The 144,179-nt window shown below is 40.0% G+C and overlaps 1 protein-coding gene, 1 non-coding gene and 2 pseudogenes across 12 annotated transcripts; 2 read left to right on the top strand and 2 right to left on the bottom strand.

Moving 5' to 3' along the window:
* Window positions 1-31,274: 31,274 nt before the first annotated feature.
* Window positions 31,275-143,665, bottom strand: CDK19 (cyclin dependent kinase 19). Of its 11 annotated transcripts, XM_036316484.1 has the most exons (16): window positions 133,520-133,625; window positions 132,035-132,125; window positions 125,531-125,592; window positions 109,306-109,354; window positions 105,147-105,222; window positions 79,134-79,244; window positions 77,119-77,259; window positions 51,338-51,395; window positions 46,172-46,303; window positions 42,287-42,430; window positions 42,049-42,118; window positions 38,518-38,590; window positions 38,027-38,124; window positions 37,275-37,353; window positions 36,198-36,464; window positions 31,275-32,609 (listed from the first exon to the last, which is right to left on the bottom strand). In XM_036316484.1, exons 4-16 carry the CDS (start codon window positions 109,311-109,313, stop codon window positions 32,478-32,480), a joined length of 1,389 nt encoding a protein of 462 aa, XP_036172377.1. In that variant the 5' UTR covers window positions 109,314-109,354; window positions 125,531-125,592; window positions 132,035-132,125; window positions 133,520-133,625; the 3' UTR covers window positions 31,275-32,477. The 11 variants fall into 11 exon arrangements, with proteins under 11 accessions (XP_036172377.1, XP_036172368.1, XP_036172374.1 ...); XM_036316475.1 differs by lacking the exons at window positions 132,035-132,125; window positions 133,520-133,625 and adding an exon at window positions 143,321-143,661; XM_036316481.1 differs by lacking the exons at window positions 109,306-109,354; window positions 133,520-133,625 and adding an exon at window positions 133,750-133,800.
* LOC118660906 lies at window positions 41,113-41,229 on the top strand (annotated as a pseudogene).
* LOC118659886 lies at window positions 94,007-96,153 on the bottom strand (annotated as a pseudogene).
* On the top strand, window positions 134,559-134,665 carry LOC118660934. The gene has a single exon (XR_004969098.1). It is a non-coding gene; the product is annotated as a U6 spliceosomal RNA (small nuclear RNA).
* Window positions 143,666-144,179: the final 514 nt, after the last annotated feature.

Raw genomic sequence — 144,179 nt, 5'->3', positions numbered from 1 at the left:
TTACCACAACATATTGCTGCTGCCACGTTTCTTTTAGTGTCTGCAAATAGTAGTCTTTGAAATACATATGCATTACTTTCCGAGACGTGTGTGTCTATAGCCTGAGGGTTGAAAAACAAACAACTCTATTGCCATGAGCTCATGCTGGAGTCTGTGTAAATTGTTTCCCCTCCTTATGTATAATGTTTCTAATTAGGATTATTATGGAGGATGAGCTTTGTGGGCTGGTGAATTGGCTCTTTGTGCTAATTGCAAACAGAGGGCTCTGGGCCGGCCTGTGCTGGCTGACCTGCTTCTTAGACACATCAGTAGATGGGGAGGGTGCCCCCCAAGCCCGCTCCTTGATGTCCTGTGTCAGAGGAATCGCCTAGGCCCGAGGGGCTGTGCTCTCACCCCCTCACGGCACCTGTCCTTAAAAACAAGCTGTCGTTCTAAGATTCGTGAACAGACAATGATTCTGGTTCCTAGTTTGCCCTTTTATTCCGATAATAACTTTAATTAACAGACGTCCGTGTTGAGGCCATTTCTCAAAGAGAGAAATGTTTACCTAAAAGGTGTCGGGTGGACAGAGAATGCTGGCTTCTCCCTCTGCATCAAGCATTTTATTCTTAAAATATATTTATTGATTTCAGACAGGAAGGGAGAGAGAGATGGAAACATCAGTGATGAGAGAGAATCATTGATCAGCTGCCTCCTGCACAGCCCCTTGCTGGGGATCCAGCCCGCAACCAAGGGATGGGCTGGAATTGAACCATGACCTCCTGGTTCATAGGTCAACGCTCAACCACTGAGCCACGCTGGTCCGGCTGCATCAGCATTTTAGAAATGGCTCCCTTGGTTGTTTGTGAAGTGAAAATGGAGTAGGACTCAACTTCCCTGAAACACTGAGGCACCGGAAAAAGGAGATAATGGAGGGTGTGAGTCTCCCTGCCATGGGCTCCTCCTGCTTCCACCTCAACATGCCTTTCTGTGTAAGTCAGCGACAATTAAGAAATCAATCCTCAACCACAGGAGTAGCTGATGGTGAGCAGGTAATTCTCTTCCACAGGTAACCTCAGTTATCCTTTTAAGAATGCCTCATTGACTCATAGAGAGAGAGCAGACAGACAGCTCTTCTGAGGGTGGGGAGACAGGTGGAGGGATTGAGCAAAAAAGGGGGAAAAAGAGAGAGAACGACTCAGGGACATGGACAACAGTGTGGTGATGGTGGAGGTGGAGGGGGATGGGTGGAGGTGGACGAGGGCATAGAGGGGATAAATGGTGATGGAAAAAAGAACTTCTCGTTGATGCCAGTCCTTGTGCCCTTCCTGGGCCTGGCTCAGGTGGGCAAGGTATTGGAAACACTGCACTGGCTTGACACAGAAGTCTCTTCATCCTGGTCTCAGAAAACCACACAAAGGTCTGTTATTGATCTAGCAAAGCATTTCCATTCTGGGATCTGGAAGCTCCCTAGTATCTAAGAGGTGTCAGAATTTCAAGGAGCATGGGGCCTGGCTCTGAAAAACCTCCCCCCAACCCCCCCAGCCCCAGGGATTCTGATAAGCTAAGATAAGGTGATGGCTGATAAGCTAAGATAGGGTGAAGGTGGAGGTCTCTGGCAGGCTTCCCATGACCTCACTGCCTCGTCCAGACCTGCAGAGTCAGAATAGCCCAGCCCACAAAACAAAAGCCATGTTGAAAGAAGTCCAAGCTGGGGCCCCGAGAGCCTGACACTGCCAGAAAAGAGTCCTATCGTGGCTGCCCCAAGGCAAAGCCCGGACAGCATCAGACAGAGCCTATCTATGAGACCTTCAGCAGTTCCCTGGGGACAGGGAGTTGAGTCGGGTAGTAAGTCTTCAGAGCCAGCCGGACATAGGGTTCTAGGGCTCATGGATAGTCTGGCTGCAAACCAGGGTGAGGGGGTGGCATGACTGCTGTCAGAACCACAGCAGCACTCATGCCTTATGGCTGGTGGTTTCCCGAAGCCCTTCTGGATGACCTATCCATGACCTAGTTCTCTACCTGGGCTGAAATGAAAAAAACAAGTATAGCACAGTGAGTTTTTCATTAGGCTAAATTTGTTCAATTTTAAAAACTGTCATCTGTTCTGGGACTATGTCCTTTCTACTTTTTTTTTGGTAGAAAAAAGTAGTTTTAAGAAACAGATTGGAGCCCTAACCAGTTTGGCTTAGTGGATAGAGCATCAGCCTGTGGACTGAAGGGTCTTGGGTTGGATTCCAGTCAAGGGCATGTACCTTGGTTGCGGGCACATCCCCAGTAGGGGGTATGCAGGAGGCAGCTGATCGATGTTTCTAACTCTTTATCCCTCTTGGTAAAAAAAAATCAATAAAATATATATTTTTTAAAAAGAAACAGATTGGATAATATAATAGACAATATTTTGGAAGTTGCTTTTTAATATTCCTATTTATCAAAACAAAATATGGCAATTTTAGTTGGTACTCCATTTCGTTTGCTTGTGAGTTTGTTTGTTTATATGTGCAGTACATTAAAGATGTTCACAGATCCTTCGGCAGGTCTCTCTTTGGGGGTGCAACTAATTTGCCTCCTCTGGGATGTGGGCTGGCCTTCCTGACTTACTTGGCCAATAAAATGTGGTGCACATGACAGTCTAGATAGAATGTCTGAAAGTAGGTCATTGGAAGTCTTGTCCCTTCCTCCCAGGCCTCTTGGGACTTTACTCTTGGAACCCATTGCCATGCTGGGAGGAAGCCCAAGCAGCCCCAAGGAGAAGCCCACATACAGAGGAAGCAAGCTCCCTGGCCAACAGCACTAGATGAACTCCTAACCAATAGCCAGCACCAACTCGCCAGTCCTGGAGTGAGCCCTTTCGGAGGTAGAGCCTAGAGCCCCAGTTGAGCTGCCACAACGGGCATTGTTAGAGTAGGCAGCTAGGTAGATATGAGCTGGGAGGGGCAGCTGGGGCTTGGAGGAAGTATGTGTGGACGTGACAAACTGGATATAGACAATGGAGTTGGCAGGCCCCTATGTGAGCAGGAAGGATTCAGGGCCCCTCCAGGATATGGTCTAACTGGTGGCCAAACACCTAGATGAAGGAGCCTTATAGCTTAAAGATACATTTTTTTTTGAGACATGCAGAACGGGGTGACTCGCTCCTTGCCTCGGGGCGTTCCAGCATAGGGGTATAAATCCTATAAACTCCCAAATATCGGGCACTCAGTTTGGTCTCAGCCAGCTGAGCTGCCTGCTCAGGTCCTATCTGAGTGTATTTCTTTCCTACAAATAAATCCTTGCCTGCTTTTGCTGCCACTTGTTGTCCCTTGTTTGAATTCATTCCTAGAATGACAAGGACTAGCAGCACAGAGTACTGTCTCTGGCCAGAGACCCCCTTGACCACCGCTGACAACACTGCGTGGAGCAAAGATGAGTCCCACCAAGCCCTGCCCAGACTGCAGATTTGTGAGGAAAATAAATTATTTTTGTTGCTTTAAACCACTAAGTTTGGGGGTAATTTGTTACACAGAAACAGATAACTAGAACAGCTGTCTGTTTAAACCGTTTGTGAAATTCAAAAGTCAGAGATCTTATAATGAACAACATAAACTGATGAACAAAAGTAGATCCAGAGACATAGAAGCATCAAACAGACCATCAAACCTCAGAAGGAAGGCAGGGGAGGGTGGGAGAGGCGGGGTAAGAGGTCAACCAAAGGACAGTATGCATGCAGATAAGCATAACCAATGGACACTGACACTAGGGGGGGCAAGGGCATGTGCTGGGGGGCAGGAGTGGCCGGGAGGGTGTCAATGAGGGGAAAAGGAGACATATGTAATACTTTCAACAATACAGAATTTAAATTTTTTTTTAAAAAGTCAGAGATCTGCTGTATTAGGCATTTGTATTAGACAGAGCAATGCCCTCCCAACGATGTTCATGTCATAACCTGCAGAACCTATGAATGAGTTCTGTTACCTGGCAAAAGAAGTCCCCGTGATTAGGTGGCTCCTCTGCCTGGTTTCACCTAGGACTCCGCTTGACCCCAGTTTCTAATAAGTTGACCATTAATCATATTTTCCCTTGTACATGATAAGCTTTTTTTCTCTCAGTCATTTCAAGATTTTTCTCTTGTCTTTGGCTTCCAGTAGTTTGACTCTGATCTGTGTAGGTGTAGATCTACTTTTACTTATTTTACTCGGGGTTTATTGAGCTTCTGGGGTCTATGGATGAATGTCTCCATCAATTTTTCAGTTATTATATCATTACATATTTTCTGCCACTTTCTCTTCTAGCTTTCTGGGACGCTGATTACCTGTATGTTGGTATGCTTGATATCCCACCGATCTCTGAGGCTCTGTTTATTTCTCTTTAATCGTTTTCCTCTCTGTTCTTCAGATTGAATAATTCCTAATGATCTGGATTCTTTCTTCTGTGACCCCCCTCTAGTAAGTTTTAAAATGTCTGTTATTATATATTACAACTCAGATTTTTCATTAGGTTTTTTACATGTTCATTTCTTTGTTGAGATTCTGTATTTGTTGAGTCATTGTCATTATACTGTCCTTTCAATCTTAAGCACGGTTTCCTTTAGTTCTTTGAACATATTTATAATACCTTCTTTAAAATCTTTGTCTAACCTAATGAAGCAATATGAATAACAGCTTAATTTATTATAAAAAAATCTTTTGTCTGATCAATCTAATTTCTGGGCCTCCTCAGAATCCATTTCTATTGTTTGCTTTTATCCCCCTGAGTATGGGTCACACTTTTTTTTAGAGTGTGACTTAGATTTTTTGTTTCTTTACATGTCTCATAATTTCTGTTGAAAGCTTGACATCTTAGATAATATACTGTAGCAACTCTGGACTCTGATTTCTTTACTCGGGTGGTTATTATTGGTTTTATCAGCTTCCCTGGACTTAATCTGTAGAACTGTGTCTCCTGCAGTTTGTGGCCACTGATGTGTCTGCTCAGTTTCTTGTTTTTAATTCTTATGCTTAATTTTTAGCCTGTCTCCCTAAGTCTTGTCCCTGCGTCTGCACAATTTAGCCAAGGTTATGCTCAAACATCCTAAGTTTATAAGTTCCATCCTCTATTGATGAGTCTGCGTGTAGGTCAGTTTTCAAGTCGGCCTGACTTTTACTGTCTTCCAGCCTCTCTCGGCCGGCCCCTGTGTATATGCATAGTTTCCTGGTCAATCCAGAATGTGTGGAGAGGTTGTATAGTTTTTCCATGGCTCTCGCATTTCTAGGATTTCCCCCATTAAATTTCTGGCTGGCAAGCTGCTCACCCCAACCAGGACTGCAATCTCAGGCTAGCAGAGCTGTGAGGGTATGTTTTTTTCAATTTCTATTGAGTTTGCCACTTTTACTGACAACACAGCTGGGTATGGGTTTTCATCCTCAAATCCAAATAATCCCATCCCCCTCTGACAGTGAGGCTGCTGGTTTTCACAGCTAGTATTGCCCTGCAAAATTACTAGCTAAGTGTGCTGGGCACAGGGGAGGAAGCAGCTCCAGGCATGAAGGCCGCGGACTATCATCATTTTCATATACAATTTTAGCAGTTTTTCATGAGTAAGTGCTTCTCAACTTATTGTTTACCTTTGATTAATTTCCAATTGTTGTTTTCTACAGTTTTTCCCAGTTTTATATATTAGTTTTTGGAGTAAGAATTTGGCACCCACTCTGCAATAGTGAGAAGTCTCAGCCAACATATGCTTTTACAATGCAATCACACTGAGCATCCTGTTTTGGACACTGAAAAGTCTATCTATTCTAGATTTTCAGTCTGATTCATGCATTTGAAAACTTGACTACCTTTGGTTAATTTTCTAAATTCCCAAAATGAACTTTTGGGATCATTACCTCCTTTGACCTAGAATCCCTTTAAAAACTTAAAAAGATCTTAAGTGATTATGTCATCAGGAGACTCCTAACTTGAGCTCCTTAAGCCCTAAGGGTGCTAGAAAGTAGTAACAGTGGCAGGGAGGAGCAATTAATACGTTATTTTCAGTATTTCAAAAACACCACATGGAAGTTGTACAATTTCCAGAGATAAGGCCAATCTAACCACAATATCCCATTTCTAAGTTTGGGGCTGGAATTATTTCAACTCAGAATAAGAATTCTGGTAATCTTATGCTGATCAGAGGTTTTTGTTGGTAACTATAAATAGCACTGGTTAACAAAAGTGGAAGAGTAAGCCAATTATTACCTAATTAAGCAGTTTATTTTAAACATGGGTGTGGGTCCAAGGGAACAAAGTCACAATCAAAGGGACCTTTGGAGATAAAATAGATGGAAAACTCTTATGTGGCCCAGACCTCCCTGGTTCAGAGGAGGGAACCTAAAGTTAGTCCAGTAGGCAATATGGCAAGTTATAGCAGGATCCAAACCTGCATCTATCAGCAACTCAATTTAACCTTTAAGCCTAGAAACATTACAGCACAAAGTACACAGCCACTGTCAATTAAGTTCTATGATTTAAATAATATAAACTATCAGAGGCCCAGTGCACGAAATTAGTGCACTGGTAGGGTCCCTAGCGGCTGCCGGCTGCTGGCCCAGGTACTCCCTCTCTTCCCCCAGCCGGCCCTACCCCCTGGTTGAACTCCCGGACGAACTCCTGGTCCAGGGGACAATTTGCATACTACACTTTTATTATATAGGATAGACCAGTGCTACCTAACAGAATTCTCTGCAATGATGAAAATGTTCGTGTCAGTACTGTCCAAGATGGTAGCCACAGGTCACATGTAGCTGTGGAGGACTTGAAATGTGGCCAGTGAAACCGAGGAATTCAATTGAATTTTAATTTAATTTCATTATAGTGGCTAATGTTTGGGAGAATGAAGATAAAGACATTTGTGCCATTCATAAAATTAAATTCCTCCCCTAAGCTATCCAGAGTATAAGGCAGTTATTTTCAAACTGTAAATCATAGGATCCCTCTTTAAAAAAAAAGAAAATATTATTTCCAAACTAATTTAAAATGTAAACTAGCTAACAAGGTGGTGGGGCTGGAGCCCAGCTACTCTCTCCTCTACTTTCCATCCTTATTAACTCTTACCTGTCCTGACCCACCTGGGCTCTTGGGCACCTCCTCAGAACCCCTAAGACCGCACTGAGCATGGTGTGAAGATCACCAACAAAAAAAAAATGCAGAACAGAGAAGCAGGATGTAATTCCCCTAACAAATATTTACTGGGCAGCAGCTGGGAACCAAGCACTGGCCTAGACATTATAGGAGTTACACAGGAAATATATTCTTTGAAGAGATAGGAAAAGATAATAATGTTTATCATTAACATCTTTTTTGTTGTTGTTTAATCCTTACCTGAGGATATTTTCCCATTGGTTTTTAAATATATTTTATTGATTTTTTACAGAGAGGAAGGGAGAGGGATACAGAGTTAGAAACATCGATGCGAGAGAAACATCGATCAGCCGCCTCCTGCACACCCCCTACTGGGGATACGTCTGCAACCAAGGTACGTGCCCTTGACTGGAATCTAACCTGGGACCCTTCAGTCCGCAGGTCGACGCTCTATCCACTGAGCCAAACCGATTAGGGCTCCCATTGCTTTTTAGAGAGAGTGGGAGAGAGAAGTAAAGACAGAGAGAAATATCAATGTGAGAGAAACATATCAATTGGTTGCCTCCTGCATGAGCCCCGACCAGGGCCTGCAGCCGAGGTACATGCCCTTGACCGGATCGAACCCAGGACCCTTCCATCTGTAGGCTGACGCTAAGACAAACCGACTAGGGCTATCATTAACATCTTAACCAAATGCTGCCCATACCTTATCTCATTTCGTCTTCATATTAGCCCTATGAAGTATTATTATCCTCATTGCACAGTTGGTATTCTAGGCTCTGAGAGAGAAATAGCTCACCCCAAAGCACACACACAGTTGGTGAGAAGGAGCTGGGCCCAGATCTGCCTTCCCCAGAGCTGCTTTGTGTCCCTCCCGGGCTCACCATCCAGATGAGGAAGTTGTCATGCCTTTGAAGGCTCAAGTGAGCTCCTTTGGGAAGTGGAAATGCGAGAAATAACATTACTCTATGAGGGTTAAACTGTCTATGGATCAAAGAGGAGCTGTGTACAAGTAGCTCCCAGGCTCAGAAGCTTCTACTGTCTCCAGTCGGAATATATTCAATGTCTAAATAGAGTTGTCAGATGAGCTGGGGGTGGGTCAGCCAAGGAAGATCAGGCAAGGAGAGGCCACGGCAGATAGAGGCAAGGCAGATAGGAGCACAGTCAGGGGACTGGAACTTGGCTGAGGAAGTGAGTATTTCTAACCCAGAGGCAGGCTCCCAGGGCATCTGGCTGCAAGATGAATGCATCAATGTGACATTGTGATATAATATGAGATATCTATTTGGTCTTCCTTCCCAGTTCCTGGCATGAGCTAAAATGCTTGTAATTTCCTGAGTGATAGGGGTTATAGGAGCATCTTCTGTTGTAGACTTGGTCTCAGTCGCCAGTTCCTGACACAGGAGTTTCTAAGGCCCTTGAAATCTCTGAAGTGTAAGAGTGTCCCCTAAATGGCTTCATAATGGGGACAGAGTTCCAAAAGACCAAAGCATCCACGATGGGGAACACATCAAGGCACTGGAAGGGTGATGTGCCAGGAAAGGCATGGACGCTCTGTGGCCCCAATTCCCCATCATACCTGCCCTCAGCATCTTTTCCATTTGACTGCTCCTGAGTTGTGTCCTTTATAACAAACCAGGAAGAGTAAGTAAACTGTTTTCTTAAGTTCTATGAGCTTTTCTAGCAAATTATCAAACTTGAGGAGGGGATCATAGGAATCCCTGATGAATAGCCAGTCACTCAGAAATATAAGAGGCCTAGACATATGATTGGCTCTGAGGTGGAGGCCATCTCGTGGGACTGAGCCCTCAGACTGGGTCTAACTCCAGGTAGTTAGTGCGAGAATTGAATTAAATTGTAGGACTCCCAGTTGGTGTCTACAGAGAATTGGATAATTGTTTGGTGTGGAAAACTCACACATTTGCTATCGAAGTGTTTTGAGTAGCAATGGATCATAGTAACCAGCCTCTCGAGCTGGAAGCCAGAGAATCTTCTGATCTTCCATCTCCCCAATTTCTGTGTCCAGGGTCCCCATGCCCTCTCTCATGAGCAGCCTGCAAGACGACAACATGCCAGCTGATGGGACTTTTCTTTCCTTGGTGATGCCTGTCACTGCAATTCTTCCAGAAGGCCCTGACTGCTGATCCAGGCCATCCAGCTATGGTTCTTACTTTTTTACCCTAGAGCCTTCTATTCTTAGCTGTTCCAACCTCGGAGAAGAATAGGAGCTAATGAGCAAGTCTACCACCTGAGAGGTTTCTATCCTTGGACAGGACTTTCTCATGGTGAGTTTTAAAAGAAGCTACTTACAATGGCTTCCCATGAACTTTTTTTTTTTAAATTTATTGGAGAGGAGAGAGAGGGAGAGAGAGAGAGAGAGAGAGAGAGAGAGAGATTGGTTGTTCCACGTATTTATGCATTCATTGGTTGCTTCTTGTAAGTGCCCTGACCAGAGGTCGAACCTGCAACTTTGGCATATCAGGATGATCCACTGAGCAACCTGGCCAGGGCCTCCCATGAACTTTTGACCACAGGAAGCAAATGTGTTAATTGAACATTGAATTGTGAGATTCGGTTTGAGAGACCAGCAGAGCTCAGTGACTCTACATGGGCCCAGAAGTTAGATTTAGCAAAGACTTCACAGCAGCTATTATAACTATGTTGAAAGAATCACTGGAAACTATGATAACAATGACTCAATAGAGAGGTAGAAACTATAAAAAAAGAACCAACTGGGACATTCATTTCTGGCATAATGGGGTAAGGAAGTCAACACATCCTCTCCCAGAAACTATAAACCTGGAGAAAACAGTCAAAACATATAACATTTACTTCTTAAAACTGAGGAACCCTTTATTCAGAAGTATAGGTGAGAAGTCACCTAGTTAATGGAAAAAGTTGAAACACCCAAAGATGAAGCAGATCCCCATCCCCCCCACCCCCTCCCGCACTTGACTTGCTGACTCCTTTGATTGGTCTGCAGAACCCCCTTGAGAACCACAGCAATGAACCAACACCTGGTGTTTGGGGGTTTACCTCAGGCTTTCGGGGCCTTTAAAGCCCTAGGATCAGGTTCTAGGTTATCTAGTAATAATCCCATTCCCAGCTGGCCTAGCTTTAGCTCAGTGGATCTTACTAGAGCCAACACTCCCCACCCCCCAGACCTTTTTAATGATAATTAAAAAGCATTATAAGAGAGAGAGAGAGAGAGAGAGAGAGAGAGAGAGAGAGGGCGCATTACAAAAACATTTATGAAAAGGGGATGTTGGGTCTCACAGAGTTGACAACCACCAACTTAGACAATATTCTTATCACTTCCATCTTCTCTTTATTACTTTCATTCAATGGCGGGGTGGGGAGCTTGATAAAACATTCACCAATAAGAGGAAATATGGGTAAGCACAATTAAATGCCAAAGTCAATGGTTTAATAGGCACCTAGGAAGAATGCTTTTAAAAGGTTGCTTAGTGGAGGCTGGAATAATTAGGGAGGTTTCCTGGAAATGGGACTTTACGCAGGACTTTCATGGGGGAGTAGGACTTGCAGGACAGAGGCGGGAACCTCTCCCAGAGCTTCGCACAGAGGGAGGACTCCGCGAATTTTCTGAGTGCAGAGAGGAGCGCAGCCTTAGCCCAGACATCATGCAGCCACACCAGGCAACCACGGAGAGACATGGTGCCGTTGTGCATGTTTTGCTTTCTAAGGGGCTTCGGGGGATTTTATGGATTTCATTGCTACAGCACTTTGATGATTTATGTTTATTATCATAGCCTATCACTGCTGCTGAGAAATAAATGTTTAATTTTCTAACTTAGAGACACTAACATGATAATATGAGAGTCGTTTAAATATAAAGATTGCAGATCTTGGTAATAATAGTAGGAGACACTCAGTTTGTCATAAGCCACTGCTTCTTAACAATTAACATTTCCAAACACAATGATTTGAATGTTCTGTACTCGAGCCAATCACATTAAGGTTCTGACTAGTTAGTCCCCCACATCTGGATGATTTTGACTGCAAATATTAAAAAAAAAAAAGAAAGAAAGAAAGAAAGAAAGAAAGAAAGAAAGAAAGAAAGAAACCCAAATGGAATTGATTTTTAAAAAAGGACATTTCTAATGTCCCAGAAGAGAGTTGCAGAGATAGGGCAGCTCCAAGGCTCATAGAATCAGTGATTCGCTGCAGTTCCCAAGGATGCCGGCTCTTTCCACCTTTCTTAGTGACTCTAGAGTTTCAGTGTGGCCTCAGAGGCTGGCTACATTCGTGGTCCTGAGCTGTCTGCCACTGTTGCCAGCTTATATACAGAAGTCCAGAGATAGAAACGGCAGTGTTAGTGTCTTGGTTATCTTTTCAAGCTTGAAACAAAGCCTCCTAGAAACACTCCCAGAAGGTTTTCCCTCAAATTTCATTGGCCAGAATTGCATGACATGCTCATACTTGAACCAATAGCTTGGCAAAGGGAATGAGACCAGTCTGTTGGGTTTGATACCATCCATATTCATTCCGTGGAGCTGAGGAGGGGCCCGTCCTACGTCCTACGTGGAAGGAGATGGCTACTCTGGACAGAAGGAACAAATCAGGCTTCTGACGACAACGAGGGAGCAGGGGAAGCCTGTGGAGGAGATGACAGCAGCGTCTGCCACAACCAGGGACCTCCACATCGTTTCTGCAGAGCATTGTTCAGAAGAACTGCAGGAAAAGGAAATTCTTTGACCAAATAAACTTGAAAAATGGGCCATAATCACCTTCCTGGAAATTCACAATGTCATCAGCATATTAAACGCTCTGAGAAAGCCTGTACTTTGCCTTTAATCCAGATTTTTCCAGAGGTATTTTACCATGTAAACTTTTGTCTATGAGCAACCCCACAGAAGTAGCGTTCCATGAGACATCTGTTTGTGGGACCTGGGCTGGACACTGGCTATTCGTACAGCTTCTGTAGCAGTAGTTCAAGTTAGACTTATGTGCCGGTACATTTATAAAAAGAACTTTAGACAGTTTTATTTTGGCATGTTTTGCTACTTTTTAAAAAAGAGCATAAAGATGTTGCAGAATATTTTTGTTCCCTTCTCTGAATCAGAAAGGGTGTGGTGGCTGCAGTGGGCTGGAGACTGACTTGTTTGCTGAAACTCGATCTGGTGAAAAGATCTAGATCCTAGATCCATTGTTTTCATTACTTAGCCTCTGGAGCAAACAAAAGTTAATTCTGTTGGCCAGGGTGAGTTCCAGATAAGATGTCCAGCCTTTCGATTATTTTGTTTTCTCACAGAACAGGGAGACAAGAACAATCCAAGTCATATGGTACTTCAGCCACCCCAAGGGCAACATAGTGGTTAATAGTTTCCCACAGTGAGGGTGTAGGGCAGCGGTTCTCAACCTGTGGGTCGCGACCCCTACGGGGGTCGAATGACCCTTTCACAGGGGTCGCCTAAGACCATCGGAAAACATATATAATTACATATTGTTTTTGTGATTAATCACTATGCTTTCATTATGTTCACTTTGTAACAAAATACATCCTGCATATCAGATATTTACATTATGATTCATAACAGTAGCAAAATTACAGTTATGAAGTAGCAACAAAAATAATTCTATGGTTGGGGGTCACCACAACACGAGGAACTGTATTAAAGGGTCGCGGCATTAGGAAGGTTGAGAACCACCGGTGTAGGGGCTCAGAGCTAGTCCCTCCAAGATGTGCCTCTGTGCCGTGCAGATTGTTTTGAGCTAAAGGCAATTTTAGCTTCAGGATCAAGAGAAACTGCTGCCCCTCCCTTTAATTACCTGAAGAATTTGAATTGGGGTTCTTGACGGTAATAAGAGATTATCCGGTAATAAGAGATTATCCGTGATAACCTCTTCAACTCACCCTATGGCAGGGCAAACCATTCACTAAACACCTGCTGTTCTTATCATCCTGCATGGACCCTGTGAAGCCTCCAGGGTGCATTACCTCCTCCCTGGCTCAGAATGTCGTATACCTCGACCCCCCTGTCTGTCTCTCGACCTCTCCTCATGCGGGGTCTCTGACCCTTTGGGATTCCATGTATTAAATTTGGTTATTTTCTCTTGCTGTTGTGTCTCATGTCTATTGGATTGTTAGGCCAGCCAGAAGAACCTTGGGGGTTGAGGACAATCTGTTCCTCCCTCAGGTTTTGTGGCCTCACTTATGTCACTAACCACTTAGGAGAATTTCAACTTAGGAAGTCGCTTCATGTGCCCAACCTGAATCTTCTATAGCTCACTTAGCACATGTATTGAAGGTTCATTCCATGAATAAGATGCTGGGCCTCTCGAGGATGAACAAAAACAGAACATGTTCCTCGCTTTAACAAGTGCTCTATCTCGTTGGTGTCCATACGAGTCCAAATATTAAAGGGACAATAGAGTAGCTCAAGGATGTAGGGCAGCTTCACGTGAAGAGTCGCCAGCCGGTGTTGAGACTACGTGAGACACACCCTGAATTTCTGCTTAACAACTGTGTCCAGGCCTCGCTAGAAATAAATAACACGCTTTCAAAAACTGTACAAGAACTTTTCACATCATTTAGTTGGCAGGAGCCCCACTTTAAGGATCATTTTCTTTTGGATCATCTTCATATGAAAATTCCCATGAATTGCAAATAAGTAATTATATATGAAAACTATATATGCACATGTATTACAATCAATGCTAAGCTCCTTGTTCGTGCCAAAAGAGCTTTCCATATACATAGTGTGGGTGGAGAAGCAAATATAAATCAATTCCTTGCTTAAGCAGAAAAAATGCGTAGAATTTTTAAGCCATTGGAAAATCAAGTGGCTTTTTTTGGGGGGGGGGATTTTTAGATATATGGGTAGAGTGATAATGTTCATGATTTAAAAAGCTTAAATATAATATGTTTCTGCAGATACGTGAGGGGTAATATGCCCTTTGGGTGTTGTGGACCCACCTCTTCTGCTCGCTCCCGTTTTCACTGGGACCTTCTCGTTCCTTTGGCCTTATAGCCCATGCCTTGCTCAGTTCAACTGATGCTTCCAGCACTTTCTCCCAAGTGCAGGACTTTCTGGAAGGGAACTTTGTTTTATTAGTTTGAAGTTTGGGCCCAGACTGCTCCAGTGCCATCAGGCCTCTCCACCGTGGCACACTCCCCAGCAGACTGGAGTCCTGGAACCACCAGACTCACCCACAGAGGGCTGCTCTGTTCAGTAGGACCCCTCATGCTGTCCACTCACACAGAGAGGATCTCCTTTCTCTCTTCCCGTGTCTCCTGTTAATGGGCCAGACCTTCCAAACCTGGCAGATAAGGGCTAAGAGGCAAAGTTCAGGAGTTGTTTTTGTTCCTGGCAATCTTTCGCATATGAATGGTACAAAAGTATTTCGTAGCTGAGGAGTTTTGCAAATCTCTGGACCATGACTTTATGAGATCCGATCACTCTGAGTTGGAAGCACAGATGGTAATTTATGAGAGCCACAGTGGGGAAATGGAGGAATTATGTTTTTTTGGATCCAAACTAGGTAGGTGGCTTCTACTTCATGTTGCAATTGCATGCCCAAAAGTGGTAGTTGCTCTTGTTGGTATAACTACAGCCATAAATGGTGTGGAAACACAACTTAATGAACTTCTTATTGGGGTAGAACAAAAAAGAGGTGATGGGTGGTGCCACCAAAAAGAGTCCCTCATTTTTTTTTATAGCATTTCATTAAAGAAGTTGAACCCTGGTGCCTGTTACATAGTCCTCTGCGCCTGTACGCGTGCTCCCTGGCTTGAAGGGTGGTGGCCTTCAAATGGCTCACCTAGTAGTTTGCACAGATGTAGATGTCATCTTCTGTGGACAGAGAGATCAGCCCTAGCCAGCTTACTCAGTGGATAGAGCTTCAGTCTGTTTGATTCCGGTCAAGGGCATGGACTTCGGTTGCGGGCTCAATCCCCAGCCCTAGTCGGGGCATGTGCAGGAGGCAACCATTTGATGTGTCTCTCTCACGTCCATGTTTTTCTCACTGTCTCTCCCCCCTTCCCTTCCACTCTTTCTAAAAATCAATGGAAAAATATCCTCGGGTGAGGATTAACAACGAAGAGAGAGAGAGAGAGAGAGAGAGAGAGAGAGAGAGAGAGAGAGAGAGATCATCAAATGAAGGAGGTAAACCTCTTGTTAATACTAGAAGCACACATTCAACCACATTGAAATTGCAGAGGAAATAGAAAACCCAGTGGAATCCACATTTATTGAGAGTATTTTATGGGCCAGGCACTCTGCTAAGACATACCACATATTATCTCATTTAATCCTTAAACTCTAAAAGGCAGATGCTATTTTTGACATTTTATAGATAGTAAAAGATCACATGCCCAGCCGGCATGGGTCAGTAGTTGAGCTTCGACCTATGAATCAGGAGGTCACAGTTCGACTCCCGGGGTCAGTGCACATGCCCGGGTTGCGGCCTCAGTCCCCAGCAGGGGATGTGCAGGAAGCAGCAATCAATTATTTTTCTCTCATCATTGATGTTTCTATATCTTTCTCCCTCTTCCTTCCTCTCTGAAATCAATTAAAAAAAAAAAAAGATCAGAGAGGTTAAATAACTTACCCTAGGCCACACAGCTCAGAGGTAGAAGAGCTGCATTTCAGGGCTAAGTTTGTCTCCAAAACCCATGTTCTTTCTGTCATGCCACGTTGACATGGCTGATGTGAATTTTACAGCTCAATAATTATTGGGACTGTAAGTGGGAATTAGTCCTGTGAGATTTAACCCGCTCAAATTTTATGGTCTTTTCTGCAATGTGGTGAAAATGCAATGGGAAACATCACAAAATCAACTCATGGGGACATTTGGTCAATCAAGGTTTTTCAGCTCTTGGATATGAGAAAGGTATACCCTCTCAAAAAAAATATTGAGATTTTTTTTTGAGGTTCCCCTAAGCACTTTTGTTTTTTATTAAAATATGAGTTTATTGATTCTAGAGAGAGAGAAAGGGAGAGGGAAAGAATCGTCAATGAGAGAGAGTCATTGATCTGCTGCCTCCTGCACTCCCCTACTGGGGATCGAGCCCACAACCCAGACACATGCCCTGACTGCGAATCAAACTGCAACCTCTCTGTACAAGGGATGATGCTCAACCAACTGAGCCACATCAGCCAGCGCCCCTTAAGCACGTTGAGGCTATCAGTAGGGCTAACTATGAATCTGTTCCTATACCTCAGTGGTGTTCAGTACACTGGCACCTAGTGCAAAGAGGTGCACAGAGGTCCATGAAAGCATACAACTTACAAAAGGATTATCATTAACAAAAGCTGAAAAAGTCTTTGTATTGCATGCTCAAAAACAAATTTTGTATTATTTATATAAGATATAGGCAGAAAAACCAAGATGGCGGCATAGGTTAACGCCGGAGATTGCTGCCTCGAACAACCTCTTCAAAAAACAACTAAAAGACAGAACGGACATCATCCAGAACCACAGGAAGGCTGGCTGAGTGGAAATTCTACAACTAGGAGGAAAGAGAATATCATACCCAGACTCAGAGGAGGCGCAGTGCTGAAGTGAAATACTCAGGTGTGGAGTGCTAGCGGAGCGGGCTGGAGGCGGAGGGCGCGGTTGTTGTTTTCAATCGGGAGGGAGTTTCAGACTCTGAGCTCCAGTTCCGGGCGTGTCTCTAGGGACCCAGACTCAAACGGGAGAAGCGGAACTGTCTGGCTTCGGTCGGAACTCGAAGGCAGCTTTCTCTCCGAGGTTTGCAGCGGTTGCTGGGACTCTGTGAGGCAGAGCCCCTAGGGACGGAACTGAGAGCAGCCATAACTGCTTGCTCCAGCCGGCCCTGTAGATCCCTGGGGACCCGCCCCACCCAAGCCCTGTGCAGAGCCATTTGCCGAATAGCCTCAGGCAAGGGCTAGATTAGCACCGCCCTAGAGATCCAGCACAGAAGCTCTCCCACTACAGACACAGCGGACTCTCATAGCCAGTTAGCCTGGAGGTCAAATCACCCCCGGTATTGCCGACAACAATCAAGGCTTAACTACAACAAGACTGCGCACAAAGACCACTAGGGGGTGCACCAAGAAAGCATAAAAAATGCGGAGACAAAGAAACAGGACAAAACTGTCAATGGAGGATATTGATTTCAGAACCACACTTTTAAGGTCTCTTAAGAACTGCCTAGAAGCCGCCGATAAATGTAGTGAGATCCTCAAGAAATCTAATGAGGCCGAAACCGGTTTGGCTCAGTGGATAGAGCGTCGGCCTGCGGACTGAAAGGTCCCAGGTTCGATTCCGGTCAAGGGTATGTACCTGGGTTGCGGGCATATCCCCAGTGGGAGATGTGCAGGAGGCAGCTGATCGATGTTTCTCTCTCATCGATGTTTCTAACTCTCTATCTCTCTCCCTTCCTCTCTGTAAAAAATCAATAAAATATATATATATTTAAAAAAAAGAAATCTAATGAGACCCTCAATGTTATGATAAAGAACCAACTAGAAATTAAGCATACACGGACTGAAATAACGAATACTATACAGACTCCCAACAGCAGACCAGAGGAGCACAAGAATCAAGGCAAAGATTTGAAATGCGAAGAAGCAAAAAACACCCAACCAGAAAAGCAAAATGAAAAAAGAATCCGAAAATACGAAGATAGTGTAAGGAGCCTCTGGGACAGCTTCAAGCGTACCAACATCAGAATTATAGGGGTGCCAGAAGATGAGAGAGAGAAAGATATTGAAAACCTATTTGAAGAAATAATGACAGAAAACTTCCCCCACCTGGTGAAAGAAATAGACTTACAGGTCCAGGAAGCGCAGAGAACCCCAAACAAAAGGAATCCAAAGAGGACCACTCCATGACACATCATAATTAAAATGCCAAGAGCAAAAGACAAAGAGAGAATCTTAAAAGCAGCAAGAGAAAGAAACTCAGTTACCTACAAGGGAATACCCATACGACTGTCAGCTGATTTCTCAACAGAAACTTTGCAGGCCAGAAGGGAATGGCAAGAAATATTCAAAGTGATGAATACCAAGAAACTACAACCAAGATTACTTTATCCAGCAAAGCTATCATTCAGAACTGAAGGTCAGCTAAAGAGCTTCACAGATAAGGAAAAGCTAAAGGAGTTCATCACCACCAAACCAGTATTATATGAAATGCTGAAAGGTATCCTTTAAGAAGAGGAAGAAGAAGAAAAAGGAAAAGATACAAATTATGAACAACAAACATGCATCTATCAACAAGTCAATCTAAGAATCAAGTGAATAAATAATCTGGTGATCATAATAGAATCAGGGACATAGAAAGGGAATGGACTGACTATTCCTGGGGGGGAAAGGGGTGTGGGAGATGCGGGAAGAGACTGGACAAATATCGTGCACCTATGGATGAGGACAGTGGGTGGGGAGTGAGGGCGGAGGGTGGGGCGGTAACTGGGAGGAGGAGAGTTATGGGGGGGAAAAAAGAGGAACAAATGTAATAATCTGAACAATAAAGATTTAATAAAAAAAGAAAGAAAGAAAAAAAAAAGATATAAATAATTTGCTTCTCCCGACTCTCAAAGAATGAGGTTAATTTAGCACTCAAGTACGTGGTGGCCTCGCAAAGTCAGAAGCACTGGGATTGACAACCCTCCGAAAAGGAAGGTGAATGGAGCCAGAGGCCATGCAGAACAGAGGGGTCCCACAAAGGGCAGCAGTAGGGACAGGGCTTGACTCTCACAGCAAGGAGGACTGCAATGCTTTTGTTAGAAAGTATTACTTTTATTTTCCTTTTAATATTTTAGCATTTCTTTTTCTTTGAAATGAGACACAAAATTTTCTTCATAGTTTTAACCGCAGGGTGTGTTTGTTGTTGTTTTTATTCCCATAGGAGAACATGTTTATTGATCTTAGAAAGAGAGGAAGAGAGAGAAACATCCATGTGAGAGAGAAACATGGATCAGTTGCCTCCTGCACATGCCTTGACAGGAGACCGGACGCACAACTGAGGTAAGTGCCCATACCTTTTGGTGTATGGGACTGTATGCTCCAACTAACTGAGCCTTAACAGGGCTTAATTAGGATGTTTTTTAAAGAGACAAGACACTACCCTTTGCCTATCAGACTGGTACATAATGTAAAGATCACTCAATGTGAGTTTCGGTAAGGCCAAGAGATATGGGCACTTACACATTCTATTAGTAAAAGTAACTTAAGATAGCCTTTGGAAGGTAACTTGGGAGTATTGTGAGAAGAGTGTGGGGAAAGTCAGTGGTTCTCAAACTTTAGCATCAGAATCACCTGGAGGCTCATTAAAACACATTTCTGGGCCCCACCGGCAGAGTTTCTGATTCAGTGGTTTGGGGTGGAGTCTGAGAATTTGCATTTCTGACAAGTTCCCAGACGATTCTGATGCTGCTGGTCCAGAGAGAACACTTTGAGAACCACTAGAATAACTGCTTACCAGGTGTGAGCTTGGTTCTGATGGTTATCAGCTGTGTGACGTATACAAGCTGCTTATCCACTCTGTCTGGGGTTTTATTCATTTATTAAAAATGGGGACAATAATAGTGTCCACTTCTTACAGCTGTTGTGAGAATTAAACGAGTTAATATATGTAAAGTGCATATAGGAAGTGCTTGGTGAAAGTTAACACAATAAACATTATCATAACTTAAAATGCTCATTCTTTTTGACAGTTCCATGTCTAAATATATTTTTTAAGAAAGATATTTACATTATAACTTAAATGAAACAAATTTGTTAAAAAATACAACTTAACCAAACTGACTCCAGAAGAAATAGAAAATCTCCATAGCTCTATATCCTTTAATCAAATTTATAATTCAGATGTTTCTCATAAAGAAAACTCCAAGCCCAGAAGGCCTCATTGGTGTCTTCTACCACATATTTAAGGAAGAAATAATACAGTAGGTCCTCACTTAACATCGTCCATAGATTCTTGGATATTGCAACTTTAAGCAAAACGACCTATAACCAAAGCCAATTTATCATACTGATATAAACAAGAGTTAAGTTCCTGCTGCATATTTCTGGTGATAAAAATATCTCTAAACTTCTAAAGACCCACAACACTTGTACTAGTAAACACTGAAATTAATGTGAACTTTATATACATTTAAGAACAATTAAAAAAACAAATAAGCCAAAACCGGTTTGGCTCAGTGAATGGAGCGTCGGCCTGCGGACTGAAGGGTCCCGGGTTCGATTCCGGTCGGGGGCGTGTACCTGGGTTTCGAGCACATCCCCAGTGGGAGATGTGAGGGAGGCGGCTGATCGATGTTTCTCTCTCATCGATGTTTCTGACTGTCTCTCTCCCTTCCTTTCTGTAAAAAGTCAATAAAATATATCTTAAAAAACAAAACAAAAAACAAATAAGATAATAATTTTCCAGCCCTCTTATTCCATTCAGGGTTGTGGGTGGCTGGAGCCTATCCTGGCAGCTCAGGGCACTAGGTGGGAACCCACCCTGGAGAAGACACCCTTCCATCACAGGGTACACGCACACACCCCATGCCCACTCAGACTGTAACAATGTAGACACACCAGTTCACCTGAAATGTACAGTTTGGCATGGGGGAGGAAATGGGAGGACCAGGAGAATACTCGTGCAGACCTGGGGACAACTCCACACAGACACTGCTTCTGACTGGGAACAGATTTTTTCTCCTCGTCAACATTATAACGAAATGACATTGAATGCAACAATATTATTCAAGCTCATGCTGTGAAAATATTGTGCAAACTCTTTCAGATAACAGAGGAAGAAAGAACATTTCCCAAGTCATTTTATGAGTCCTGCATAACCCTGATACCAAACCTGACAAGGACATCACAAGAAACTTAAAGAACAATAAATATACTTTGCAAATATAGATACAAAAGTCCTTAACAAAATATCAGCAAATGAAGCAAAGCAAATCAGAAAAATGATAATCTGTCATGATCAAAATCTATATTAGTTTTCTATAGTTACTATAACAAATTATACCACAAACTTGGTGGCTTACAATAACGTAATTTATTCTCAGTTCATGTATTACTTGCAGAATATAAAGTGGTACATCCTATATAATAAAACCCTAATATGCAAATTGACTGAAAGGCAGAACAACTGGTCACTATGATGTGCATTGACCACCAGGGGGCAGACGCTCAACGCAGAAGCTGCCCCTTGGTGGTCAGTGCTCTCCCACAGGGGGAGTGCCGCTCAGCCAGAAGCCGGGCTCATGGCTGGCAAGCGCAGCGGCAGTGGCGGGAGTCTCTCCCACCTCTGCAGCAGGCAGACATCTCCCAAGGAGTCCTGGACTGTGAGAGGGTGCAGGTCTGGCTGAGGGACTACTCCTCCCCAAGTGCACAAATGTCATGCACCGGGCCTCTAGTATATTATAAAACTCTTTGGAAATTTATTTTAAAAATTCATACCCCTCCTTTGACCTACCAATTCCACTTCTAAATAAACCCAAGAAAATTAAAACATGACCACAGCAAAACTTATACAAAAATATTTATAGTAGCTTTCTTTATAATAATCTCAAACAGGAAACCCAAGTGCCCATCAACAGACAAATGACTAATCAAATTGTGTTATATTTATACAATGGAATATTATTCAGCAATAAAAAGAAACAAATTACTGATATACCCAACATGGATGACTCTTAAAAACATTATGTTGCACTAAAGAATCCAGACACAAAAGAGTACAAACTGTATGATTCCATTTACATAAAATTCTAAAAAGACAAAGTTAATATATGGTGATAGAAATCAGAACAATAGTTCCCTGTGGTGTGGCACAGTGGTTAAGCATTGACCTATGACCCAGGAGGTTATGGTTTGATTCCTAGTCTGGCCATATGCCCAGATTGTGGGCTCAATCCCCAGTGTGGGGTGTGCAGGAGGCAGCTGATCAATGATTCTCTCTCACCATTGATGATTCTCTCTCTCTCTCACTCCCCATCTCTAAAATAAATAAAAATGTCTTTTTAAGAAGAAATCAAAACAGTGGCTGCCTCTGTGAGTGCAGAGTTATTGACCAGAAAGGAGAATGAGAACATTCTGGAGTGATGGAAATGTTCTATTTCTTTTTTTTTTTTTAATTAAATCTTTATTGTTCAGGTTATTACATTTGTTCCTCTTTTTCCCCCCCATAACTCCCCTCCTCCCAGTTACCGCCCCACCCTCCGCCCTCACTCCCCACCCACTGTCCTCATCCATAGGTGCACGATATTTGTCCAGTCTCTTCCCGCATCTCCCACACCCCTTTCCCCGCCCCAGGAATAGTCAGTCCATTCCCTTTCTATGTCCCTGATTCTATTATGATCACCAGATTATTTATTCACTTGATTCTTAGATTCACTTGTTGATAGATGCATGTTTGTTGTTCATAATTTGTATCTTTTCCTTTTTCTTCTTCTTCCTCTTCTTAAAGGATACCTTTCAGCATTTCATATAATACTGGTTTGGTGGTGATGAACTCCTGTAGCTTTTCCTTATCTGTGAAGCTCTTTATCTGACCTTCAGTTCTGAATGATAGCTTTGCTGGATAAAGTAATCTTGGTTGTAGTTTCTTGGTATTCATCACTTTGAATATTTCTTGCCATTCCCTTCTGGCCTGCAAAGTTTCTGTTGAGAAATCAGCTGACAGTCATATGGGTATTCCCTTGTAGGTAACTGAGTTTCTTTCTCTTGCTGCTTTTAAGATTCTCTCTTTGTCTTTTGCTCTTGACATTTTAATTATGATGTGTCTTGGTGTGGTCCTCTTTGGATTCCTTTTGTTTGGGGTTCTCTGCGCTTCCTGGACTTGTAAGTCTATTTCTCTCACCAGGTGGGGGAAGTTTTCTGTCATTATTTCTTCAAATAGGTTTTCAATATCTTTCTCTCTCTCATCTTCTGGCACCCCTATAATTCTGATGTTGGTACGCTTGAAGCTGTCCCAGAGGTTCCTTACACTATCTTCGTATTTTCGGATTCTTTTTTCATTTTGCTTTCTGGTTGGGTGTTTTTTGCTTCTTTGCATTTCGAATCTTTGCCTTGATTCTTGCGCTCCTCTGGTCTGCTGTTGGGTGTCTGCATAATATTCTTTATTTCAGTCAGTGTATGCTTAATTTCTAGTTGGTTCTTTATCACAACATCGAGGGTCTCATTAGATTTCTTGAGGATCTCAATAACTTTATCCGCGGCTTCTAGACAGTTCTTAAGAGACCTTAAAAGTGTGGTTCTGAACTCTATATCCTCCATGGACAATTTTGTCCTGTTTCTTTGTCTCCACATTTTTTATGCTTTCTTGGTGCACCCCCTAGTGGTCTTTGTGCGCAGTCTTGTTGTAGTTAAGCCTTGATTGTTGTCGGCAATACCGGGGGTGATTTGACCTCCAGGCTAACTGGCTATGAGAGTTCGCTGTGTCTGTAGTGGGAGAGCTTCTGTGCTGGATCTCTAGGGCAGTGCTAATCTAGCATTTGCCTGAGGCTATTCGGCAAATGGCTCTGCACAGGGCTTGGGCGGGGCGGGTCCCTGGGGATCTACACGGCGGGCCGGAGCGAGCAGTTATGGCTGCTCTCAGTTCCGTTCCTAGGGGCTCTGCCTCACAGAGTCCCAGCAACCACCGCAAACAGAGAGAAAGCTGCCTTCGATTTCCGACCGAAGCCAGACAGTCCCGCTTCTCCCGTTTGAGTCTGGGTCCCTAGAGACACGCCCGGAACTGGAGCTCAGAGTCTGAAACTCCCTCCCGATTGAAAACAACAACCGCGCCCTCCGCCTCCAGCCCGCTCCGCTAGCACTCCACACCTGAGTATTTCACTTCAGCACTGCGCCTCCTCTGAGTCTGGGTATGATATTCTCTTTCCTCCTAGTTGTAGAATTTCCACTCAGCCAGCCTTCCTGTGGTTCTGGATGATGTCCGTTCCGTCTTTAGTTGTTTTTTGAAGTGGTTGTTCAAGGCAGCAATCTCCGGCGTTAACCTATGCCGCCATCTTGGTGGGGTTTTTTTGTCCGGAAATGTTCTATTTCTTGATTTGGGTTTTATTTGCATGGATGTATACAGTTCTCAAAACTGTTTGAACTGTACACCTAACACATTGTTTGCGGGTAGTTTTTATCGCGTGCTAACAGGTGGCATGGGCCATTTTTGCTATTTTTTTGTGCAAATGGCAACGTTCAGTAAAATTACGATAACTTTAGTTTACGTATTTATACGTTACCCGCATTCTACTGCTAGTCTATAAAAAACGTATTAATACGTGTCCCGCGCTCTACTACCAGTCAACGTAAAACGTATAAGTAAAACGTATAAATACGTTTCCCACATACAATGTGTTAAAATATCTGCATTTTACTGCTTGTGAATGATGTCAATAGAGAAAAGAGAACTTAACCCTACAGTTACAACTCAAATATGGCACCTGCTCCTGAATTCAATCAAATCTTGCCCATTTATAATTTAAGGTCTGCAGGCTTCAATGAATTTAGGTTAACCTTACAACCAAAAGGGAAAACTTGTTATAGGATAGCATTTGCTTGGAGAACCCAGATCTTTCAAAGGGGAGTTCCCAGGACCAGCCAATGCATGTAAGGGGATGGGAGCCGGGGAGGGAGAGATAGAGACACAGGAGGAAGAGAAAGGGGATGGGGAGGAGAAAGCAGGGAGAGGGGAGAGCTCTCTGGTGTCTCTTCTAACAAGGACACTAATCTTACTGGATCAAGGCCCTAGTCTTATGAACTCATTTAACCTTATAAAGGCCCCATCTCCCAATACAGCTGCACTGGGGATAAGGGCTTCAGCATAAGAATTTGGGGCTTCAACATAATAATTTGGGGAATGAAACCAAGATGGCGGCATAACTAAACACCGGAGTTTGCTGCCTTGCACAATCACTTCAAAAATACAACTAAAAGACGGAACAGACATCATCCAGAACCACAGGAAGGCTGGCTGAGTGGAAATTCTACAACTAGAAGGAAAGAGAAAAGCATACCGAGACTCAGAGGAGGCACAGTGTGGAAGTAAAATACTAAGGTACAGAGGTGCACACGGAGCGGGCTGGTGGCTGAGGGCGCGGTTGTCGTTTTCAATCGGGAGGGAGTCTCATTCTCTGAGCTCCAGTTCCCGGTGAGTCTCTGGGGACCCAGACTCATACGGGAGAAGTGGGACTGTCTGGCATTGGTCAGAACTCGAGGGCAGCTTTCTCTCGGAGGGGCTTGCAGCGATTGCGGAGACACTGACAAGCTGGGCCTCTGAGAGCAGCCATAACTGCTAGCCCCACCCTGTTGATCCCGTGGGACCTGCCCCGCCCAAGCCCTGCAGGGAGGCTTTTGCTGGATAGCCTAAGGCAGAGGCTAGATTAGCACCTCCTGAGAGATCCAGGAGCCAGTGTACCCAGAGGTCAGAGTGGGACCATCCAGTTTGCAGCTCCGTGGAACCATAAGGGACACACTCAGGGGGCAGACTCAGTGAGCACCAAAGCCCCATTGAAGCAAGTCTTGCCCCGGAGGGGTGTCTCTAGCACAGAAGTTCTCCCACTGCAGACACAGCTGATTCTCACAGCCAATTGGCCTGGAGGTCAATTCCTCACAGTGATACCTACAACAACCAAGGCTTAACTACAACAAGACTGTGCACAAAGACCACAAGGGGGTGCACCAAGAGTGTCCTCCTCAGGTAATTGGGGTGGCTGAACCACTGGGCCTAGAGGACACTTAGCACAGAAAACCACTTTATCAACACAGGGAAGCATAAAAAATGCAGAGACAAAGTAAAAGGACACAAATGACAGAAATGGAGGAAAGCAAACTACTGGATATAGAGTTCAAAACCACACTTTTAAGGTTTTTCAAGAATTTCCTAGCAACTGCCGATAAACTTAATGAGACCTACAAGAAATCTAATGAGACCCTTGAGGTTGTGATGAAGGACCAACTAGAAATTAAGCATACACTGACTGAAATAAAGAATATTATGCAGACTCCCAACAGCAGACTAGAGGATCGCAAGAATCAAGTCAACGATTTGAAATACGAAGAAGCAAATAACACCCAACCGGAAAAGCAAAATGAAAAAAGAATCCAGAAATATGAAGATAGTGTAAGGAGCCTCTGGGACAACTTCAAGCGTACCAACATCCGAATTATAGGGGTGCCAGAAGAAGAGAGAAGGCAAGATATTGAAAACCTATTTGAAGAAATAATGACAGAAAACTTTCCCTACCTGATGAAAGAAATAGACTTACAAGTCCAGGAAGTGCAGAGAACCCCAAACAAAAGGAATCCAAAGAGGACCACACCAAGACACATCATAAAATGTCAAGAGCAAAAGACAAACAGAGAATCTTAAAAGCAGCAAGAGAAAAACAGTCAGTTACCTACAAGGGAGTACCCATACGACTGTCAGCTGATTGCTCAACAGAAACTTTGCAGGCCAGAAGGGAATGGCAAGAAATATTCAAAGTGATGAATACCAAGAACCTACAACCAAGATTACTTTATCCAGCAAAGCTATCATTCAGAATTGAAGGTCAGATAAAGAGCTTCACAGGTAAGAAAAAGCTAAAGGAGTTCATCACCACCAAACCAGTATTATATGAAATGCTGAAAGGTATCCTTTAAGAAGAGGAAGAAGAAGAAAAAAGTAAAGATACAAATTATGAACAAATACACATCTATCAACAAGTGAATCTGAAAGTCAAGTGAATAATCTGATGAACAGAATGAACGGGTGATTATAATAGAATCAGGGGCATAGAAAGGGAGTGGACTGACTATTCTTGTGGGGGAAAGGAGTGAGGGAGATGCGGGAAGAGACTGGACAAAAATCGTGCACCTATGGATGAGGACAGTGGGTGGGGAGTGAGGGAGGAGGGTTGGGTGGGAACTGGGTGGAGGGGAGTTATGGGGGGTAAAAAGAGGAACAAATGTAATAATCTGAACAATAAATAATTAATCAAAAAAAAAAAAGAATTTGGAGGAGGGAAGGACACACAAATATTTAGTCCATTATAGCATCTTTGTGTGAAAAAAATCAGCAGCAATTTCTGAAAAAGTATAAAAAAGCCAAAGGAATGTGCTAAATACATTGTAATGCTTTAAGTCAATATTTCCATTTCTTTCCCCTGTATTTTCATTTAGATCAAATGAACACATGTTCCTACTAGGTGTGTGTGCTGCTTGGCCACGCTGGCTCTCCACTGCCTGTAGATAAAACGCTCTGTAAGGCGTGAAAATGCCCACCTCTACGCAGCCAGGAGAAAGATGGCTTCCTAAGATTGGTGAGTACAGCTAACTTGGCTTAATTTTTTATTTAAATGCAATTTAGATGGTTCCTTTGGGGTGATATTTTATATTGACTTTGCAGCCAAAAATATAAGAAATGAACCTATTTTAAGAAGCGATGCCTATTTCTAGCATTTTCATTATTCATGGAAATTATATATCATGCATCCATGTCCAAATATAAATACGACATATTAAGTGATGTGGGAATTCTATGCCAGTGTACAGAAGGGATGCTAGTGACTCGCCATATTATCTGCTGTGTTGAGCATCCTGCCAGCTGCTGGGAGTGCAGGAGGAATAAATCCTAGGCGCTGTCCACAAAACTTACACTTCGCTGGGGAGACAGACCCACCTTTCAGGTCCCTTTCCCTGGAGGTGAGGGGTTTGTGCAGTCATCCATTTTCTCTTACCCAGGTGGCTGCTTAGAAAGGCAGCCGTGGCCAAAAAAGTTTTCCAAGAGAAGCTCTACCCTGTGAATAGCAGTTTTGAAAAACCGATCTGTGCCAAGCAGTGAAGCAGTTAGATATGTGTAATATCTATTTTAAATAGAAATGGAAATTGTGTGTCACTTAACCATTCTTCAACTCACTCCACGATGCTTTTGACCCTTGGATTAACCTCAGAGGACTCATCGCGTAAACCATAAGGGGAAGCCAGGTACAACAGAGCGTTCTTATAAAAGGACAGACTCCCAGCGCCACTCTCCCCACAAAATGCTGCTTATTTGTTTTCTTCTAAAACACCATTTTAATTTTAATTTTCAAAAATAGGACGTTTCCCGGGGAGATGTTTTAAAGACTGTAATTTTGCTTCTGAGGTATTGCAAGCCTTGCCTCTGTGGTTTTGTGACATCATAAACACCCTGAATACAACCCCAAGTGGCTACTCACAGGGAGGCTGTATCGCTGCTGGACAAGTGTGATTGGAAAAGCTTCTAGGCGCACCATTCAAATCTCAACACCAACACTTACAACAAGAGTTTTTTATACTTAAAGAAGCCACACAGAAACAAAGTCAATTAAATTTTTATTACAACCAAGAATATAAAATAAATGCAATGTAATTTATTTTAGTTTTAACAGTCATTTCAAGGAGGAGGCCAGGACAACTCAAAAGCGGGGGGACACTCCGCTCCAAAGCGGCGGCTTGTCCTGCACCCCCAGGGCGGGCCTCGCTGGGTGCAGCGCCCTGAGCGACACCTCGTAGCAGAGTGTGGAGAGCATACAGGCATCTCTATAGCCATAAAGAGGGATGCATGCAGGAAATGACTGAAGTGAGACAAGGACGAGCACACTTCACAAATAGGAATTATGGGAAATACAAACTATGCAGTTTAAGAAAGCATGTACTACATAACATATATAAAAAGTATTTTAAATTGTTGTTAAAAAGGACATCTTCAGTCCAGATTTTGTGTAATACCTTTAGTGTCTACACAGACAAATCTTTAAAAAAATTAAATAGTTTTAATTTACTAAATATTTAGGAGATAACAGTGCATTAAGGATTTTTTTTTCATATAATACATACTTATCACGCCTTTGCAGTGACAGCATAGAAGAGTAAGTATGGCCTTAGGTACAACACATTTTTTAAAAATCCTAAACCAATGAACTTTGCTTTATGATATTTATGATTCTCTTTAAGATTATGGGGACCTAAACTACTATGCTTTATATAAAACGTTACTTATACTTGAATCCTTCAAGCCTCCTTTACTCTCACTGCCATTTCACTGCCTTCCTCTATTTCCTGCAAAGATCTCACCATAGATAGGTTGGGGTTTGCAATTTTCATAGATTTCTTCCTTCATTATATAGTTTCTGCTACATAAATTTATTCAAAGCAGACTAAGTGGCAAGTCTTATTGTCCAACTATTTTTTCTCTCTTTAGCAGAGAAAACAGCATAGTTTTAGAGGCATATAACTAACAGCTGCTTCACCAGGAATGAGGCAGTGAACACATATGTAAATGCCGTCCCTTTCCATTTTAAAAGGTAAATTGTTTATAAGAGCAAAAGAGTAGTGCAGAAGGCCAAAATTCTAAGTACTAAAGTTTTAGAACCACACAGATATAAAAATATACATGTCCTTGGTTTTTGTATGTTACTGCATGATCTGTTTCCTCACAAGGATTGCTTCAGCCTCTTAGTGTCAGTCCTGCCACCAGGCAACCTTACCCTTGAGCTCAGCTGCCCTGAAATCCCGTTTTCCAAACACACACCTCACCAGAAAGCTACCTCAAATTGATTTGTAATTATGGGGAGCAGAGCACCTTCATGTTGATTCCTTCTTTCCTGTGACCTTCCCTGGTTTAGGTGTTCCCATATGCTGAGGAATCTCCCCCTGCATTCTCGGGGACATGAGAGTAATAAATTTTCGAAGAGGAATGTGGCCATTTGGGGACTACAAAGGTAAATTTGAACCTTAAAAAGCTTCATAGTTCTCCTTTGAGGTCCCACAATTTTAGGGACCATAAATGTGTTCAAGGCTTTGTGCCCCCTTACAGGGAAACAGAAATTACAAATCAAAATTATCTTAAAAGATAACGGGCATCACCAACTCTGAGGCAGGACCACGGGAGGAAAGGGCCAGAGCCAGTGCAATGACCAGAAACCCGGTCCTGTGTGGAATGGGGATATCTGGCTCGATTCTGGAGAACATCGTACTGGGAACAACTGATGAAATCCCCTTACAGCCTCCATCGGTTCTGCCAGTAAAATGCACCACACACCAGGAATGCTAGGTAGTCCTATGATCCTATAAGCACATATCACAAGAACTGTATTTCAAAGTTGCGTATAAAGTATGAAGGGACATGGCATTTGGGTTCATGCACATACTTGGGTATGTCTTTCATTAAATGTAAGGTCCCCTTGAGGGCAGGACAGGGCTTCTATTTTCATTCTAATTTCCTACAGCTACTTACTAGTGTTCTGCCTACCAAGAGCCACCCAATATTGAAAGGCTGCTGTGAACATTTCAAATGTACATGAATGCCTGCTGTGATACTGAATTGCTGGCATTCTCAAAGGTAACTACACATAGAAACCTCTCCATAACAGTTTCTTGTGGAGAATTTGGAATAGTGACTCCATCCAAGTGGGTTTAGAAGTGAACAAAAGGACCTTCACATTCTCAGATGTTTTCCCTTATAAGCCAACCATCCCAGCAGAGCTCCCTTTCATGGAGTGGAACGTAAGCTCCTTAAGAGCCAGCAAGTACGTCTTGTCCTTTGTATCTTCCATCCAGCACAGCACTGGGTACACGGTGAGGGTGCAGTGAGCATCTGAGGACCAATAACTCTGGACAGTGAGGCTTCAGGCACAGGACAGAACCTTATATATGTAGCTACATTAGGCAGAGGGCTATTAATTTTTCATTTTGAAAACGGAAGGGGTAGATTACCATAGAGACAATCAGAAATTCCTTCCAATGGAGCATGCATGCAACTGTGTCAGTGTTGGTGAGCATCACTATATAGTCTTTATTATTAATAAGCATTATTATGCTGAAATCAGTAAGGTCCTTGCTGGCTACAGGATCACATCAATAGTGCAAAATATATACTGGCTTCTGTCTAAAATCTTATGTTACTTGTGTATGGACCCAGAGTATATAACCAGGTAGATAAGTTCATAAAGAATAGTAAAAAAATGCTTATAACTTGCATATACAACAATCAGCTATTTCTTCTAGCTAAGAAAACGTTTAAAACAAGGCTGGTGCTGCTAGTAGCATTCAGAGAACACAAATGTCCTGTCCCTTACATTACGAGAGCTCTAAGTCTACATTTCTTTGTGACTCTGGGGAGTGAGGGGTTCTTTACACTGACTGAGAAAGAACTCGGCCTCCAATTCATAGATCATGGAAATGCAAATATGCACTTTATCTAGTTTAGTTGTATACTATCTGCCCATAGTTTTTTAGGCACAATTATTAGTTTTCCCCTAGGGGCAAAAGAAAGTATTCAGTGCAATGAAAAGATTCTTGATAGAATTATGTTTCAGTAACAACAGCAAAATTATGCATACATAATACATACTTTAAACATGAATAAAACCTAAATTTTTAACATGCCTTAAAAATAGTCACTCTATATCTAATGCAAATACAAATGGAGAACACTGCTCTTTATTTTAAAAGCAGATTCATTGGCAGGCTTCTGTCGAGTACCCTTGATTATGTAAGAAAGTTACTCAAGATGGCCCACATGTGAAGAAACCAACAGCTCTTTAGAGAAGCCAACGTTATGTACAATACACACTAGAAGCTTTTCCTTCAAAGGAAAGTAATATATCCTCTGATCAGCATTGCTCCTTAAAGAATCCTAGTGCAGTTAATGTTCTCTTCAGCTCTCTGGTGCGGGTCACCAGAGGACTGCATTTCATCAAAGCTCTCAAAACCCTTTTAACGCAGACTTAGCTACAGGAAGTTAAATTTATAATTCTTCATTACTGACTACTGTTCAGGATAAGATGATTCTGGGAACTAAGTTCCATGTAAATGATTACATAAAAACCATCACACACTTCGGTGCTTCATTGCATGAAGCATACCAACTGCGAAGATGTAGGCTGTTTTTGGTTGTAGGCTCCCTCTGTCCCACCACTTGTCTTTTTATTAGACCTTCCCTGAAACTAGATAAATAAAAACATAATAATAAAGTACTTTGGGACAGTAACAATTTCTGTTTAAGACTTCCATGAGCAAAACAGTTATATTTTGTGAAAATAACGTAGTGCTTTAAAAGGTACGTTTTTACCTGTGTTGCTAGGTTAGTTGATGAAGTATAAAACTTTACACCACTGGAGTCCTGATTCTAGAACATTAAAATCCTATTAAAAGAGCTTTGAAAAGATAAATCATAGTGATTGCTACAGCACGAGAAAGGTGCACCAGGAAATCCTTCAAAAGAATGCTGAAGGTCACAGAAGGTAAGTGCTGGGATTGGATCAGACGCCCGATCAGAGAAGTCACGATGAACACATGCAGGGAAAGGGTGCTGGGGAAACTTCACGAAAATCTTCTGTAAGTCAATAGAGAAGAGACATCAGTCCTGCAAGATGCTCAGAATACAGTCTTCCTCCCACGTGGGTAAGTTTTACACGGCATCACAGTTTTTGCATTTTTGATTCTCTTCAATGCGGACATCATATTGCTGGAGTCTGCTCTGGGCTGCGGGAGTCAGTACCGATGGGCCTGGTGAGATGGGTGGTACTGGGTGCTCTGCTGAGATGAGGAGGAGTAGCCTAGTGTGCTCTGGGACTGCGAGGATCCCTGAACACTGCTTTGGTAATTCAGGCGAGAACTGGAGTGCTAGGAGAAGGAAACAGGAGAAGGGAGTTACTGATGAAAGAAGAGGTGATCACCACAACAGAATGGAGAAGTGAGCTGCTCATCAGAGGCTCCTGGATCAGATCCAGCTTAGTTTGTTAATACATTTTGTTGATTGAAAATCATAGCCTGCCACCACTATAACCACACGTTTGGCTGGAGTTCTTTGGGAGATGAGCTGCACTGGCACACACACACAAGGCAGTAGGGAAACTTATGTTGCCCACTGCTCTCGGTACTGACTAATTCTGGTTAGTCATTCTTTGCATAAGTGAGATTTACAAACAAGAATCATTAATTTGGCACATTCGGCCAAAATTATCCATAATATCTACAGATGCCTGTTAATTTTCTCATTATAAATAAAAAAGCTGTGATTAAGAAATCATTTGTAGAGAAAAAGTTTTCAGAGGTAGAGGCCAGAGTGGGGGCAGCAGCAGCACCTCCATGACAAAGCAAGGCAGAATTGGGCAGGGCATGGCAGCAATGAGTGGGCTTTATGAACCTCAGGTCTTACTTAGAATAAAAAAATGTTCATATATGAAAATGCCCTCAGGAGGAGGCAGACACAAATGTATTTCAATTCAATGTTTTTATTACTTTATTTTATTTTTTAAATATACTTTATTGATTTTTTACAGAGAGGAAGGGAGAGGGATAGAGAGTTAGAAACATCAATCAGCTGCCTCCTGCACACCCCTTACTGGGGATGTGCCCGCAACCAAGGTCCATGTCCTTGACCGGAACCGAACCCGAGACCCTTCAGTCCACAGGACAATGCTCTATCCACTGAGCCAAACCGGTTAGGGCTTTATTACTTTAAATGAAACATTCATCTTCTTAGGGCACATATGAAAAAATATGTGAAAGGAAAATTCGTCAATAGAATAAAAACATGGTGCCTGGTCAAACAGAATAGCTGGGACCAATGTCTTTGGCTATGCTCAGGCCAGTTCTTCCTCTGAGCAAAGTGGGAAAGAATATACATAATAAAGCTATTATTTGTAGTTAAAATGTCAATGACTTGGAGGTGGCATTAGGGTTAAGAAAGGACAAATCAACAAGGTCCCCACCTCAGGTGCATAGGCTGCCAAACTGGACTTGGAACATCTGGCCCAAGACAACAGGGCAGTAAGATGGGCTTGGTTAACACAAATGACTGGATCCTTCCTAAGTTACATAACTCTGATTAGCTGTGTCAGTGTAAGAAGCCTTCCAAAATTCCACATTCTAACTATGTTTTATTTTGAAAGTTTATTATGAAAAAACGTTCTTTCCATTCACAAGCCCTGTAATTGTTAGGTTGGCCAAGACCACTTTCACTTGAGCAGACTGGACACACACACTGGATTTTCCGTACCGGATAAAGCACAAACACATTGATGATGTTAGAGTTGCAAATAGATGCAAAGGGACTACCCCTCCTCGTGCTAGTCTATCCAACTAAGTAGCTGAGCTATCTACCCATTTTATAGAGATGTTGTCTTGTTTTTAAGTAAATAGCACAAGATGGACAAAGAAAAAGATTTTGAAGAGCTCTTCAGTTTGAAAGGAATAAAAACAGTAATTAAGATCCTGACCAGGTAGCTCAGATGGTTGGAGCATCATTTCAATACACCAAGGTTGCGGGTTTGATCCCCAGTCAGGGCATGCACAAGAATCAACCAATGAATATATAAATAAGTGGCATAACAAGTCGATGTTTCTCTCTCTCACTCTTTTTTTCTCTAAAATTAATAAATAAATTAAAAACAATTTTTAAAGTAATCTGTCCACAATTGTCTATAATCAGGTTATTATAATATGTAGGCAAAAAGGGGCCACATGCTAACCTAACTCAGAGAAGGCCTGTGTGGCGGCCTTGCAAACTCACAGACCTAAAGTAACCACAAAGGATGGTCTGAAATTAAAACTTTTTAAATTAAAAAGCAGTCTATTGTGGATAATCTTGTCTTAGGCAAATATTTTCCCTGACAAAGATCAACTTTTATCTTAACTGAGCCTACTGTCTTTTTGCATCTATGATTACATACCTTTGGAATATCAAGGTACCTTGCAACTTCCCACCCACCCCCACCCCTCAGGGCAAAACCAAAGTGCCAGGATAAAGACCACAAATTCCCTCATTGTTACTGTTATCGTGTTTAATTGTTGATTGATAACTATCCTGTACCCACCTATGTAAAAGAAGCGTGTGTCTATCATTTTACTTTTTACCCAATCCCAGAAGTTTCCCCGCTTTGCTATCTCCCACCTCTAATCGATCACCAGCAGATTTTATATCCTCCTTTGATGGTAATTTATAAAACTAGGTGAAAAACCGCCATTCTCCCGGAAATTCTGTTTCCCAGCAATTGTTGACAGTTTGGCTCAAATAAACTCACAATTTTTTTTTTACAGATTTAAATGTTTCTTACCTTAACAAATACTATCAGAGACACAAAGATAAGCCAGTATATAGTAAAGGTTTATTGCTCATATGATAAGAATAAACCAATGTTGGGGGGGGGGAATCTGAATTTATGAGAAAATTCAAAGAGGTTCATGACCTGCTGTTTTTAGAGGATCAAACGGTAACCTTGACTAGTTTAACTGGAACCAAATGGCAGTGCTGTTCTATCCCCTCTGCTTGTAGGGCATCTTCCAAGAGAGGTTTTCAGAGACGCAGTTGTGCGAGAAAATACATTTCATTCTGTAAGATGTTCAAAATGGAAAGCCTGTTTGGGCAGCTACTTACTATATCTTTCCTGTTAATGTTTTTCTCAATTCCAGCTCCGTACCAGTGAGTTTATGGCTCCCTTGCTGTGGTTTTGTTTTCTATTATCTCTAACCTAACTGCTCCTCCTCCACCAGTTTCCCAAGGGACATGGTTCTATACCATTTTTCTTTCTACATTTCATTTAAGTTTTTCTTCTCATTTTCTTAGACCTTTTCTTAGCTTGTTGCTACCTTGAAAACAAGATTCCTGCAGTTTTCACAAGTATTTTTACCTCTCTCCCCAAATACCAAACCTTTAATTTTTCTTTAATTTCCAGAATTTGTATTACAATTATAATTCTCTTTTTATCAAAGTACTTTAAAAGTATTTTCTAGTCTCAAAATTATTTCTAGTGAGATTTAATGGTTATTTCTGAGAAATTTCAATTTTAATCCTTTTCTCTTCTATGTTTATGTGGCTATTTACTATTTTCTTCCAGTGACAGCAAATCTTTCTGGTATATAGCTATTTTGTCCAAAATATGCTACCACTCTTCTCCCTTTTCAATTGCTTATCTAGGTATCTTTTTCTGGTCCAAAGCTGAAAGGCAGCTGTTTGTGCAAAAGAAGAAATTTTCTTTGAGGAGGAAAGGGCCTGCCTCAGCTTCCCTCCTTGGGGTGTCAGGATAAACAAGTCAAGAGAGAAATATCTTGCAATTACATAAAATACAACAAAGATATTCATTTTCATAATGCCGTAGAAACAGGATTGTACAGTTTGTACAAACTTTAGCATTAAGTGCTACTTAATTCTAAAAGCATTGATTTAATAAAAATGTATAAACATTAAAAGTACAAAATTCAGGGGAATACCTGATAATCTGATGGCATGACAGGCCCGCCTGAGTTTGCGCCTGAAGGCCCCAGCCGTGGCTTCTTGCTGGGAGGCACCTGGTTGAGGCCGGAGTCCTGGCTGTGCTGCAGCCCTGCTGCGGTGCCCCCGGCCCCGGCCCCGGCCCCTCCTGCAGTCCCGTTGGTCTGGGTGCTGCTCTGCTGCTGAGGGGGCGCCTGCGGAGGGGCTGCTGTCTGTGCTGGAGGGACCGTGGGCTGCTGATGTTGGTTCTGTTGCTGTTGCTGATTCTTGGAAGGGAAAAAAAGCAAGCTTGGTTTGGAACTACATTAACAGGAAATGTCTTTCAATACTTGATGTGCTGAGCCAACATGCAGGGCGACCTATGTGGGACACCAAAGTGGCTGGAATGGCTGGAAAATGGAGCAGCCAAGGACTACAGCATCCCCAAAGGTCAACGTGCTGGGCCCTGAATGGGACTCATTCTCTGAAGTCCATTCAATGGCATAGTAATCCTCCAACCAGACACAGACATCCCACTGAAGACCAAAGGCACATAGGAAATAGTTCTGCCCTCATTAAAACAGCTCCAATAGTCTTTCGAGAGTAATTTTCAGGTACAGGGGTGTGGGAAGGGGCCTTATATCTCCAAGTATATCAAGAACAGAATGATGCTTTGAAAAGCAGCCTGCATAAGGTGATGGTAATAATGCTGAACAAACAAAAAGCAAGAATGACGAGTCAGGGAATAAAATCCTATATAATAAAAGCCTAATATGCAAACTGTCCCCTCAACAGGGAGTTTGACCAGGGGGTGGGGCCCTCCTACCCCACCAGCCCCCCCCGCCCCCCGTCCCACCCTCGATCAGCCTCCCCACCCCGAATTTGTGTACCGGGCCTCTAGTAGGCTATAAAACAAATCAGGAAGGTCATCCATCTGTAAGCTTATTACATTTCAAATTTCAAAGCAGCCTACATAAATACAGGTTTAATTAAATAAAAGATGGTTAAATACATAGGGATTATTAAATTATACTTCCCTATGTTCTCCTTTTGCCTCCTTACCCTCTGGAAGTGAAAATGTACTGTGCAGTTCATACCTTATCGCCTTTCTCTTCAGGTTCATCTTCATTTAGGAATTCTCGTTTGGGGTATGGAATCTGGCAGCCAGCAAACACACTAAAAATCATTATAAAGAAAGAAATGTCATGACCGAAAAGCTATGATATCACTGACCTTGTTAATTTAAAATTCCACTTTTTTCTCAACGTATTTCCTATTCTTCATCTGTGATTGGTGCTTGTTGGATGTCTCCCATCACAACTTAATTTAAGCATTAAAGAACAATTTGTTGTCTTAATTTTACACGTTGCCATGTTCAATACCAAATCTTAGCTGCTGTTAGGGAGTTGACATATGACAGAATTTCTCCACACAAACTTCATTGGCACTAATAATAACTGAATTTGTATTTGCTTCAACAAAGAAAATAACTTTTCTTTTAAGAAAAGCTGCACCTCTAACAAACCTAATCACAACCATATACGTGGGTATAACCAAGGATGGAGACACACTGAATTTTAACTTCTCAGTTCCCCACTGGTTCCGTTTAAACTGTTCTGACAGACCTTCTATAAAAGTCCCATCTGTCTTAATCGTCATTCCTAAAATACGTCTTTTCATTCACACCTCTCTACAGCTTTGCTTCCTTCAAAATACAAGTGAGTATTTTTCTCCAAAGTAGCATTAATGAAGACAGTAAAATACTTCCGAACAAGTGCTCTCTTGCTTTCAGCCACTACCCGACACCCTCGACCGGGAGCAAAAGACACAGAAAAGGTCGGACACATACTCCAAGGTGGGCAGGGGGTCCTCCTGGAAATAGGGGTCCTGCAGAGCTTGTTCGGAGGTGATTCTCTTCGTTGGATCCATAGTGAGGAGTTTCTGAAGCTAGGGAGTGATAACACATGAAAAAGTTGTTTACAAGTCAGTTTTGACTTTTAAATTACTGTCTAACGGGATTAATATCAAATGCCATTTTGTACAGCTCACTTACTGCATGATTAGCACACTACACACATTTATGTGGAATTGGCAAAAATCATTAGCATTAAAGCAGTTACAGAATTTAATTCTTTTTCTGCTGATAAAATTATTGGGGGGAAAATAAGGCTAAAAGTCATGGATAACATCTCCCAAGAAAAATATTTAATTTGCTCCAGCATCCACTGATTTCTTTTCCTTCTAAAGAGAAGGAACAGCTGGGACAATTCCATGGGAAATGGGATGAGGTGAGAGCTGCACTAAGGTTCTGACTTCCCAATCTGGGGGAGATGCACCTACCAAGAGGAACACTTTGCTGTCAGGCTTGACCTTGTGTTTTTCCATGTACTTTATGAGGCTACTGTTGGCATATCTGTAAGAACATAACAATCAAACATCATTGGGAACACTTACACCATTCATATAATGGAAAGCTCTAAGACTGATTTTTCCTATAAGGTATAAGTTTACGCCATTGTTTTTTCTGATTAAAAAGGAATACACAACTAAACATTGGTAAATGTGTGAAGAAATAGGAAGTGTTACACACCGCATGCAAGAGTTTACATTTTTACAATCACTTTGGAAAATAATTATGCATTAACCATTAGAGTTGAAAATGTGAATATCCTATGACCCAGCAATTCTTTTCCTAGGTACATACTCTAGTCTAAGAGAGATTTTTGCACATGCATAACAGGATACATACACAATAAATGTTCTTGGCAGCATTTTGGTAATAGAATAAACTGTAAACAATCCAAATGTATATCTACTAAAGAATAGGTAATTAAATTGTTATGTGTTGACATAATAGAATGCTAACAATAGTAAAAATGAATACAGAGGTTGAATGAGGGAAAACAAAGTGCAGAAGTATAATACTATTTATATAAAAAGTTCAAAGATACATTAAACTGAACAATAATTTATTTGTAGTAAAACTATAATGAAAAATGAAGAATGATAAATACAAATTCAGAACAGGGGCTACCCTTTGGGAGGGACATGAACAGGAAAGGAGGGTACATAGAGTACTTCTGTAATCTTAGTAATGTTCTATTTCTTTTGGTTGAGAGGTGAGGTAGAAGGGTATTCATTTATTATTCTAAGTAAACTATATATGTATCATATACATTCTTTCCTAAATATGAAATATTTCAAATTTAAATGGGTAAAAAATAGAAAATATATGTTCATGGCAGAAAATTTAGAGAATATAGTAGAGTATAAAGAAGAAAATTGAAATCACTCATAATCAAGCCATTCAGTGATAAAGAACCACTGTCAAGATTTTGATAATTTCCTGACATTATACACACACACACACACACACACACACACACACATTATACAAACACTGAGGGATTTTTGTTTTGTTTTTATAAAACTGGGATCATACTGTATAAATTGCCCTTTTTTCACTTAATATTGTTTTATAAGCATTTTTCCTTGTCAAATGTCCTTTAAACTTATTATGTAGTGGTTGCCTATCTCCTACTGTTACTAATGTGTTTCACAATAGTTATTATTCACCTTGTAGGTAAATCTGGTACACACTGTAGGGAGACAATAACTGCAGAGCAGGTGAGAATTAGAGACGCCTTCTGGACCCTGTCATTTACTATTGCGTGATCTTGGGTAGTTAGCACTATGAAAGGCTTAGATTCCTCATTTGAAAGTGAGGATTATAATTATACCTACATTACGGAGTTGGTATAACGATCATATGAGAAAATGTAGGTAAAGGGTATAGGACATGCCAGGCACATAGTAAGTACTGAATTAGCTGCTCAAATTGCTTCCACAGAACAAATTCTTGGAATTATTTGGTCAAAGCATATGTACATTTCAAAACCCTTTTTATGTGCTCTAGGACCCTGCTACACAAACCTGGCCTCCAGATCTGCAGCATGGGCACCTGAGAGCCTACATTAGAAATATAGATTCTGCCTGGCTGGCATGGCTCAGGGGTTGGGTGTTGACCTACAAACCAGGAGGTCATAGTTAAATTCCTGTTTAGGTCATGTGCCTGGTTTGCGGGCTCGATCCCCGGTGGGGGGCGTGCAGGAGGCAGCCAATCAATGATTCTCTCTCATCACTGATGTTTCGATCTCTCTCTTCCTCTCCCTTCCTCTCTGAAATCAATAAAAATACATTTTTTTAAAAAAAATTCACGATGTCTAGGGTATAGAACACAAAGTGAAGAATGGTTTATGAGCTGAATTTGGTGATGCAGAAGCCAAGCTTTTGTTAGCTGTATTAAGGAATTTCAGAGCAATGGTGACTGAAGAGCAACTAGAAGACTGACATGATCAAATCTGCTTTTGGAATGATTGCAGTATAGACAGTGAGTTGGAATGAAGACTGGAGGTAGAAATACCACTTAGGAGGCCATTTCAAGATTCTGGGTGAGACAGTGGTGGTCTGCATTTTAATAGTGGCAGGGTGAATGGAGAGAAATACAATGATTCAGAGGATATTTAGAACAAAGAACTGACTAGATTTACTGTTTGGACACTGGGGAGCAAAATAGAAGAGAGTGAGATGCTTTTGGCTCCAATAATTAGGTGAATCATGTACACTGAGTAGTATCATAAGATACATAAGTAGGGAGGAAATAAAGCAGAGGAGAGGTTTAGGAGGATAAATGATGAATTCAGTTTGGGACATTTAACTGAAGTATTTGTGGACACTGAAATTGAGTTCCATGAGACAACTAGATAAATGGGTCTGAAACTTGGAAAAGAAATCTGAGTAGGATATATTAATTGGGAATTATCAGCATAACTGACAGTAAATTGTGGCCATTAGGATCATGGAGACTTCCTGGGAAAATGTCTAGGGCGAGAAGAGAAAACCTTGAACAATATCAAGGCTATCTTTAAGAGGTGCCATTTGTATGAAAGGAGAGGAGGTCAATACTCCCCTTGACAAGAATGAAAGAGGTCCTTGAGTCTGACAATGGCATCTAACCATAGAGTTTGTATGTGTATGTGTGTGTGTGTTTTTAGAGATAGGAAGAGGCAAAAGACCTACCAAGGACTGTGTAACAGAGGGGCCAAAAATGGTGAGTGCCACTCTCTACTTCTATTTATGATGTCTGCTTTTGTTCCTATAAGCCAGTGGTTCTCAACCTTCCTAATGCCGCAACCCTTTAATACAGTTCCTCATGTTGTGGTGACCCCCAACCATAAAATTATTTTCGTTGCTAGTTCATAACTGTAATTTTGCTACTGTTATGAATCGTAATGTAAATATCTGATATGCGGGATGTATTTTCATTGTTCGCGACCCATAGGTTGAAAACCGCTGCAAGCTCTCCTGTCCTGAAAATTTTCCATTAAGTTGCCTAAAAGGGAGCCTCCTTCACCTTTTCCTCTGAGCATATATACTTATAATAAAGTCCTCTCATGCCACCTTTCCCCTCCTCTTGTTTCTGCTCAACATAAATGTCCCGCCAGTTACTCAGATCCCTGCCATGTGTTCTTCCTCTGTCATCTTGGCAGCTAGCCCAGCATTTCGGTCACCAGTCATTACTCAGAGAAAGATAAAAATCATAGTTGTGGCCCTGAACTGAGCCCTTTATCCTGCTAAAACAGAGGAGACATTTAAACTATCTATTGCCCCTTAAATTCTTAGAAGTTTTAAAATAATACAGCGTAAGCCTACCATATATGTGAACATCTGTAATATCTTCTTTAAATCATAGGCATAAAGAATATTTTAAAAAAATCTAGGTTTCTAGTTTAAATAATCTGTATCTGTTTTTTTAAAAATATTAAATATTCCCAATGAAATGGCTGCTTCTATTTAAATGGAGTTACTTACGTTGTTCTTCTAAAGTCCTTTTGAAGTGTGGGGTATTCTGGCATCTTTCTAATATCTTCCCAGTCTTTATCTTACAAAAAAAATATTGAATGTTGTTATAGGAAATAATGTGTTATTTTTAAAAAATAATCTCCTAGTTACTTTAGCTTAATATATATATATAATACTTAAAAATATGCTTTTGAAAAGAAATGATTTTGAAATAGGACTAAATATTTTGAAAAAGAAAATAAATTACCTGCAGGAAATCCCATGACACTAAATATCCGATCGAGTTGATCATGATGAAAGGGATTGCTTGTTTTTATATCTTCCTGACGACAGTGAAAAATGGGCTCTGAAGTCAACAATTCAGCAAATATGCAACCTATTGCCCATATATCTACAAAGAAAGGAAAACAAGTTTTTGTACACATTTATTATACGTCTTTGGTTATAATTCCTGGTATAATCACAACCTACACATAAAAATACTTTTCAGTAAAGCAATATACAAAATACAGTGTCTTAAGAAGACATGAACAGATGATTATCACACAACGCATTGAAAACCAAATAAAAAAACATTTACCTGTGTATTTCCTGATGAAGATAAGCTTAGGAAACTCAATTTAATAAGCAATGAATTTACTTTATATATAGGCAAAAGTCTTCCTAACCACTATTAGTAATTCAATTACTAAAGCATTCAACTGATAATCTATTACTCAAGATCTGATAGACTAAAACAATATCACCATCAGGTATAGCAATACATTCTTTAAAGCAATACATAACTATAGAGCAGAATGTCTGATTCCAACAGTAATACCACATAAAATTATTTGGAAAAAACTCAACTTTTGGCTGAAAGGCTACCAACTTCAGTTTTTCAACAAATTGTAAGGTTCAGAAGTTGACAAATATAGAGGTAGACAGACACCAGTAGAGAGAGATGTTATCTAAATACACTCACTTAGGGGTGGGGAATGTCCAGTCCAAGGCTCTATAAGGCCTGCAAATTTGGTCTGGCACTTACAAGGCATTAAGTGTGAGTTAATTAAATGTTTGACCAAAATAGCAGGCTAATTTATCAGCTGATACCCAAATGGCCCTTGACAGAACACAGGTTCCCTACCCCTGACTTAGATGTTTCCTCAATCCTCCAATACCTCAGGATAAAGTTAGGCATCTTTCAAAGTTTTATTAACTATTTCAAACCACCACTTATTTTGATTTTATAGATTGAAAAACTGTAATTCAGATTCAGAGATTATATTCACAATGCTTTGTCAAATATATTAATAAATATTTTTTTTTTTAAATATATTTTATTGAGTTTTTACAGAGAGGAAAGGAGAGAGATAGAGAGTTAGAAACATCGATGAGAGAGAAACATCGACCAGCTGCCTCCTGCACACTCCCCACTGGGGATGTGCCCGCAACCCAGGTACATGCCCTTGACCGGAATCGAACCTGGGACCTTTCAGTCCGCAGGCCGACGCTCTATCCACTGAGCCAAACCGGTTTCGGCATTAATAAATATTTTTAAAAAATAATGTAGACAGTTTCTCTCTATGCCTCTCCCTTCCTCTCACTCGCAAATCAATAAAGACATATTTTTTAAAAATTATCTTTATTTCTCAAAAAACACATCTACTTTGATTTTAAAAGCAAAACATTTAATTATAAAATATTCATAAAACTGTTTCTCAAAGTGTGTGGACCACATACAATAGAATCACCTAATGGTACATGTTAAAAATGGGCCTTGCCGGGCCGGCGTGTCTCAGTGGTTGAACATCAATCTATAAACCAGGAGATCACAGTTTGATTCCCAGTCAGGGTACATGCCCAGGTTGTAGGCACAATCACTCCCCAGTAGGGGGTGTGCAGGAGGCAGCTGATCAATGATTCTCTCTCCCTTCCTCTCTGAAATACATATATCCAATATAAAGAAGACTAATGTGCAAATTGACCAAATGGTGGAACAAGCGGTCACTGTGACGCGCACTGACCACCAGGGGGCAGATGCTCAATGCAGGAACTGCCCCCTGGTCATCAGTGCACTCCTACAGGGGGAGTGCTACTCAGCCAAAAGCCCTGAGCCAGGCTTATGGCTGGCGAGTGCAGCAGCAGTGGCAGGAGCCTCTCCCACCTCTACGGCAGCGCTAAGGATGTCCGACTGCTGGCTTAGGCCCGCTCCCCCTGGGGTGAGCGGGCCTAAGCTGTCAGTCGGGCATCCCCCAAGGGCTCCTGGACAGCTAGAGGGCGCAGGCTGGGCTGAGGGCCCCCCTCCCGAGTACACAAATTTCATGCACCGGGCCGAGAGAGAGAGAGAGAGAGAGAGAGAGAGAGAGAGAGAGAGAGAGAGAGAGAGAATTTTTTAAATGGGCCTGGCCTTACCATGGATTTTGTATAAGAATCTCTGAGAATATGGTAGAGTTTGGTGGGGGCTCATTTAGTTTAACAGAGGATTTTGGCTGAATTTGCCTTTTCTTACTGGGAATCTCCCTTTTAGATATAGATTGTATCAGTGCTTGCTAAGAGTCCAACACATACATATTTCTACTGTTATCACATCCTTTATCCCTACCCGAGCCCTGGGTTATCTCACATTCAATTATGTTCTAAAGCATACCTGTTACTTCCAACTAACACTCCCTCCTTCTCTGGCTCACTTTCAGTCTCTTCTTATCCTCTGGTGCCTTCTGTGGTTGCCTAAGAGATTTACTGTTCTCCATAGTAAGAGATCCAATAACAGAAAAAGCAAACATAAGCCTAAAAGTCTAAAAACACAGACCTATGGTCAAAGTCACTCACTGAGTAGAGTCAGGCACTGATTTTAACTCCTCATTCTTAGAACCACTCTATTCCTTCCATTTGCTTTTGGTAGTTCTTTCTTCACCCTTCACAGAACTGCCACTGTCAGCTGCTAGCAGTGTGGCCTTGACACCTCTGAAACAGAGCTTTGCTATGGGCTCAGCTGCCACGGGAAGGGTCTACACTCTTCTAACTATCAAATACATACTGGTTTACCTCACAGGGCTAAGGTTACTCATGGGCTCTTTTACTCATTTAATAAAACCCTTCAGCAGTATTTAGGAAGTATTACAATATGTTAGCACTGTGCTAGTGTAACAACCCCGGACAAAGTATAAATGTGTTGTGGGTGTCTGAATTTGCAAAAGTCAGATCTCCCGATGAATGAGGACATTACTATATTAAAATTTTTGTTTCCCTTTTTACGATGAATAGGTTAATTATCAGTCTAATCTTCCAAATGTAAAAACTTGCTTTGTATTTCTTTGGGTATCACCAAGTTTTTCATACGCTTAACAGAAAGGATTGTGCTTACTTGTCTGTAAAAGGAAAATCTAAAGAAATATACTCCCTCCCTATCCTCTCTTTTTACCTCTTTTAAAGAAATCTCTAGATTTGAGGAAGACTCCTCTTCTTAACTCCCTTGGTTTGCAGCTGGATCCTCTGAGAACAATATAGTGACCAGGTAGCAAAATCTCTGATGCTTCTGTTCTAAAGCCAACTTTAAATCCTACAGAGAGTATGTTTATAACAGATTTTCCTACTCAGTTGTTTCTTTTTTTACCTGGAGAGATGGCAAAATGCTGAGCAGAGCTAATCTACCCAGAGTCTGTCTATTTTCTACCTTAATGGAGAAACTACCATTCTGATAACTGTAATGGCAAGAGAGAAAGGTTAGTCATAGTTTCTTGCTTAGGAAAGACTGATTAACTTTTCCCCAGATAGAAGGGGGCTCCTCCAGCACCCCACTACTCCTGTGTTTCTGTTTGTGAAGAAACAATTCTAAACCTCTCTCCAGTTCTTCTGACCAATAGTAGGCGAGTGCAAAATAAAATTTACATGTTATTATTTCCATAGCAACTCAATGGACCAGATACCTCTATTCGCTGAAAGAAAATGCTTTCTTCTTTTAAAAGAACCATTTTCTCCTATACAGTTAAAAATCCAAATCCAACAGATTGTAAAATCTAGGAGTACAGAAGACAACAGGACTTTCACAAAGAGACAGAAAATGGTTTTTACAAAGCAGTTTCATTATTATACCATTTGATATTTAGGATAATTCAATGCCAAGTAATTAAATCATTTTAGACTAACTTACCAATGGCTTTTGTATAATGCCTTGCACCAAGCAAAAGTTCCGGAGCCCGATACCAAAAAGTCACAACTACTGGATCCAAATCTGCTAGTGGCTTTAGAGGAGAATTGAATAATCTGGCAAAACCCATGTCAGCTAAAAAATAAAATAAGTTAACATGAAACTCAGTTTGGCATGATATTAAAAGCATTCAAAGTTGATGACAATAGTTAGCACCCTTATACAGCAAGCCTTTTCCTCCATTTTCAACCCGTGGTCTGTACCAGGCACCAGATCTCCCCTTCTGAGCTAGATACTATTATTGTGATAGTATCTGATGAAGAAACTGAGGCTTAAAGATACTCTGACTTGCCCAAGGTCACAGAACTACTAAGTACAGAGTCAGAATGAGAACCAGGTCTGGTTTCAAATTCCTGTCTTTCAGAGACAGCCACAATAATATTCTTAGATTTTTAAATTGAAAGATCAAAATACAATTTGAAAGATAATCTAAGTTTCAATGATTAATTATCACTTCTGTAAGACTAAACATGGACTAAATCTTAGGTCAGTGTGTGCTAGAATCAGTTCTTTTGGACTCATGAGAGCTGACTGGTACATATCTAGTCTCAACTCTGAGTTCAGTGACATCATGTTGGTGCTTGAAATTGGCTGTGGTGAGAATATTTACATCATGGAAAACAGCAAATGCTACAAATTGGGGCTTCCCCCGCTAGAGAGCCAGTTTTGTACAGTGACCACTACATCACATACATGTTTCCAAGAACATGTAGAGAATGTATGAGATAATTTGTTGTAATTCATCATTTAACAAAGATCTGTATCAAAGCTAACTGATTTGACTATTAGAGGAGTACAAAAGCAGTGAAAAGAATATTTATTACTAAAGAAGGTCCTGGGGACCATCTAATTTTCTTAAGATTTCATAAACAACAAATACCTTACATCTACAAAACACTTTAGAGTTTTACAAACCATTTTCAGATACATCATATATCACTTCATTTAATCCTCATAAGAACACTGGTTTAATAAGTGTTTTGGTCCCTACTTCTGAGATAAAGAGTCTAAGGCCTGAAGCAGTTAAATGACTTGCCCATGGTCATAAAGATACTAAATAAAGATGCCAGTACGCAAACAAAAATCATATTATAATCTAGCAGCTACATTCTTAACCACTGATCTGACAGCCAATAAATTATAATATTACAGTTATAATTGCATGTCACAAAGGCAAAATCACAAAAATTATAAACCTCTGTAATTTGAAATACATAATATACACAGTATATTTGTATTATAAGGGGCCCCAATGTACTATAAAATGCACAATTAGTACATGAAATTTCAACTGCAGAGACTCATTTAATCTAAAACAAATGCTATGATATAACATACATTAAAACTTTAATTTACAGTGATATTATTTCTTGAGAGTTTGAATAATTTATAAGACTTTCTGGAAATGTTTTGAAGAAACCAGGTCTTAAAAAACAAAGCTGTCCAAGGAAGCCTGTGCTAAAGCCTACTCTTCCTTAACTAAATTTTCCTATAGCAAACAAAAATATTCAAACCATTCTACCAATATTAGGCCTACTTCAAAGCACTGCTTTATAAATTTAACAGATGCTGCCTGTTGTTGATGGCAAAGTAATCTGATAGAATGCTGTTCCACCCACTGAGAAACATTTGTTTTGAGGTAAAGGCTAAAGCCAGTTTTCTCTCCCCTTGTTTTCTACTTCCTTAATTTTTTGTAAGCCACATCTATTCACTGTCAAATGAAAGACCAGAGGACACAATATACATTCCTGGAAACAATCTCTTCCTATTGTATGAACTTCAAAGAGTTTTTTTTATTTTATTTTATTTTTTTACTACCAGATTGTAGATACAAAATAATTAGCCATTTACATGCAATAAACATTAATATTTCAAGAAAAATGATTTTAAATATAATAATGTTACATGCAATAAACATTAATATTTCAATCAAAGGAGTTTTAAACCGTTTTTCAAATACTTACTAATTTAGACAAAAGGTTACAAGCTTAAACATTACTAACAGTTATTTTCCTAAGATTAGATATGAATGAAATTTCCAATTCAGTTGGCATCAGTAGTAAAATTTTGGTGTGGGTGCTAATTAGGTAGTATAAAATTATAGAAAAACAGCAAAAGACATTGTCTACCACCAAGGAGCTTACATGACAGTGAGATAACAAAATGCAGAGGGTAAGTACTGTAAGAAAAGGAACATTGCTACTGGACTGTAAGTCTCGTGAAAGAAGAGCGTTAGGTCTCCATGGTTTTCTCTGGAACAGTGTTTGATAAACATTTGTACAAGTGAACTAAACTGAAAGTAGAACTTGAGCTGGGTGCTGAAGGAAGAACATTTGTGAACAGTAAAGAGGACAATAAGTATTTTAGGTAAGGCTGGGGAAGTCTTTAGGTTGCTGAGGAGGGAAAGGTTCAGATACAGGGAAGGGCACAATGTGTTTCCATTTGACTACGCTTTTATTTTTGGCCAAAAAGAGCTGTATTATAGTGTTAAACATAGGAATCAGAGTATTACTAATTTTTTTTAAATAATGTGTTATTAAAATTTAAAGCAATTTATCAACTAGATTGTTTACTTGACCTTTTTTATTAATTTTTATCCCTGGTTTTATCCTTAATCTTGGATAGAATTTCAATCCTAAAACTCTTAATGGTAAAGCTAGGATACAGAATTTTATGTTGAGAAACAGTAGAGCTATTTGGGAGCAGTAAGGAGGAAACGTTAAGTTTGGGTGACTGTGCTCAATGTGATGACAGGTACAAACAAGGCAAAGTATAAGAAGATGATGATGAATTTGGTTTGGGATAATGGCGTGTAGGTTGCCAATAGAAAACAAATAGAGATAAGAATTCAGCTAAGATGAGAGAATGGAATCTGAGATCCAGATCTTTAGAATAATTCCCTAAAGAAGTAACTGTAGAAGAGGGAGGCCATGTCCAAAGCCAGTGCCCAGGGTGTCTTGAAACAAAAGGTTAATAGAAGAGGCAAAATGAACCAAATACAGAAGTAACAGCAAAAGTGGTATATAGAAAAACAGACTTATATGATGCCATATAGACCAAGAAAATGTCTCCAGGCCAAACTGGTTAGGAGAACAAATAGCTAAGGCAGTAAAGGAAAGCGGTGACTAGATTTGGTAAGACAAAATTCAAAGGTGTCTTTTTAGAGAGCAGTTTCAATTGAGGAATGGAATTAAGAGGCCAGATTATAACAAATCAGCTTTAGTGGAACCAATGGGTGAATATGTGTTCTAGAAGTAAAGGAACAAGGTGGGGGGAAGGGGACACAGAACAAATGGTACAGAAAACAAAATGGATAGGACAAGATTTATTTTTAAAGTTGGGAAGAGGACCGTGAATGTTTAAAGGTGAAGAGGAGAAACTTGAGAAGGAGAGACTGGAGATCCCATAATCTAAGGAGCTAAAGGATAGCAGGAAGATTATTGAAGCTAAGAAGGGCACTAGATGGGCCTTCGGAGGGAAGAGTCATTCCTTCTCTGACAGTTTCAAAGGCAGGGCTGTGCTGACAAAAAGTGGTTGATGAGGTCACACTAGGTAGCTCTGCTGTCACTAGGTAGCAATGTTGGTAGGGAAAGAGACTCTGGACTTGGAATTCGAAGTCCTTCCTTTGAAAGGCTGAACAAGCTACAACCTCTTAAATCCAGCTCTCCTTATCTACAATATCTGCCATACAGATGGTTGTATAAAATAACGAAATAACTAACATATGGCAGTATCTCTCAATCTGGATAGTAAACTGTTTATTTTACTGTCTCTCATGGGAAAGAACCATCCTTTATCTCCACTTTCACCAGTGTCTAGCAAGAGTAGGTACTCAATACATGCCTATAAGAAAAAAAACGTTAAGAGTGAGGGAGAAACAAGTGAGGAGTGGTGTAAAGGTGATGGGGCAGGAAGGAGAAGGGGAAAGGGAAGGAAAGCAGTGACCTGGTTCTTAATTAATATCAACAAAACTAAATGACTGAATCTCAGAAATCTCAGAATAGAGGTTTAAAGAAAGGGAAGTTGGTTTAGAACAACTTCTTCAGGGCCTGGGCTGATGTATTAACTGAAGAAGTAGAAGACCAAGCAGCAGGGGTGGCTCAGTTGAAGTAGAACAGAATGAATTTGTAGGAGGTTAAGTTAGCATAACTTTGCACCACCCCGATCATGATATAGTCTAACAGCAAAGACAACAGGTTGATGAAACAAAATTTATTTTGAAATCCTTCTAAAAAGCACTGAACATTCAATAAACGTAATTTCTAGTAAAAGAAATTAAAATAAAGCATTTCTTAGCTAATTTTCTACCCAAATATTGTCAGGTATAAATGAATCCTTCAGGGTTGAAAAGGAAATTTTAATATACAGATAAGACTCTTTTCAGTGCCTTAATCTAAGATTAGCAAGTAAGAGGGTCTATAAACTTATATATTCATTTGGAAAAGATATGTTGGTACCTGGCACAGGACATACGTGGGGCAGGGGAAAGATATCTGTGAAGCTCTATATGTATTAGGTGAGAGTGGGAGGGATGTATTTAAGGAAAGAACATTTGGTAAAGCTGAGACAAAAGTAACATTTTGGGGGATTATGTTTAAGGTGACTGTGCAGGACAGTAACAGTGACATAAACACATGCTAGGGATTTTGATTGGGAATGAATTTTTGTGGGCTTGCTTGCCTCAGTTTAGAATTATGAAACCTTGTTTTGGGAATAAACCTGAGGGTTTTTTTAAAATATATATTTTTATTGATTTCAGAAAGGGAGGGAGAGAGAGATAGAAACATCAATAATAGAGAGAATCATCAATCAGTTGCCTCCTGCATGTCCCCTACTGGGGATTGAGCCTGCAACCCAGGCATATGCCCTTGACCAGAATCGAACCTGGGATCCTTCAGTCCACAGGCCAACGCTCTATCCACTGAGCCAAACAGGCTAGGGCAACCTGAGGGGTTTTATAAACTATCTATCTATATTTCCTAATATCTTTTCTAAAAATATGAGAAAGTAATTTTTAAGTTAACTACTTAAATAAGAGTATTAAAAAGGGAAATCATCTTTGCAGTCACTTCAGTTTCTTAATAAATTATTTTAGAAATAATTACCTACCTATTTTGACTCTCCCCCTCTCAGGACCTTCTCCCATTACTAGGATATTTGCTGGTTTCTAGAAATAAAAATAGAGCATTCAAATTACTATGCTAATTCTTTTGACATGCTCTAAAATGGAAAAAAGTTCTTATAATGTGAAAAAGCTCTTATAATATTCTGTATTTTCAACATAACTATAATCAAATATTAAGTACCTTCTACATAGTTAAAGCATTTGACATGTTTAAAGTTAGTCAGCCCTAACTTTCCATAAACAACCTTGCTATGGAAATATCTTATTTTCAAAATTATATCATACAAATAATTACAAATGAATTAAAGCTGTCATTTCTATTTGTCCCACAGAAATAATAAGTAATAATAATGTAAAAACCTGTACAAATTATAACTGCTTGCTGCCCACAACAGTTTTTGTGGTTGAAAAATTTATATAAAATTTCAAACCTCAACATATCACATGGAATATTCCTTGCTAAATATTTCTAAACTACTGTAAGAAAATATGATCAACATTCAACAGATTCCATTAAAATTCATACATGGCTTCAGCTATAGTTCATGCAAAAGTGAGAAATTCAAAATATAATTTCAAGATGTAAGAAAATAAACACCGAGGCTAATACAAAGCTACATAAAGAAAAGAGCAGGCTGCAAACGTATCCACGATCTGTTAAGTCGTCCTCATTTGTAGACATCTGGAAACAGAAACTGCTAAGAGAGGGCTTTAGACCAGTGATGGCGAACCTATGACACGCATGTCAGAGTTGACATGCGAACTCATTTTTTTGGTTGATTTTTCTTTGTTAAATGGCATTTAAATATATAAAATAAATATCAAAAATATAAGTCTTTGTTTTACTATGGCTGCAAATATCAAAAAATTTCTATATGTGACACGCACCAGAGTTAAGTTAGGGTTTTTCAAAATGCTGACACGCCGAGCTCAAAAGGTTCGCCATCACTGCTTTAGACAATAAGTCTCCTCTGTAAACTCCATTTCCAAGGTCTTCTCAGTGAAATGGAGGAGTTACGGAGGTGAGTAACATCTTAAAAAAGAAATTAAAATTAGCAGGACTTTCTGACTAGCTGAAGTCAGAAAATTAAGAAAAAGGTTGATAAAGACTGCACCAAGATTTTGAGTTTATCTGACTGGGAAGAATGATGGTGCCTTTATTTTGGAAAAGTTATGAGAAGTACTGGTTTGGGAGTGGGAACAACAAAGAGAAGGAGATGACATATTGAGTTTGAGGAAGGTGAGATGCCTAAGTCAGGCTAGCCAGGGAAGTGAAAATAGGAAGATTTGGATTTGAAAGTTATTGTCACTAGAGTGTGATAACTGAAGACAAGAGACAAGATTGGTTTACCATAGCAGGAAGAGAAAAATAGCATCAGACAAAAACAGAACGTTCAAAATTCAAGCTTGACAACTATTTATCAAAGATCCGTTATGTATAAAACATTGCATTGGAGACTTTCAGAAAACTTCTTGACTCAAGGAGCTTAAAATCTAGTAAGAGAAGACAAACAGACATCTTTTTAGAATACAACATATTATGAAAAGTACCAAAACAGCAAAATAAAATGTCAGGAATGAATGATTCTTCTCAATGAATATTAGTCTTTAGCAAGGAGATGGTTTTAGGTGACTAAGGATGACTAAAATTTTGATAAGCATAAACAAAAGAATGACTTTTCAGGCTCAGGACGCCCTATAAGCAAGGGTGTGGTCACATAAAATCACAGATACGGCATACTGAAAGAACCTAAAGTGTTTTATTATGACTAGAGCATAGAATGCTCAATGTTGGAAATAAAATGCCACATTAAATAAACTGGAATTTAGCCCAGCCGGTGTGGCTCTGGGGTTGAGCGTTGACCTGTGAACCAGGAGGGCACGGTTCAATTCCTGGTCTAGCCATTTGCCCAGGTTGCACGCTCGATCCCTGGTGTGGGACATGCAGAAGGCAGCTGATTGATGATGCACTCTCATCATTGAGATTTCTATCTCTCTCTTACGCTTTCTTCCTCTCTGGAATCAAAAATATATGAAAAAAGAAAAAAGTAACTAGAATTTATTCTATAGACTAAGCCAGGGGTGGGCAACCCCTGGCACGCGTGCCAAACATGGCACACCAGTAACTTTTGCTAGCACGCGAAATCCTCTCTTATAATCTTCCATTTACAATTTTTTCTTTAATATTGACTTTTTTACTTTTCAGATAAATTCAGTGTAGGTGCATCTTAGATAAATAAATAATTTTACATAACAAGTTATCTTAAAGACCACAGCCATGGATTGACGAGAGGGGAAGAGCAATTTCTATGCCTCTGTCTTAACTCTCCCTGCCTTCCTAGATCCAACCAGTGTTTTAGTTTCATCCACATACGCTTGTGAATCTTTGTTCTCAGTGATGAATTTTGTTAAGTCTCCTAATCAGAGTAGCCTGACGGATGAAAGTAGTAGCTGGTGCATATCTCTGAAGGTCACGAAATATAAACCTGATGTAAAATCTCTGTCATCAGTGATGCAGCAGCAAAAGTCCCACTGATAATATCAAACGGAGTCATAAAGTTTTCTGTCGGACTATAAGTGTACATGTATACATTAAAAAATAAATGTATTTTTCATCATCATATACTGTTTTTGTCGCTCGAATGAATTTTATTATTTCTTCAAGGTTCTTCACATACGTACACCTTAAGAGATATCAAGTAGGCGTAACATGTTCTCAAAAAATTAGGGTTGGCACGCAGAAGAATTTTGAGTCAGAGATTTTGCTGGTTTTGGCACGCACTCACAAAAAGGTTGCCCACCCCTGGGCTAAGCCAAGACAGATTAGTGAGGTAATCAGATTTATATTTAGGAAAAAACTCTGATAGCAATACAAAGAATGAATTGGAAGGAATGGATAAACCACAAAGTACAGACAGAGAGACAAGTCGGAAGTGGGCTATAATAGTCTGCAGTGATTGGCAAACTGGCTCGCAAGCCACATGCGGCTCTTTGGCCCCTTGAGTGTGGCTCTTCCACAAAATACCGACTTCTGCACATGGGCCACGAAGTTTTAATCGCACTGTACGTGTGCGCCCGCACATGGTATTTTGTGGAAGAGCCACACTCAAGGGGCCAAAGAGCCACATATAGCTCGCGAGCCGCAGTTTGCTGACCACGGGTCTAGGGAAAAGTAAGGGCACCCTAACTTGTGACAATGGTCATGGAGGAACAAATCAGAGCATTAAGGTAAAAGGTAAATACTTGGCATGGCTTTTTTACACCACTTTCTCCTGCTCCATAGTCATCTATTCAGCAAGTATTGACTGAGCACATACTAAGTATCAGGAGGTGGTTTAGATGCTAGAGATACAGCAGTAAACAAAACCAGGAAAAATCCTTGTCCTCACAAAGCTTACACACTAATGGGAAAAGAAAGGCAATAAACAAATGTACAATACATCAGATATCGTTAAGTACTGTGGAAAAAAACGAAACAAGGAGAATACAAGAAGTTTCCGCACCTGGTATTATGGCTGACTAAATGCTCTAGGGGACCCTGTTATTACAGAAACAACATATGCCACATAAGAAACATTCCTTGAAGGATCCCTGATCTCACAAGAGGTCTACAGTCTCATGCCTCAGCCCAAATAATATAACCTTGTGGTTGGAGAGTGACAAAAGGCGGGATGGGCCTGAAAGCAGATGCCAATAACAAACACTGAAACTTGGGCTACCTACAAAGTGAGGAAGCTAAGCTGCTGCCCCTCAATCAGCCAAGACTCTCAAGGGGACTAACGTAAACCAAATTGCTAAAAGAAAGCTGGATCAGCTAAGTATTGTCAGACAAAATAGCTTAAAGGCGAAAATATTACTAGGTGTAAAGATGGTAACTATATAATACAAGGTTCAATTAATCAGGAAGAAGCACACTCCTAAACTTGTGATGTAATTGAAAAAATATACATGCATAGTGAAAATTGTTGTAACTTCAGAGAGGGAAAAGACCAATAACACCATATTTTTCTCAATTACTGGTATGTCAAGCAGACAAAAGATTAGTAAGGTACAGATTACCCAAAGGACACAATTAGCAATGTTGATTTAGCAGTGATATGCATATCATCTTACCCATTAATTGGAGAGTACATATTTTTCTCAAGCACACATGAATATTTACAAATACTGATCATGTACTAACAGGTCTCAAGAAATTTCAAGGAACTGTCATCAAACAGGCTATGTTCTCTGATCACAATGCCATTACATTAAGTCAATTATGAAAGTATAAATTAAAAATTCCATATATTTGGAAATTCAAAAATATTTCTAAATTGCCCTGACCAGTGTAGCTCAGTTGGCTGGGCGTCATCCTGTGCACCAAAAGGTTGCTGGTTAGATTCCTGGTGAGGACACATAACCAGGTTATGGGCTCAATCCCTGGTAGGAGGCGTGCAAAAGGCAGCAGACTGATGTTCTGCTCTCACGTCGATGTTCCTCTTTCTCTTTTCCTCTCCCTTCCTCTCTCTCTAAAAATCAATTTTAAAAAATATTTTTTAAATATTCCTAAATCACTTAGAGGTAAAAGGAGAAACTATGAAGAAGTTAAAAATAAAACCATATCAAAACCATAGAATGCAGCTAATGCTGTCTGTACTTACAAGGGAAATTTATAGCCCTAAATATTTGTTAGAAAGGGAGGAATGATGAAAATAATTATGTGCCCAAGTTAAAAAAAAAGAAGAAAAGCTCAACAGAATAAATAAAAATAACGTAGGAATAAAAAAGATAAAGTTAAGGGTAGAAATCTATGAATAGGGAGAATTTATGAAGACTCTAGGACAGTGGTTCTCAACCTTCTGGCCCTTTTAAATACAGTTCCTCATACTGTGACCCAACCATAAAATTTTCGTTACTACTCCATAACTGTAATGTTGCTACTGTTATGAATTGTAATGTAAATATCTGATATGCAGGATGGTCTTAGGTGACCCCTGTGAAAAGGTCGTTCGACCGCCAAAGGGGTCGTGACCCACCGGTTGAGAACTGCTTCTCTAGGACAACCAAAGCAAGAGGAGAGAAGGTACAAATAAACAACATTACAAATTGCAAATAGGAACATAACTATAAATTCAGTGGAGGTTAAAAAGATAAAAGAGGAATATGAAGAACTTTATGTCTATTAATTTTAAAACATACACAAAATAGACAAAGTCAAGAAAATGTAACCTACAAATTGACTCAAAATCAATTAGAAAACCTGAAAGTGCTGAATAAATTGAAACTGTAGTTAAAAATCTTCCTGCCAAGAAAACACCAGACCCAAGTTGATCAAAGAGGCAAGTTTTCCAAATTTTTAATGAACAGATTGTTTTAATTTTATTCAAACATTTTCAGAGAACAGAAAAAGAGAGAATGCTCCCAACACATCCTAGAAGGCCAATATAACCTTGACAACAAAACCAGATAACGTATGAGAAGAAAAAAATTTTAGGCCAACCTCACTCATGAGTATAGATGCAAAATTATTAAACAAAATATTATTAAGCCAAATCCAGAGATAGGAATACCAGGATGGCTTAACATTAAGAAAGTCTATATAAGCCACCACCATATTAACAGATTTAAGATAATTATCTTGATAGTGGCTAAAAAATAGACAATTACCTTGAGAGAGTGAAAAAGCAGTTGATAAAATTTAACACCCATTCATAATAAACACTCCTATCAAGTTAGACTAAAAAAAACTTCCTTCATCTAATAATGGGTATCAAAAACTAAGAAGGAAACAATGAAAGCATTCCCTTTAATATTAACTAAAATCAACATTTTATTATAAGCCCAGTGCTATAAAACAATAATTAAAGGTATATGTATAGACTGGAGAGGCAGAAACAAAACTATTCTTTTTAGAGATGACATAATTATCTACATAGAAAATCCAAAGTATTTACAAACACGTTAGCGATAGTAACAGAGTTTAGTAGGATGTCTGGCTAACAGAGCAATATGAAAAAGTCAACTGTATTTCTATATGCCGGGGGGGGGGGGGGGGGAAGCTGGGAAATATAATTTTACAATTTTTCTACAGCAACAAAATAACTATAAGGTGTCTAGGAATAAAAATAGCAAAAGATGTACAAGATCTTTATACAGAATATCTTAAAACCTTACATTAAATGACATTAAGAAGTCCTAAATAAAAAGACAGGGGGTGGGTGGGTGGGAAGAGATCAACCAAAGAACTTGTATGCATACATGCATAACCCATGAACACAGACAATAAGGCAGTGGAGGTCTGGGGCAGAGGGCAGGGGTGGGCTATAATGGGTCAATGGGAGAAAAAAGGGGCTATATGTAATACTTTTACAATAAAGATTAAAAAATTAAAAATAAATAAAATAATTATTTTTTTAATCCTCAAACGAGGATATTTTTCTATTGATTTTTAGGGAGAGTGGAAGAGAGAGGAAAGACAGAGAGAAACTCGATGTGAGAGAAACACATCAATTGGTTGCTTCCTGCATGTGCCCTGACAAGGGCCCAGGAGCCTGCAACTGAGGTACGTGCCCTTGATCGGAATCAAATCCGGGACCCTTAGGTCCACAAGCCCTCGCTCTATCCACTGAGCCAAACCAGCTAGGGCAGGGTCACTTTTCTTAACGTATTACTTGGCCTCTTAGTTGGCCACTTACTCTGAGCCAAACCAGCTAGGGCTAAAAGAAAATTTAAAAAATAATAATATAAAAGAAGTCCTAAATAAATTTATAGATAAGAAGACTCAACACAGGGTCTCAGAAAATAGGTTTACAATTGTGAGTACGCAAAACAGCTTATTCTTATATTTTACTTATTAATTATTGTATTATTTTCCATATGAACAAATGTAAACCTACTTTTGCCCACCCCTGTACAGTAGACACCAATTCTCCCAAAACTTATATGTAAATTCTATGCAACATCAATCAAAATCTCAACCAGGTTTTTTATTGTGGAACTTGAAAAGCTGGTTTAAAAATGTATGCAGAAGAGCAAAGAGCTAAGAATAGCCAAGATACTGTGAAAGTAGACAGTGTGATACTTGGTACAACGACAGACAAAATGATCAATGGGACAGGACAGAGTATCTAGATGGAACCAACATAATGAGAGAAGAGGAAATTCAGATCAGTGGAGAAAGGAGAACTATTCAATAAATGGTGCTGACACAACAGGTTATCCAAATGGAGAAAATAAATGAATCCTCACCTTATACCGTATATACATAAATTTCAGGTAGATTAAGGATTTAAATGTGAAAAGCAAAACTTTAAAACTTTTTTGGGAAAAAAGTCTTTCTGATCCTGAGGTAGGGAAGAATTTCTTAAACACATTACAAAAAATTACAATAAAAAAGACTGATAAATTTGGCTATTAAAGTAACTTCTCTCTTGGCTGTTATGACTCAGTTAGAGCATCATCCCGTACATCAAAAGGGGGCAATTCAATTCCTGGTTTGGGAGGCAATGCAGGTATGGGAGGCAATGGATTGATTTTTCTCTCCCACATCAATGTTTCTCCCCCCCTCTCTAAAATTAATTTTAAAAACTGTCTTTAAAAATAAATAGAAATAACTTCCAATCATCTACACTAATAAAAGACAAACATGCAAATTGACAGTACCTTTGCTACGCCAGAAGCCACGCCCACCAAACAGAGAGACTATATGCAAATTAACCCAACCAAGATGGCGGCCGGCAGCTGCGGAGCTGGAGCAAGCAGGAGACTTGATTGCCCCAATGATGGAGGAAGCCAAGCTTCCCGGCTCTGAACTCCACTCAAAGCAACAAAGTTTCAATTATAGAAGGTAAACAGACCCCAGAATAAAAAAGAAAAAGAAAAAAAGGAGAGGCTGGGAGCTTCTGTCGTCGCCGAGGGGGCTTGGCCAGCCTGAAAACGGCCCTCAGCCCCTCACCCAGACTGGCCAGGCACCCCAGTAGGGACCGCCCACCCTAAAGGGAGTGTGGCCAGCCTGAAAACAGCCATCAGCCCCTCACCCAGGCTGGCCAAACCTCCATGGGGTGAGGGTCCTGACTAGGGAGGGCTTGACCAGCCTGCAAACAGCCATTGGCCCCTCACCCAGGCTGGCCAGGCACCCCAGCGGGACCCCCACCCTGATCTGGGACACCCTTCAGGGCAAACCAGCTGGCCCCCACCCATGCACCAGGCCTCTATCCTATATAATAAAAGGGTAATATGCAAACTGACCCTAACAGCAGAATGACTGGGAATGACTGGTCACTTTGACACACACTGACCACCAGGGGGCAGACGCTCAATGCAGGAGCTGCCCCCTGGAGGTCAGTGCGCTCCCACAGGGGGAGCTCTGCTCAGCCACAAGCCAGGCTGATGGCTGCCAGTACAGTGGTGGTATTGGGAGCCTCTCCCGCCTCCTCAGCAGCACTAAGGATGTCCGACTGCAGCTTAGGCCTGCTCCCTGCTGGCAAGTGGACATCCCCCGAGGGCTGCCGGGCTGCCAGAGGGATGTCTGACTGCCAGCTTGGGCCTGATCCCCCAGGGAACGGGCCTAAGCCAGCAGGTGGACATTCTCTGAGGCGTCCCAGACTACAAGAGGGCATAGGCTGGGCTGAGGGACCACCCCGAGTGCACAAATTTTTATGCACCGGGCCTCTAGTTAGAGATAAAGAAAATTAAAAACTAAGCACAAGCCGGAAATATATGTTGTATACATTAAGTAACAGAAATATACTATCCAGAATAAAGAACTACAAATCAGTATGAAAAACAACCACATAGAAAGTTTGACAAAATGTCCAAATAGGCATTTAACAACAAAAAAACCATGCTTTAACAATTAAGCATAGGAAAAGATGCTCAATTTCATTAACAATAAGGGAAATACAGATTAATATCACAGTGAGATACCACTTATACCTGGTATATTGGTAAAAAACTAAGAACTGCTGAATAGTAGTAAGTGGGTCTGGGGAAACTCTAATAAAACGCTGGTGGGAAAATAAATTGGTACAACTTCTTTGATAAAGAATTTGGCATCTTCTTGAAAAACTGAAAAATTACATAGCCTTCAACTCAGTAATTCCATTTTTAGATATACTAGAGAATGTTCATAGAAATACAGTTTGTAAAGTAAAAAAATATGGACACAACCCAGATTCCTAGCTAACAGGAAAATGGAGAAATTAATTGTGGTAGAGTCACACATGAATTTTAAAATTATAGTGAATATAAGTGAATTACAAACAAAGTTTAAAAAAATGTTCAAATCAACCCTAGCCCGTTTGGCTCAGTGGGCAGAGCATGGGCCCACAGACTGAAGGGTCCCGGGTTCAAGGGCACATACCTCGGTTACAGGCTTGATCCCAGTCCTGGAGGGGGCACGTCTTAGGCAACCAATCAATGTGTGGATCTCACATCAATGTTTCTCTCTCCCTTTCTACTCTAAAAATCAATGGACAAATATCCTCGAGTGAGGATTAACAAACAACAACAAATAGTTCAAATCTTGGAAGTATTATATTGAGTGAAAAAAGCTTTATAAGACTGCATACAGCAGGATGCCATTTTCATAAAACTTAAAATCAAGCAAAGTTTAAAAATATCCTGGTTAGTCATACATATAAATATAATAAACTGTTTTAACAAAGAAGTGAATAATGAATTCCAAATTCTGGATATTTGTTACCTCTTAGAAGGGGGCAGGAGGATAGGATGGGGAAAAACATAAGTAGAAGCAAGCTACTGGTTGTGTCCCAGTTATTGGGTTAAGTGACAGGCTCCTAACTATTAAGTTTGTGAAGTACATACATGTTCCAAATATCACTTTGTATATGATGTATTAAGAATATAATAAAGACAAGAAAGCAAGGAATAGGAATACGCACTGTTATGAGTGCGTTGAGAGGTCTTATTTTCGACATTATTTAAACATTTTTTATATTAGAGGCCCAGTGCACAAAATTCTTGCATGGGTGGGGTCCCTCTGCCTGGCCGGCGATCGGGGCCAATCAGGATCATCTCGCCCAATCGGGGCAGGGACCGCGGAAGGGCTCCAGGGCATGTCTGGCCCCATCTTGCCCAGTCCCAATTGGCCAGACCCCAGCAGCAAGCTAACCTACCGGTCAGAGCCTCTGCCCCCTGGTGGTCAGTGCACATCGTAGCGACCAGCCAGTTGACCGCTCGGTTGGACACTTAGCATATTTGGCTTTTATATATAGAGACTAGAGGCCCGGTGCACAAAAATTTGTGCACTCGGGGGGGGGGGGGTCCCTCAGCCTGGACTGTGCCCTCTCGCAGTCTGGGACACCTCGGGAGATAACGACCTGCTGGCTTAGGCCTGCTCCCGGGTGGCAGAGGGCAGGCCCAATCCCTAGGTGCAGCCCCTGGTTGGGCTCAGAGCAGGGCTGATTGGGGAGTTGGGGCGCCGCCCCCTGTCATGCACAGAGCAGGGCGGATCTGGAGGTTGCGATGCCACCCTCAGTCACGCTCAGGATAGGGCCGATTGGGGGGTTGGGGCACCGCCCCATCACACTCAAGGCAGGGTCGATGGGGAGGTTGCGGCGCCACCGCCTGTCACTCACAGAGCAGGGCCAATCAGGGGGTTGGGGCGCTGCCCCCTGTCACTCACAGAGCAGGGCCCATCAGGGGGGTTGGGGCTCCGTACCCTGTCATGCACAGAGCAGGGTCGATCAGGGTGTTGGGGAGCTCCTCCCTGTCACGCACAGAGCAGGGCCGATCAGGGGTTTGAGGAGCTCCCCCCTGTTACTCACAGAGTTGGGCCGATAGGGGAGTTGGGGCACCGTCCCCTGTCACACACAGAGCAGGGCCAGTGGGGGGGTGGGTTGGGGCGCCGCCCTCTATCACCCACAGAGCAGGGCCCATCAGGGGGTTGGGGCGCCGCCACTATCACACTCAGGGCAGGGCGGATGGGGAGGTTATGGCTCTACCCAGTCACACACAGAGCAGGGCCTTTGGGGGGTTGGGGGGGTTGGGGCGCCGCACCCTGTCACACACAGAGCCGCAGGGCAATCAGGGGGTTGGGGAGCTCCCCCCTATCAGGCACAGAGCAGGGCTGATCAGGGGGTTGGGGAGCCTTCCCCTGTCACAAACAGAGCAGGGCGGATAAGGAGGTTGTGCCTCCGCCCCCTGTCACACACACAGCCGCAGGGCGATCAGGGGGTTTGGGCACTGCCCCATCACGCTGATCCCGGTGCTGGGAGGCCTCGCGGCTCCGCTGATCCCGGTGCTGAGGGGCATATTACCCTTTTACTATATAGGATAGAGGCCTGGTGCACGGGTGGGGGCCGGCTGGTTTGCCCTGAAGGGTGTCCTGGATCAGGGTGGGGGTCCCCACTAGGGTGCCTGGCCAGCCTGGGTGAGAGGATGATGGCTGTTTGCAGCTGGTCAAACCCTCTTCAGGGTAGGGATCCCCACTGGGGTGCCTGGCCAGTCTGGGTGAGGGGCTGAGGGCTGTTTTCAGGCTGGTGGGTGACTGAAGCTCCCAACTGCTCCTTTTTTTTTTTCTTTTTATTCTGGGCCAGCTTTAGCTCTGAGGCTTGGCTCCAGCTCTTAGGCCTCCGCTGCTGAAAGCAGGTATCTGGTTTGTTTTGGTTCTATAATCGAAACACTGTTTCAACTCCAGCTCTGAGATCCCAGCTGGCTGAAAGCAGGTTTCTGGGGTTTTGTTTAGCTTCTATATTTGTAACAATGTTTCAAACTGCAAGCTCAGAGGCTGGCAGCGGCAGGCAGGGAACGTTGGAATCCTCCATCACTGAAGCAAGCAAGCCTCATGTTCGCTTCAAGCTGCCTGTTTGCCGGCCGCCATCTTGGCTGGCAGTTAATTTGCATATCTCGTGGATTAGCCAATGGGAAGGGTAGCAGAGGTACGGCTAATTACCATGTTTCTCTTTTATTAGATAGGATGGATGTTTTTCCCTATACATATATCTACGATAGTGTAATTTTTAAATTAAGCGCAATAAGAAATTAACATTAACTAATAATAAAATGGAGCAATTATAACAACATCCTATATAATAAAAGCGTAATATGCTAAGTGTCTGACCGATGGGTCAACCGTTATGTCGCTTGACCAGTCGCTATGATACTCACTGACCACCAGGGTGCAGATGCTCCAGTAGGTTAGCTTGGGGTCCAGCCGATTGGGACTGGACGAGAGGGCTGGACACACCTTGAAGCCCTCCCACAGTCCCTCTCCGGCTGGCCGGCCCCCATCAGCCTCAACTGGGACTGGGCAAGACGGACCCAATCACCAGCCAGGCCAAGCGATCCCACCTGTGCATGAATTCATGCACTGGGCCTCTAGTACTGTAATAACAGTTACATGAATGTGGCCTGTCCCTCTTTCTCATAACCGAGATGGCTACTAGTTAACTCATGGTCAGGCAGCTATACAACATGGATACACTGGACAAAGGGATGATTTACATCCCAGGCAGAATGGAGCAGTACAGCCTGAGGTTTCATAACACTACTCAGAATGGCATGAAATTTAAAACATGCATTAATTCTGGAATTTCCATTTAATATTTTAGGACTGCAGTTGACTGCAGGTAACTGAAACTATGGAAAGTGAAACTTAGAATAAGAGGGGAATACTGTAAATGTCAACGTCATAAGATTCTTGATGTTTTAAAATAATGGTAACAAAATAAGTGATATAATGACCATTAAAATACATTTAACTTTTCAAAGCATTTTCACATAAATTTCCTTTTTCTTAATGAAAATACTCAAGGCCTACAGGGCTAGGATTTTATTGTCTATCTGACAATACAAGTCTCAGAACAACTCCACATAATCCTCAAAATACCACACCGGGCTGTGTTTACAGAGACTATGCTCAATTTTCAAATGGCTAACTCTAACAGTGATTAATTTTAGTGAAGAAAAGTATGTACCTTAAAAGAAAATAAAGGAAACTGCAGCTCATGAACACACACCTCCAACCACACATACAAACCTGAAAGAGTGAATAAAGGATACCAAAATTGTTCTGACCTAGTTACATCCCAATTAACACAGACTATGCTTTACAAAAACTCCTCTTCTTACTGTGAACACAAAATGCCAGCTGTGAAAGAAAGTGATACTGCGGGGTTTGCACACTTTCGTTACCATAGAAACAGTAGCAATGGCAGGAGTTGGATGCCTCACATTTAAGTTATCAGCAGTAAAATTGGATAGACAAATCAAGGCTTCAGGGTTTATTTAAATTGTACTTTAAAGGTAAAAGTCAGGGAAATAATGTGATAAACAATATGATTCCTCAGAAACTATTCTTGAAATATCTGCATTTTAGAAGAATTCAGTTAATTCTTGAATTTATATCTACATGTACTCCAGATTTGCCTTTGCCTTTTATAGAATCAATTTTATTCACAGGGTTAAATTTATTTCAATTAATTGGCACATCATAACTAGAACAGTCTAAAGATACAGAATTATCCATCTGCATTTGCTTTCCACTCCCCATCCCAGGAACCAAAATATGAAACCCACAAGATGACTCTTATCAGCATCAATAACGAAGACAGAGAAACACAAACACAACTGTCTACAATCCTGAATAACAGGAACAAAACCAATCAGAATATCAGTCGGACTAGTTTCTGAACAATGCTGGCCTGATATTAATGGGTACACTATTCTTCTATTTAAATATAGAAGTGCCACAACTCTCCTCACATTTGAAACAGAAGTACATTCCCAAGAAAAAACCCTCAGTTTATGTTCCTTTTGTTACACTGTTCTCCATTGTTCACCTTGAACAAATAAGATTCTGTGTTGTAACAGATAGGGCAAAGGACCATCTAAGAATAAGATACTATAAATGCTTTCTTTTCTTAGCAAACACAACAGTTATTTGCTAACAGCATCAGTTTATCATAACCTTTACCCCTTCAAATAAACTCATTGATAGGAGAGGATTTAAAAACATAAGGAATTTGATATTGTGATTGCAACCTCCTAAAGGTTAGGGAAGATATTTCTGTTACCACTTAGGCATCTGCTGAAATCCACGCATAGTGTTTAATAAATATTTGTTGAGTAAACAAATAAATGAATGAACAGAAACTGCCAATTGTTAGTACTTATGGCTCTTTGTTAGGCAAATTCTCCATTTTAAAAGAAGTTGTAAGAAACTAGAGTAAGCACTAACCCCCAAATATGCAAGTTTACCTCTGAATATAGATTTTGTTTAAAATCCTAATTCTAATTTATTCCAGGGTTCAGCCATCACCCATATGCTAATGACTCCCAAATCTATCCTTCTAGACTCTAAATTCTATATACCTTCGCAATATGTCAACTGTATGCTGTCCATCTCCACAATCATCTCAAACACAACTTATTCAACCTGAATTTTTACAGCCTCTTTCTGGTATTCCCTTCTCAGTCACTCAGTCAACAAAATAAGTCTGCATACCCTGTGCTTTATCCCTCAAATCTAATCAGTCCTCAGATCTGTATCTTACTCTGCTATCTCGATTACCTTAATTCAGGCCTTCATCATTCCTCAACCAGCTGATTACAAGTCTAATAAAGCTTCTGTCCCTGCACCCTTAAACCAATTCTCCATATCCCGGTCTCTGGGCATTTCTTAAGCAAAAATCTGTCCTGCTCAGCTTCAACTAGCCACAGGAAAAATCCACACTTCTAAACATGACAATTAGGATCCACCATCATCTGATGCTACTTCTCACGTCTGCCTTTTCTTTCACTACTTCTTGCTGGTCCCTGAATATACCTCATAATTTTTTTCAAACATTATTTTATGATGATTCATTTATGTGTATCTTCTGCCATGCAGTGGCAAAATACAATCCTTCATTAAGGGAAGGGATTGTATTTAATTATCTGTGTGTTTTCAGTGTCCAGCATAATGTCTAGTACATATTAAGAGGTCAAAATATGTTTGTAAAGCATGTATTCTAAGTCTGTAAACCAGTACTTGCCCCCACAGAAATCTATAAGTAACTCTGTTCATCAAACCTTGGTATTCACAGTAAACAATGCCTGCCAACCCGGCACTGCACAACAGTTAACAATACACTTCTTTGTCTTTGCCTTTTAGGAGTGGTCACAGGCCTGACCAGCAGAGATAAGGTTTTCTTTTCTCTTACAAGAAGCAATAAAGAACAGCCATTATGAAAAGCTTAATGCAAGACAAACACATGTATCTAGAAGGTTATTCACCCAATTAACTTCAAGGTCACTTAAGAGAACATAATAAAGATACGTGCCAAATAGACAGCAATGCCAGGAATAATGCTACAAAGACATTCAGGTTCTATCCCGTTCATTAAGGAGAGGATGTACTAGTAGAAAGCAGTTTTCTATTTACATTTGTGACATTCAATTCAAATAAAATAACTTCAGTCTCATTATCATGAGAAATTAAAATGTCAGAGGTAGAAATTATCAAAATGAGCCCTCTGACTTTATTCATGAAGAAACAGAGGTGAAAGGCCTACAACCTTAACCAAGTTCACCATCCACAAACAGTGGCAGACCCAGGATTAGAACCCAAACCTCTCAGAGATACATTCCAGGCTAGGGTTATGAGAAAAAAAACACACTTGGAAAATGTACATCACTTAATTGATTTATGGCATTCACCTCCAGAAGACTTCTACTCAGATGTGTGCTTAGTGAGATAATCACAGAAAAAAATACCTATCCTCTGTAATCTCTCAGTGAAATGAATCATCAGACCTTGCATGCAAGATCCCCTCTTGATGAAGACACCATCAGTAAGGGATCTTGAATCAACCTATAGTGCCAGTCCAATAGGATGCCTGTAGTGGTGATTACGCAGGTATTACATTTGTCCAAATACATCAATTTGTAATTAATATGGGTGTATCTTATTATATATAAGTTCTCCCTCAATACAATTATTTTACTAAAATAGTATGCCTGACTTGATTCTTCAGTTTTAAACACAGGCCTCAAAGTACTGGGATTTCTTCTGTAGACCTTGGTTCCTAACCAGTTCCTGCCACTGCTGTCACTGTGGAATATATCTTAATTATACTCTTAGTGACCTTGAAGTTAGTTGGGTACATAGCCCTCTGTTAAAAAAGAGACAAACCTTGGCATGTGGCCCAGTTGTTTGGAGCCTTGTCCCATATACCAAAGGGTTGCTGGTTCAATTCCACTCAGGGCACGTACCTAGGTGACAGGTTCCATCCCCAGTCAAGACATGTAAGGGAGGCAACCAATCAATCTCTCTCTCCCTCCCTCCTTCTGCGGTTCCTCTCTCTCTAAAATCAATAAACATATCCTCGATGAGGTTTAAGAACACAAAAAAAAACAAAACAAAAAAGAGACAAAAGGTCTAAAACGGAGTCACTTGTGCCAGGCCTCACATCAGCAAACCAAGATTTAACACTTAATCTAATTACTGTTTCAGCCACTCCAAGAAATGTAATCTTTAATAGTCAATGTAGAATTAGGTAATTCTGGTCAGTAATAGTGAGGTCATTTGCACAACAGGCCCCTTCCGTGACCCTTGCTTGAAACAATGCATTCTTTACTAATATCCTTTCTTCCCCTGCCCCCTTTCTGCCTTTAAAAACCTTTTCTTTTCTATAGCTCAGCAGAGCTCCTTTTTATTTGCTAGATGAGATGCTGCTCTATTTATGAATAGTTGAATAAAGCCAATTTAATCTTTAAATTTAGTCAGCTGAGTTTTGTTTTTTAACACTCTGAATGTAGATACATGTGTTTGTCAATACCAGTCATTAAAATTTTATGTCCAAGTCAGGGATCATCAAAAGAGCCCTGTCCCAAAGCTAAACCTCAGGAGGCCTCATAAGCCATTGTGAGTCTAACATATCTCCTTTGAAGTTGGTCCTCTTGGAAGTGTGACACTTAGCATGGATCACCTGCGCATCAAACAGCTAGTAGAGCATTGTGCTCTAACTCAGACAGGCGTACAGGACTCTGCAGAAAGCTCCAGTTACCTGGCTATCGGTGTGAATGACGGAAAAGCTGTCATGCCAAAAAATCACAACCCATACCTTAAAAACACTTCAAATATACCTTCTTAAAAAAATACCTCTTATGTTTTAAAGGAATGTATCACAGTATCCAGAGTATTGTAAGAAACGTTATCTTGTCTCATCTTCAAAAGATCTGTGTCGAGGCAGCAGGACAGGAGTCACTGCACATGAATGACATCACCACAATCAAAGGCCTTCAGACTGCAGACATGAATGGCTAAGCCACAGACGACTGAGGACCTGGCTCTAAGGAACTAGTTAGGGATCAGAGGTCTTCAACAGGAATCCCGTGTTATTCTTCAGCATGACAAGATCTGTAATTGTCCAAAATCACCTAAAATTGCAGGTTAGAAGATAACCAAGCCACACTTTACTTTTTCATAGTTAGCTCTGCATTCTGAAATAAATTAAGGTGATTAAATCATATCAAAATATATACTGCATTTTATCATAATTCTGTAAGTAGGATATTAATAAGTTAAATGAAAAACAATGAATAGAAATTCATTTGATTAGCATGGAACTGTTAGAATGAAAACTAAGTTAAATGAATCACTAATTTAGATCTCATTTTAGCAAGTTTTTTTAAACTTTCATATTTTTAAATATGAAGACTTGGTAAAAATATTAGCAATATTTAGATATAAACAGGATGAAATACGGCTTACTCTTTTTTAAAATAGAGGAGCATCTTTCACATATTTCTATTAGGGCTCTACTTTGTAAAGCAGAAGAAGGTAGGAAGAGTATCAGGCTACAAGAATTCTGGGGAAGAAAGCAGTTTAAAGAAAGGGCATCTTGCCGACTGATTTGGCTCAGTGGATAGAGCGTCGGCCTGCGGACTGAAGGGTCCCAGGTTTGATTCCAGTCAAGGGCATGTACCTTGGTTGCAGGCATATCCTCAGTAGAGGGTGTGCAGGAGGCAGCTGATCGATGTTTCTAACTCTCTATCCCTCTCCCTTCCTCTCTGTAAAAAAATCAATAAAATATATATTAAAAAAAAAAAAATGAAAGAAAGGGCATCTTAGGCTTGCTGATGGAATCCAGAAAGAAAGTATAGGAGCTTCTACAGAGGGAAATTAGGAGGAATTCAGGAACTCTGGAGCTAAGAGTAGGAAGTCAACAACCATATAAAGTACATATCATTAACCTCATATTACAAATGAGTAAACTGGGGCTTAATCATCAAGATTAGCTATCTTAAAAATAAATTTTTTTAAGTCTAGGATCTCAAAGCTCCTATATCATGAGAACTGCACAAGGCTAAAACTATGAAATATTATTAAAATGCTTGCAATGTGCATGATGGCTACAGTAAGATTTTAAGGATTTGTTTTAGGTATAAAACAATTACCTTCTCAGGCCTGTTTAGCACAAATACAAATAAAAACTTGTATCTCCTTGTCAGACAAGGTATGAAGGAAGCTGTGCTGCACAGAGATTCCTAGACAATTCTCCAGCTACCAAGCACTTACTTTACTTTATTTTTATTATTTTTTAAATATATACTTTTATTGATTTCAGAGAGGAAGGGAGAGGGAGAGAGAGAGAGAGAGATGGAAACATCAATGATGAGAGAGAATCATTGACTGGCTGCCTCCTCCATGCCCCCTACTGGGAATTGAGCCCACAACCCAGGCATGTGCCCTTGACCGGAATCGAACCCAGGACCTTTCAGTCCACAGACCAACGCTCTATCCACTGAGCCAAACCAGCTAGGGCCCAAGCACTTATTTTAATCAAAGTATCACGGGTACAGCACTTTTTCTCACAACTGCATAGAAACAGAGGGCCATCTTTGAATATTCATTGAAATCTTTCATTTAATAAACACCTAGCATTTATCATGTGCCAGGTGCTAAGATAAGAAAATAAAAACTAGAGTTTAACTTGTAGTTCAGTTTATGTCATTGATTCAGTAGCAGTATTCTGCAACTAAGGAGCCATAAATCCACTTAACAATATTATCCTTTAGCCAGCATTTCTCTACCCTTGCTAAAGAAAAATGTGCCATTACCAGATGTTTTGCTAAAATTAAATTCAAGTAACGTATCAGCAGAAACAATATGCCAATGCTAGGAACACAAAAATTAGTGAGATATGATCCTTGCTCTCACGAAGCCCATAATTTTGAAAAAGATATACGATATCTTGGCACCCTTCCAACCTAGCAGAATAGTAGTCTCATAAAAATGAGTCACACTATATTTCATCTTCTTACTCTTAGCTACATCCTGCTATAAAATTAAAATACATCTTTCCCCCTTTGTGTTTACAAGTTCCAAATGTTTATAGACTTATGTCTCTACTTCACTGTCTCTCAGCCAAGATGAATATATTTAGCTTCTTTTCTCCTTTCCTTTTAAAGCAATTCCTCAATATGAGTAATCTTTTTGGTCACTTTAAATATAGTCTATTTCTGTATTAAATTCTAGGATCAAATGACATAATTAAAATACTGTTCCAGATATGAAATCAATCACAATGAAAAACACCAACTTCATTGTTGATGTAATGCTTCAGATTCTGTAACATGTGTCAAGGCTAAAACACTCGTTTTTATTTACCTTTTAAGTTTTAGGAATTAAACTAATTACATTAAAAGTTTATATTCACTCTAACCCTCTAATTTAGAGATGGTACATACTCTGAAACAGTTGTGACTAACAAATAATGTAAAGCCAGATTTCTTACAGAAATAGGAAATAAAGCATTAAAAAAATTACTTGTTGACTAAAATTAAAAATCTACTCTTAAGCTCACCCAAAAAATAATTTTTCAAATGTCTCCAACATGCTCCTTTTAAGACCATATCTATACTTTATATTTCTTTATCTACTATAGAATATATACAAAAGTAAACATACAACTTAAATCTTCTATCCTGAAAATACTTTGGCAAAACCATGACAATATGGTTCAGGTAACAGAACTCATGATCAATGAAAAGAATTGAGTAGGGTGTCACAGTCTAGATTCCTATTGGTTCAAAGTTTCAAATCTTATTAGAGTTACTTACATAAGGAGTAGAAGCATTTGGTAAATGTGTGGGTAAAATACAAGCAAGTGCCATACTAGATCAGAACCCTGTTCAGAACATATTTTCAAGATTGTGTTCATGCTATGGAAGAAGTAACAATAATTCGTCCATGGAAAATTCATTCTCTTGCTCACAAAGGTTTAGCACTTAAACACAAACAAACTCCCTAACCTGATATTTAGGGCCTTCTTCAATAAGGCTCCAACCCATATTTTCTAGTCTTACCTCATACTACCTTAATTCAGCTTATCTATTTTTGAGCCAGACAGAACTACACAACCTTTTGGAATGATTCAAGTGCTTTCCCATCTCAGAAGTTTCACAGTCAATACTCCCATAGGTTAACTTCACCTCTCAAATCTCTATTTAAATTCTACTCACCCTTCAAAGTCCAGGTCAAATGGTACCTTTCTGAAGCTTTCCCTCTATGTCTTGGGTTAATCTCTTCCCGTCCCCCCTCACCCGTTCCCTCTGAGATTCACCAGTCTATTTCATGTTTCCATGCCTTTGGTTCTATTTTATTCATCAGTTTATTTTGTTCTTTAGATTCCTTGTTCATTTATTTTTATTTTTAGATTAATTGTTGATAGATATGTATTCATTGCCACTTTATTGTTCATATTTTTGTTCTTTCTTGCTCTTCTTAAAGAATACCTTCAACATTTTATGTAATACTTTAGCTTTTTCTTGTCTGTGAAGCTCTTTATCTGACCTTCAATTCTAAATGATAGCTTTGCTGGATATAGTAATCTTGGTTGTAGGACCTTGCTATTCGTCACTGAATATTTCTTGCCACTCCATTCTGGTCTGCAAAGTTTCTGTTGAGAAATCAGCTGACAGTCACATGGGTGTTCCCTTGTAGGTAACTAACTGCTTTTCTCTTGCTGCTTTTAAGATTCTCTCCTTGTCTTCAACCTTTGGCATTTTAATTATGATGTGTCTTGGTATGGGCCTCTTTGGGTTCCTCTTGTTTAGGACATACTGCACTTCCTGGACTTGTAAGTCTACTTCTTTCCCCAGGTAGGGGAAGTTTTCTGTCATTATTTCTTCAAATAGGTTTTCAATATCTTGCTCTCTCTCTCTTCTCTTTCTGGCACCCACATAATGCAAATGTTGGTATGCTTAAAGTTGTCCCAGAGGCTCCTTACATTATTTTCATATTTTTTTATTTTATTTCATTTTTTTTGCTCTTCTGATTGGGTGTTTTTTATGCTTCCTCATATTATAAGTCGTTGATTTGATTCTCAGCATCCTCTACTCTACTGTTGATTCCCTGTAAATTATCTTTTATTTCCATTAGTGTGTGCTTAATTTCTGACTGATCCTTTTTCATGTCTTTGAAATTCTCACTAAGATCTTTGAAAATCTCACTAGGTCCCTTGAAGTTCTCACTAAGATCCTTGAGCACCCTTAACCATTGTTTTGAACTCTGTATCTATTAGACTGTTTGCTTCTAATTCATTTATTCTTTTTTGGGAGATTTCTTCTGTTCTTTCATTTGTGACATGTTTCTTTGTCTCCGCATTTTGGCTGCTTTCATGTGTTTATTTCTATGTATTAGGTAGAGCTGCTATGTCTCCTGGAATTGGTAGAGTGGCCTTGCATAGTAGGTGTCTTGGGGGGCCAGTGGCTCAGCCTCCCCAGTCACCTGAGGGGCACTCTAGGTGTGCCTTTGTGTGGGCTGTGTGCACAGTCTTGTTGTAGTTGAGCCTTGATTGCTGTTGATGTTACTGGAAGGAGCTGACCTCCAGGCCAAATGGCTGTGAGGACTAGCTACAACTATAGTGGAAGAGCTGCTATGCAGGAGGCACCCCTATGGAGTAAGACTTGCTTCAGTGGGGCTTTGGTGTTCACTGAGTCTGCTCCTTGAGTGTGTCACTCATGGCTGTGTAGAGTTGTAATCTGCTATGGTCTGAAGTTGTCCACTGGATGCACTGGCTCTGGGGCCTCCCAGGCAGTGCAAAGTCAGCCAGTGACTAGGGCCACCTGGCAGGAGCTACAGAGCTATCTGCAAATGGCTGCTACTTGTGTTAGGCTTGGAAGTGCCCAGGCGAGGCCAAACTGTAAAGCAAGGCAGGCTACTGCTAGTGCCGAGTCTTGCTGATGCCAGCTGCTGCTTGTTTGAGAAATTTTAGAAAAATCTGAAGACTGAGCCAGGACAGGCCATTCATATGGAAAAGCTGCTGCAAACAGATTGGGTGGGGCTACAAATTGGATGGGGCATGGTCTCAGGAAATCACCAAGGTGGAGTGAACAGTGTGAGCTAAGCTGATGGAAACTTAGATGTGGCTGCCAGTCAGCTTGCAATGGGGGAGGTCTCAGCATAGAAACAATGACCCCTGGGAGCACCACTGTCTGGGAGAGAGCCAGTCCTGAGTTCTTGTTCCAATGCCAGACAATCCAGTTCCTCCCCATATGTCCCTAAATCCCTCCAAGCCACTGCCCCAGTGCTGGAGTTCAGAGGGAGTGGGACCATGTAAGTTCATGTGCAGACCCTTTAAGTGAACTGCCTGAGTCTCCAGTAGCCTGTGTGTCACTCAGCTACAATCCCCGATTTTTATAACCCAAAGTTACAGGGGCTTCTCTCATGGCACTAGAACCCTAGGCTGGGGGTCTGGTGTGGGGCTGGGACCCCTTGCTCCTCATGGGAGGCATTTGCAGCTGAGATATCTCTCCTGATTGAAAAAAAACACCACACGTGGGTGTTGGACCAAGCCATTTCGGACCTCCGCCCCTCCTACCAGTTTCAATCTGTTTTCTTTACTTCTCTAGTTGTTGGACTTCCATTCAGCCAGATTTCAGGCAGTTCTGAATGATGGTTGCTCTGTGTTTCAGTTGTAATTTTGATGTGGTTGTGGGAGGTGGTAAGTACTGGTGTTTACCTATGCCACCATCTTGGTTCTCCCTGATGCCATCTTTTCAAGAGCATCTGCTCAGTTCATGTCTGTGTCACATTTTGGTAATCTCGCATTATTTCAAATTTTTTCATTATTAGTATACTAGAGGCCCAGTGCACGAAATTTGTGCAGGAGGGGGGGTGTCTCCTCAGCCCAGCCTGCACCCTCTCCAATCCAGGACTCCTCAGAGGATATCTGAGTACCGGCAATTGGACACCCCTCTCACAATCCGGGACCACTGGCTCCTAACTGCTCACCTGCCTGCCTGCCTGGTTGCCCCTAACTGCCCCCCCGCCAGCCTGGTCACCCCCAACTGCCTCCCCTCACCGGCCTGATCGCCCCTAACTGCCCCCCTCTGCCAGCCTGATCACCCCCAACTGCCCCCCTACCAGCCTGGTCACCCCCAACTATCCCCCATGCTGGCCTGGTCGCCCCACGCAGCCTGCTGTTCAGTCATTACTGTTACTGTGATGGCGTCCTAGACAATTTGCATATTCCTCTATTATTAGTACAGATTTGTTATGGCAATCTGTGATCAGTGATCTTAGATGTTACTATTATAAGCTGGGGGAGGGCACCACAAAATACTCCCATATGAGATGGCAAACTTAATTGATAAATGTTGTGTTTTGACTGCTCTACCTACAGACCATTTCCCTATCTCTCTCTCTCCTCAGCCTCCTTATTCCCTGCGACACAATACTGAAATCAGGCCAATTAATAACCTTACAATGGCCTCTAAGAGTTAAAATGAAAGAAAGAGTTGCATGTCTTTCACTTTAATCAATAGCTAGAAATGATTAAGTTTAGTGAGGAAGGCATGTTGAAAGCCAAGATACATCAAAAACTAGGCCTCCTGTGCCAAACAACCAAGTTGTGGTGGAAGTAACTGCAGATATGATAGAAATAAGGAAGAGAACTAGAAGTGGAGCCTAAAGATATGACTAAATTGCTATAATCTCATAATAAAATTTTAATGGATAAGGAGTTGCTTCATATGGATTAACAAAGAAAGTGTTTCTTGAGATGGAATCTACTCCTGGTGAAGATGAAATTGAGACTGTTGAAATGACAAAAAGAGTTTAGAATAGTTATATTCTCTACTAGATATATTCTCTACTGATAAAATGAAAGATTAAACTTAATTGATAAAGCAGCTTCAATGTTTGGTAGGACTGACTCCAATTTTGAAAGAAGATCTACTGTAGGTAAAATGCTATCAAACAGCATCACATGCTAGAGAAATCATGTGTGAAAGAAGGAGCGAGTCAATGCAGCAAACTTCACTTTTGTCTTATTTTTAAAAATTGCCACAACCACCCCAACCTTTAGCAATCACCACTCTGATCAGTCAGCAGCCATCAACACTGAGGCAAGACCCTCTACCAGTAAAAAGATTTAGGACTCACTGAAGGCTTAAGATGATGAACAACATTTTTAGCAATGAAATATTTTAAACTAAGGTATGTACATTTTTCATTAGTCATAATGCTATTGCACACTTAACAGACTATAGTATACACATAACTTTTATATGCAATGGGGAAACAACAACAAAAACTCATTATATTGCAACATTCACTTTATTGCGGTGGTCTGGAACCAAACCCGCAATATCGCCAAGGTATGCCTGAATACAATTTTGTGAAAAAAGGAAATGAGTTGAAATTAGTTAATCGTCAATAAAGGATTCTGATTGATGATTCAAAAATGGCTGTGACCTCAAAAATATCTCACATAGATTACATTATTACAACTTAAAATCTAAAACCATTCATGTAGGAGGTCTTTAATCTAAGAACAACCTCACAAACCCAAGAATCAAAACCATGCTGACTCATGGTTAATAGTAAAGTGGATATGTGAAAGTCTCTGAACCTTCCAGTTTAAAATTGAGGTACAATGTGTCTGAATGGTCAAGTCAGATGAACAGGCCTGACTGACTGACTGACAAAGTAGCAAGGGGTCTTAACTAGGTCTCTTTGTGTACTGGTATTTATTCCTTTCTATAATAAGTATTTATCCTCAATTAATAAAACTGAGTTGACCTAGATTTATACCTACCATATACCTAGCATCTCCAAAAACCTAAGAAATAAATTATCATGAATTGACTTTTGTGGGGGGCAAAATAAAACTTCCAATTATAAACTCATGGGTATTACAATTATTTAGTTCCCATTGTCTTCTCAAGAACAACATAAATTAAAAATGACAACAATGCAAAGATGAATGGCATATAATTTGACATTAATAAGTGTTTGCTTTATGTGTACTGAATACAAAAGTAAAATCAAAGATTTGAATTGTGGCTAATTAGCCTAATAAATGCATTCCACCTTTGAGATTTATTCATTTATTTATTGTGAATATCAATAACAACATTCAATTTACTGGATGAAATGTCATTATTTCAGTTTAGCTCATAAGAAAAAAAACAATGAGAATTTAGTTTTTAATTATTAATGTTTTTACTAATGATGAGCAATAATGAAAAAAACAAAATGGATCAAAAGGTACTTTTTTTACATATGACTATCCCATTAACATTATACCAATTGCTTGTTGAAAATCACACTGATATTTTATAGCTATGCATACATATAATGGAAGAACATACACCAAATGTTAATAATGGTAAATTTTTATCATAGGTTTATGAATGGCTTTTCTTTTCTTCCTTTCTGCTTATTTTCAAAATTTTCTATAATTAATGTTTATCGTAATTGTAGCAAGAAAAAAGTATATCTTTTAAAAGAAAGGGGGAAAACATATTAATTTTAAATAAACATACTTACCAGATCTCTGTGAAGCACCCAATTTGCATGGAGGTAATGGATACCATCAAGAATCTGATAAAGTAATGATTTAACCATAGATCTTGGCAACTGCATGGGCTTTTTATTTGCTTTTGATGCACGGTGAAACTTAATAATATGCTAAAAATAAAAAAAATACTGTAATAATACATAGTCTTTGTCTATGTCAATAATACATAAATAAGACTGTAATAAGTTCTCTATATTTTAAAAAATACTTATTAAAGGCCAATAATGGCACAAAGAACAATAATTTTAATAACAAGGCCAACCAATAAAATGGAATTGATATTGGGGGTGAATGTGACAGTTTTAATGGGGTATAATGACTAGATTTACAGAAATCACTAAGATTTTCATTAAATAGGACCAAAGGGTTCAAAAGGGTTGATATTTAAAAGCCTACTTAAAACTAGTACTAGTTAGAGTCTCTACTGACAAAATGAAAGATTAAAGAGAAGAAAAACTGTAAATCTTTACTATTCTATAAAAAGTTAGCACATAGTGCATTTGAGTATTACACTGACTACATGTATATTTGTTTTTTGGGGGTTTTTTTCCTCTTTTTTTAAAAAATATTTTTATTGATTTTTTTTTACAGAGAGGAAGGGAAAGGGATAGAGAGTTAGACACATCAATGAGAGAGAACCATCAATCAGCTGCCTACTGCACACCCCCCATCAGGGATGTGCCCACAACCAAGGTACATGCCCTTGACCGGAATCGAACCTGGGACCCTTCAGTCCGTAGGCCGACGCTCTATCCACTGAGCCAAACCGGTCAGGGCAATGTATATTTGAATTGCAAAGTTCCATCTTCTTTTGGCACATAATGAAATTAGGAGATATTTCTAATAGTTACTGGAAAGAAAGGAGGAGAGAAAAATGGGAATTTACTTTTTAAGTAAATAAATTGGATCATCATAATCCAATTTTTATGTCCACATGTCATATTGTGTATTATAAAAGTACTAGAGGCCCGATGTACGAAATTCATGCAAGGAGCTCAGCCCTTGCAGCCCCGGCTTCGTCCAGAAGGTCATCCGAAAGGATGTCCGGGAGGTCATTCAGCCATCCGGTCTAATTAGCATATTACGCTTTTATTATTATAGAAGATTGAGTGACAGGAATGAAATTCTACTTGCCTCCCACACCACCATCTCCACCTTCCTCTCCACCCCAGCCCTGTCCATAACATGCCAAAATGGGTACTGAATATCCATGAAAAGAATAGAGGAAAAGAATGGAGGTTCTTATCAATATCTGCAGTAATAGCATTAACTCTGAAAGTTACTTCAAGACCCATAAGTTGTTAAAGTTATTCCTAAACAGATTTGTAACTGACATATATGACAAACCACACTATATTAAGTCAAAATTTTATTATCCAAAATTTGAACTTACTGCTAAGTTTGAATTTTTTTACTTTTAGAAGCTCCTCAGATAATATATTTAAATGCCCTGAATCCTAACTTTAAAAGTTTGGAATTGGAATTAGAATTTTTTGTCTTCCATTATATATTGATAAAACATCCCTAATATTTGTAAAACTATATACATACTTCTATTTGGAGGAGTTGGTTTTAAATGAGAAGATGCTGAAAGAAGTTAACCTTATCTTAGAAAGGGAAACAAACTATTTATAAGTACATAATTCCTTAAATTTGAACTACTGTGTGTACCACAAAAGAGAGCAAAATTCACTAGACGTATTAGTAAACTACCATTAATTACTTGCATAAAAGTACAATCTCCCACTCATTGGCATTGTGGGAAGTGAAATTTCTGGTTATTACAAATACTATCTTCTCAGTAAAATAAGATGATCATGTGTATTGCTCAAATTCTTTTAAATCTTCATTTATATTTATGTTTGTTTTGAACTACGATCAACAAAGCAAGCTGTCCCTTGTGTGAATTAGTAATAGGTAGTGCATCCATTTATTTCTACGTTCCTATATAAAAGTTCTAAAAAGAAAGTGATTCTAGGCTTACCCACAAATCATGTTCTGCATAGTCAAACAGCAGCCACACCTTCCTGTCACTGTGAGAAAGGAACACCTTCTGCAATGCGATCACATTGGGGTGCTTCAATTCTCGCAAAAGCTGCAGGCAAGAGGAAGAGATGAGTCACTATTCTGTTAGCAGGGAGGGGAGAATGATGAATTTCTTATAACTTCAAAATGCAATTTTTGCACGTTTAGACAATCCAGAGAAGCAAAATAAAAGAAAAAATACCACTCAAAAATACCATTACTCAGAGATAAGCTCTGTCAACATCTTGGTGCATATCTTTCCAATCCATTTTCTGTGTGTGTGCGTTTTAAATGAGGCCATTTTAAAATGGTAAAATGTGAAATACTAAACAAAAGTATTATCATATCACAAAATAATTAAATATATTTTGATATGTGCATTTTTTTTTTACTATAAGAAAAGCTTCTTGAGAGGCAGGAATTGTGTAATAACATTGTTTATATCCACCCTAGACAGAATATACTCAATAAATATTTGACAAAAGAAGGAAAGATAATTTAACAAGTCCTTCACTCATCCATGTGTAGAGCGTGTAGTCCTTCAGTTTTTAGAAAAGTAGTGAGTATAAGGGAATGACTCTCATACCCACTGATAAAAATTGGTGTGAAATGGTCCTATAAATAGAGCAAAGGAATAGGACTTCACAAAATAGAAGCTACAAGATGGACTCCGATAATGACAAGGAAAGACAGACCAAACCAGCAAGTGAAAAGTTAGCATTGGCACATATATAAGAGGCAGATGCTTCATTAAATATTTAACAACAATAACATTAGTTGCTCAAAGTAAGAGCCCGATAAATATGCCTGTCTCAGACTATCCTTAACTAGGGTTCAGATTTAACAGGTACAGAGAAACATACTCAATTTGAATAATATATTGAATTCCTTTTAAATCTAAAACTCTATGGAAGATACAAAAAAGGGAGAACAAAACTTCTATCGAATACTTTCTATGTGCAAGATGACTATACATAAATGTTTTCTCTCATTTAATCTTTTATAACAACCCTATGATGCACACAGAACCTGATGTTCAGTATAATAAAAATACCTTGACCAAAACCAAACACCTAGAAAGAGAAGAGATTTGCTTTTAAACAGATCTGCCTGGTTCCTAAGTCCATGCTTTCTCCACTATGGCTGAAGTTTGTGTCTTCAAAGCCCAGAACGTAGTGAGGAAAACATACAGACAGATCAACGAGGCAGAAAAAAATGAACTGCTTATCCATTCTAGTAACTTTAAATGAGTAAAGCATACCTTAAGTGCCTGTGCTGGAAACATGTAAAAAAAATATCTTCTAAACTCCATCCTAGGGAACTTTTATAGACTATTTCCCAGTTGCCTAATTCTTTACTACTTTCAATGATAGATTTCCTAGTTCTCAATTCTCTCATTTTGGCTCTGCACCTCAGCTCTTTCTCTTCACCTACACCTTGACAACCTTGCTGGAAAGTGTCCTATCATCTATGATCTGAACAGGATTCCCGAAAATGACTCCCTGGGTTCTTCCTCCAGCACACGTGCCCTGGAACACAGGCTAAGAGGTTAATAGCTGGGATAAGCTGGGCTGCACCTAGCCAGCCATCCACTTTTTACAGCTAGTCTCTGTATTTCCTGTGGATCTAAGTGGGGAAAAGGAACTGGAAGAGAAATGACCAAGGAAGATCTAATAGTCCTCGCTTGGTGGGAGGGAGACAGGGGTGATTAGATGGATGTTGGTTCAGCTATCAGCTTCTATTTCTGTTTCCACTGCCTAAGAAATGTTAAGCAACCCTACTTCTTGCTTCAGATGCAAATGTTAAACATAAAATGCTCCTAACTGATGATTGAATCAAAGACAGTGACATTTTGGAGGGATGCAGAGTTTACTCAGTTTTCTGCTTTTGAATATTTTTGGCTCCCAGACTCAGTAGAGTACTATGCATGTTTAATGACCCCACTTGCAGTACTTGGATCCTGGTAAGAGGCCTTGCTCTAGGCACAACTATTCGCCCTTTCTTTCTGACTCTTTGGCATTGGTCAACTTAGACAGTTTGACTTTAAGTCTCTACCCAAAATATGTTCTCTTTGCTGCCTGCAATGGAAGGGAAGTTGAAACTCACTTCTGCATCTAAACCAGGCTATTAAAACACCAAATGTTAGCATAGAGCCTAAACCCCACATGTCTGGGAGAGAGGCTATCACATGGAGCAACATGTAATCAATACCTCTAGAAAATTATGTTTTCTATAATTATAGTCTGTTGATACCTTTACAGTGAGTCTACCTTAAGCCCCAGTGTACACATTATTGTGAATAGGTAATACATTTACATGGCTCAAAACTCAAAATTATATAAAAGGACAGACTGAGATGTCTTATTACCACTTCTGCTCCCAGTGACCTCAGTCCCTCCTGCCTCCTAGATCAGCAATTTTCAACCTTTTTCATCTCATGACACACATACACTAATAAAAATCTGTGGCACACCAAAAGGTATATTTTTTTTTGTTGATCTGACAAAAAAAATAGGTATAATTTTGATTCATTCACACCAAATGCCTACTGTTGTGTTGGCTGTTGTCATTTTCTTTTATTTGACAATCTAAGGGAAAAGAGTCAGTGCCCCTGACTAGGCAGGTACTGCATGTTTTAAAATTTCTGCAGCACACCGGTGGAAAATCGCTGTCCTAGATAACAATTTTTATTAATTGTTTGCTAATCCTTCCTGTATTTCTTTATCCAAACAATATATAAATATATTTTTTTGCCTGCCTTATTTACACAAAAGATAGCACTTTACCTTTTTTACTTAATCTTGGAAATCTCTCAATATCAGTAAAATATTAGTACTAGAAATCTTTCTAGTTCTTCCAGCTGCATGGTATTTCTAGGTCACCTTTTTTTTATTGTGGTAAAATATACATAACATAAAATTTACCATTTTAACCATTTTTGAGTATATGCTTCAGTAGCATTTAAGTACATTGACACTTCATGCAACAATCACTAGCCTTTCTATCCTTTCTCCAGAATTTTTTCATTATTTCAAACTGAAACTCTGTACCTTAAACATATCCCTTTTCCCAGCCCCTGGTAACCACTGTTCTACTGTCTCTCATAAATGTGATGGTGTGAAGTAAAGAGCAGAAACATAGCTCTAACTAGCTCAGGGTGAGATATTTAACCTGGTGTATGTAGAAACTGAAACCTGGGTACTATGAGGGCATTTCCTGAAAGGGCTGTGAATCCAATAAATGCTACAAAATCCTAGAGAAAATTATATACAGGAAGAAGGGACCAAGAGGAACACACCTGAGGAACTAAAGCAGATATTAATCCAATCACTGGTTACTTTCAAGGCTGGTGTACTCATAAAATGTTAGGCCCCAAACAACTTCCACACAAAATTAGAGTCCTTACCCCTACTCACTAAAACAAAAAAATTAAAAAGTAAATTCCCTTACCACTATTTACTGAAGAAACAAAAACAGTAAACAATATAAGTGTTCAATAATAAGAAAACTGTTAAGTAAATTACGGTATAACCACATATTGTAGCTTCAAATATATACGCTGAGGAAGTTTTTAGATCCATTAGAAAAGACTTGGGCTATAATTTTGTGATGTAATATAAAAAGACAACAAAATATAAATGTTTATAAAATAGGAAATTTAGTAAGACATTAATATAGTTACCTGAGTGGTGGGATTATGTGTGATCTTTCTGTTTTTATATTTTACAAGTTTTCTACAATGAGCATTACTCTTATAATTTACACACACACCCCAAAAGATAGTCCTTTCTCTCCAGAAATTTACCTGCTGAGATAAGATATCATTGCACTATCACAGCTTCTCAGGCAGTTACACAAAGAAAGGAGATGATCAGACTGCTACTTTCCTTAATTCTTTATTTCACCAATGGACTTTAATCTCTTGTCACACAAATATTTGTTCAATATGACATCATACAACTATAAATATGTTTTAATCACATCTAAACAGGAGTTAAGTATAGCATCATTTTCCTTGGACAATCCCACACTAAATGACAACATTTCCTGTGCCAGATATTCACAGAGTACTAACGTGATCCCAGAGGAGCCTAAGAAAGAATGTACAGTGAACATGCCAAAGTTTTATCTGATTCCCATTCAGGGTATTTAACTGACTATAAAAAGTGTCTAATTTTCACTGTCCTGAATATATAATATCTAAAGTTACAATCCTAAACTTTTTCCTCTAAAGTACTATTTAGGATCCTGACTGAATTTGGGGAGCCTTGTGATAGATTAACATTTACAGAATCCATTTGTGTAATTATCTGCACATTTTCCTCCACTTTCATTCCCATTTTCTGTTCTCTGATGTCCCCATGGGTTCCAGATTCCTTTTCTAGGGTATCTGAATGGAGAGTCCTCTTATACTTCAATAACTCACTTATCTCAAAGTAAATCAAATTTTCTATTTTTATTAGATCTGTTACAAGTAAAACTATGATCCATTTAAGAAAGCATTGAGCTTATCATTTTTTTTAAAACCCTATGCCACCCATACCACCAAAAATGAAAATAAATGAAGCAGTGTATTTTATGGTAAATAGATTTACTTAACTACAAAATTCCCCAATATTCCTAAACTGAAACTCCCCAGTATTCCTAAACTGAAATTTAAGAATTAGCATTTTGAAACCTGACACTTTTCCCCCCACACTTGTGACAGGCCTTTTGGAAGCCAGTCTTTACAAGCACATAATAATACATTATAACCTTCCAGCAGATGGCACTCATACCCTGAAAAGGGGTCTATAAAACAGTAACCCAGTCGTGGTTCAAAGTGGCCTTACATTTTTTGCTTTATTTTACTTTAGTGATACTGCTTAGGTACGGAGTCATAATTTTCAAGCAGGTCTATGTTCCCCATTGTCACCCAGTAGAAGTGACAATGAGGTAGCAGGTTTAATGCAAAAAGTACAGGTTTTAGAACTCAGAGACCTGAGTTTGAGTCCTGACTTAATAGTTGTATGACATATGATTTCATTATATGTAGAATCTAAAGAACAAAATTAATGAACAAACAAAACTGAAATAGACTCACAGACACAGAGAACAGCCAGGTAGTTGCCAGAGGGGAGAGAGGTTGGGGGACTGAGAGAAAAAGGTGAAGTGATTAAGGAGTACAAATTGGTACAGTGGGCCTTGACTTACGAGTTTAATTCGTTCCGTGACGGAGCTCGTAACTCAAATTACTCGTATGTCAAATCATAAAGTGAACGAGTGAGACACATGATGCTGGGCTGATGTTGTGGCATTCACTGTGACGTTCACTGCACCAACTAGCGGTGGGGTATCTGAAGCTGGCTCGTAACCCGAATTTTAGCTCGCAATTCAAAGCAAAAAATTGGCCGAGAGACACTCGTATCTCAAAAAACTCGTTAGTCGGGACACTCGTAAGTCAAGGCCCCACTGTAGTTACAAAATAGTCATGAAGATGTAAAGTACAGCACTATGAATATAGTCACTATTGTAATATCTATGTGTGGTGTCAGGTGGATACTGAAAATACTGGAGAGAACACTTTATAAAATATGACTGTCTAAACACTATGCTGTATGACTGAAACTAATACAAAATAATACTGAATGTAAAGTGTAATTTAAAAAGAAAAATATTTTAAATAGGACTAATTTATTACTACTTCTAAGACACCTTCCCTGAAACTCCTAGTCAGAAATGGATGTGTCTCTTCTGTATCTCCATGCATACTGTATTTCCCTTAACATTGCCACTAACTGCATACATTTATGACAAAGTTTAATTATTTATCTTCCCTAATAGATTGTAAGGTCCTAGAGTGCAGGCGTTATGTCTGCCATCTCTACGTTTCCGTCTTGTACAAGCCAGACATCTGGTAGGTGTCCAACAAATGCTGCAGAATTAATGAGATCTATCTCCTATCTCTTCTAAAACATCCTATATTGATATCAAATTATCTTGCTAAAATAAAAAGTCTGATCATGTTAGCTCTCCCATTCCAAAATCTTAAATGACTTCAAAGTTAAAACTCTTAAACAGAACACTCAAAACCACCCTGGCCAGTGAGGCTCAGTTGGTTCCGTGTCATCCAATGCACCAAAAGGTCACGGATTCAATTCCTGATCAGGGCACCACACCAAAAAAAACAACAACATTCTAAACCATCCACCCCAAAGGCTAAATCCATTTTTCCTACAAATAATTTTGGGGGGGGAAGTAGGCTGAAACTCAAGATAAAACTGCTTAGTAACCCTAACATTTTAACCAAAAATGAGGCAGGTATATAAGATACGAGTTAAGGACCAATGAGTTTTGCTCTGACAAAGGGAAATATCATACCTAGCATATGTTGTGGCCTTCACCTTAAGGATACACCCTATGTAATCATCATGAATAAGCTCCCAAGATCTCCACTGCACAGAATTCTGCCCATTATCTCCCATAAGGCCTTGCCCTAGAACTCAGAGACCTGAGTTTGAGATAGGGTATATCCACATACTGTAGCCTGTAGGATGAGGCAGAAGTGTGATAGAAAATACCCAGGAAAGAAAGATAAGAGAGGGGGAGGGTGGGGGGGGAGAGATAGAGAGGGAGGAGGGAGGGAGGGGAGAGGAGGGGAGGGGAGGAAAAGAAAATACCCAGCAGGTAACAATGATTTTTTTAAAAAAAGGTCAAAATGTATTAATCAACATTTGAGTGCCCAGCATATTCCAGGCACAGGGAGATCAAAGAGGAGACAGATTAAAAAAGTAATTTTGAAATTATAATTATGATGAGGTTACTAAGAAAAATACAGAATATGACATACAATAGAAATAACCTAGTCTGAAAAGTCAAAGGAGATGCTCCTAATGAAGAAAGAGGAAAATGAGAATCACAGAGCCTCAACCAGCAAGAAAGTATACTAGAGCAGGTTATTCTCATCACGACATGAATACACTAATTCTAAAAACTCCTTCACCATTCATCTTGTAGGAGCAAATATTAAATGAAATCCATACTTTATTCTAAATTTGCTATGGCAGATGTCTATCACTAGGTAATAGAGCACATCTTTTTTTCTTTCCAGATGAATATTTATAAAACCACCTAGCACAGGACCTGCAAAGCAAGCACTCAACAAGTTTTGTTGAATGAGAAAATGAAAGCAATAGTACATGAAATATGGTTTTTATGTAAATATGTTGGTGAAATGATATTCCACATTGAAAGAATGTTAATTTCAAAATTGTGGTTACCTTTTTTATATCAGAAATGTTCAAACACGATTAAGAATGTTCAAGGAATTTAATAAGTCTGAATAATAACTTGAAGCTGGTAATTGATTAAGCAAAATAAAGTAGTAAGCTATTTGGTTTTACACCTAATCCAGACCATTATAACTTTTATTTCTAAAATATACAGTTGACATTTTCTTTAGTAAAAACAGGCAAACAAGTAGCCCTGGAATTCACACACACACCCACACCCCTAGACCATCACACATACACACACAGACCATCACACATACACGCACACACACCCCTAGACCATGACACACACACAAACACACACACACAAACACACACACACCTAGACCATCACACACACACACCATGCTGGAGAATCTGGAGGGAGAGGTAAGGGCTTTGCTTTCTGAAGGAACTTATCTAATACATGTTGGATGCTACACTCTTAAGAATGACTGGAATTATGGTCTCACACCCCAGCCCTGAAACTGCAAGGAACTAACATTTACAATTCAAACCTAAGGATTTTGATTAATTATTAATTGCTAAATTACCAGTGCCAATAACTGAACGTGTTTCACATCACTATGCTGCTACAGAAGATAAACACAGTGAAGTCAAGGCTTAAATAAATTAATCATTTATAGTTCCTGAAGACCTCATAGGAATTTTAACCATAGTAACAAGAAAAGTTACTTTATGATATGACCAAAATACAATCCAGGAAATGTCTACTGCATTGTTTCCATTAAGCAGAAAATACACTTCATTCCTAATCTGCTAAGAAACCTTTATATATGCATTATAAGAAAATACAGAAGGGAGTGAGTTTCCACAATGAAATAAATGATTTCTTTTCTATTAAACATCTACTAGATTTAATCAATAAAAGCTAAATATTTTCACTAAGAGTGTTAACTTTAATTTTTTAAAAAGAGCTTCAGTATGACATGCAGCTTTTCTGTAAATGTTAGACAATGATTAGGGAAAAAAAAACTAGAAATCACTATAACAATGAAAACTAATTCATAATACTTTAACTTTCCATAATTTTGTGTTTAGCGGAGCACATATGCAAAAATAGCATTAACTTTAAAGTAAACTTCCCATGTTAAGTGAAATAAATCAGACAGAAAAAGTCAAGAACCATATTATTTCACTCATATGTGGGATATGAAACTGAAAGCAACAAATGAACAAATAAACAAACAAAAAGTCATAGACACAGACATCAGGAAGGTGGTTAACAGAAGGAAGGGATTGGGTCGTAGTAAAGGGTAAGGGGGCAGTGTCTAAAGATTTGACTTTGGGTCCTGGCACAAAACACAATATACAGATGATGTATCACAGACTTCTATACTTGAAATCTATATAATTTTATTAACCAAAAATGTCACCCAAATACATTTAATTTAAAAATTAAATAAATAAGCTTTCTTTGAATGATCTTAAGCTTTGAAATTTAATGTCTTTTGAAGGCAGTTTGAAAAATACATATAAAATGACTCTCCTCTTTGAAATGTAATCCTCTCACATAAGTCCTTGTCACATTCTTTAATACACCTAAACACCTGCTTTTAAGTAAAAGCACAAGGAAAAGGTATCTTTGTTAATCCTCACCCGAGGATATTTTTCCATTGATTTTTAGAGAGAGTGGAAGGGAGGGGAAGAGACAGAGAGAGAAACATCAATATGAGAGAGGCACATTGATTGGTTGCCTCCCATACAAGCCCTGACTGGTGCCAGGGATCAAGCTTGCAACCCAGATGTACATGTCCTTGACAGAAATCGAACCCGGGACCCTTCAGTCTGCAGGCTGATGCTCTAACCACTGAGCAAAACCGGCTAGGGCAAAAGGTCATATCTTCGACTACAAAGTTACCTTGTATAGAAAATATATCCTAAACGAAGTCTTAAGGCTAACAACAAACTTGGAAAAACACCACCAAACTGTCAGACATTAAAGGGCTAATTTGCTTGATTTATAGAGCTTATAAGAATCATCTTTTAAAAAGAAAAATACTTCAATAGGACATTTCACAAATATAAATTAAAATAGTCAAAAATTATATGAAACTATTACTACCCACCCTAACTGGTTTGGCTCAGTGGATAGAGCGTCGGCCTGCGGACTTTCTTTATATATATATAAAGAAAATATTACTACCCTATTTAAAGAATGTAATTTGAAGGAATGGAAATATATTTTTCATCTATCAGATTGGGAAAATGTTTTTAAATATATTTTTATTGATTTCAGAGAGGAAGGGAGACAGAGAGATAGAAACATCAATAATGAGAAAGAATCATTGGTTGGCTGCCTCCTGCATGCCCCCTACTGAGAATCAGCCAGCAACCTGGGCATGTGACCTGGCTGGGAATCGAACAGTGTGACCTGGTTCATAGATTGATGCTCAACCACTGAGCCACACTGCTGGGCCAGATTGGAAAAATGTTTTAAGCTTAATAGCATCAAGTGGTATCAATAGAAAACTGGTTGAATAAATTAAGGTCCATCTCCACAGTGACATATTCTATAGCCATTAAAAATAATGCTATAGAGAATAAGATATTATATTGTTAACTAGAGGGCCGATGCACGAAATTCCTGCAAGGGCCTTAGCCCCGGTCCCCGCCCACTGTGGCTTTGTCAGGAAGGAAGGATGCGTCCAAAAGGATGTCCAGTCTAATTAGCATATTACACTTTTATTATTATAGATGTGGAAAGATCCGTAAGATATCATAGCATTTCTAGATTTTTTAAAAAATATATTTTATTGATTCTTTACAGAGAGGAAGGGAGAGGGAGAGAGAGCTAGAAACATCGATGAGAGAGAAACATCAATCAGCTGCCTCCTGCACACCCCCAAGGGGGATGTGCCCGCAAACAAGGTACATGCCCTTGACTGGAATCGAACCTGGGACATTTCAGTCTGCAGGCTGACGTTCTATCTACTGAGTCAAACCAGTCAGGGCTCTAGGTATTTTTTAAAGATATATATGTGCTGGCATATGACTAAAAACTTTGGTAAGATCTAAGAAGTCATTTATAGTAGTTACTTTTGTGCAGAAGAACCAGATTAAAGAAGATAGAGATTTCTTATTTTTCATTTTAAATCTTTCTGTATTTTTTGAATTCTTATTATGCACATATTTCTTTAATATTTCTAAAATGTCAACAGAAGTTACCCAGAGGAACAAATTATAATTTTTATTTGCTACCTTATACTGTTCTGCATTTTTAAAAATTAATTTCTGTAAAAATTTACTCGAAGATATTATTTTTCAAATTGCAGCTTATAACCCTTTAGTGGATTATTAAATCAGTTTAGTGAGTTGCAGCCAGCATTCTCCACTCCCCACAACAAGTGAGATTACCTAAACTAAACTAAAATAGAAAATAATCTAAAACACCAGTGCACATCACAGTTTTTAAGCAAGAGAGAGAGCCAAAGCAATAATAAATCAGTCAAAAAAGTTAAAAACCACTGCTTTAGAATATTATGTTAAAAGTATTTTGAATAAAATACTCAGAAAAAATCTTAGTGGACTTACAATTTCCATTTCAAAAATAAGAATTATTTTATATTAAAATGTATTTTGTTTATGTTTTTTTAAAATATATTTTATTGATTTTTTACAGAGAGGAAGGGAGAGGGATAGAGTTAGAAACATCGATGAGAGAGAAACGATCAATCAGCTGTCTCCTGCACACCCCCTACTGGGGATGTGCCCGCAACCATGGCACATGCCCTTCATCGGAATCAAACCTGGGACCTTTCAGTCCGCAAGCCAACACTCTATCCACTGAGCCAAACCGGTTAGGGCTAAAAGGAGTTTCTATATGTCAATTCTTAATATGACCAACTTGAAAAGGTCATGAAGAAAAAATATAATTTTTGAAAACTCAGAGAGAAAACTTAAAAAGATGTACTAAGATGACATTTATACAACATATACTAAGACTTGAGTGAATTCTAAAAAATTAACATATGTATTTGGAATAGTATAAGTTATACACATTAATCATCTCTAAAATTGACAATATTGAAATTAAAGAAGTTTAGTTAAGATTTTTTATCCATAAAGAGATCACCAAAATAAAAGATTTTTTTAAAATGAGGCTGAGAGACCACATAGTTAAAATACATGTACAACAAAAAATCATGAGGGCACATATTTTTAGTTGTTTTGGATTTTTTTGTCTTTTTTTGGTGTCAAAGGATGTGTTTGTTCGGGTTACAAATACAATTTATTGTCCAATCACCTGTTTGATCAAGAAGGTAACTACAAAATGACTAGCCAGAGTTAAGAATACAGTTCAGTCACTAAATTAAGTAAAATTAAGGACTATAGCAGAATGAAATCAAGACTTTGTTTTCACCAACATAACAACCAAACCATGTATATTATTAAGTCATACCATCTGTAGAAAACTCATTTTTTTTTTTTAACTTTCACTAACTTCAATTTCATGGATCTTTACTGCTTACCTTACGTTATCTCTCCCTCCCTATTAGCTACCCCTCATCCTCCACTACTACTTGCTTGCTCTTTACTTCCTTTGTTCCTTTCCATTCATTCATGAGCTCTCATTCTTCCAAATCCCTATAGCAATTATATATACCACTCATTTGAAATTTAACAAGTTATTTCTTGTATTCCTTATCTTTTTTACACATATCCTAATGTTTTCACATATAGATATATGCTTATACTAACTATTTGGTAAGCTGAATGGTCATTCCATATTAAAAGTGTGGTCAATATCACTAACTCCTTTTAGTTATATTTTTAAGTTCTCAAATAATCCAGAAGTCAAAAGTTGTTCAGAGCATGGGTTCCATGACAAGAGAGATTTAGATAATCAACATATGTCCTAGAAGATTGGGACCATAGGCCCAGGCTAACTCTGGAAGCAATGAGTTCAATAAGTCTAAAAGAAAGAGGGGGAGGGAAGATAGTACCTGATATGGGTAATGGCAGTAAGAACAGAAAGGAGGTAGTGAATAAAAAGAGGAAAGGGCAGATTCAATAGGACTCAGTAACTGATATGCTAACGCCTAATGATCCAGGATGGTACAAGCAACTCAACAGATAGTGGTACAATTTAGAGACAAGGAAAAGCATTACAGCTTTGAGATGAGGATCAATGTTGATTTTAGAATCAGATATGATGAGTTTGAGATGTTCATGGGTGCATATCGATGGTGGGCTTGGATATGAGAGAACTCAACTGGAGGCAAAAAAAAATGAAGAGTCATCAGGACAGATAGAAGATTACTCAGGATGTGTTTTTCATGAAGAGATGAGAAAGGCAATTAGTGGAGAGCTCTTTTGGGAAATAAAACATTGGAAAAAAGAGACATTTAAGAAAAAAAGGATCACATAAAGGCTCAGTATGTGTGCTCAGAGAAGGAAAAGCCTCCTTCTCCCAAGAGAGGATCCTATATAATAAAAGGCTAATATGCAAATCAACCAAATGGCAAAATGACCAGTCACTATGATGCACACTAACCACCAGGGGGCAGACGCTCAACGCAGGAGCTGCCCCCCTGGTGGTCAGTGTGCTCCCACAGGGGGAGCACTGCTCAGCCAGAAGCTGGCAAGCGCAGCAGCAGTGGCGGGAGCCTCTCCTGCCTCCAAGATAGCACTAAAGACCCCAAGTGCCCCTGGACTGCAAGAGGGAGCAGGCTGGGCTGAGGGACCCCACCCCAGTGCATGAATGTCATGCACCAGGCCTCTAGTATTGTTATAAAAACCAAGAAGGGTTTCCTTCCTCTCAGAAGGGAGAACAGATGACTACTTCAAGTGTTGAGAGAATTGTCTATTGGATTTTCAGCCTCTGTTGGAGATATTTAGGAAGCTATGAAAGAATAGTTTTTCTCCACTGAAATGATAAATTCTATGAGTATACATATCACATCTGTCTTGTTTATTGTTATTTATTGCACAGAGAACAAGGCAAGGCCAGTCATATGGTGGGCATTCATTAAATATTTTTTGAACTACACTGAAAGTGGAAGTAAAATCAGATTGTAACAAAAGCTAGCTGTCCTTGATAGTTAATGGTGAGGAGAAACCACCTGGCTATAAATAGAGGAGCACTGAGAACTCAGAGAGGTATTTTCAGATTGTTTAGCTTTGTATGGGAGGAGAGACTTCAACATTTTTTAAATATGAAGAGTGAAGAATCCATGGGGAACAGAAAGTAAACATCTGCTTAGACTTCACATATGACTGCTTCCAGAATTATTTGCTAACTTTAGCTCAAAGAAATATCTAATTGTTAAAGACTTGAAATTTTAAAAAATGAGTAGGGAAAAAATCAAGCAACATTGGCTCATGATACAGAACAGGGGCTCCCTATAAATAAGTATGGGAAAATCAGCTACTAAACCATTGTATCTTCTTCCAAGTTTCCTACCTTCCTTTACTTCTAACTCAGAAATTCTTTAAAGATACCCCTACAGCATTGGCACAACTAAGGAAAAGGGAAGGAAGACGAAAGAACTGAAAGATCCTTCAGGAAGGGTGTTGTTCTAAAAATAAAAAACTACCAAAATAGCTTCAGTTGTCAATATAGTGACATGGTAAGACTCATGTCATTAAAAAAAAAAAAAAAAAAAAAAAAGACAAACCATAATCTCACATAAAATTCCCCGCTTCAGAATCCCTCAATTCTAGATATCTCTGGTATCTATTAAATGTGATCACTTTTTAAAAGATCTGATCAAACAAAAGCAGTGGTACTGAGTTAGCAGTTTCTGTTATCCTAAAAATATTTCTGAAAGTAACACTGAAGCTCCTTGACCTGATTCTACAGCTTTCTCACTGGCTGGCCTCTTGCCTGCATACTACCTCAAGCCACACCAAACTGCCTCTAGACCAGGGGTGGGCAAACTTTTTGACTCGAGGGCCACAATGGGTTCTTAAACTGGACCGGAGGGCCGGAACAAAAGCATGGATGGAGTGTTTGTGTGAACTCATATAAATTCAAAGTAAACATCATTACATAAAAGGGTACGGTCTTTTTTTCCAATAGTTTTATTCATTTCAAACGGGCCGGATCCGGCCCGCGGGCCGTAGTTTGCCCACGGCTGCTCTAGATGCTCAGTGCAAATACTCAGACACTCACCTTCAAGATTCAGCTCAAGCATCCTCTCTGTCCTTTGTGAAACCTTTTCCTGACAGCCCCATTCAACCTTTCTCTGACCACCACCCATCCTTTCTTGAAATAGATGATTCTAAGCAAAGTGAAATACAAGAGATTGTTACAAAAATTTTGGAAATACAAAATTCAAGAATATCCACCAAAGCAATACCTAACTAGATGTCTATAGCTTTGCCAACAATAATCCACATCACCCTTATAGCTACTGGATTTGAACCCTTAGAAATAAGCAATCACAAAACAGAACCATTTTCTTTTCTTTTTTTAAATATATTTTATTGATTTTTTTTTTTTACAGAGGAAGGGAGAGGGATAGAGAGCTAGAAACATCAATCAGCTGCCTCCTACACACCCCTCACCGGGGATGTGCCCACAAACAAGGCACATGCCCTTGACCAGAATCGAACCCAGGACCCTTCAGTCCACAGGCCAACGCTCTATCCACCGAGCCAAACCGGCCAGGGCCAGAACCATTTTCAAACAGAAATAAATGTACTGCTTTTGCCCAGATTATAAAGGATATAAGTTAAAGCATAACTAAGTGTATACTGTGCTATCTCCCCAGATGTAAATGTGATTATAACTATAATTTTATATGCAGGAATGTGTACAAATTTATAGTGCTCTAAGACAATGTCTCCCAACTGATGTTATATAAGATATTAATAGCTATACAGTCGCTTCCCCCTCCCCAAAATTTGGAAATGCTAAGTCAAACAGGTTTCTAGACTATGTCTCAAAGCCCTGAACAGGCTAAGGTACACTATGGAACTCCAACAGGCGGCAAACATCCTTTCCTAAATACACTGACCATGGAACCCGCCTCCTTCCAAAACAGAGCTTCTACCAACATTTCCAGGTACTAGTATTCTATGGAACATAGTTTGGAAAATAAATACTACTCTTAAGACTCCCTACATGTTCTGCATTGAATAGACAAATTTATTATAATAAACATTATAATAAACATTAAATAATGTTTGATCTTTAGAAATAGCAGGCCTATATGGAACCACAGTGTTAACATCATCTATAAACAATTTTTCTTTTAACAGATTTCACGAAGAACAGAGACAGATCCTCCTCAGGAAGTGGGGGTTTACTCCTCAACTCTAGCGCTTCTGCTGCTGCTGTTTACTTGTGTTCCTCACGTATGTGTTATACTTAACTATATCTTGGCTCATTTCATCCACTCTGTAGATTCTTTCTCAAACGATTGCTGCTAATAAGGCTGAGAAATTCATGTTTACCTGCTACAGCTGACTTCTTTTCTCAAGTTCCCACATTAGGATATTGATCGGATGCGAATTGTTAATTACAATCAATACTTCTTCAAATTTGTGTTCAAAGGTAATACTTTCCTATTTCAGTGCTTCGGGAAGAAAACCCTTCTCTTTACAGATTTCCATCAGTTTAGGAGTTAGTCTTGCATGCCTTCGGTGAGAGAAACTGTTGGGCAGTTTTTATGGGATCGTAAATGAGAACGACAGATTCTTCAAAGGCATGCTGGTAACTGAACTAAGAATCCAGGACCACTTGGGTGACAAACCAGCCATAGTATGTGGAGACTAATACCAGCCCCCGTGGAGATGGTCAATGTTGATATGATGAAGGCTCTGCATCATTTCCATCTGATATTGGACTTTGTCAAAGTCAGCATCACCTTCTATGTGCTGGGGGAAAGGGAAGCAGTTGGTAATTTCAAGCCGATCTTCTACAACCAGGCCCCACAGCACTCCTTGTCCTTCTTGATTATGTTTGATTATCTTTAATACCAGGAAGCCATCTAGCTGCACTTGCTTCATGGCTAAATCTCCAGACCCGCCTTTGCCCTTCCCTGCTGTGCAGGGGGTGGAGCTAAGACTTGGTGGTGCAGCCAGTGCCTTCCTCGAGGGATGCCATCTTTCCAGCCTGACAGGAAGAAAGAGCTGTAGTGCTTTATTCTAAGGTTCTTTGTACCTAGCAAAAACTCCTTTGAATGAGGCCCAAAACAAAAACCTGAAAGAATGTTTATTTGACTTCATATATATTTCAACAATGTAATTTTATAATTTTTCTAAGCATAAAATACCAATGTTGAAAGTTTCCTTTGATTTTAAAAGTTTTACTTTGGCAATATTTTACTAAGAAAAGGATTATAATCATACTAATTATTCTTCTTTTACTGAGCTAAAATTCATATAACATAAACTTGACCATTTTAAACCATACAATTCAGTAACTTCCCATACCTTCATAATGTTGTGCAACTATCATCACTGTCTAATTCCAGAACATCCCAAAAAGAAAATCCACACCAATTAAGCAGTTACTCTCCAATGCTCCCTCATCCCAGATCCTGACAACCATTAATCTGCTTTCTGTCTCTATGGCTTTGCCTATTCTATACATTTCATATAAATGGAATCATACCATATGTGGCTTTTTTGTGTCTGGTTTCTTTAACCTAATGCTACTAAGATATATCCATCTTACAGCAAGCATCAGTACTTCACTTCTTTTTATGGCTGAATAATATTCTATTGTATGTATATACTACATTTTATTTATCCATTCATCAGCTGATGGATATGTAAATTGTTTCCAATTTTTGGCTATTATAAATAACTAGAGGCCCGGTGCAGAAAATTTGTGCACTGGCGGGGGGGGGGGGGGGAGGTTGTCCCTCAGCCCCACTTGTGCCCTCTTACAGTCTAGGACCCCTCGGGGGATAACGACCTGCTGGCTTAGGCCCGCTCCCGGGTGGCAGAGGGCAGGCCCAATCCCTAGGTGCCTGCCCCGCAGCCCCTGGTCGGGCTCAGAGCAGGGACAATTGGAGAGTTGGGTCACCGCCCCCTGTCATGCACAGAGCAGGGCGGGTCGGGAGGTTGCGATGCCACCCCCAGTCATGCTCAGGGTAGGGCCGATTGGGGGGTTGGGGCACTGCCACCTGTCATACTCAAGGCAAGGTCGATGGGGAGGTTGTGGCGCCACCCCGTCACGCACAGAGCAGGGCCGATCAGGGGGTTGTGGTGCCACCCCTGTCACATACAGAGACGGCCGATCAGGGGGTTGGGGCGCTGCCCCCTGTCAAGCACAGAGCAGGGCCCATCAGGGGGTTGGGGAGCTCCCCCCTGTCACGCACAGAGCGGGGCCCATCAGGGGGTTGGGGGGCTCCCCCGTCACGCACAGAACAGGGCCGATCAGGGGTTGGGGCGCTCTCCCCTGTCACGCACAGAGCAGGGCCCATTAGGGGGTTGGGGAGCTCCCCCCTGTCATGCACAGAGTAGGGCCGATAGCGGCATTGGGGCACCGCCCCCTGTCACACACAGAGCAGGGCGGATCAGGGGGTTGGGGAGCTCCCCTCATCAGGCACAGAGCAGGGCTGATCAGGGGGTGGGGCCCTTTCCCCTGTGGAGAACAGAGCTGGGCGGATAGGGAGGTTGTGGCCCCGCCCACTGTCACACACAGAGCTGAAGGGCGATCAGGGGGTTTGGGCGCTGCCCCGTCACGCTGCTCCAGGGGCCAGGAGGCCTCACGGCTCCGCTGATACCAGTGCTGGGAGGCCTCGGGGCTCTGCTTGACACCAGGGCAGTGAGGCCTCGCGGCTCCGCTTGACACCGGGGCAGTGAGGCCTCGTGACTCCGCTGATCCTGGGTTCGGGAGGCCTCGCAGCTCCGCTGATCCCGGTGCTGGGAGGCATGTTACCCTTTTACTATATAGGATAGAGGCCTGGTGCATGGGTGGGGGCCGGCTGGTTTGCCCTGAAGGGTGTCCTGGATCAGGGTGGGGGTCCCCACTGGGGTGCCTGACCAGTCTGGATGAGGGGATGATGGTTGTTTGCAGCTGGTCACACCCCCTTCAGGGGGGTGTCCCCACTGGGGTGCCTGGCCAGTCTGGGTGAGGGGCTGAGGGCCGTTTTCAGGCTGGCAGGTGACTGAAGCTCCCAACCTCGCCTTTTTTTTTTTCATTCTGGGATTTATTTACCTTCTATGGCTGTCATTGGAACTGAGAGCCGGCTTTAGCTCTGAGGTTCGGCTCCAGCTCTGAGACCTTGGCTGCTGATCTGGGTTTGTTTGGGTTCTATAATTGAAACACTGTTTCAGCTCCAGCTCCGAGGCCGGCTGGCTGAAAGCAAGTTTCTGGAGTTTGTTTAGCATCTATATTTCCAACATTGTTTCTTAGACTGCAGCTCAGAGACGGGCAGCAGCAGGTGGGGAACCTTGGCTTCCTCCATCGCCAGGGAAACCAAGCCTCCTGTTCACTTCAGCTGCCTGGCTGCCGGCCGCCATCTTGGTTGGCAGTTGATTTGCATATCTCACTGATTAGCCAATGGGAAGGGTAGTGAAGTTACGGTTAATTTCCATGTTTCTCTTTTATTAGATAGGACTAGAGGCCCGGTGCACAAAAATTTGTGCACTCGGGGGGTGAGGACCCTCAGCCTGGCTTGTGCCCTCTCACAGTCTGGGACCCTTCGGGGGATGACCAATTGCTGGCTGAGGCCTGCTCCCCAGGGGATTGGGCCTAAACTGGCAATCAGACATCCCTCTGGCATCCCGGCAGCCCTCGGGGGATGTCCACTTGCCAGCGGGGAGCAGACCTAAGCTGCAGTCAGACATTCTTAGCGCTGCAGAGGAGGCAGGAGAGGCTCCCACCACCACCGCTGTACTGGAAGCCATCAGCCTGGCTTGTGGCTGAGCAGAGTGCCTTCATGTGGGAGCTCACTAACCACCAGAGGGCAGCTCCTTCATTGAGCATCTGCCTCCTGGTGATCAGTGTGTGTCATTGTGACCAGTCATTCCCAGTCGTTCTGCTGTTAGGGTCAGTTTGCATATTACCCTTTTACTATATAGGATAGAGGCCTGGTGCACGGGTGGGGGCTGGCTTGTTTGCCCTGAATGGTGTCCCGGATCAGGGTGGGGGTCCCGCTTGGGTGCCTGGCCAGCCTGGGTGAGGGGATGATGGCTGTTTTCAGGCTGCCCGCACCCCCTTTAGGGTGAGGGTCCCCACTGGGGCGCCTGGCCAGCCTGGATGAGGGGCCGATGGCTGTTTTCAGGCTGCCCGCAACCCCTTCAGGGTGGGGGTCCCCACTGAGGTGCCTGGCCAGCCTGGTTGAGGGGCTGATGGCTGTTTTCAGGCTGCCCACACCCCCTTCAGGGATGGGGTCCCCACTGGGGTGCCTGGCCTTTCTGGGTGAGGGGCTGAGGGCCGTTTTCAGGCGGGCCAAGCCTGCAACTGAAGCTCCCAGTCTCTCCTTTCTTTTTTTTTTATTCTGGGATTTATTTGCCTTCTATAATTGAAACTTTGTTGCGGCTCCAGCTCCAAGGCCGGCTCCTGAAAGCAGGTATCTGGGGTTTGTTTAGCTTCTATAATTGCAACATTGTTGCTTAGCGTGCAGCTCAGAGCTGGGCCGTGGCAGTTGGAGAACCTTGGATTCCTCCATCACTGGAGCAAACAAGCCTCATGTTCGCTTCAGCTGCCTGGCTGCTAGCTGCCATCTTGTTTGGCAGTTAATTTGCATATCGCCCTGATTAGCCAATGGGAAGCGTAGTGGAGGTATGGTTAATTACCATGTTTGTCTACTATTAGATAGGATTCTGCTATAAACGTCTGTGTACAAGTTTTTGTTTGAACACCTGTTTTCAGTTCTATTGGGCATACTCCTAAGAGCAGAACTGATGGGTCATAGGGTGATTCTATGTTTAGCTTTTGGTAGAACCACCCAAATGTTTGCCATAACATCTAAACTATTTTACATTTCCGTCAACAATGTATGAAGGCTCCAATTCCCATATCCTTGCCAACAACCCTTATTTTCATTTTATTATTACTAGAAGACCAGAGCACAAAAATCACACGGCCCCGCCCACCTGCACGAGCCTGGCCACGCCCACCCACCCACCCACCCACCGCCCCACCCGCCTGCTCGCCGCCAAGCACCCGAGACCTGGGCTGCTTCACTCCAGCCACCACCACCACCCACCCGGTTCCTCATGGTTCCCCGTCCAGTCATTGGTTGCTACAGTGTTACAGCCACAGGCCTTTTATAATATAGACTAGAGGTCCGATGCACGAAATTCGTGCATGGGGGAGGGGATCTCTCAGGCCAGCCTGCACCCTTCTCCAATTCGGGACCCTTCGGGGGATGTCCGACTGCCTCTCACAATCCGGGAGCACTAAGGGCCAGTTCACAATGTCTAACATATCTGATAGTAGCTTACTCACTAAGTGAAAAAAACATTATGTTAGTAGGTTAAGAGCATCAAAATTAACTTGATCATTTAAACTAAGCCAGCATTTTCTGAACACTCCTTTATATGAGACACTATGTGGGTTTTCTGCACTTAATTAAAAGTCCAATGACTGTTTAATGCCTTTACAATGGTTCTATCATTCATTTCATATGTTCTAATACCTTGGCAAAACTTAATTTAAATGATCACCTTGAAATGTCATGCAGTTTGCTTTTCACAGCATTTTTTTTATGATGAATAACCAAAAACAATGGAATATCTTTCTTTTACAAGAATAATTTTAAAGTATTCTTGGATTGTAAATATTTTTATTTTAGCATCCTAAAATAGTTGGCAGTACTAAGTAATATTCTTCATGAACAAAAGCATATTACATTTATTAAGACAGCATATATTTTCTCTATGGAAGGAAGTGCAACAATGCTAATTATGTTTTAAATCCATGGGGATCACTAAAAGGAGTTATGTAAATAACAATGAACTTCTCTTTTGAGCTTGGGTTAGGCAGATTATGGGGGTAAAAAGTAATTAATTTACAGATGTAAAATGTTTCCTTAATTCCACATCTAACACTTAACTTTTTAAGAACTTTTAAAAATAAATGATGCTCAAGTATAAGGAAATAATAAATATACCAACATATGTATCATTTTTATAGTATTTAACCTGACAGTATACCTTAGAATTAATAAGCACTCTTTCTATACAAAAACAAATAAACCAAGCCATAAAATTCATATTTCTACTTGTTAAAAGTATCCATCACTGAACCACCCATGAGTTCAAAACTTTATCAAACTTTAATTTAAAAATCATGACAAAGAAAAGTATCTACTGAATGACATAGAAACAGTGTGCACTGTATGATCCCAGGTAATGTTGGTACTGAAGGTTTAGGAACTACACTTTGAGAACCAGTACCTAAAATCATGGCAAAGCGTCTCTCTATAGAAACATTAAAGTATTACATAATCTTTAGAGAATAGTCAGACATTATCTGGAAATGCCTAAGAAGATCACAGGCTTTGACAGACCCAAGTTAAACAAGAAACAGGAGCCTTAGCAAGTTTTGCTCACTGGCCCTCAGACTGTAGTGTCATGCATTCAATTCCAATCAAGGGCACAAACCTCAGTTGCAGGCTCCATCCCATGAGGAAGCAAAAAAACACTCAATTAGAAGAGCAAAAAGAAAAAAAGAGTAAGAAAATAGTGTAAGGAGCCTCTGGGAAAACTTCAAGCATACCAACATTTGCATTATGCAGTTGCCAGAAGGAAAAGAGAGTGAGCAAGATGTTGTAAACCTATTTGAAGAAATAATGACAGAAAACTTCCCCTACCTGGGGAAAAAAAGTAGACTTACAAGTCCAGGAAGCGCAGAGTCCCAAACAAGAGAAACCCAAAGAGGCCCACACCAAGATACATCATAATCAAAATGCCAAGGGTTAAAGACAGAGAGAATCTTAAAAGCAGCAAGAGAAAAGCAGTTAGTTACCTACAAGGAATACCCATACGACTGTCAGCTGATTTCTCAACAGAAATATGCAGGCCAGAAGGGAGTACAAAGAAATATTCAAAGTGATGAATAGCAAGGACCTACAACCAAGATTGCTATATCCAACAAAGCTATCATTTAGAATTGAAGGTCAGACAGATAAAGAGCTTCACAGACAAGAAAAAGCTAAAGGAGTTCACCACCACCAAACCAGTATTACATGAAATGCTGAACGGTATTCTTTAAGAAGAAACACAAAAATCAAATATATGAATAAAAGGCAATAAACACATATATATCAATAATTGAATCTAAAACATCAAATAAACAAACAAGCAGAACAGAAACAGAATCATAGATCCAGAGAACATTCTGATGGTTGCCAGATATTGTAGGGATGGGTGAAAAAGGTGAAGGGATCCCATGATTATTTTGTAACAACCAAGTTGTTACAAAATAATCATGGGATATAAAGTACAGCATGGGGGATATAGTGAATAATATTCTAATAACTATGTATGATGTTAGATGGGTATGAGTTTATCAGGATGATCACTTAGTAAGTTATATAATATCTAATCACTGGGGTGAATACCTGAAACTAATATAATACTGTATGTCAACCGTATTTGAAAAAGGACAAACTAAATGTAAAAGCAAAAATTCCCCACTTAAAAATAGAAGATAGCCTCTCAGGTGTGTCTCAGTGGTTGAGCGTTGACCCATGAACCAGGAGTTCACAGTTTGATTCCCAGTCAGAGCACATGCCCGGGTGTGGGTTTGATCCCCAGTAAGGGGCATGCAGGAGGCAGCCAATCAATAATTCTCTCTCATCATTGATGGTTCTCTCTCTCTCTCCCCCCTCCCCCTTCCTCTCTGAAATCCATTAAAAAACAATTTGTTTAAGTAGAAGATAGTATCTTAGGTATGTACATTTGAGGTAGTGAAAAAAGACCCCTCCACAGTGCCCAGCACCCAGGAAGAACTTCAGTGAAAAATAGGACTAGAAAAACTCTATCCACTAGCCTGGCAAAATATAAGGAAGTTTGCTATAGGTCCTGGGCCTTATATTGTGCAGCATGCAGAGCATACCACAGGCAAAGACAAAACCTTAAAATCAAACAGGGAGAACACAGACTTCCTGGAAAGCCAAGACATCACTGACATCACTGACAACAGACATCACATCATCAATAACCAAGGCCAGAAGACCATGGAGAAATCTTCAAAGTGCTGAAGAATAAACTTCAAATTGTATATCCAGCTAAACTGTATTTCAAAAGTGGGGACAAAATAGACATTTTTGGTCAAAAACTTTAAAAAAAATTGTCATTTAACAAGCCCTTGATTAAAGAAACACTAAAAATATACCTCAATAAGGAGTGTGCACAAAAAAAGAATCAAGTAGATCTAAATATGTGCTGACTGTTAAGAAACTAAAAATATACAAAGTTGGGGACTAGGCGTAGAGCTTAAGTGAAAACAAGGTAGAAATAAAAGAAAATAACTGAATTAAAAACTTCTAAGGTCCTTGCATGGAGGGAGCTGGATAAACTTGAGAATTTAAGTCAAATACATATGTAAAAATGCAAGAGTAATTACTAACCTAGAAATAATGTAAGTTATTTCCAAACCAGAAGTTTAGAAAAAAAGGAAATAAGGAAAACTCAATCAATACTTCATAAATCAGAAAAGAAGGGGTGGAGGGGGAGAATCACAGCATCAGACACAGATAACTTAAAAATAAGAGAACAGAATTCTAAATATATGAATAGACACATTAATGTAAACAGATTAAACTCTCCCAACTTAAAAAGGATGCTTAGATTAGAAAGGATATTAAATTTAAAAGAAAAAATCAATCTCACAAAAATCAACCACTATTAGAAGGGTGCTACTGTTTCTCTTGAATAAAGAGCTAGAACAGTAAGCAGAATGGTTGTGTGTTTGTACAATATGCCAGTAGCTTTAACAATCCAACAGACAAGTGTTCTGAAAACCCTGATTCACACCAAGTTATGTAGCAGCAAATGGAATTAGAATTCCCCAGTGCATTAAGACTTGTTCTTTGGAGAATCAATGAACCTCCCTGCAATATTCTACTCCCATTTCTCAATAAAATCTCTTGACAAGGTAGTGATTCAAGGAATAAAGAGTGACTTTTAAGACACTGGAGAAGACTTCTTTCATGATCTTTGGCACAGTCTATGATGCTAATGTAAAAGCAATGATTCATAGTGACCTATAGAGCTTCCTTCATCAAAGCAACAAAACCAGATGTGTTACCAGGTACCATCAGTTTTAATGGCAAGCCACTTTTCACTGTTTTATCTCTCAACAGTCTTTCCAGTTTCCAAAATGGGTTCACAAAACAAGAATCTTTGATGGTATCAGTTCTTAAAGAACAAAAAAGAGAAACTAGCTTCATTAAGAAACATCAGAATTTCATTCAGTTACTTGCGGAAAGAAAATGGCCTAACTTCCAATTCCTTTAAAACCATGATCTGAGACTACAAGGAAAAAATGAGAATAATTCTGGAAGACTAATGTCATCTGAAAGAGGTCTTCACTGCTCTGCTCCCAGTCACAAAACATCCAGATTTCAGAGAGCTTCATTCATCTGGACCTCTCCAATCATATTGTTACTTTTAGTTATAAGATTTTGTAAGATTAGGCTTTTGTGTTGGAGCAAATCCAAATACCAGTAGAGGGAAGTTTCCAGCCGTTTCTTCCTTCTTTTGTTGTTACTGTTAATCCTCACCCAAGGTTGTCTTTTCCATTGATTTTTAGAGACAGTAGAAGAGAGAGAGAGAGAGAGAGAGAGAGAGAAAGAGAGAGAGAGAGAGAGAGAGAGAGAGAGAGAGAGAGAGAGAGAGAGAGAGAGAAACACTGATGTAAAAGAGACACATGGATTGGTTGCCTCCTACACATGCCCCAACAGGGCAGAGATTGAACCTACAACTCAGATAAACAACCTTGACTGAAATCAAACCTGTGACCCTTCAGTGAGCTGGTCAACCCTCTAACCACCGAACAACACTGGCCAGGGCAGTTCCAGCCTTTCCAAATTAAACCACCTTCTTGTCAAAACGATTCACACTGCCCAGTATGTTTTCTGGCTGGCAGACATACTAGTAGAGGCTTTTTCAGCTTTGTTGGCTTCCAGCTTCTATTAGCAAAAATATTGCCTTACAAGAAAAAGCATGATTTTGTATCCCTGTACATTTAATCTTTACAGTAAGATCAAAGGTCACAGTTTTTTTATCTGCTTTCATTTTCATTTTTTTATTGTATTTCAAAAATATGTTTACAGTTTCTGAGCCTTTTGGCTAAGATAAACTGTAAAAATATTTTTTCATTTAAACTAAACTCTACATAAATACAGATGGCATGGTAAATTTCCCTGTACATAATCTAACTAGATATACTAATGACCCATGACACCCTATATTTGTAAAAATACCCAAACAATTTTGACTTTCAGGGGGCAAAGGGGGCATTTTTAAAAAGGAAATTTTCAAAGCAGTAGAAAAATATATTTTTAAAACCTTTTTAAGTTAATTACATTAGATCACAATTTAAATTAATTAAGTCAACATTTAACTTAGTAATTCTAAAATTATAAATCCTAAATATCATTAAGACAATCAATGTTCAAAAGATGGTTTTCAAGTAATCAACAAGTTTATGCAGCTTTTCTCATCTTATATATCATTAACATCTTTGAAATAACCATGTATTGTTTACATTAATGAAACTATTTTATATTAATATCAATCATCATCCAATATCAATAACAGAATAAGTATTTATATCCACTTACTGCAATCTCTCTACAAGCCGACATGGATATTCCTGTGCCTTCAATTTGCTTCAATGCATATTCCTTTTCATCTTTTCTGCATATGAACACAAAAAAATTATTTTTTCTACACATTTTCAGATTTAAAATTATAATTACAAAAACAATGAAAATGCACTAGTCTCTCAGTGATATGTCAACACTCTCACATGCATGCACTGCTTATTATTTCTGATACTTCAACTATAGAAATACAAAATACCAAAATAAATTCGTCACAATGAAAATACCAGACAGAGCCAAAACATAAAATTCAAAATTGAAACAGAACAGGATACCTAACAAGGCACTGGTTTCAAAAAGTAAACAAGCATAGCCCCGCTGGTATGGCTTAGTAGTTGAGTGTCAACCTATGAGTCAGGAGATCATGGTTCGATTCCCCATGAGGACACATTCTTGGGTTGGGGGTTCAATCCCCAGTAGGGTGCATGCAGGAGGCAGCCGATTAATCATTCTCTCATCATTGATGCTTCTATCTCTCTCCCCTCCCTTCCTCTCTAAAATCAACAAAAAAATATTTTTTTTAAAAAAGTAAATAAGCATAAATATCAACTTAAGTATACTGCAAGATAATTCTACTCCTATTTTAATTATCTGGTGTATGAAAGCATTGTTATAAATATTAACTACAAAAACAAATACCATATGTAAACTCCTATATTTGTTTAAAGTAATTTCATCGTATCAGAATCATTTATTAGGAGGGAGAAGCTATGGAAGAATACTGACCCGCTGAGACACCCTAGTTCTCACATAGTATAGGGGACATTGAAAAGCCCCATTAACTCAACATAAAGCCTTGGAAAGACTTGGTGAGAAACTCCAACCACCAACATCTCAAGAACTCTAGGAAAAACCCAGTAGTTACAGTGAATTTTCCAAATAATGGAGGTAGGATTAGGGATTGTGGGGAACCACAGTAGTTATCAGGATGCTTAACCAAGTGAAGACAGCAGTTCAAAAATAGTGATACAGTTCATAAAAATAATAATAGTATATCAGATGAGTGGCTAGGACCACACAGTATCTTCAAGGTGCTGACACCAGAATCAGCCACACCAAGGCCCCAGCTGAATGTCACAAATGTGGTTCATATTAAGGGTTGTTCTGATAAGAGGAGTATAATCCATACCCTGTAAATTTTGTCTTTTGATTATATTAGAGCCTCAGCAAGGTATCACCATGTCATGATGCTTTGTTTTGCCAAATGATAGTGGTGCCACACCCTGTCCTACTTACCTATTTCTCATTTTCCCCATTCTGCATTTATAAGCAGATAAATCAGTTTAAGAGGTTATTTACAATATGCATTTAAAACAACTTAATGCCTTTTGAAGATTTTCACAAACATCTATGTTTTGGGCAAATAATTGAGTTATGGTTACTTTCCCCCACAATCAGTGTGAAAATTATATCCATTACTCTTCCAGTATATGGCATTCAAGATAATTAAGCAGATCCAAGCAGCAGCCTTGTAGGTTGCTGGTGTAAAAAAGACAAAGATTTTTTAAAAATGAAACTCTAAAAGCTGACCTGAAAATTATTCTGAAAGGAAATAGAGGTTTCCTTCCAACATCTAAAGAACTGTAATTAAAAGTCAATGTATTAGGCCTCATAAACTGAAGTAAGTAATTTGTATTTTTGCCTAACAAAGATTATATAAAGTTACTCAAAGACTAATTGCAGAAATTTAATTAATGTCATTTACTGCCCCTAACCTAGGACAAGTTTAAAAAATAAAATAAACCTTATTTCAGATTAATTTTTAAAAAAAGATAATGAGGCAGCATTTTTTTTACTTTCTTATTTATTTTTGTTTTCTTTTTTTATAAACAGCATTTTGATAAAAAGAAAACACACCAGATATTTCAACAGGATGGACTGCTATCAATTAATAAAATAATAATTATGAAGGTCATTAGAAACATGAAAAATGTTTACCATTAACTACTAAGAATTACACAAATTATACCATATAAAAACATTCATATATCCAGACATATGTTGAGGTAATATAACTAAAGAAAAGCAGTTGTGTTAAGATGGAGAAAGTTATGTTAATTAGCTTCAGTACTAACATTACATTGTCTTTTAAGTAAGAATTGAAGGAAAAAAGAAAAGAGCCAAAATAATTTGACAGTCAGAAAATAGTCACCTACTAAAACAATCTTCAGTATTTTCAAAGTGCTATCTTAGGTGTGTTTTCAAGAACAAAGTAAAAAACATGGAAAGCTTAAGTGATCATTTTTCCTTTTTCTCTGTCCTGTTTCCTCCAAACATAAAACTAGACTTTTTCAAACTACTCAGAAGCCACTAAGAAGTACAAGCAGCAGGTGACTGAATGTCATTAAAGCCAAATATCCCCCCCACCCTTAATATAGGGTATCCCAAAAAATGTATACATGCACTTTGAATAATTATAAAGGCAGTGCTTATTAAAATACATTCAATTTTCAAAATTAAGCTATCAGCTGTTAAAGTGTATATACATTTTTTGGTAACACCCTATATATGTGTGGGTATGTATGTGACAGCCCTTGTGCCTGAGAACTTAACACAGTGCTTACAATGTAAATTTCATAATTTAATAATTAAATTAACTAGTAGGCATCTATTACAGAATATTTAAGTATAATAAATTATAAAAATAAAATTATATAAGCTTTCTGACAAAATTTTAATATGAAATCATAATTTTTTAAAACAAATATTTCAATACTATTTCCCTAAATGAAGTCTTCCAGAAGCTCATGTAATTGCACAGTTTTATTTTTAATACTGTAAAGAATATTACACAATCTGGATAGGTTATCGTTGCTATGGAAACTATAAAATTTTTGCAGTGAATCAAAAAGTACAAAATTAACACATCACATTAATGGCTTTAGAATTTTACATTGAGGCTGTCAAAGGCATTTGAAACCTTGAGCAGAACAGACTGAAGTATAAGCTTCTTATTCTGAATTATGTGGATAGGAACTAGGAACAAACCCAGCAATTATTTCACTTAATAAATTTAAATATAACTTCCATCTGTTAAATTAATAAAATACTCCAAGGTCTGCAAACTTAAGAATTATTTGCAACTTTCAGATTGAGAATCAAAGTACATATATTATTACCATTTCTTTTGTATGTTAACTGTCAGGTAGTAAGGGATGATATGGCCCCTCTGAAGTTCACCATATGAACAAGTGGCAGAATCCCAGGGGACATATGGGTCCCACTTTCACCATGGTACTATGTCAATGCCAATCTTTGGTCACATGCCACAAGGCCCACAAATATTTCAATGACTAGCACACAGGGCAGGGAAACTTTATTGCTCTCAATCCATGTGAGTGACCCTCTCCAGGAATTCCTTCAAATGGAAGTGACAAGTCATACCCCACAGCTTATATGTCTCAGGCACATATAATATTAAATGCCGTAGATATAATTTTTTTTTTATTGATTTTTTTACAGAGAGGAAGGGAGAGGGATAGAGAGTTAGAAACATCGACCAGCTGCCTCCTGCATACCCCCCACTGGGGATGTGCCTGCAACCAAGGTACATGCCCTTGACTGGAATCGAACCTGGGACCTTTCAGTCCGCAGGCCAATGCTCTATCCACTGAGCCAAACCGGTTAGGGTATAATTTGTTCTTTTACATAACAAGGCTGAAAAGCAGGTGAACCTTACCTATACTGTTATGATGGTCTGGCTTTTACAGGCAGCTTAGTTCTTTCTTAAAGCTATTTTATTTCTAAATAAAAGTAGTTTATTGTTTACTATAATAAAGACAGACAAAGCAATTTCAAAGCCTTCAGGTAAACTGCTTTCTAAATTTTAGGACATATTAGATACTGTGCTAAGTTAGAGCGCCTACATATTGAAAATAATAAAGGAGTTTACTAAATAAATCCAAAATTAAAAATACATAAATTTGTACTATAACCATAGATATATTTAATGTAGAAATTTTTTTAATTTAATGACATTTCTCCTATATGTTAGTAATGTGTAGCAAAACCATGCAGGTTTCACTCTCAAGAGTCACAAAGAAAGTATTATTCAACAGGAACATGATGTAACAACAAAATAAAAAAGTAAATCTGGCAGACACTGTGACCCGATTACCTTTCCATCTGAGACACTGTGTTCGGAAAAACGCTTGGTGCAAGCAATTCTACAGACAGAAGAAAAAATAAAAAGCACACAGTTGTGCAAATTATAGAAATCATCGCCTTAAAATTTCTACCAGACTCAGTGGTACTATTTAAATGTAATTCAGGGAAGAGTTGCTCAAGCTAAAGAAGCAAGTTCAGTAGGAACATGTCTTAAATGAAATCTTAAGAACTGGTTTAATGAAAAAAAATAGTCTTATACCTTTCAATAACGTACAAACTTGGTGACCAGCCCCCAGTCACTTTTAGCAAGGTGAAGCACCATGCAGCAGCCTGTATGCACAGTATGGTTAAGGTCTGCCCAAAACTCCATTTGTTATCATCATAACTAAACAGATGCAGGGCTTTTCTTGGCTCTTATCAATTACACCATAAGGTATTCAGATCAGCTCTGGGCTATTTTTGGTCCCAAGAACCTTTGACAGACAAAAATCTAGAAGTATCTTTTTAAAAAAGATGAGGGAATTCAAGCTCAAGCAAGGCTGAGAGAAAATTTTTAGTCTTCAAACTAATAGTGTTAAAATCCATTTTTGTTTCTAACGAAAACAGAAGTACCTTACTAATTTATTTTACATCAACCAACAAACAAATACTGAGTCAATAGTGCATGCCCCAACACTATGCCAAGCTCTGAGGATGAACAAAATTAGACTACCCTAGATATCAAAGTTCAAAATCCAGCTGAAAGAGATTCTGGGTGAGTGGAAAATATAGACAAATAACTGATATGACTCCCTCTGCACTCAAGAGGTATGCATAACAAGAACAGAAAGAATGAAACTAATATTTCTTCCAGAGTTTTAAGAAAGGAAATTAACGACATGAGTAATGCCTTTAAGAGAACAGTTTCCAGGAAGAAGGGATGAGGAGATACAGATTTCCAGGCAGAAGTGTAGCATGAGAAAAATAAAAGGCATCTTCAGAAAACCACTGGTATTTAGATGGCTGGCAGCTGGAGGCATGATGACAAGGGGCAAGAGATGAGATTAGAAAAGTAAAGGGAATGGACCATGTGAGCTGTCAAAGAAGCTTATACTTCATATGTAAACAACGTGGAGCCAGAGGTTTTTAGAACAGGGACGGTACATTAACAGATATTTGCTCAGAAGGATAACTGTGATGGTAGACAAAATATTTGGTAGGTTGCATCATATGTCCAGATTAGAAAAGATGGAGATTACAAGAGTGACAGAGGAGAACAAATATGGATTTCAAAAGGCATTTCTGAGTCAGAACTGACAGATTTGATAACCAATTTGATTTTGTAGATCAAAGAAAGATTCCAAAGACAGATGAAGTTTCCACTTTGTCTAATTGTGCAAATGATAACACCATTAACCAAAGAAATGATGATGTGAGAGAAAAAATGGAGACCAGATATTATAAGAGTCTATTTTAAAGGCAATGAAAGTTATATATGAAGATTAATCTATGTAGGAAGAACTGAAATTACAAGTGTGAAAAACAATTAGGAGGTTATTGTAAATGTAAGAAGATGAGAACCTGGGTTAGTGTAATAGAAAGTTAGCTCCAAAAGGGGCTTAAGACAACCTCCTCATTTTAAAGATGAAGAAGCTAGGCCAGCAGCTAGAAGCAGAGTTGAGACAAAATCTCCTAATTCCAAGTTCAACATTCTCCATAACAAAGTGGTAACAGTAAGACTAGAGAAAAGAAGGAACACTTGTGACAGTAATTTTTAAGAAGGAATTGGCAGAACCAAATGAATAAATAATGATTAAGAAGACTGAATCAGCCCTAGCTGGTTTGGCTCAGTGGATAGAGCGTCGACCTGTGAACTGAAAGGTCCCAGGTTCGATTCCAGTCAAGGGCACATGGCCGGGGTTGTGGACTCGATCCCCAGTGGGGGACTTGCAGGAGGCAGCCAATCCATGATTCTCTCTCATCATGAATGTTTCTATCTCTCTCTCCCTCTTCCTTCCTCTCTGAAATCAATAAAAATATATTTAAAAAAAAAAAAAAAAAAAAAAAAGAAGACTGAATCAGGTTAAATCTGAGGTTCTGAGCTTGGCTGATGGGGAGGATGATATCATTGAGAACAAGAGTTGGGTCAGATCTCAGAATATTCTTATGATTCTTTTACATAGAAAAAATTTTTAACCCAAAATGAAAATATCTGAGAAGTTCCAAGAGGAGATATCCTAAAGATGTTTCTTGAGGGCCTATCATAGTAGTTTCAGATTGAAAGGCCTTGAGCCTTCATGAGAGATTGGATTAGAGCAGCAACCTGTGGGTCTCGACCCCTTTGGCGGTAGACTGACCTGCCGGGAGCCGGTCCATCCTTGCTGTTTCAAAGGACCTGGCATATATGGCATACTGTTCTTAAAATGTTTGCTCACCTTCTTGGCACTATGTGTTTTAACCAAGGTCTCCTCTCTAAGAAAGGTTGTTTCCCCAGGTAGGGATTTTCCCCTGAAGTTACGGAGGGAATAAAACCCCTCAACTAAGTGCCAGGCGGGTAATTAATCACTTTAACTACGAACAATCATGCTTAAGCTACATAATCTTTACTCCCTAGAATGGAGATAAGAAACGCCCTAACCTTTGTAATAGAGATTGATAGGATTGAATCAACTGGTATAAATACAGATGTAACAAGACAGCAAGAGACAGAACTTAGAAGACAGAACCAAGAGGCACAGAACCTAGAGAAGAACCTAGAGACAGAACATGGCAAAAGATCCTGGACAGAAACTGGCCACAGAACCTAGAGACAGAACCTAGCGAGAGAACCTGGCTGAAGAACCTAGAGACAGAACTGGCTACAGAACCTGGCAATAGAACCAGGCAAGAGAACCCAACCATGCTGATCAACTGAACGCTGTCTCCGTCTTCTTCTTCTTCGCCGACTCCGTCTACGCCTTTGGGAACCCCTGGACCCGCTGGGGTTGGACCCCGGCACTGACCCTTTCACAGGGGTCGCCTAAGACCACCCTGCATATCAGATATTTACATTATGATTCATAACAGTAGCAACATTACAGTTATGAAGTAGCAACGAAAATAATTTTATGGTTGGGTCACAACATGAGGAACTGTATTTAAAGGGCCAGAAGGTTGAGAACCACTGGATTAGAGGAAGCAGCACATAGATGACTTTTTTGGTGCCCAGGAAAAAACTTGAGACAAGGAGGAAAGGAGACAGAGAGAGGAAAGAAGAGATGAAAGAACAATTTCTGAGCACTTCTCTCTCACAAACAATTCAATGAATTCATCCTTCAGGTTTTCTTTTCAAAACTGTAAGAGTAAAATTCAAATAATTAAATCATCAGAATAACAGTATCCAAGATGGTACAGTATGACCAGTTTTTACAACCATGTGTTACCAGTAAGACATTCTTCAAACAATATGACACCTGAGTCTTGCCAACAATTTTTTTCTTCAAGAAGAATGCTGGCATAAATCAATGTTATTATTATATCTCTTTTCTTTAATATGTGATGATTTGGCTTAGCTGATTAAGAGACTTCCACATCACACACACAAAATAAGGAATAAAAATCTGGAAAAACAAAACTCAAAAAAGATTAGTTTTACATTGGTGTCATTATTCAATATTATAAACTCAATATTCACACAGCCTGGTAGTAATGATTCCTTACATGGGAACTCTTTCTCTTTTATGTAATACCCTAATATTTTAAAAATTTTTATCATGAAATTTTCCAAAAATGAACAAACAAATGACAGCCTGGCTGGTGTTGCTCGATGGTTGGCGCATTGGCCTGTGGACTGAAAGGTCCCGCGGACTGAAGGGTCCTGCGTTCTATTCCAGTCAAGGGCACATACCTCGGTTGCAAGTTCCCTGACCCTAGTAGGGGTGTGTGCAGGAGGCAACCAATCGATGTGTCTCTCTGACATGGATGTTTCTCTCTGTCTCTCCTTCTCCCTTCCACTCTCTCAAAAAATCAATGGAAAAATATCCTCGGATGAGGATTAACCAAAAAATAAAAACAGCTATAAAAGTTTCCGTATATTATTCAGGAGCTAACAAAGTGCCTTGCAAATAGTAGAAACTCAACTATTGTTGCATTGAAATAAACTTATTAGTCTTTTTCAATGATTTTAGAAAGAGAGAAAGGGAGAGAGAAACATTGATTTGTTGTTCCACTTATTTATGCATTCATTGGTTGATTCTTGTATGTGCCCTGCAGGGAGCAAACCCAAAACCTTGCGTATCAAAAAAGAAATTAATAGTCAAGATGTCAACAGCAACACTTAAAATTTAAATGTATAGTTTTTCACCATACTATTGAAGGTTCTGCCAAACCTAGACCACTGCGGAAACTTCTTTTGATAAAATTTAGGTTTTGCATGTTTTTCATAGCTGATCTTAACTACTGTGACAACACAGAATGTGACACTGTGATATTATAAGAAATATATATTTCAATCTTCCTCCACAGTTCCTGGCTCACAGCTCCTAAAACCCCTGTAATTTCCTAAGTGACTAGAGCATAGGAGTATCTTTTACCACAATATTTCATTTTTGTTCCTGGAATAGCTCCAGAAGGATAAATGAAAAAAATTCTTTTATTCATAACAAGCCCCTTTCAACCACACCTGAGTTTTGGAAAGTCCCTAAATAACCAGTGGATGGGTGGATGGTTGTCGGGGAAACATTATCAGGTGATTACAACTTTCAGCCCCTCCCACCCCCAAAAAGGGTAACTAGAGGTTGAATTAATTACCAATGGTCACAATTTAATCAATCATGCCTACATAATGAAAACGCCATAAAAATCCCCAAAGTACAGAGTTCAGAGAGCATCTAGGTTGGTGAATCAGAACACATCCACTTGCCGGAAGGGTGACACACTCTAAAACTTCATAGGGATAAAAGTTCCTGTGCTTGGGACCCTTCCAGATATAGGCCCAGCCCTATGTATCCTTCATGTGGCTGTTCATTTTTATCCTTTATACAGTATATTCTTTGTAATAAACCAGTAATCTAGTAAGTAAACTGTTTTCCTGAGTTCTGTGAAACATTCTAATAAATGACTGAATCTGAGGAGGGAGTCATGGGAACTTCTGATTTGAAGCCAAGTCGGACAGAAGATGGGGACAACTAACTTGGGGACCCAATACTTGTGCCTGGCATCTGAAGTGGGGTTAGGGGACAATCGTGTGGGACTGAGCTCTTAACCTGTGGAGCCTGTACCAACTCCAAGTAATTAGTGTCAAAACTGAGTTAAACTGTAGGATACCCCAGCTGGTGTCAGAGAATTGGTCAGTATGGGAGGAAAAAACACATTATCTGGTATCAGAAGTATTCTGGGGAATGTTGAATGTAAGTGGAGTTGTGAATAGAGAAGCAGAATTTTCTCTTTCAGAAAATCTAGTTCCTAATACTATATAGCAAATATCCTTACCAGAACCCAAACCATTTGAACCATTATAATCCACAATTTCGGAAATAAACTTGAAAGGAAAAGAGTCAATTCCTTCAAAGAACTTTACTTGAAACTTTAATCAATATAGCACATAAATCATAAAGTAAAAAGTCAGCTATTAGCTATTAAGAAATAATTTTCTTCTAAAAGTTTCCATATAGGTTGCCCTGAATTAGTCTGTATAAAAATTCAGGTAAACCTAATGTTGTTAAGTGATCCTTTTCATAGGAATGTCAACCTAAGATCAAATTCTAATCACTAGAAAGCTTAAAAAAAAGAATTTAGAAAAATAAAGCTACTGCCCATTCAAGAACAGAATTATCAATAATAATGAGCCAATCAATTCATAATTTATGAGGAAAAATAGTATTTTTTCTTTTAATATTGAATCAACTTTAAAACAAAAATACTATCCAGTATTACAACACATTTATAAGAGTTATTAATAAGTTACATTTATATATTACTTAGTACAAAGCAGGCATCATTCTAAGAGCCTCAATTACATTAACTCTTAATTCTCATAACATACTGTGAAGCACATACTTTTACTATCCTCATTGTACAGATGAGGCCACTGAAAGCACAGAGGTTAAGAAACTCACTATAGATCACCCAGTTAGTTAAGTGGATGATCCAAGATTCGCCTGGATCTAGAAGTCTGGCTCCTGAGTTTGTGTGCTTTTAATCGCCACAGTTTCATTTCTTTATATTCCTCTTCTGGAAAAAGGGAGTAGCATGTGTCAAGGCTCAGAGACAAAAGAGCACAATGCATGTTAAGTTCAGTTTAGAACAGAGGAAAGTAAGTTAAAGCTGAAGAAGGAGGCAGGACCAAATCAAGCAGAACAGGTAAGCCCACAGTAAAAAAAAAAAAAAAAAAAAACCACAAAAAAAAAAAAAAAAAAACCCACAAAAAAACTGGACTTCATCTCAAGGAAAAAGGATTTTAAACACTGTGCATTTGTGAATAGTTTGGAGGTGAAGAGGACACAGGGAGACTAAGAGGTCTTTTCAGTAATTTAAGAGATGACTACTACAGTCTAGGATGGTGGCAGAGGAAATAAAAAGAAGCGGATGGTTCTGAAGTATCATTAGGAAACAGTATCAACTGATCATGTGGTTAAGAAACAAGAGAAAGAAAAGCAAGAATGATTCTGTTTCTGGCTTGGATAACGAGGTGACTATGATGCCATCCACTCAGTTAAGAAAGAAAAAAGACTACAGTCGTTTTAGAAAAATTGAAGCTGAGAGTACTGTGGTGTTGTCTACATGAAGACGTCCGAAAGGCATTTTGATGAGATATGAACTGGAGATAGAGATGTGAAAGTATTTAGAAATTGAAATTTTAAGAATAGAGGAGAACAGAACTCAAGGACATCATTTAAGAAAAAGGATATCACAGTATTAATAATGTATACTACATTATCTCATGCTTAACATTGCTAAGTGGCTTCCAATTATTTCACTCTGGTCTCCCCACTAAGTTCACTGAAAGCTGTTATACCTCCTATAGACCATTGCAATTCCACAACTTTTACAATATTAATGGCTGTTTGAGGAACTTAACCAACTGAGATATGAAGAAGAGATAAATATAATATTCTTGATTTTAGGAAAATTCTTTTATTAAGATCCTTTGATCTTCCATTTTCTTCTCTGGGCTTTCGCTCCCTCTGTACTTGTTGCACTAATTGCTCTAACCCAGCAGACAACTGATAATATAGGAGTTACATAATGATTCAGTGATCTACTCTCTCATGCTCAATACCTAATAGCAAATTATTTTAAGGGGAAAACAGAGGAGGAGGTACTCATTTAAAATAAAAAACAAACTTTGTTCTATAGCATTTTATTACTATGGTATAAATTTTATTATAGTTTTATATTATACTGTCAAATCACAAAATACTTGCTGTTTTGGCTCTCAGTCTTTTCCACACTGAATGATGTCCCTGATCTCTCAAATTGTACCCTTTTTCTCCTCTCTCCCTCCCTCCCTCCCTCCCTTCCTTCCTATCCATCAGACAATGTCAAGCTTCCAGAAATTTATGAACACTCTAGCCTAAGGCCAAACCTCTCTTCTCATTCTCCAAGCACATCTCTATACTATATACATGACATTCATCCTATACCACTTTGTATGGTAACTTTTCTGTAGTGCGTGCTTTAAAGAGCCTGGGGCATAGAATCATACACCTATTATACTAAGTCACAGAGCTAATAAGTTACTTATACCCACGTTACCAGTTTCTGCATCCGCAAATTGGGAATAATAATACTAACACAGCACAATCGTTTTAATGATAAATGAGATCACATAACTAAGTTACCTAGCACAGTGTCAGCACCCACTTCATGCTCAATGTCAGTTCCTACATCAAAACTATAAACTTTTCTTAAAGGAGTACAAAAGAAATCTGTGACTAGATACTTCAATTAGAACATTCATGAAGGGACACAAGAAAATGACTTTTTAACAGATAATCAGCAAAAAATTTGAACATGAAATTTGAAACTCACATTTCCTATCTGTACTAAAAAAAAAGGGCAATATGCTAATTAGACCGGACATCATTCCAGACAAAGCCACGGTGGCAGGGGCCAAGGCAGAAGCGGTTAGGGGCGATCAGGCCAGCAGGGGAGGACATTAGGGGCAATCAGGCAGGCAGGCAGGCGAGCGGTTAGGAGCCAGCGGTCCTGGATTGTGAGAGGAATGTCTGACTGCCAGTTTAGGCCCAATCCCGCAGGGCCTAAACTGGCAGTCGGACATGCCCCGAGGGGTCCCGGATTGGAGAGAGTGCAGGCCAGGCTGAGGGTACCTTCCCCTCATGCACAAATTTCATGCACCGGGCCTCTAATATGGATAATAAGTTTCTATCATTATCATGTATGTCTTTATAGACGTCACAACTAATAATCAAATATTTGGTCAATTCATTAATTAGAAGGCTGATATTACTGGTTATCTGCCTTTTCTAATAAAATAGAGGTTAACAGTGTGAGTCTAGAATTAGTTTTTCAATATATACTTATGCCTATTTCATCTTGAACACTACGAGGGTTGCAATAAGATACTGAGGTGTATATGCAGTGTTTGCCCTACTGGAGTTCACAAGAGTATAGAGGAACTTAGTCATGTGCATAGTAACTAAATATAAGGCTTTATATGAAAACTGCCTGAATCCCATAATTTAAAATATTTTTATCACCATCAATTTAATCCTACCTGTCTCACAGAAGTTTAGGTGAGGGGAAGGGACTGGGAAGAGAGGAGTCCTCCTCTGACATAAGAGTACTACTTTACATCTTTTATACTACTGATTAGAATAATCTATCAAGATTATCATACTTCATAAAGAGAAACGAGATGGTTTCTCCACTCAGATCAGGCAAATGTCTGCTGTCACCACTCCTATTCAATCTCATACCAGAAGTCCTAGCTAATACAATAAAATAAGAAAAGGAAATAAGTATGCCAATTGAGAAGGGAGGGAAAACTGTTTTTGTTCACAAATGATGTGATTGTCTTTGGAGAAAATCCCAACTAATCAACAAGAAACTCCTAGAACAAGAAAACGATTATAGTAAGGTTGTAGAATACAACTTTAATATTAAAAAGTCAATCTTGATCTGTGTTAAACTAAGTCGGCTGGCCTCACCCTGCCAACTCCTTAAGACCCCACTCCATCACAAAGGTTGGTCCACAGACCCCAGGCGGGTACTGGCTGGCCTTGGTGTACAATGAAACTTTTGCAGAGTGGCCTACACACATCATTGGCATACAGTTTAAATCTGTATCAAACTGGTGAACACCACTGGCCCCTACCTGGTGACTCGCTGAAAACCTACCTTATACAATTTCTATATTTACTGCCAGAGTCTATTCCAGTGACTAAGCCTAACAGGCAACCAACAGACGGTGGCAGATCTCGAGGTGCCTTGGGCTTTTTGCTGACCTGTCCCTGGACTCAATGTGGTGGAAGCCAGCCTTGGTATGCAGCTTGGCCCCCTCAGGTGCACCCAGGACCAGCAGAGGCAACCACAAACTGTGGGTCACTTTGTAGCTCCAAACAAGTAGCCAGAGCTAGTCACAGGCGGCATCTGACAATAATCTGCACCAAAGTCCCTCCCAAGAGGCCCCAGAACCAAAACACCACAGGGCAAACTTCAGACCACATCAGAACATGACTTAATTGGCACCACAAATGGCACACCCAAAGGGAGATCTCAGCAGGCACCAGACACTGCTGGGGCAAATTCCACTATTTTGGGTCAACCCCCCGCACAGCAGCTCATACACTGTTATAGGGTCCATCCTCATAGTCAGCCAGCCTGAAGGTCAACATCACCCACAGATGGGCCAAGAGTAATCAAGGCTCAACTACAACAGGAGAGCTCCCATACCCACACAGGAACATTCCTAGAGCACCTACATCAAGTGATCAGGGAGATTGCACCACTGGCCCTGTAAGACACCCACTACAAAAGACCATCCTACCAAGACTGGGAGACATAGCAGATCTACCTAACACACAGAAACAAATATGGAGAGGCGGCCAAAATGGTGAGACAAAGAAAGATGCCCCAAATGAAAGATTAGGAAAAAATCTCCAGAAAAAGAACTAAATGAAATGGAGGTAAGCAATCTATGGTTATAAGGATGCTCAAGGAACTTAGGGGAAGAATAGATGAACTCAGTGAGAACCTCCACAAAGAGATAGTAAGCAAAAAAGAGGACACAGAACCATAAAAAAGCACTAATCAGAAATGAAAAAGCCAAGATCTATAAAGAAGAACACATTAGAATGAATCAACAGCAGGTTAGATGAAGCAGAGGATCAAATCAGCAATTTGGAAGACAGAGTAAGAGAAAATGCTATCAGAGCAGAAAAAAGAAAAAATGTTTAAAAAAATAGGAATAGTTTCAAGGACCTCTGGAATAACATCAAGCATAACAACTTCTGCATCACTGGGGTATCAGAAGGGAAAGAGAGCAAGGAACTGAGAACCTATTTGAAGAAATAATGACTGAAAACTTCCCTACACTTGTCAAGGAAAAAGACGCACAAGACCAGGAAGCATAGAGAGCAAGACACATCATAATTAAGATGGCAAAGGTTAAAGACAAAAAGAGAATCTTAAAAGTAGCAAGAGAAAAACAGTTAGTTACCTACAAGGGAGCTCCCATAAGACTGCCAGCTGATTTCTCAACAGAAATATTTCAGGACAGAAGGGATTGGCATAAAATATTTAAAGGGATAAAAAGCAAGGAGCTACAACTAAGACAAGACCCAGAAAGGCTATAATTTAAAAGTGAAGGAGGAAAAACAAAAACTGAAGGAGAAGCATACAACTTCCCAGGCAATAATACCACCAAACCAGTGTTACAAGAAATGTTAAAAGGGACTTCTTTAAGAAGAAAAGTAAAAAGAAAACATAATTATAAGGAATATAATAACAGTATATAACATATACCTATCAATAATCACTTTAAAGGTAAATGAATTAGCTTGGCCGGTGTAGCTCAGTGGTTGAGCAGTGATATATGAACCAGGAGGTTATGGTTTGATTCCTGGTCAGGGCACATGCTCGATCCCCCGTGGTGGGAGGCTTGTGGAAGGCAGCCAATCGATGATTCTCTCTCATCATTGATCTTCCTGTCTCTCCCTCCCTCTTCCTCTCTGAAATCAATAAAGATATATATATATATATATATATATTTTTTTTTTTTTTTTTTTAAATAAAGGTAAATGAATTAAATGTTCCAATCAAAAGACATAGGCTAGCCCTGCCAGGTGGCTCAGTTGGTTGGAACGTCATTCAGTGCACCAAAAGGTTCCAGGTTCAATTCCTGGTCAGGGCACATCCTGGGTTGTGGGTTCGATTCCTGGTCAGGGCGTGTGCTAGAGGCAACCAACTAATGTTTCTCTCCCCCACACCCCCCACTTCCTCTCTCTCTAAAACATCAGTAGAAACATATCCTTGGATGCGGATTACGAAAAAAAAGGGCAAAGGGTTGCTACTAGTAAATGGAAAAGAAAACAACACCCATATATATGCTGTCTACAAGAGACCCACTTAAGAATGAAAGACACACACAAACTGAAAGTAATGGTATGGACAGACAAAATACAACAAAGGATACAATAGACAAAGAAGAACATTACATAATGATAAAGGGATCAATCCAACAAGGGGATATAACTTTTATAAATATTTATGCATCCAACATAGGAGCACCTAAATATATAAAGCAATCTTGATGGACACGAAGGAAGAGAGAGACAGTAATACCGTCATAGTAGGGGATTTTAACACTCCATTGACATCAATGGATAGATCTTCCAGACAGATCAAAAAGGAAATAGCAGTCTTAAATGACACACTGGACCGGATGGATTTAATTGAAATTTTCAGAGCAATTTACCCCAAACAAAATTGAAACAGACTCATAGACACAGAGAACAGACTGATGGTTGCTAGAGGGGAGAGGGGTTGAGGAGCTGGATGAAAAAAGTGAAGGGATTAAGAAATACAAATTGGTAGTTACAAACAATCACAGGGACATAAGGTACAGCATAGAGAATATAGTCAATGGTACTGAAGTGACTATGTGTGGTGCCAGGTGGGTGCTGGAAGTGTTGGGGAACACACTGTGGAGTGTATGATTGCCTAGCCACTGTGCTGTGTGCCTGAAAGAAATGCAAAATAATACTGAATGTAAACTGTAACTGAAAAATAAAATTTATAAAAGAATCTCTGCAAAAAGACGCTTTTAAGAAAAAAAAAAAGCCATAAATTGGGAGAAAATATTTGCAAAACATATATATGTTAAAGGACCTGCATCCAAAATACTTGATTTAATATTGTTAAAACTCAACAATAAGACAAAAGACCCAATTTAAAAATGGATAATATAGGGGGGGAGAAATGGTGATGGAAAAAATAAAACAAAATAAGTGGGCAAAAGATCTGAAGAGATATCTCACTAAAGATATGCAGATGACATGCAGAGGAAAAGATATTCAACATCATGTCATTAGAGGGTTACAAATTAAACAATGAGACACCATACACATCTACTTGAACGGCCACAATCCAGGACACTGCCAACATCAAATGCTGAGGAGGATATGGAGCAATAAGAAAACTCATTCACTGCTGGTGGGAATGCAAAAAAGTAAGTCACTTTGGAAGAAAGTTTGGCAGTTTCTTATAAAACTAAACATACTCTTACCATACAATCCAGCAATTACACTCCTTGGTATTTACTCAAATGAATTGAAAACTTATATCCACACAAAATCTGCACACAAATATTTATAGCAGCTTTATTCATAATTGCCAAAACTTGGAACAACCAAGATATCCTTGAGTAGGTGAATAGATAATAACCATGGAATGTTATTCAGTGCTAAAAAGAAATGAGCTATCAAGCTATGAAAAGGCATGGAGGAACCTTAAATACTCATTACAAAACTAGAGGCCTGGTGCACAAAAATCTGTGCACTCGGGAGGGTCCCTCAGACCGGCCTGTGCCCTCTCACAGTCTGGGACCCCTCGGGGAATGACCACCTGCTGGCTTAGGCCCGCTCCCTGAGGGATTAGGCCTAAGCTGGCAGTCAGACATCCCTCTGGCAGCCCAGGAGCCCTTGGGGGATGTCCACTTGCCAGCGGGGAGCAGTCCTAGCTGCAGTCGGACATCGTTAGCGCTGGTGAGGAGGCGGGAGAGGCTCCCGCCACCACCGCTGTACTGGCAGCCGTCAGCCTGGCTTGTGGCTGAGCAGAGCTCCCCCTGTGGGAGCACACTGACCACCAGGGGGCAGCTCCTGCATTGAGCAGCTGCCCCCTGGTGGTCAATGTGTGTCATAGTGACAAGTGATTCCCAGTCATTCTGCTGTTAGGGTCAATTTGCATATTACCCTTTTATTATATAGGATAGAGGCCTGGTGCACGGGTGGGGGCCGGCTGGTTTTCCCTGAATGGTGTCTCGGATCAGGGTGGGGGGTCCCGCTGGGGTGCCTGGCCAGCCTGGGTGAGTGGCTGATGGCTGTTTGCAGGCTGGCCACAGCCCCTTCAGGGTGGGGGTCCCTGCTGGGGTGCTTGGCCAGCCTGGGTGAGGGGCTGATGGCTGTTTGCAGGCTGCTCACAGCCCCTTCAGGGTGGGGGTCCCCACTGGGGTGCCTGGCCAGTCTGGGTGAGGGGCTGATGGCTCTTTGCAGGTTGGCCAAGCCCCCCAGCAGGGACCCTCACCCCATGAGGGTGTGGCCATCCTGGGTGAGGGGCTGATGGCTGTTTGCAGGCTGACCACAGCCCCCAGCCACCCAAGCTCCCAGTGGAGGCTGGCTGGAAGCAGGTATCTGGGATTTATTTAGCTTCTATAATTGAAACTTTGTTGCCTTTTGTGGAGGCCACAGCCAGCCAGAGCAGGCGGGAAGCTTGGCTTCCTCCATCGCCGGGGCAACCAAGCCTCCTGCTTGCTCCAGCTCCATGGCTGCCGGCCACCATCTTGGTTGGGTTAATTTGCATATAGTCACTCTGATTGGCTGGTGAGCATGGCTTGGGCATAGCGAAAGTATGGTGAATTAGCATCTTTGTCTTTTATTAGTGTAGATGAAAGAAGCTAATCTGAAAAGGCTACATGATTACAACTATGACATTGTGGAAAAGCTGTAAAAAAACTATAGAGACAGAGAGAGATTAGTGGTTGTCAGGAGGGAGCCTGGGATCAATGGGTGGAGCACAGTGTATGTTTAGGGCAATAAAGCTATTCTGTAAGGCCCTAGCCGACTTGGCTCAGTGGATAGAGCATTGGCCTGGGGACTGAAGAGTCCTGGGTTTGATTCCGGTCAAGGGCACATGCCCTGGTTGCAGGCTCTATCCCCAGTAGGCGGCGTGCAGGAGGCAGCTGATCAGTGATTCTCATCATTGATGTTTCTATCTCTCTCTTCTCTCTCCCTCTCCCTTCCTCTCTGCAATTAATAAAAATATTTAAAAAAAAAAAAAAAAAAGCTATTCTGTATGTTGTTATGATGGGTACATGTCATTGTACATTTGTCAAACCCACAAAATATGCAACACTAAGAGTGAACCTTAAGGTAAACTATGGATCTTAGTTAATTAATATGTAACAATATTAGCTCATCAATTGTAGCAAATGTGCCACACTAAAGCAAGATATTAATCATAGGGAGATGGGAGAGGGGCAAGGGCTCTGCACTTCCACTCAAACCTAAAACTGCTCTAAAAAATAAAGTCCATTGTATGTTTTTTATACTTTTAAACCATTCATTTCATCAATCTTTCTTATAGAAGTAGGGAGATGAGGACCTGGAGAGCAGTCTTCCTATGACTTAATATGGGCAGTACTTTATATATCTTTATGCTATTGATTAGAATTATCAATTGAGATTCTCAACTGGCAACAAAATACACCACACTATATTAGCTAAACAAATATAACACTGAATAATTCAACAGTGGTGAAAACAACCAACTAGCCTGAAAGTGAAATATAAAAAGGCCTTTCAAGAAATTACTTTCAATCTATTATTGGTAAATATCCTCGAAATGGCTACTGAAAAAAGTAATAGAAAGGAGAAACGGCTTAAGAGGTAAAATTGTAGCTAACCTCAATAAATACCTAAAAATCATCTATTCCCTCTAATTTAAAAAGTACCTTCTCTTAATAGGAGGAAAGGAAAAGAAATAGTGAAACAGGGTTGGTAATAAAATGGAGTGGTCTTGCTTGGGGCACATAGTATAAATTTAATAAATATGTACTATCCTAACTTCACATAAGGTTCACATCTTGAATATAAGGTATAATCTACAGCCATTTACTTGATATCAAAACAGATATAATTTCCAGAAAAAATAAGAAAACATTCCTTTAATTCCCATTCAGAATCTAACAACTAGGCATATTATTAACTTTATGTCTAAGATTACAACTTTGTTAACTACTATAGATCTTTAAAAAAAAAAAAACTATTCAGGTATCACCTGAAATAAGTTCATAAATGGTTTCATAAATTCACAGAAAGCGGTATCTATATTATTTGGCACATAAATGGGAAAATATTTCTTTTTTTAAAAAAAATCAAAGAAACATTACCCAAAGAAGCATTATGTCACATTATTTTCTTAAAAAGTAACTCATTAAGAAGGTTTCTATAAAAACATATTTTACAAGTATGTGGGATGTGTTTGTTTCTCTACTGATACAAGAACTAACTTGAGAAAGAGCGTATTAACAAGTTCTGAAGAGAGAGGTAATTAGCATATTGGAAATTAACATTTTTGGCACATGGGACCTATAGCAAGAATGTCTATCCTCCAGTAATGAGTCATACACTAGGCTGCCTTTCTATATATTGTGAAGCAATCTTTCAGCAAAAGGAGCAGCAGGGAAGAATACAACATATGAATAATAATTTGGACAACTTCCCAGGAAGAAATCATAGTGAAGTTAGGTCTGAGAAAGTTAGATAGTATTTACTACAAATTACACTAACATTATCTTTTTTTAATCACTCTTACTCTTTAGTTAACAGCAGAGAGGAAGTTTTCCTTTCTTTAATAGAATTTAGTAATACAGAATAAAATTATATAAGTATTAACTTGGTTTTAATTTTTGTGAAAGTGAATTACCTAATGAATCATTCTAAATTATTTTATGATGACATTTATGAAAAGTTCACCTGTCACATACCCACCCCAGCACACACACACAATGACACCAGAAGGCAAACACTCTGCTTTACCTTCTGCTGAAAAGTCTGCAACCTCCAACGCTTGAGGTCCATACACGAAGCCCTCCTGGAATCTATGAACACAGCAGAGGCAAAAGGCAGAGAAGTTTATGTAGATTTAAAGTTACACTGCCCAAAACATAAAATGCCAAATGACTATCACAAGTCTACATATCTGCCAAGGAAATCAGATTTTAGCTTTGACAATGAGCAAATCAACAATATGTTGATAATTTTCAGAGTTCATTATATATTATGCAGCTAATTATATGGGGGAGGGGGGGAGTTGAGCCTTAACTAATTTATATTCTCACCAACAGAAGTGATTTACACTATGAGAAATGCTAACAGACCAACTATGTATAAATTCATATATGCTGAAAGTAACAATTTAATTTTTACAAGTATATGAAGGAGGTGATACATATATGAGAAATATAAAAGAAATTAAATGGAAAAATATACTTCACAAAATGAAAGTTACCTACAACTCAAGGTACATTCTTAGGACCCGAGAGTGTTGGGAATATAAGAGAAAAACAATTAGAAAAAGACCTGGAAATGGACAAAAGCAGAGGGGAAAAGGGAAAAGTAGAACTGTAAAGACAGTCTAATGCCAAGATTTAATTTAAGTCTGACAATACTGTTGAAATGAGCAAGGTATACTACATATGCTGAGCAGTATAAGGAAAATCTACCTTGTCCCAATATTATAAAATACATATAAGTATGAAACTTGAAAAGCTTTTCAGGACACATTCATGTAAAAAATGAAGGATTTAATCAGGTAAAATATTTAGATTTCTGATTTCATCTCTTTGTTTTCTGATGACAGAAATAAAAGGTTACAAAATACAGCTGGTATATAAGAAAAGAAATCAGATAATTTTTAGTAGCTCTTAAATTTAAGAGGGGCAGATAATCTTTATGTAATATTTAGAAATCCTTGAAAATATCATCAAATTAGGAAAGAAGGAGCAAAGCATTATCTTAGCACATGATGGTATGTCAAGAAAGAAATATACTATTATTAAACATTGGCCCCAAAGTCAGGTGGCTTGAGTTCAAGTTCCAGCTAAATCACCTAATAGCTGTGTGACATCAGGCACGTCTCTTAACCTCTCATTACAACCAGAAGTTGTTCAATGAGAACTTCATCATCTCTCAGATTTATACTGAATAGCAAATAAAAAAAGGTATTAAAAATCACAGAATGTTATATTTTGCAAAAATTTAAATCAGTGCATTTGACTTAAATTAACAATTTGAAAGTTAACTAAGAAATAGAGGAAATACAGAGTGCCAGGCTAAGGAATTTGGGTTACTGTGTAGGCGAGGAAGCTCAAGAAGCAAAGCAAAAAGGCAGTTTACCAAAAGAGCCTAGAGTTGTCATCAGAGCTAAATGGCAACCAGCTCTTTAGAGATGTTTTTATCATATTACTAATTTAGCAATTTTCCCAGCACTATCTATCTCAAATGAGCCTACAATTTGGTCCCAGCTTCCGGGAAATCATCTCAACTACCATCCAGGCCTCTTTTCTGGGGTGTCCTTCACCCCACTCATCCAAGTAGTCATTGAATCCTATCTTTCTCCTAAATATTCCTTGAACTTTTCATCCTAGCCTTCCTCCTTTTCTACTCCCACAGCTGCCGCTAAGAAACAGGTCCTCCACTTCTCACCTGGACCTCTCCAATAGCCTTCCTGCTTCCATTCTCACCCTCCTCTTGTCCTCTTCACTACCCACAATGCTGCAAAACTGATTATGACAGTCCCCTCTATGAGGCTACACACCAAACTGTTAGCAGTGGTTATTTCTGTTATGTGCTCCTTTTACATTAAAAAAAAAAAGTTTATTATTTCCACTTTACGAACTATTGGGACTCCATTCCATTTAGAATCTGTTACTATACTCCACTTCCCCATCAGATTACAGTCCAAATTCTTTAGCCAGGCATGCAATGATCATACTCAGTCTTTCTCAAATGTACTGCCAACCTCCACCTTAACTACTTACTCTATCCATCCTGAATTACTTGCTGTGCATTTCTTTATATCATAATTTTATACATTTTGTTTCCCTTGTGTAGAACAGAGATACACCTTGAGTCTGTCCCTAATAATTAACCTGCCTTCCACTAATAGTTATAGTAAGTCATTAATCTAAGAAGAATAAAGAATAAATATACACCAGTTCTTCTTTTTGTTCAAATTTATAAGATAAAGTTTATTTAAAAAGTTACAGAGGTAGTAGAAGTGAGCCAACTGGGCTGCATGGGCCCAGGAAACAAGTTATAGAAACAAAAGAAGGGCCCTTGGAGTTTAGGAAAGAGAAAGGCAAAGGCAATGTGTAGGGGTGGGGGGAGGAGGAAAGGTGCACCAAAATACCTCATCTTGCAGTATGCCACTGTAACCTATAGTCCCACAGTTATACCAACAAACTAAATTTTTTCCTCCTAATCAAGGAAACTGATGCTTTTAAAAGGATAAAATTAAAAAAAAAAAAAGGATAAAATAAGTTGATGCTTTGCATCCTTTGCCTAAGGGATGATATGGCAGGAGGCAAAATGCAAAGTGCTAAATTTGGGAAGGAGATGGAAGAGTAGAGGAAAATAGGGCAAGGACCCTGGATAAATTTACAGCACAACTTGTCACAGAGTGGAATAGTTTAGTCTGAAGTGTTATAAATCTTTTTATCAAGTAAAAGCATAATTAAGTTAACTTTGAAAATAGTAAGAATGTCTATGCTATTTTCCCTCCTTTTAGTATAAAAATCCAGAAGTTGGCCACTTTAAAAGCACATAATTGGCTTTACCTTCCTTTAGTTTTTTTCTACTATGTAAAAAGAACAATCCAATGTAAATTATAGACTATATGCAACTTAATGAGATCTCTTTTTTATTATGAATCATACATAACTCTATTTCATCCTATCTAATAATAGACAAACATGGTAATTAACCGTACCTCCAACACGCTTCCCATTGGCTAATCAGGGCGATATGCAAATTAACTGCCAAACAAGATGGCGGCCGGCAGCCAGGCAGCTGAAGCGAACAGGAGGCTTGCTTGCTCCAGTGAAGGAGGAGGCCAAGGTTCCCCGCCTGCCTCTGCTGGGCTCTGAGCTTGCACTCTAAGAAACAATGTTGCAAATATAGAAGCTAAACAAACCCCATGCTTTCAGCCAGCCGGCGGACCTGGAGTTGCAACAGTGTTTCAATTATAGAAGCCAAACAAACCAGATACCTGCTTTCAGCAGCCGAGATCTCAGAGCTGGAGCCGAGCCTTAGAGCTAAAGCCAGCTCTCAGTTCCAGTGACAGCCATAAGAGGTAAATAAATCCCAGAATTAAAAAGAAAAAGAAAAAAAGGAGAGATTGGGAGCTTCAGTTGCCCGCCAGCCTGAAAACGGCCCTCAGCCCCTCACCCAGAAAGGCCAGGCACCCCAGTGGGGACCCCCACCCTGAAGGGGGTGTGACCAGCTGCTAACAGCCATCATCCCCTCATCCAGGCTGGCCAGCCACCCCAGTGGGAACCCCCACCCTGATCCGGGACACCCTTCAAGGCAAACCAGCCGGCCCCCACCCGTGCACCAGGCCTCTATCCTTTATAGTAAAAGGGTAATATGCCTCCCAGCACCGGGATCAGCGGAGCCGCAAGGCCTCCCGAACCTGGGATCAGGAGAGCCACGAGGCCTCACGCCCTGGGATCAGCGGAGCCGCGAGGCCTCCCGGCACTGAGATCAGTGGAGCTGTGAGGCCTCCTGGCCCCTGGAGCAGCGTGACAGGGGGCAGCGCCCAAACCTCCGATCGCCCTGGAGCTCTGTGTGTGACGGGGGCTGGGCCACAACCTCCCTATCCGCCCTGCTCTGTTCATGACAGGGGAAGGCGCCCCAACCCCCTGATCGGCCCTGCTCTGTGCCTGATAGGGGGGAGCTCCCCAAACCCCTGATCGACCCTGCTGTGTGTGTGACGGTGCGGCGCCCCAACCCCCGCATGGGCCCTGCTCTGTGTGTGACAGGGTGAAGCCCAACTTCCCCATCGGCCCTGCCCTGAATGTGACAGGGGGGAGTGCCCCAACCCCCTGATCCGCCCTGCTGTGTGTGTGACAGGGGGCGGTGCCCCAACTCCCCTATCGGCCCTACTCCGCATGACAGAGATCCCCAACCCCCTGATAGGCCCTGCTCTGTGTGTGACAGGGTACGAAGCCCCAACCCCCCTGATGGGCCCTGCTCTGTGAGTGATAGGGGGCAGCTCCCCATTCCCCTGATCTGCCCTGCTCTGTGCGAGACAGGGGGTGGCGCCCCAACCCCCCAATCGGCCCTACCCTGAACGTGACTGGGGGTGGCATCGCAACCTCCCGATCCACCCTGCCCTCTGCCACCCAGGAGCGGGCCTAAGCCAGCAGGTCATTATATCCCGAGGGGTCCCAGACTGTGAGAGGGCACAAGTGGGGCTGAGGGACCAAGTCCCCCCCCCCGCCAGTGCACAAATTTTTGTGCACCGGGCCTCTAGTATCATATAAAACACAGAAATATAACCCAGCCCAGCTGGCGTGGCTCAGTGGTTGAGTGTCAATTCAATCTATAATCCAAAAAGTCATGGTTCAATTCCTGTTCAGGCAGCCGATCAATGATTTCCTCTCACATCATCTCATATCTCTCTTCTTTCTCTCTCTCTCTCTCTCTCTCTCTGTTTCTCTCTCTCTCCCTCCCTCCCTCCCCCTTCCTCTCTGAAATCAGTAAAAATATATTTTAAAAAAAAGAAATATAACCCAAATTTTTAAAAATATAAACCAAACACATGGGAAAAAAATCAAAACCACTCCTTTGTTGATTGTGTAATTGGGTCAAATGAAATAAGCAAACAGCATTACCAATCCAGACTTCTACCTACAGAAAAAAAATCAATAAAAATATAGTAAAAGAGGATGGGGATAAAGACAATTCAATACGTTACAATGATTGAGAAGCAAACCTAAGGATTTTCATACTTTTTTTGTGCTACATTATATAATCTTGGTTCCATTAAAAAAAAGAAAATTATAATGTTCTTTGCTGTAATAATGGTGTTATAGTTATGCAAGAGAATGTGTTTATTTTTAGGAGATGCATACTGAAATATTAAAGGGTATAGTGCCATAATGATTGCATCTTACTTTCAAGTGGTATCCTATATAATAAAAGGGTAATATGCAAATTGACCCTAACAGCTGAACGACTGGAAATGACTGGTCACTATGACACACACTGACCACCAGGGGGCAGACGCTCAATGCAGGAGCTGCCCCCTGGTGGTCAGTGTGCTCCCACAGGGGGAGCTCTGCTCAGCCACAAGCCAGGCTGACGGCTGCCAGTACAGCGGTGGTGGCAGGAGCCTCTCCCGCCTCCTCACCAGCGCTAACGATGTCCGACTGCAGCTAGGACTGCTCCCTGCTGGCAAGTGGACATCCCCCAAGGGCTCCTGGGCTGCCAGAGGGATGTCTGACTGCCAGCTTAGGCCCAATCCCTCAGGGAGCGGGCCTAAGCCAGCAGGTGGTCATTCCCCGAAGGGTCCCAGACTGTGAGAGGGCACAGGCCGGTCTGAGGGACCCTCCCGAGTGCACAAATTTTTGTGCACCGGGCCTCTTGTGTGTGTGTGTGTGTGTGTGTGTGTATGATGTATATGCAAATATATTTACAGAAAATCAAATGTAGCTATCTGTTAACTGCTTAATCAGACTCTGGGATGGAAAACTACAGCCCAGGCTAAATCCCACCATGCCTGTTTTTGTAAATAAACTTTTATTAGAACACTGCCAATGTCCATTCATTTGCCTGTTGTCTATGGCTGCTTTCTCCTACAACTATAGAATTAAGAGTAGTTGTGACAGGGACCACATGGCCTTCAAAACCTAAACTATTTACTGGCCCTTTACAGAAAAAATTTTTTGCTAACTCCCGATCTAGACAATGGATATACAGGTGATCATAGGACTAAGTCTATAAACTTCTCTGTATGTTAGAAAGTTTTTATAATCAAAAGTTAAAAATTTTACAATTTTATACATGAATCTTTTGACTTCTCAAGAATTTAGATAAATATAGAAATAGATCATTGAAAGAGAGCTTGGACACAATCATAACAATGATATAACTAAAAAGTTGTTATGCCATTTTTAGTGCAAAAGGAACAACTTTTTAAGACAGAAACTTGGTGTCTTAAACACTCTTACCCTAATAGGAATTTATCCTATAGAAATACAAAGTGTAAAAAGATAAATAGCAGTGTTTGTTATCTGCCACACACTGGTTGCAAGCACTTCACATGTTATGTAATCCTCACACCAATCCTATCAGGTAAGTACCACTATTATCCCCATTTCACAGATGAGGAAACTAAGACACAGAGTTAATTTGCCCAAGTCACACAGCTAATAAGTGGTATAGCTGGGATTATGAACCTAGATAATACAATTTCAAAGCCCAATCTTTTTTTATATGTAGAAAAGCAATTTATTCCATTACAGTATAAGCACTTACATAGTTAGTCATGGAGAAAAATAGCAGGCCTGCTGTTGAAACATGTCACCCAAAACAGAGATGTATCAAACCAGTGGTCAAGTACTAACTCCTAAAAATAAAAAAGCAACTCTTACCCCAGATTAATTTACTTATAAAAACAAATACAAGCTTATCAATTCACCCTTCTCAACTTAGCTGAATAGTCTACCTCTTTACAACTTGGTAGTCCCAAGTTTTAAAAAAAACAAAACCATTTCACATAAAGGAAAAAAATAATATGAAAACAGCTCAAGAAATACACCAACAGCGCCAGCTGGTTTGGCTCAGTGGATAGAGCGTCAGCCTGTGGACTAAAAGGTCCCAGGTTTGATTCCAGTCAAGGGCTCATGCCTGGGTTGTGAGATCAATCCCCAGTAGGGGGTGTGCAGGAGGCAGCTAATCAATGATTAGCTATCATCATTGATATTTCTCTCTCTCCCTCTCTCCTTTTCTCTGAAATCAATAAAAATATACTTTAAAAAAGAAGAAATACACTAACAAGCAAAAATATATGGAAAAGAGGAACACGTAATGTTGACTTAACTCACAAAATTGAGAGGAGACTGGCCTACACAGGAAGATGTGCATCCTGGAAAATCAGGTGTGAAGATTTTATTTTATTTTGTTGTTGTTAATCATCACCTGAGGATATCTTTCCATTGATTTTTAGAGGGAATGGAAGGGAGGAGGAGAGACAGAGACAGAGAAACATCAATGTGAGAGAGACACATTGATTGTTTGCCTCCCACATGTACCCAGACGGGGACTTGGAATCGAGCCTACAACTGAGGTACATGCCCTTGACTGGAATCAATGTCGCTGACGCCCTATCCACTGAGCCAAACTGACTAGGGCTATTTTATTTTTATTTCTGTAAGACCTAAGTGATTGCAGAGAAGCAAGCAAGCTTCTAATAAAAAAAAAACATCCCATGACCAACAAAATATGCCAGAAGACATAGAGCAATAGTTTTGGGTTCTGAGAAAAAAAATATTCTTAATATAGAATTCTATATTCAGCCAAACTATCAATCAAGTATGAGGACAAACTACATGCAAGAACTCAGAAAATCTACACATCCTATATGAAAAAGCTACTAAAAATATACATATATTTTTTAAAAAAAAAAGAATCCAACAAAAACCACACATGGGATATTAAGAAATACTATTAGCTGAGTATGCCCAGAAGACTTCCATTAGGCCTTAAAACCTAGATTATTTCAAAAAGCACTTATTTAACACGCAAGATTACACTTCCTTCTATAAGGGTCTCAATACCCTAATTCATTCAGCAATAAATACATTTCATAATCATAATATTTTAAGACTGTTGAACAGTTTCCAATATTCACTTTTTAGAATCAACCCATAGACAAAAAGCAATGAATAAACCAGGATGCTATAAAAATTACACTTTAAAAACTGGGAGACAGAGAAAAAAAGAGTAAGAGAAATGTGTTACTTTCTTTAACATTCATATCAGGAAGGTCCATATAATATCCTGGTAAATTAAGAAAAAGAAATTTAAGTTTATAATTTAAAGTCATAAATGTATTCACCATAAAAAGTTAAAAAAAAAAAAAAAAAAGGTAAGAAATTTCAAGGTTGAGCCCAAACCGGTTTGGCTCAGTGTATGGAGCATCAGCTGCGGACTCAAGGGTCCCAGGTTCGATTCCAGTCAAGGGCATGTACCTTGGTTGCGGGCACATCCCCAGTAGGAGGTGTACAGGAGGCAGCTGATCGATGTTTCTCTCTCATCAGTGTTTCTAGCTCTCTATCCCTCTCTGTAAAAAAATCAATAAAATATATTAAAGAAAGAAATTTCAAGGTTGAGATGGGAAAATAGAAAGTAGTGAGAATTCACAAAATTGCTCAGCTTTTCTAATGTAAAGTCAACAGAAACTGCCTAAAGTGGATAAATCAAGAAACAGAATTATATGTATACTAGAGGCCCAGTGCACAAAATTTTGTGCACTGGGGGCCGGGGGGTGGGGGGGGCTCTCAGCCCGGCCTGCACCCTCTCGCAGTCCCAGATCCCTTGCTCCTTACCACCCACCTGCAGCGGAGGCAGGAGAGGCTCCCGCCACCACCGCTGGGCCAGCCGTGAGCCTGGCTTCTGGCTGAGCGGTGGTCCCCCTGTGGGAGCGCACTGACCACCAGGGGGCAACTCCTGCACTGAGCTTTTGCCGCCTGGTGGTCAGTGCAGTTCTGCCATTCGGTCGATTTGCATATTAGGGTTTTTTTTTTAATATATTTTATTGATTTTTTACAGAGAGGAAGGGAGAGGGATAGAGAGTTAGAAACATCAATGAGAGAGAAACATCAATCAGCTGCCTCCTGCACGCCTCCTACTGGGGATGTGCCCGCAGCCAAGGTACATGCCCTTGACCAGAATCGAACCTGGGACCCTTGAGTCCACAGGCCGACACTCTATCCACTGAGCCAAACCAGTCAGGGCATAGGGTTTTATTATATAGAATACTTTAAAATTATAATGTTAGGTGCTCGCTTCGGCAGCACATATACTAAAATTGGAACGATACAGAGAAGATTAGCATGGCCCCTGCGCAAGGATGACACGCAAATTCGTGAAGCGTTCCATATTAAAGAAAAAAAAATTATAATGGTAAGCACCAGCAAAACTTTAAACACAAACAGTTAACACTAGTTTCCTTTGAGAAGTGAAGGAGGCTTGGGAGTGGACAATAAGAAAGCTTTTACTTGTAGGTACAATTGTACTGTTGGAGTTTTTTTAAATCATGTGCTACTATTATCTGACAAAATTTAATAGCATAAAAACATTTCTATTTTGATACAAATATGCTATAAAAATCAAAAAGTTGCTGAGAAATTAGTTAACAGAACTCTGACTTTCTAAGTTACACAAGCTCACATTACACACAGAGTGGGGCAAAAGTAGGTTTACAGTTATGAATAAATGAAATGCAAAATTTATTCTTGTATTATTATTTTTTAATTACTGTATTATTTTCCATATGAACAACTGTAAACCTACAATGTATAACTTTTTGCTCTACAATGTATAACTTTTCAGAAGGAAGGTCAATTTTTTTTAATTTGCATCTAAATCCAAAACGATAGGTTTCACTCAGTGTTTAACTCTTAAAATGAAACTATAATAATTACATTGCAAAAGGAAAAGGGGAAGAAGAAACAAGCTTTTGTAAAAAGTAGCATACTTTGTGCCTCAAACTGCTTGGTACTTTTACGGGTGAGCTTATTGAACAATCACAACAAAAATTATAACTTTCTACAGAAAGAGGCAATTAACCCACCTACAAGGCCAAAATTTTGCCTTATTGTTTTTAACAGCCATGGACTTACCTTTCTGTCCTAATGTAAATATCTACAAATATTTGCCAAACAGTTTGCCATGACAGGTTTTGGTCTGTGGCAGGGGTGGGCAAACTTTTTGACTCGAGGGCCACAATGGGTTCTTAAACTGGACCGGAGGACCGGAACAAAAGCATGGATGGAGTGTTTGTGTGAACTCATATAAATTCAAAGTAAACATCATTACATAAAAGGGTACGGTCTTTTTTTTTTTTTAGTTTTATTCATTTCAAACAGGCCGGATCCGGCCCGCGGGCAGTAGTTTGCCCACTGCTGGTCTGTGGTCACAGAAAAAAACTAGGGTAGCTGGCGTTATTTGGTAATCCAAGCTATCTGCTAATCACATTCATCTTGGTAACAGATCATCAACCACAAAGCCTCACTGAAATAATATTTTTAAATAGAAAATGCATAACAGGTTAAAGCCTCTATAGGGAGGGTGTGTTTTTCCTTCAGAAAGACTTCATATATTAGAAATTCACAACATTTTAAAAGAATAGCAATTATTTGAGGATTTCACAGGTTTTTATTTCTCTTTGATCAATCACCGACTTCTGGATAAGAACTCAAACCCTCAAAACTACTGCTGCACACTTGTATCCTGAATTACATCCTGTCGTCTCTCTTGAGACTTTCTTTTATCCTGCACAATGCATGCTCAAAACAGCTATTACAGGAACTGCTGGACCATCAGCTATTTATAAATGGTCAAAAATCTTTAAATAGCTTTGTCAGCTACCTCTTTATGGTTCTAGACCAAAAAAACTACCTGATTTTAAAGACACAGTCACACTAGTACTTAAAAAGATTTAAATGCTCTCTGAAAAGCAAGTGTCGTGTTCATTTGTTTTGGAATCCAAAAGCAGCACTAACATCACACAGTCACAACATGACAAGATAAGGAACAAGTTGATCTTTAAAAACATTAGCCAAATACTCTGACTCTATTCATTTACCACCAAGAAAACTTCAAATTCTAATGTACTGCCTAAGTCTTCTACATTGATACTTAAATTTCACTGCACTACTTGAGCATTTTACAAAACTAATACACAATTTAACATATTAATTTCTTTATCCAGCATATCCAGTTCAAAAATATAGTACACTAAAGTAAAAATTCTTAATTCATCAAAAATCTTCCCTGCCCATTGGCCTGCCCAAGGTTGATTCCCAGTCAAGGGCACATACCTGGGTTGCAGGTTCAATCCCCTGCCCTGCTTTTTTTTTTTTGGGGGGGGGGGAGGGGGGAGGGCAATCAATCAATGTGTCTCTCTCACATCCATGTCTGTCAGTTGCTCTCTCTCTCTCTCTCTTCCTTCCTCCCCTCCTTCCCACTCTCTCTAAATAGCAATGGAAAAAATATCCTCTGGTAAGCGTTAAAAAAAAACACCTCCCCATAAGTCTGTCTACTTTTTGCCTATCGAAAACTCAGAGAAATACCTTTCCCATGCTGCTAAACCAGTAACTTTCACTTCCTACAGCAAACTAATGATTTAGAACTCATTTTTATGTACTAATAATTATTTTTAAAGCCATAACATTTCTCTTCTTTATTCTCAGCTCCCTGTCTCTAGTCTTTGAAAATTTTTATTTCATACAGCACCATATTAAGCAAATCATTTCAAGCCATTACTTCCAAGGGTAAACAACTTCTAGGAATTTAATTTACAGTTATACTAATACACACAAAATACTGTACCTACTAGGATATTCACTGCAGTGTTATACTAGCAAAAGACTGGAGACGACCTAAATGCCCATCAAGAAGAACAAATTCAACAGAATACAATGAAACTATTAAGAGGAACTAGGCACTGCAGTACATAAGATACATAATAATCTTCCAGCTATATTTAAGGTTAAAAAACTAGAGAGAAAAACGTGTACTACCATTTATCATCAAACACACAGCCCCCAAGAAAACCTCTCTAAAAAGAAAAAACCAGTTGCTTCTAGAAAGGAGAAAAGGTAAAGGGAAGACTACATTACATTATATCTTTTTGTGCACATGCATTTATTATGCATTCTTTTTTTGTTTTCTTACAAAATGTTTTTTGAAAAAGTAATCAGATACCCTTGATTCCACTCACAAACTGAGTTTTCCAGTTCCAATATCGGTTTGCTTTATCAAACAATTTCAGCCTCAAATTTTCACCTATAACTTGAAAGGCATCTTTCCTATTTCATTTGTCCTCACCGTTATTTACACATTTTTATTAAAAGGTCACTCCATGGATTTGAGAATTATGTGTTGCTAAATCACTCATTGCAAAAACTCTAAACCTGTGCATTCCAATATTATTGCTACCAGCCACTTTCTCAGGCACACTAATCATGTCTCTTGAGCCACATGTGACTAGTGGCTACCATATTGGACAGCACAAATGTGTTCTCATCACTGCAGAAATAATAACATCACTGCTCTAATCAAAGGATTGGCAAACTAGTCTGCAGGGCCAAATCCAACCCATCACCTGTTTTTGTAAATTAAGTTTTACTTACAAAACACAGCCATTCTAATTTGTATTTGCTTATATATAATCTGTTGATAAGTTGGCACTACAATAGCAGATTCAAGTAATTGCAACATAGAAAGTATGGCCCACAAAGCCTAAAATATGCAGCATCAGCCTCTTTACAAAAATTTGTCAACCACTGCCCAATTTCATTGAAAAGAATATTTCCGCCGAAACTGGTTTGGCTCAGTGGATAGAGCGTCGGCCTGCGGACTGAAAGGTCCCAGGTTCGATTCCGGTCAAGGGCATGTACCTGGGTTGCGGGCACATCCCCAGTAGGAGATGTGCAGGAGGCGGCTGATCGATGTTTCTCTCTCATCGATGTTTCTAACTCTCTATCTCTCTCCCTTCCTCTCTGTAAAAAATCAATAAAATATATTTTAAAAAAAAAAGAAAAGAATATTTCCTCTGGGCCTCAAAAATAAAGTTTTGAAGGCTTGTAATGCATAAATGAAGAACCAATTAAACATATACCAATGCCTACTTGATTCACTAAGTGCTACTTAACTTTTTAAAATATATCCATGATATCAAAAAAGTCCTAAAATGTTTGAACACTGACATTTTCTAAGCATCTCTATAAAATAGGTACTAAAAGCACAGAAGATAGATAACTGCAGTCTAGATCCTTTAGAAGAGCTGGCATAAAGACCAAAAAATGCCTAGTAATTCAAAAAAATTCACCTACGCTCCTTATCAATCTATTGTTTCAACTATCTTGAAAAGCACCATATAATTTCTTAGAACAAAAATTACACTAGACCTTGTTAGTGCTACAGAAGTATTTATATTTAACCATGTATCTCATGCAACATCACTGTATTTCAGGCTTTCAAAATTATTACTAAAAAATTAGGGGTTCATGTTTACCAATTCAGGGCATTTTTTAAATTAAATACAAATTTTGAGAGTGCAGTAAGTGTCCAACCCTGTGATCACACATTTGTAGCTATTAGTTGAAGGGTCAGATAAATATCACTTACAGTGCTATTATACACATAAGAATAGAGGGACAGAAGCACAGCTAATGAGTATACTGGGTGGATAAGGGGAGGCTTCTAAAAGAAAAAATATTTAAATTGGAGCAGACACAGGAGTTTGCCAGGTCTATGGGGTAAGAGGAAGAGAGAGGGAGGAATGGTAGAGCAACACCACTCTAATTTCAATATAGAAAAAAGAAAATGAAACATGAAAAACTTAGCAAGTCCTAAAAACTGAGTAGTTCAATGCTACAAAAGCATACGGCTTGAACACACTGGAAAAAAAAGAGGGAGCTGGTGGCAGTGTAAAGACTGTGAAGACTAAAGGCTTTAGGATCTGAATGCAAATACTTTTACATGCCAAACTAAGGAATTAAGATTGGATGTGACTGTATGAGACACAGAGAATGTACAGTTTTTCCAATAAGAGATATGACATGATTTATTTTATTTTGTACGAAAATGACACTGGCAGCAACTTTGATCTTGGGTAACAGTGAGGAAAGACTAATGGCAGAGACCAATCAGCTACTGTGCAAATCAGAAGATGACCAAAAGTAATGACAGTGAGGATGAAGAGAAACCAGATGAAGAGAATCAGTGATAGAATCCAGAGGCCAGCATGCCTACTTTTTAAAAATGTCCCTCATATGTGATTATTTTCCCTTTTCCATATTCTTTGGTATAGATGTATCCTTTGCATGGAAAAAGTTTATATAATAAGTTTGTCAAAACTAAAGGCCTTTTTTTGTTTCTCCTCCCATGGCATTACGATGGAAAAGACATTAGAAATGCAGTAATTCAGAGTCAAGAGATCTGGACTTCAGGTTGTCTCTGCTGAGACTGCGGGCATAACAATTAACTTCTAAAAGCTTTGATTTTCTCATTTGTAAAAAGAGGAAATTAGACAAGATGATCTGAAACTCTTGCAAGTTCTAAAATGCTATGATCATACTGATACGTCTTTAATTTTCAGGTCTCCAAAAAAATGCAAACACAATCATCTATTTAACTACCAACCAAATGTGAAAAATCCATCAAAACCAGGCAAACACTATTCTATTATTTACCTACTACATTTATTTGTAGAAGGTTTCATGGCATACATTAAGACATACAGTCATCAACTACTCATCTGAAACCCTAACTCTGTAAGACTTCTGTGTCAGCCATTTCACTTTCAATTACTAAGTATCTTTCAAAAACATCTCCAAAAAGGAGCATTCTTTTATTGGAGTGGTTCAAAAGACTAAATGAATGTCTGCAAAGTTGAATAGTAGTATTGTTGGGTACAAGTTTTCAGACATAACACTATCCTATGGAATCATGTTTGTCTGAACCTCTTACTGACAAAGAACTTTTTAACAATATTCCTTTATCAATCAAAACAAAAAGTGTTTCAAACTTGAGAAATATGGTCTCAAGATTTGTAACCATAAACTATTGTGGCTTTTTACTAATGTTAAAAGAAAAACTGTATCACAAATTCTTCTCATACTAAAACATATAGAAATATTCTGAACTTGTTTCTCTTCAAGAATAAATTTTTAACCTGATTTTTTTTAAAAAAGTTGGGTGAAAAGATTCTCTTTCTTTGGATGGAACAAATAAAATTTAAAGGTGAAAAACTCAGATGTAAATCTTGCATTTTGCAGTCTGTTCTAAATTTATGTAGCATAATTAATATGGTCTAAGTTAAAGTTGTACATTTCAAAGGAAATAAAATTCTAAGGTTTTATAAACTGTAATACTAAACTATAAATAGAGGCTTTTCAAATTATGTTTTATGTTACATTAGTTCTTCTAAAGACCTGAACAATTTACTGGTTATACAGTATACTACACTACATATACACTAATTTCTCTTTAAGGTATCCATGTGATTTTTCTTGCTCTCTAAAATAGAATTACACGTTTTTCTGAGTTAACCAAAATAAATTCTGGAAAGAGCTAAACTGTTATTTACCATGATCAGAGTATAAAATCCTTTACTATGCAAATCCGTATAATAACATTGGTTCTCAACCTTCCTAATACCGGGACCCTTTAATACAGTTCCTCATGTTGTGGTGACCCCCAATTTCATTGTTACAATTGAACATAATTAAAGCATAGTGATTAATCACAAAACAATATGTAATTTATGTATGTTTTTTCCGATGGTCTTAGGCAACCCCTGTGAAAGGGTCGTTTGACCCCCAAAGGGGTCGCGACCAACAGGTTGAGAACCGCTGGTTTAGAACATCACTAAACATTTTTTCTTTCAAACTGCTGGTATCAATGAACATCAAAATGAACCTGACATAACCCACAAGAGATGTGGAAGTGTAGCTTAAATTTCAACTAGACCTTTGGTCCAAGAAAGAAATCCTTTACTTTGACTTTTCTTACATGTAAGAAATATAGTAATTAAAACTAATGCTTTCAAAAAAAATAAAAGGAAAACTAATGCTTTCAGATCCTGAAAGTTTTTTTTAAAGCATAATATTTTGAAGATACACAAACTGATCTTTACTAAAGAATCTCCATTAATCCTAGTCAAACAAATTTCACACAAGAAAAAAGTGTATTCGACTCAAAAACTTTATTAGAGGAGGGAAATATTTTAAAAGAAGAAATAGAAGCAGGAATTAAATTATCTGTTTTTGTTGTAGCCCATGCTATTCAAATACAATTCAGAAGCGGAATTTTTAACTTTTCTCAAAAGTTGCCTGCTATTTTAACCAACAAAAAAATCAAAAAAACATTTTTTAAAATTCCAGATCAAGTATATTACAAAGTTAGCATGAGTGTGAAAAACAGCACATCTGGTTTGTTTTGTAATGTCAATGTCCAATCAGGACAATCAGACGTAGATTCCCCCAGAACAACGGTGTAACAAGTAAAGTGGATAATCCAAAAACAAAATACAAGTCAATTACAGTACCTCAAAGACACCTGGCAATTAACTAAAAGCATTCTGGAGAGAGAGAAAAAAAAGCTTACAAACAACTGAATACTATGGGGCCCATTCAGTTATAACAAGAGAAGAAATTATTTACTATAATATAGTAACTTATAATTTTCACGTTTCATGATAAAGCAACTTATAACGTGTGCCTTTTCATTCCCTGTATGAAATTAGCACACACCTACGCACTACCTAAAGTCCATGTATCCACCATTCCGAGGACAACAAGGCGCACAGAACGACAAGCAGCTCTTCAAACTTACTGATGTCACTGTGACTGACATGGCTTATTGAGACATGTTCCGCCGAGAGCCCAAGGCATGTCTCCCGTACAGTGAGACCATGCTCAAAGGCTAAGGGGGGGCAGGCTCTCGTTCTGGGGCAGGGCAGTTCCTGCCAGGATGGGCAAGGAGGTGAGGATGGATGTAAACCTCCTCTTCGCAGGCAGGTAGTGGGGTCCCCCCCTGTCCCGCAGCGCCAGCCCAAGCCCTCCAGGACCAGGGAGAGGCGTCCTCAGTGGGACATTATCCAGCTCGCCTTCCCCTAAGTCGGAGAACAATCAGCAAGGGCTTCCTAAGGGGTTCCTTCAGGTCCCCCTCAGCCCCCAGGAAAACAAAGGTTCGGCCCGGATCTGTATCGCTCCGCATTCCGTTCTGGATCACGGGGGCTCGAAAACCCCGGCCCGCAGTCCTGTGGCCGAGGATGGCGCGGAGGACCTCGGAGGACCCACGGTGGGGGAAGGAGTTACCAGAGAACTGGGCGAACTCTTCCATTCCGCGGGCCAAACGCGGCTCCGCTCTCGGGGGACCCCACATTCGAAGGAAGGTGCAGAGCCCAGACGGGAGAAAGCTCATCGGGGGAGGGGTCGAGAAGCCGCCGGGTAGCCGGCAGGGACGGAGGACCTGCGCTGAAGGGCCATGGGCTGGCCGGCCCCACGGCGGCGGTGCCCCGCGGGTCGGACCCGCCAGGCTGTCTGGGACGCCGGCGCTCGGCCGCCCGACGCTCTCCGCGAGGTTTCAAACCGCCGCCCCCGGAAGGCGCCCAGCCGATTGGAAGTTCCATAACGACCGTCACCAGCCCGGGGCCCGAGCGGCAACTCCTCGGCGGAGCTCTCCGCCCTCCGCGTCTCCCCAGGAGCTCAGACCCCACAAACTCCACCTCCGATCAGACCCCAACTCGCGTCCCGCCGCCAGCTCCTCGCACGCGGAAATCTCCCTCCCGGACGGGGCCGACGCCCCCCGAACAAGCTGCGCCGCGAGAGTTCGAGGGGCGCGACGGGGCCGCACGGAGGATGGGGGGGCGGGCAGAACCCGCGTCCCTCCGAGTCCGTCCCAGGACGCGGCGCCGCGACCACCTCCGCCTCGCCCCTCGGGCACGGCCGGGCTCCGACCCACCCACCCCGCGCGCTGGCGGGCAGGGCGAGGACCCGAGCCAGCCTACTCCCCCGCCCCAGCTCTTACCCATCTTTCCGCCTCGCCTTGTAGACGTGCCCGTAGGTGCCGCGTCCCACTTTGCACCCTTCGTACTCAAACAAATCCTCCACCCGCTCCCGCTCCGCCGCCAGCTTCGCCTTGAAATCATAATCCATTGTCTGCTTCCCCCATAGAGGCACCGGGACGCGGGGGCCGCCGCTCAGTCCCTCCTCCTCCTCCCCCCCGCGACCGCCGCTCCACTTCTCCAACAGCCGCCAGTCGGGCGCGCGCACACGCGCGCGACACCCGCCGCCCCGCGGGCCGCCTTCAGCAGGGGATTCCTCGGCGGTCCCCGCAGCCACCTCCTCCTCCTCCTCCGCGGCGGTGGCGGCAGCTCCAGCAGACAACCCCAATCCCGCCTCCCCCCTTCATTTCCTTGTTTTGGAACCTGGTGGGCCGCGCCGCGGCTTCCTCGAGCTCATTAACAAACCAGCCCTCCCGCCCCGAAGTCGCGGAGGCTCTTGGGAAATGTAGTTCAGGCGGCCCCAGGAGCACTTGAGTTTCAGCAGCACAAAAAAATACAACTCCCAGGTTGCCTTGCGTCACTACAGCCTCGCCCCCACAAGGCATGCACGCCTGCGCACTGGACCTGTCCCACCCCCTCAGGTAACGCTGGAGTGCCAGTTCCTGTGAAGGCAAAAAGTGCAAAGTTGCAATTCTTCTTTCTGCGAGTCTGTGGGAGCTGGTGGAAAGAAGGCCTTAGTTCTGGTATGAGGAAGGCACTTCACTATAACGGTCCCGGGGCGAGGAGAGTAGAAAGTATTTAACAAACGCCTCGTCAGGAGTTTGTTCTAGTGGTTTGAGAGGCGAGGACTGTGGTTAGAACAGTTGTAGTGCAGATTGTATT

This window comes from Myotis myotis, unplaced genomic scaffold, assembly GCF_014108235.1.
Source record: "Myotis myotis isolate mMyoMyo1 unplaced genomic scaffold, mMyoMyo1.p scaffold_m19_p_7, whole genome shotgun sequence".
Lineage (NCBI taxonomy): Eukaryota > Metazoa > Chordata > Mammalia > Chiroptera > Vespertilionidae > Myotis > Myotis myotis.
Note: the sequence above shows the minus strand (reverse complement) of the source record. Positions and strands in the feature narration are given on the sequence as shown.

Coding starts and splice junctions, on each gene's coding strand:
- CDK19 (XM_036316475.1), bottom strand. CDS start 143,448: ATGGATTATGATTTCAAGGCGAAGCTGGCGGCGGAGCGGGAGCGGGTG. Junction 109,355..125,530: donor TGCAGACTTTTCAGCAGAAG/GTAAAGCAGAGT, acceptor TTCTGTCTGTAG/AATTGCTTGCACCAAGCGTT. Junction 32,610..36,197: donor TCATGCCATCAGATTATCAG/GTATTCCCCTGA, acceptor TCCTTCTCCTAG/CACTCCAGTTCTCGCCTGAA.